A 142,488-nucleotide genomic window follows, 5' to 3' on the forward strand; every position below is an offset into this window, starting at 1 on the left:
CCACACACATCTGCACCCTCCTTCCACCCCAGCCCTGGGTCACTGGTAACTTGCTACCAGGGCGGGTCATTCAGCAGGAATTTTGGATGTGCACAGAAAACAGACAGGATTGGTTCCCATATTGTTACAGAACTGCAGTAAAGTGGAACAATTTTCAGCTTGTGTGATTGGAGGATATCTGGATGTGTATTATAAGACTGTCCTCCATAAATGAGGTAAAGTTGAGGTACCTTTATTATTCTTTTGTTCCAGTCTTTGTTTCTATGGGGAATTTGCCAATGCAATATCACTGTCTTCCTTTTAAACAAACAAACAAACAAACAAAAAAGGCGATGACTGTTGAAAATAGCAATTCCAGTCCTAAAAACCATTGGGAAGCATTTCTTGCTCAATTTTATCCTACTTTTTCTACAGCAAATTACAGTGGATCAGTATATTTGATTTGGGAGAAATGAAGTAGCAGCTGACCAAATTGAGCTTGAGCACTCCTGAATTTTGAGGCCTTCAAATCTGGAAGGCAGGTGCTAGATTCCCTTTATGAATATTAGCTAAATCTGGAAAGGAAAAGTCAATTTCTGCTTCCAAGGCTCAGAAGCGGAAATCCTCCTGTGTACTTGGTACTGTAGGTAAAGCTGCCCAGGTCCAGTAGAGCCTCCCCTCCCTTACTTTTCATTTTAAATCCTAGTGGATCCACATATCTCCCTTGCTAGACTTCAGATAGAGAGGGGCACTGCCCATTTAGTCCACCCAATTCCTTCTTTGGAGGCTGCCAGGTGAGGTCACACCAGTGTCCCTAATGCAGTCTGGGGATGTCTTCTGAAGGGGATATCTGGGCCAAAGCCTTCTACTCCTTCGGCACACTTGCTCCGCATTCACAGAGCCACCCCACTCTAGCAGTGAGTTCTCCATTCACAGCAATCTGCAGCATGAGGTTTCAGCTACCATACTCCCTCCTCCTCCCTTTCCTGTTGATAGTGGCCAAGGGAATGCTGGGAAATGTAGTTCTTTCCCTGCTCCAGGGCTGGCTCTGCAAGCAGGGAGCTAACCAAGGAACTACAGCTCCCAGGACCCCCTGTTGGTTCTCAGTTCTCAGGTTGGATCCCTGCTGGCTGTCGCCCCTGCAAATGTGCTGCCCCAAGGACCTGCTTGCTTTGCTGGTGCCCAGAGCCGTCTCTGGCCACCAAACAGCCAATCGGAGGTGCCCTGGAACAGCTCATCGGGAGCGCTGCCAAACAGCTGTGGCTGGTGGGTGCTGAGCACCTACTATTTTTTTCTACAGATGCTTGAGCCCCAAAGCACCTACAGAGTCGATGCCTATGATGGGAAAGACACTTCACTCCCTTGGTGCAGCTACATGTTGGCAAGGGCCGTGTCCATGGATCAACATGTGTCTGCCCTGTCCACGTGTGTAGATTTTTTTAACTCAAAGGCTGCAAAGCAAACACTAGCAACCTGGCCTATCCAGTGACTTGTGCACCTTCCACATGCACTGCATTCAGCAAAATCAGGTAGAGGGAGAATGAGAGAAGCAGACAAAATCAGATGAAACACATTTCCAAGCAGCCTGGATGAAAATTGTCTTTTCCAATGTTGTAATCCCCAGACACAACTGTCTATCGCTGCACTACAAGAAACTTCTTTCCTTTACCTAAGGCTGAGGACAGCAGGCGTACAGAGCACATGCTGGGCGTACAGTGTCTGGATGTAGCAAGGGTAACCCGGGTGCTCTATCAAGTCAGGAATCCAGCTGGTGAAATTCCCAATGCAGAAGTTTCCTTTTCATTTCTTCAGTCCTTTACCATAAGAGCATGAGTTATTTCTCTGAACTCCGCAACTTCCTTGGTCACTGTTTTCTGGTGAATAAGCAGGCACAAAAATGTAGGAAGCTGATATGTAACCCTTTAAAGGCTGCAGCAGGCACATATATTCATCCTTGCAAGCATTTCATTGCTGTGCAGTCTGTGTTCCAAGGGTTATTCATAATATGAGCTATGCTGATTTATAGCAGCTGAAGATCTGGCCTGATTAGCCTTTGCACTGCTATAGAACCTTTCATCTGTGGATCTCAGGGTCCACCTACACAGGAAACAAAAACCCAAACAAACCCACGGCGGCAAGTCTCAGAGCCCAGGTCAGCTGAGTCAGGCTTGCAGGGCTTTGTGCTGTGGGGTTAGAAATAGCGTAGTAGACATTCGGACTCGGGCGCTGAGCCGCGCGTCTTTTTTATGCTTTTGAAATAATTATAATGGCTTTAACGTCAGTGAGAAAAAGGCCTGCCTGTACTGACTTTCGATAAATTGGTTACGCTCTGTGCCTCAGTTTCATAGATTCATAGACTCTAGGACTGGAAGGGACCTCGAGAGGTCATCGAGTCCAGTCCCCTGCCCTCATGGCAGGACCAAATACTGTCTAGACCATCCCTGATGGACATTTATCTAACCTACTCTTAAATATCTCCAGAGATGGAGATTCCACAACCTCCCTAGGCAGTTTATTCCAGTGTTTAACCACCCTGACAGTTAGGAACTTTTTCCTAATGTCCAACCTAAACCTCCCTTGCTGCAGTTTAAGCCCATTGCTTCTTGTTCTATCCTTAGAGGCTAAGATGAACAAGTTTTCTCCCACCTCCTTATGACACCCTTTTAGATACCTGAAAACTGCTATCATGTCCCCTCTCAGTCTTCTCTTTTCCGAACTAAGCAAACCCAATTCTTTCAGCCTTCCTTCATAGTTTCCTCATATCTAAAATGATGACAATGCTATCGACTCAATTTTGTAAAGGGCTTCGAAGTATTTGGATGGATGGCACTATATAAATACTCTGCATTATTAGTATACTACGAATTATTACTATTGTACTGGGTATTATGACTTATTACTGAAGTTGGTAGGTAAGTGGACTCATGCCTACTAGGCCTTTTCTGAGTAAAGTAATTGGGGAATGCTAATAACCCCGAGCTCTTATTTATTGCTTTTCGTCAGTAGATCTCAAAGCACTTTGAAAAGGTCAGTATCATTAACCCTGTTTTATAGCTGGGGGAACTGAGGCACAGAACAGGGAAGTGACTTGTCCAGGCTCACCCAGCAGGCTACTGTCAGAGGTGGGAATAGAACCCAAAGATCCTGACGCCTACTTTGGCAGTCTATCCGATACAGTACCAGGTGAGGTAAGCCAAAGTCAGATAGTAGTGGGGCAATGACTGGAAAGTAATAAGCAGAATGCAAGTTTGGGCAGAGCATTGTTTTGTTTTGATCGTTGCTAAATCCGAAGGAAACAATATGCTTAGAAATAACTTAATGGGATGAGAACTGAAAATTTAATAATCATGCTCTCTTCTAGTTAAATTTACTGTAGCCTACACCAAAATTATATGGAATAACAGAACTTCTTTCCTCTTGTCTGACAATGAAACAACAGTAGGGATGATAAGAATACAGTTTTGGAAAGTTGGGGCCGATCTGAAAGTCATACGTGCTGAATTTTCATAATTATCCAATGGTTTGGCCCTATTTTTCATGGGTCCTTATGATGCCCTGTCATTCGCAGGCAGTTTGAGTCACTAGTGTCCTTTTGGCATCATGATGTGATGTTATGTCATAAGACAGCAGCCACCCACTGGCTTGTGTGATTTCCATACAGGGTACTGAGGTGCCAAAACGTAACCCTCCATTGTGAAAGTGAAAATGCTGCAACATGAAGGCATCATCACAATGGGATTAGTATGTGCCAAAATGCAACTCTCCATTACAACGTAACACTCCCACCAACCCATCAGTGCAACTGGGGAGTGAAAACGTTGCAACGTTCGGTGAAATCACATTAAGGCATCGTCACAATGGGATTAGTTTATCCTGCAGGACAGATAGGAAAATGTAGTAGCCCTAAATCAGTGATAAAGTCAGCGGAGCAGGCAGACGTGGATAATAGTGTCTGCACCTTCACCTTCTTGTGCTAGCAGAGTTGTGAGCAAGAGCTGAAGCAGTGCCAAAGGGTATGTCTACACTGTGATAAAAGACACACTGCACTGAGTCTCCGAGCCCGGGTTCCAGCCTGAGTCTGAATGTCTACACTGCAATTTTATAGCCCCGCAGCCCAAGCCCCATGAGCCTGAGTCAGACAACTCAGGCCATTGATGGCCTTGCTGTGGGTCTTCTCTCAACTAAACATACCCAGTTTTTCCAATCTTTCCTCATAGGTCATGTTTTCTAGATCTTTAATCATTTTTGTTGCTCGACTTTCCCCAATTTGCTCACATCTTTCCCAAAGTCTGGGGCCTAGAACTGCGTACAATCCTTCAGTTGAGGGTTTAGTGCTGAGTAGAAAGGAAGAATTGTAGAACTGATAAATGAAATTGTTTTTAATTGCAGCAAAGAATCCTGTGGCACCTTATAGACTAACAGACGTTTTGGAGCATGAGCTTTCGTGGGTGAATACCCACTTCCTCAGATGCATCTGAGGAAGTGGGTATTCACCCACGAAAGCTCATGCTCCAAAACGTCTGTTAGTCTATAAGGTGCCACAGGATTCTTTGCTGCTTTTACAGATCCAGACTAACACGGCTACCCCTCTGATACTTGTTTTTAATTGTTCACTTTATTAATGTAACTTCTGTTCACCATTCACTACACTTGCCTACACTGTAACTTCTGTTCCATATTGTAATTCAAACCCCATTTTAAAACACTCACTCCATTTTGTAAAAGCTTCCTCCAACCTTCATTTTTGTAAACCCTGCTGTAATCTTATTAGTTTAGTTTAGATGTGTGAATTAGTTTAGTTTAGATGTGTGAATGAGGTATGTGTGGATGACGGAATCAACCTCCAGCCCCAGCCTGTCCTGATGAGATAAAGTTCAAATACCAAAGGCTGAAGACCTAGACAACAGCCCTAAACAAAGTAAGAAGCATCCACCCTAAAAAGAAAAGGACAACAGAACAACAGAAGGAAGATCAAAGCCAGGTTCAAGGCTGAAAGTCACGCCTGCAATTGATGGGTGATCAATCTAAACCCAGAGGCAGCGTGACACAGCAAGACCTATAGACTTTGAATCCAAACTAGGGGCTTGTCTGCATCAGAAAGTTGCAGCGCTGGTGAGGGAGTTACAGCGCTGCAACTTAGGAGGTGTACACATCTGCAGGGCACCACCAGCGCTGCAACTCCCTGTTTGCAGCGCTGGCCGTACTCCCGTTTTGTCTCGGGTGTAGAGGATCCAGCGCTGGTGATCCAGCGCTGGTAATCAAATATAGACACTTACCAGCGCTTTTCTTGACCTCCGTGGAATAAGCAGGTATTCCAGCATACCTGAGGAAGCCTCTGGTAATCAAGCTGGTCTCCTTCCCCGGTTTGCTCTCGCGTTCCCCGAACCCCGAGCAAGCAGGTCTCCTTCCCTGAGGTTTGCTGGGTGGTTCCGGGAACGCGAGAGCAAACCGGGAAAGGAGACCAGCTTCGCCGCGGTTTGCTCTCGCGTTCCCCGAACCCCGAGCAAGCAGGTCTCCTTCCCTGAGGTTTGCTGGGTGGTTCCGGGAACGCGAGAGCAAACCGGGAAAGGAGACCAGCTTCGCCGCGGTTTGCTCTCGCATTCCCCGAACCCCGAGCAAGCAGGTCTCCTTCCCTGAGGTTTGCTGGGTGGTTCCGGGAACGCGAGAGCAAACCGGGAAAGGAGACCAGCTTCGCCGTGGTTTGCTCTCGCGTTTCCCGGAACCACCCTGCAAACCGCAGGGAAGGAGACCTGCTTGCTCGGGGAACGCGAGAGCAAACCGCGGCGAAGCTGGTCTCCTTTCCTGGTTTGCTCTCGCGTTCCCCGAACCACCCAGCAAACCGCAGGGAAGGAGACCTGCTTGTTCGGGGGTTCGGGGAACGAGAGAGCAAACCGGGAAAGGAGACCAGCTTCACCGCGGTTTGCTCTCGCGTTCCCCGAACCTCCCTTGAAGCCGCCCAACAGCGCTGCAGTGTGGCCACATCTAACACCACTTGCAGCGCTGGTTGCTGTAAGTGTGGCCACTCTGCAGCGCTGGCCCTATACAGCTGTACTAATACAGCTGTAACAACCAGCGCTGCAAAATTTTAGATGTAGACATGGCCTAAAAGCCTATAAAAAAAGAAGGGTGAGATGAGAGACTCTGGGTAACATTCTGCTGCCAACATGGAAGGACATCAGTGCCTGCCCAACAGAGATCCAGCTTGTCCTTGTGCCTGGCTTTCCTGGCCAGTTAACCGCCACAAGCTACGAACCCAAGCTACAAAATCAAGCTATGAACTTAAGCTATCTTCAGGACTGGTAACTATGCAGCAGCTGCAGAACATCTGATAGATGTGCGAGAATGTGTGTGTGTGTGAGAATGTGTGTGTATGTGTGTATAGGTATTAGGTATAATGTGTGTGTATAAGAATTAAGATATTAGTTATTAGTCATAAATCAAATTATCATCATAATAAATGTGGCATCTTTGCCTTGTCCCCTTTAATAATATCCTGCTGGTTTTTACTGGTCTAATATAATTAGTATAACATAATTACTTTTTGTCCTTTTGCTTACAACACTGCTGCTAATACATCCCAGAATGATGCTTGCTTTTTTTGCAAGAGTGTTACATTGTTGACTCATATTTAGTTTGTGATCCACTATAACACCCAAATCCTTTTCTGCAGAACTCCTTCCTATGCAGTCATTTTCCATTTTTATTTGTGCAATTGATTATTCCTTCCTAAGTATAGCACTTTGCATTTGTCCTTTTTGAATTTCATCCTATTTAGTTCAAACCATTTCTCCTGTTTGTCAAGAGCATTTTCTTTTATGATCAGACAACAAAAGACCACGGGTCTAATTCTCACTTTTGCTAAGCTCCTTTTGCACCACTTTGGCAGCTGAAAGAGGGTTCACTGTAGGTATAAATTACATTTGTACCCACTTTAAGGCACTTTAGGCTGCCAGAGCAATGTAAGTGAGCCTTAATGTAACCACGAAAAAGGGCCTAAAATCTCATTCAAGGTTGCGCTCTTCAGAGTAAGGGCAGGTCTATGCTAAAAATGCTGCATCAGTGCACTGCTATAGTGCTTAAGCATAGTTAATCCACCTTTGTAAGAGGCGGTAGCTATGTTGACTGGAGAAGCTCTCCCACTGACATAGTGCTGTCTGCTTGGGGAGGTTAAGGTTGGTATAACTATGTTGCTCAGGAGGATGGATTTTTCACACCCTGAGCAATGTAGTAATACCAATGTAGGTCTGTGGTGTACACCTGGCCTCTGGGAGTACAGGGTTACTCTTTGTGCCCATGCATAGCCTCCATTCAGACTTGCAGTGGAACATCACAACCTTGGTTGCAGGATTAAGGGCTTGAAGTGTGGTTGATAAGTCACGGTAAAAATGGCATTGTGCCTCTCCATGTTAACTACAGAGCAAATCTGATCAGTTTACAAATAAACAGATTTTTTTTTCCCTAGCTGCCACTGCACACTGGACTTGGGATCTGAAATTCAAGCTGGGTACTTCTTGATTGCATCATCACCAGGAATAAAGAACTTGCTCACCAAACTCTGCCCTTACCCACACCTCTGCAACCTCATTGTCTTAAAGTTATGCCCCAGCTCCCCCAGTCTGACTCCATGTCTCTAATGGAATTGCACAGACGTAACTTAGTTCCTGTGACTGGAACTTAGTTAACAGTTCTGTTGATACAAACCAAAACAGAATCCGGCTCACTTAGCTGTGTTTGATCTTCAGGACCAATAGGAGCATAAAGCACTTTCATTTTGTCACTAAAATCAGCACATCTAACTCTGGATACTGACAGAAAGCAGATCCATTGACTCATGGTGCCCTCACACACTGGTAATTACTGGTAATTTTTTTCTGTATTCTCTTCTCTTTTTTTCTTTTTCTTTTTTAAGTAGACTTTGGAGGAAGTAGCTTCTATGATCATCAGGCTCAAGATCTCTGACTCAGAAATGAATAACCTTAGTCCATTGATCTGAAGAAACTATTCAGTACCCAGCCTGGAACAAAAGAGGAAAGGTTATGTAACCAAAGTAAAATACATGCTGTGAATGCAAAGTTGGAAATTAAAGCAGGTGGAACATAAAAACTGAAATGACCATGTTTACTGAGCTATGCAAATCTCCTACCCCTGTCCTTGCATTAAGGATCGTCTACCCACTCCAGTAAAAAACTTGCAAATGGAAATCTATGAAATTATCATCTTATCTGCATTAATCACCTCAAAATATAGATTAGCTGATTTCATTTAAAAATGCCTCTTCACCAAGAATTCTTTTATTTAATGTGTTTTTCAGCAAATCTAGTGATAACGTAGTTGAAAAGTGTCAGATGCACAACTTGGAGGGTGAAGTTCTTGTTTAGTGCAGAAAAACTGAAGTATAGAATTAGAGAGACAAAGTGGGTGAGGTAGTATCTTTTATTGGACCAACTTCTGTTGGTGAGAGAGACAAAGCAGTGGCATTGTAAGCATCTCTCACTGCGGCCCCAAGCAAAGTGCCTCAATCCTGATGCGAGAGGTTGAGTTCAGTCCCCATGGCACATTATAGCTTTGGCTTCTTGAGGCTGCCAGGAAAGTTCCAAATTTTCACCAAGTTTTGTGATGTGGACACAGGTCCATTAGGAAATACATGGAAACCGCCAAACTCAATTCACATTGAACACTGAATAGCCATTGCAAAGTAACGATTTCGCCATGGGCTGAATTTGAACGGTCACTGAGAGTTGAAGGGCTTCATATTCCATTTCCATTAAGCAGTCAGTCCTCTTGGAAACTTTGTTTTTAGGTTTATCTTTCAATTATATAGACTGAGAATATGTCCCATTCATATAACTGCATGCGTCAAGCTAGCCAAATGTTACAAAACCTTTTTATGGAAGCAAGTTATACCATCTGACTAGTGCTTTCACCTATGTTGTATGCAAAAGATGCAACAAGATATTTGCTTTCAGTTCCAGAGTTCTGCTTTTGTTCCCTTCTGCTTGAGTTTTGTGCCTGCTTAATCATTACAAAACAAGTCTTGAGCAAGAAATGGTCTATTCTCATGATAGAAAGCATTTTTTTTAAATGAAACCTCTGCATAGGGAATTTCTCCAGTTGACTGCTGGATCCCTGACTTTATAAAGCACCCAGGAACCTTTGCTACATCCAGACTTGGTAAGCCTCATCTGTGCTCTGTGGTCCTCAGCCTGTTCCTTAAGTTCAAAGAAGGAGTACTGTCTCAGGATCACAGCAATTTAACAGGTAAATTGCATATATGCTACGTGTATTGACTTATCTTTCTTTCTCTGTTTTTCTCTATTTCTGCCCCCTCATACATTTAATACAGTGAAGGGTGCACGGTCAACAGTCCCAAAAACAGAAGTGACATCACCTGTCCATAACAAAATAGATAAAATGGCTCAATGAGTTTCTTTCATATTGCCTTGTTAAATGGGACTCCACGCTATCCCAGAGGAAGCACCTCATGGGATAAGCGGGAGGTTAAATTTCTATGGCTTATTCTGTTCTTGGTCTCAACCAATAAGGGGGTCCAGTGGTGAGTATGATAGCTGCTCTTCTCTTTTAAAGATCTAGGACTAAAAGTGGGAAATGATTGGAAAGCAGATTCATAAATACTGGGCAAACTTAACTGCCCAGTATTTATGGTAATATTATTTGTGACTATTTGGAGGAATATTTCAAATATTGATGAAAATATTTGTGTAGTGAGACGGTGTGGCCTCCCTCCTGCTCAGTTGGAGCTGAGACACCAGAGGAGGCAGACGGACTCAGTTCGCTCCTGGCCACCGACCCTGCTGTTAAGCCCAGTGACGCCCTGCCTTCCAGGGAATTTACTACTGCCACGGACCTGCCAGGACTGTCGTGGGCCACCTATTCAGAGGAGGCAGACAAGACCCGCTACTCTAGGTACACTCCAATGGGAGGAAGTGGACAGCCAACCTTAGTCTGGCTACAGCCCTACCTGAGGCACAGTCAGCGTATCGCGGTTGAGATCCCCGCACCTGCTGTGTGCCTGTGCCATTCCCCTGAGCTCTTCAAAGATCCTGGACTGTGATGGGAAGGAATTAATACATTGTGTTATATAACATCCCTTTTACATCTTTTGCAGTTTAAGATGCTGACACTGGGCAGTGTTTTACTGCTTATGGTAGCAGCATCTGTTGCCAGCATAGGCAAGGATCCTACCCTTGATTCAGACTGGGAACGCTGGAAGACAATCTACCAAAAGCAGTACAGCAGTGAGGTAATTATCTTTGCATTCTAAATATTTATTTTTATGGTGTATTGCACTAAATATTCATAGGCAGAACCATACCCACTACTACCTGGTTGATTCTTTTTACTGGTTAATAATTTAGTGGCGAAGACAAACAGAAGAACTGAATAGAGTTCTGGAGACTGAAATGTTCAACATCATGGTATATCTGGATTAAATATTATCATGAGCAGCTCCACAACTATTTATTAGTGAGATCTGCACTGTGGTAAGGGTCACTTACACTTCCAGCTGAAGGTTGCTTCAATGTGCCTACAAAGTGCAGCTCAAGAGTTTGTGTTTCTAATAAGTTAATTTACATTCTTGGACTATACCACAAGTGGAGAGAAACATTCTTAATATTTTTCATCCAAAGCTATTATGTTTTGATCTGGGGATTTCCTCAAATTCCTGAAAGGAAAAGAATAATTTTGCTCACTCTCAATCTGGTGTATATCTCTGACCCACGGAATTTACCAGAAAGAAGCAGAGTGCTCCTCAATATTTTAAAATTGTAATTACATTGTCCATGCTCGATAATTTAATGAGAACTGGTTGAAAAACCATGTTTTGCCTCATGAAGATTTTTTATTAAAAATTATTCATTTGAAATTTTTCAATTTGTCACTTGAAAATTTTGAAACAAAAAATGTTCATTGTTTCAGATTCATTTTGAGATATTTGTTGTGGTTTTAAAATACTAAAAATTAGTTAAATTTTTTAAACGTCTGATTTTAGTTTTTTCCCTTTTCTCTCACTGGTTTTTTATTTTTGTTTTATAATGAAAGACATCTTTTTTCTTTCCACTTTTTACTCTTTCATTTTTTCCTTTCTCTACTCTGTAACTTGGCAAAACTCCTCCAACTTTGGAAAAGCTAGAGTGGCATATTTCATTTTTCCTTTTGCCATTATGTATCTCTTGCAAAATGGAAGATGTTTAAAAAGTTAAAGTAGAAAAGGGAAAAAGAAAAAAAAATGAAAATTTGGGAGTTTTCTTCCCCCCCAAACTATATATTATTCATCTTATTACGGCAAAAAGGGAAAAAAGAAAAGAAAGTGAAAATTTTAGAAGAAAAACAAAATTAAATTTCAATTTAAAATGAAACAAAAAATGTAGTTTCATTGGGAAATTTCCCATTGGAAAAAAATCACAAAAACAACCTTATCCTGCCAAAAAATATTTAATTTTTATTAACCCAATTTTTGTGACCAAAAATGTTCTCATTTCTTTCATTATTTCAGGAGGAAGAGCTTTCTAGGCGCTTGATCTGGGAAAAAACCCTGAAAATAGTTACAGTTCATAACCTGGAAGAGTCAATGGGAAAGCATTCATACACAATGGCCATGAATGGCTTTGCAGACATGGTAAATTTCCTCATGCTACTTTGTTTTAAAATTATATAGTGACATTTTAATCTAGGCATTATTGTTTCAAGCTCCTTTTTAAAAAGAAGTGATAATTATTGTAAAAAGACTTTTCCCTCACCTTGGTCAGGATTGCTAGTGTAATTAATTACACTAACTAGTTACCTGTATTCCAATTACTTTTAAAAGTAAATGATCAAAAGTAATATGATCCTGAGGAGGTGCATGGGAGCAGAGAGTAGTTAACATAGTTCAAAGGCTAGGACACTGGATTGGGAATCAAGAGATCTAGATTCTGTTAACAGTCCTGCCAGTGAATAGCTGTGCAGTCTTAGAAATCTGTAAAATGAGGATAATACTTACATTCATTTGCACTGTGCTTTGAGATCCTCAAGTAAAAGGAGCAGAGAATTATTAAAGGAGTGGGCTTTGGATCAAGCCGCATTGAATAAGAAGGTGCCATTTTACACAGCCACTTTTTATAGTAAATCTGCAGTTTAAACCTTAGACATTTTCTGCCATGTATTTGCCAACTGCTACAAAGTTAACAGCAGTATGAGCAGTTACTGATTTAATATACTCTATTTCTTTTTTAATTTTTATTTTAACAGACATCTGAGGAAGTAACGGCTACAATGACAGGGCTCAGGGTATCCGACTCAGAAATGGATAACCTCACAGCTGATTGGCCTCAAGAAAGTATTCAGGATCAGGCCCCAGACTGCATAGATTGGAGGAAGAGCGGTTATGTCACCAATGTAAAGAACCAGGTGTGAACTCAGAGGTGGAAATTACAGTAGGTGGAGAATGAATACTGCAAGCCACATACTTGCAGAATAGTGCAAATCTCCCATCCCCTTCTTCACATTGCTGAGGAAGAACTGCATGGTCACACCAATACAATGTTTGTAAACGACATTCTATGCAAATATCTATATATCTGCATTATCCATGTCAACATGTAATTTATTTTATGCAGAAAATATGCCTCTTCCTTTATTGTTCATTCAATTTAATTTATTTTTAAAACAACTTTAGCATTAATGTAGGTGAAAAGCGTCATTAACAAAAGCAGAGAATCAAATTCTTTGCTCTTATACAGAGAAGGCAGAGTACAGCATAGGCAGTGGCAATGCAAGCTTCTCCCCCACTAACCTCCTACCAACATGCATCAGCCCTGATCTGAAAGGAGAGGGGATGGTTGATCTTAGTATCAAACATGGAAGTGTTTTTTGTGACGTGGATACCTATCAGCTAGGAACTGGACCACGGACACTAAACTCAATGGCATTGATTTGCACTACACCTGAACAGTGCTTGAATGTAATGAAGAGTGGTGACTGCAGGGAGATAGTTGTGCTATCTTGAATCAGGACTGCCAGATCCTACTCTAATTTATGTTGCTGTGTAAAGGATGGCACTAAAGGAATAGACCCTTTATGCTAGCATAGGATCATCAGCCATACCGGAGTTCAGCTCCACTACGCTGCCTCTTGCCGCCTTTCATGGGGTTGGGAAGGCAGCTATACCACCTCCACCAGCTCTGCATCAGCCGACATTCCTCCTACACAAGGAGAATTCTTGGTTGAAAATCTCTGGCTGGTTTAAGGCCACTTTGTGCTGCAGAAGAACCCGGGGAATCTCGCCCAATTCACATAAGACACTCAATAGCCATTGCACAGATTTTAACTGTCATTGGATTTTAACTGTCAGTGAAAGACTGACTGCATAACCTATTTTCAATTAAGACTTATCGTTCCACTACTTAATGTATCCAATTCATACAGCTTCATGGGTTGGGTTAGCAAAAATTGTTATCAAACTCATTTTATGGAAGCTATATGTCTCCAAGAATTGCAGATAGGCTAGCTATATTTACTTCTCGGATAGTTAAAGATACCTGTCTCACAACTGCATTGTGTCCCTCACTCTTCTCTCACTTGTGCTGCTGTAAGTCAGGAATAATGCCAGTGGCTTTACACCAGTGTTGCTATCTTAAATGTATAATTAAGCCATTAATGACACCTGCCATAACATCTCTCCTTTCTGTTGCTGTTCAACCTTGCAATGTGCCACAGGGATCTTGTGGTTCTTGTTGGGCTTTCAGTGCCGTGGGGGCCTTGGAAGGACAACTGAAGAAGAAAACAGGGCGTTTGGTGTCACTTAGTCCCCAGAACCTAGTAGACTGCTCCTGGAAATATGGCAACCATGGTTGCCATGGAGGCTTTATGACTAGTGCCTTCAGATATGTTATAAACAACCATGGCATTGACTCAGAAACGTCGTACCCATATGAAGGTCGGGTGAGTATCACCTGGTCCAGAGGTGTTTCTTTGGGGAGGAAAAACGTTGGAAAAGTATATATTTTACCATAAAGTGTTTTATCTAAAAGACAAATCGGGGGAGGACTCAAATCTCTACTTTATACTATGGTTATATTAACATTTTAATAGATTTTGGGTTTTTTTCTTCTTGATTGCTGCATATTTTAACTCAAATCCTATATGTTTATGAAAACCTTCCAGATGGGATCCAAGTGTAATCCTAATACCATATTGTCTTCCCGAGTCAGCAGAGTGCTTGAAAGAACAGCTCTCAGAGAAGTGTGAACCACTCCATCCATAATTATAGCAATTTAAATAAATATTAACTATTTCACTGTTGATTATTTCAGCAAACATATGTAGCTAATACGCTTTTCTCACAATCTTCAACTGCCTCCCACAACTTTTGGAGTGTCCAAAGACCCAAGATGTTCACTAGCCAGCTGCCAACACCTCCAGCTTCCTATTGACAACTTCTGCCGTGCAGTTATGTGTTCTTAATTAAAAAAAAAAAAACACTGTTGCACACTGAAAACTGAAAATGCAGTGGGGGAGCCAAATAAATTGAACCTCATTTTCCACTGCTTTGCACCTTGTGTAGTCATTTGCAACTGTTCAAAGTCAGTGCAAACTCGGTGTACAATGATGTGCTTTTGATCTGGTAGAATTTTATGCCAACTTAATACTGACTTTGCACAGTATAGATGACTACAGAAGACAGGCCTGATACTGCTCTATGTTGCCCTGGTGTAAATAAACAGTAAATTCACTGAAGTCAGGAAAGTTTACTCTTGTTTAAAACTCATGTGAGAGCAGAAACAAGCTTGGTGCAAAGCACTGGAAAATCAGTAAGATTGAATTTAGTATTTAACAAACCACCAGGGATATTGTACTATTGTATAGTATATTTTCATATTTAAAGGAGCACCATTTACCTGAATTCTATTCAGTTTAATAAGATAAGATCAGATAAGCTAGTTGCAGGAGGCCACCTACCAATTTTTGTGGTTTTGCAACCATTTTCCTATTTTTTAAAAATGCTTTTCTCAGTCTTGTTGCTCTGTGAAAGATTCACACAAACAACAGGAGTAACTGACTATACAGGGGAAACTGTAAAACAGATTATACATAAAGGGCTGACAAATGTGCAAAGCAAAATAGAAAAAAATCTTTTTTCCTGCAATCTTTTTCAATTATAGTAATTGTAGGTGTTACCTTCTGTAACAATAGGTTTAAAACAATTCAGACAGAAGAGTGATTGTTTTGAAGTTGACATTGTTCATTTAATTAAATTGAATCAAACCCCACATTTTGACTTTTAGCTGTCTTTGTGGCAACATTTTCAGAGTTAAGTATCACAGAAAGTAGGAAACCATGCCACTGAATCAGAATTTATACCCATCTTGCTGTACATGGGGCCCTGAAAATAATTGTGCCATTTCATATATCAGCATACCACACAGTCGATAATACTGTAATATATTAGCTAATACATATAAGGTATACTGTACTGGCATTTATTGGATGGAATGTGTCACGCTAGTACATGTGTGTACAGTGAACAAGTTGTTTGCAGTGTTGTTGTAGCTTTGTTGGTCCCACAATAAATTGTTAATTGCCCACTTCAACTTCATGTGTTAATTCCCTATCCGTAACAATCTCTTTCACTGTGTATTTAGCTGTGACACTCTAATTACCTTTCCCAGACCTGGAGAAGAGCTCTGTGAGGCTCAAAAGTTTGTTTCTTTCACCAACAGAAGTTGGTCCAATTAAGGATATTATTACCTCACTCACCTTGTACAGTGAAAGAGTAAGTTCTATTTTCTGGGAAGAGCTAAGTTACTGGAAAGGAACTAAAACACATAAACAGACCTGAATAAACCAGTATGTTATATACCTCTGGACTGTTACAGGATTCTGTTAATTAATTAAGATGATAAAACTTAGCACTAACTTACTTGCCATACTTATTGTGCCCTTATATCTCTGTCTGCCATCTTCTACAGGACAATCATTGCCGTTATAAAACTTCTGGACGGGCTGCCACCTGTGTCAGCTATAAAAAAATACCTAAAGGAAGTGAAACTTATCTTGAAAGAACAGTGGCTTCAGTGGGACCAATATCTATTGCTATAGATGCAAGTTTGAGATCCTTCCAACATTACCATAGTGGTAAGCAGTTTTCTCTTTCCCTGTATCTTCTGAGACCTGAATAGTTCTTAACAAAATTAGAGACAAAGGCCGTGAATCAACAAAACACAAACCTGACTTCAAGCCTGTGAGTAGCTCCACTGAAATCAACAGAACTAATTGTCACAATTCAGGGCAACTCCACCTATATTTTTCCTCAATGGTACAACAAGGGCATCGTTCTCAGGCTTCCAGCTCCCCAGCCATTGCCTCTCTTGGGTGCAGACACGTCTCTCTCCCTTCTTACTGAGTTATTTCCAGGATGCACAGTTCCCTGCCTTCACTTTATTATTCCCAGAAGAAATAGGCTCCCCAATCACACCTGCTTGCTTTCTCTTCAGAGACTGATAACAGAGTGATTGTCAAAAGTTATAAGTGCCACACAGTTCTTCCTATTTTATTCTTGCAATAAAAAGCATTACAAGAAAACATAGGGCTGGTCTACACTACGGGGGAAAATCGATCTTAGATACGCAACTTCAGCTACGTGAATAACGTAGCTGAAGTCGAAGTATCTAAGATCGAATTACTCACCGTCCTCACGGCGCGGGATCAATATCCGCGGCTCCCCCTGTCGATTCCGCAACTCCGTTCGGGTTGATGGAGTTACAGAATCGATATAAGCGCGTTGGGGATCGATATATCGCGTCTAGATGAGACGCGATATGTTGATCCCCGAGCAATCGATTGCTACCCACCGATACGGCGGGTAGTGAAGATGTACCCATATAAAAACAATAAAAGAACCTACATGTATCTTAATAAAGCTCACCAGAATTCATCCCAACAACCCTAACATAGATTCTGGCAGAAGCCGTCATTCAGATTCTGACCTAAGGGAATTCCTTCTGGTTACAAGTTCATCACAGCTTCAGCTCAGAACAAGCGCGCTCACAATGTGTTTGGTCCACTTTTTATAAGGTGCAGTGTCCTTCATCTGGAGTTTCCAAGAGTAGGTAACTGGTCTCACCCCAGAGTGTGGCTTCAATAGGCAAGCTCAGGAGGGGATAATTTGCATTTCCCTCCTCTCAAGTACTGTCTAGGAAATTCACTTTACAGGTAGTGTTCCAAAAAGCATTTTGAAGTTCCATACAATCCCACAAGAGTGCATACATATTTGCCTTTTTAATACAATAATTCAGTAGGGTTTAACTTAATTCAATAAAGTTTGTACATGTCACTCCGTCACACTGCTCACATGCCTAAAGTAAAGTACATTCTAGTAAGTGGTTTGCTGATTCAGGGTCGAAGAGCAGCCCTGGAAAATGTAAGGGATGAGTTGATTACATTCGGTAAATATCTACATGGGGAACAAACATTTAGTAATGGGCTATTCAAACTAGGCGAAAAAGGTATAACAAGATTCAATGGCTAGAAAATGAAGCTAGACAGATTCAAACTGGAAAGAAGACATGCATTTTTAAGTGAGTGTAATTAACCATTGAAACAACTTACCAAGGGTCATGGTGGATTCTCCATCATGGACCATTTTTAAATCAAGATTTGAATTTTTTTTTTTTTAAAGATATGCCCTAGGAATTATTCTTAAGAAGTTCTACAGCCTGTGTTATACAAGAAGTCAGACTAGAAAATCACAATGATTCCTTCTGGCATTGGAATCTATGACTCTATTAAATTATTGGGGGTAGAGAAACATCCTATTTAGAAATAATTCTGCTAATATACTAGAGGCTCTCTGACTTTAGGAAAAGATGGAAGGAAACCGATCATCTTGCTGTGTGTGCTCCAAAAGTGAGAAGCTTGGGAACTTAAAAAAATTTATCTTAACATCTGGTCCTGCAAAGCTGATTTAGAAGTAGATCCATCAACTTCACATAAGAAAGGGTTACAGGGTCAGATTCCCAAATTGTTTTTGATTAGAGTAAGCGATGAGGCTACCTCCATTTACAGCGCTGGCAAAACAGTATATCCTGTACCTGAGAGGTTCAGGTTTCCAAAACAACAACTCATTGACCTATCTGTTTTAGGAAAATGGTTTCAAAATCAAATGCAGATTTGCCAATTATATCTTTATTCTGTTATATCATTTTTATCGCTCTCTCTTTTAAATGATTTAGAAACCGTAAGTGGTATATATAGTTAACCTATGCAACCATAGGTTTTTTTGTATTGTCACCCTTGTCCTCCCTCCCCACTTCTGTCCTACAGTTATATACTCACTCATTAGCTCTTGTCTTAAATTAGGCCACAGTCCTGCAATGAGCTGCACATGGGCATACCTTTGTATTTGTGTGGAACTCATTGCAGAATTGGGGCTTTAGACTGTAACCTCTTTGGGATAGAGACTTTGTCTTAATACAGTGCCTATCACAGGAGCACAGTGCTCCTGACTGAGGCTTCTGGGCACTGCTGTTTCATAAATAAATAAATAAAATATTTTCAGGTGTGTACTATGACTCAAAATGCAGTTCTTCACATATAAACCACGCCGTTCTTGTTGTGGGATATTGTGTGGACAAAGGTGTGCCATATTGGCTTGTCAAAAACAGGTAAGGATGAGTTTTCTTTAATTAAAATACCTTTCCTAAAAATTCTTTAAAATATAATTTCATCATAAAGAACTGGTTTAATACTTTACAAGGACAGCATCAAAATAAATAAAATATGTTTTAAAAGTATTTAACTGTTCTGTTAACTATATCTCTGATTATTAAATATGAAAGTATATTTTAAAATTCTAATTTACTTTTCACTATTAATTCTGTTTAGGTTTTGCACATGACAGGCAGCTGGACACAAACTAGTTTAGTTAATTCAATTTTCTTTTTCTAGCCAATTTTGCTTACTGATTCTCATGGTCCTGCACAAGGTTAAAGACTTTGAGTTTCAAAAACAGAGAGGAATAGTTCATTCCAGAAGACAAGCGTACACATTCATTTGAACCTGCAATTTCACTGAACTTTTTTCAATTACAAAAACATCTATTCATATGATTTACTATAGACCTAGATTTTGGCCCTGAACTCTGACATTGTGTTTTTAAATGATTTCCAATGTGTAATAATTTGATCTCTAATTGGACTAGTGGCCTGCAAAGAGGAAATAAATACATTGTGTGTATCTGAAGTAAAATATGAGATTAATCCTCCAAAATTCTCAAATGCAAAACAAATAGATAATAAATACGAAACTCATGGGCATGCCCAGTACTCTCTTTTCAAGAAGTTTGTGGAAGTCTTTTCCCCATTTTTAGCCTTTCTTTGATTTGAGCTTATTACAATTACCCAACTATTGAGCTTTAACAGGGTATCTGTGTTCTGACAAAGATAACAGTTGTGTGTTTATTGATACATCCCTGCCTGCAAAGTGGAATTCTGGGTATGGCTATTTGTATTTCTTATTATTTATAATGCACTTCCAGTGTGCAATGGTTTCAGAGAAGTGCTGCATTCTGAGCTCTAGGAGCACACTTTTTTTTTTTTTTTTGCTAAGGCTTATGCTTAATTTAAAATCTTGTTTTTCATGGCGACCTATCCTTTTATAAAACATTCAAACTCTGAGCTGTAAAAGTGCTCTGCATCTCTATCTCCCATTTAGCCACAACTGAAAAGGAACCTGCATTAAGATTTAACATTATATATATTATATATAAAAACAAATATATTGTTTGTTTCTCTTCTGCAGCTGGGGAACCAGATGGGGTGATCACGGTTATATCCGGATGGCAAAAAACAGAGGCAACCTTTGTGGAATAGCTTCATTTGCCAGCTACCCAGTGATGTGAAAAATAGACTTAATCCTGGCTGGCAGAAATGAAGAGTCAAACATACTTTAAAATTAATTTTGTTCTGAGTTCCCCAAAAAACTGTAGTCTTCAATAAGTCCTGTCTTGAATCATACAAATTTGATGGACCCCAAACAATCTGTTAAATGCAAGAACAAAAAAAACTACTGTAAGAATCACTGCTTGCTATAAAACTTCATGAGTGCTAGCCCTCTTGGCATATTGCTTCCATGTTCCCTAACCAGCCTGGAGCAGCGTAAAAAAAATCATCTACACCAACTACTTCAACCAACTAGTCACATGATATTGGTTCTCCTTGTTTCATTAAAGGAAGTTAAAAACCTATTAGGAAAGCATCTAATATTACTTTCCTATGTGGGCAATTGCTATTAGTGTCACAAACAGGAGCGGAGGTGGTGCATGTGTTCACAAATTTAAGGAGATGTGTCCTCAAAACAATCTCTTTATGCAGGGCCGGCTCTAGCCATTTTGCCGCCCCAAGTACGGCGGCATGCCGCGGGGGACGCTCTGCCGCTTGCCGGTCCCGGAGGTCCACCGGAGCCGCGGGACCAGCAGACCCTCCGCAGGCATGCCTGAGGGAGGTCCACCAGAGCCGCCTGCCACCCTCCTGGGAACCGGCAGAGCGCTCCTCACGGCATGCGCCCCAAGCATGCGCTTGGCGCGCTGGGGCCTGGAGCTGGCGCTGTCTTTATGTTATGGTCCACTCTATGAATAGATGCTAATTCTTGTAATGATGGAGGCCATATAACTACCTAGGTTGTTCAGAAAGTTTGAGAAGCTTTCTATAATCAAGTTTCTCAATGGTTTTGCAGGTGAAACTGTTGCTTTTTAATTTGCCAAAAATGCCCTTTTTTAATGCTCAGGTTTTTAAGAACCTCAAAACACACCTGAAAACAGTTGAACATGTATGATTAGTAGGGTTGGATGAATTCCTGGAGATTTCGCCACATGACATAATCTTTAATTCCTGCAGACTCCATTACAATCCTGGAGGGTTGGCAATCCTAATGATACTATGTACTATGGCACCAAAGTCAATGTTAAATGCGAGATTTACTGACAGTAAATCATCTCAAAATTTTATCCAACGAATCACAATAGTTGGTGTTTTTTCTCAAAGATCTTGGATTTTTGTGATTATGTGAGAATCTCAGCCTTTTTTTTATTTTTTAAAATGTGTTTCTAGTGCTGATGGTTGTGGATAAAAGGTTGAAAATGTGATCCAAGTGAACCATACATGCTCAAAGACCAGAAGGCAAATAAAAAGCACCCTAAATGTATTTTTAATTTAATGATTATTAAATCACTCTCGTGATTTTGGGGGTGGAGGGTCAGGACTCATAATTTTTGAATGCTTGGGGTTGGCAATACTCATGTTATAATGTATTACAGAAAGCTGCATTCATGATAATTCAGAACCTATGTTAGCTGTTCTACTGCCCTTGTCCTGCTTCCTGGGTTTCTTGGTAATTAATGTCTTAGTATGCTAATTTCTCAATAATTGTACTGGGATAATAGCCAATATAATCTTTCAGTATGCAGTTTTTATTAATTTTAAATTATGTATTGTTAAATGACAATCAGATGTTTTCTCAAAACTTGCTGATTGTAAGATTTTGCATGCATTACTTCCCACAGAAGCTTTAGAATGTGTCAGTACAGTATTTTGTAGATAGCACCAGGACACTTAATTATCGTGCTTATTAGCTGAAATGTTTGATAATTTTGTCCTTTTTTATTAAATAAAAGCAAAACCTGAAAGATACAGCTTGATATTTGGCTAGTTTAATTTTTAACTTCGATGTTTTTAAATATTGCACAATACATCTTTTCAAAATACAGTTAACAAAAATAGTTTAAAAAAACCCAATTCTATTTCTGGCATAAGAAATGAAGAATGATGAAAAAGTAACAAAGACTATATTTCTCTCTTAATACTTTCCCTCAGAAATTGCCGTATATATTAGGTTATATTTGTATCGTGTATACGCTCTATTCCCCTCTATTAGATGGACTATCCAATATGAGCTAATGGTTTTATGATCCTGTCCTCCTACAGTCTGTAACTATTGCAGAATACAACTCTTAACACTGTTACACAAGTGTGGGTGTTTCAAATGGCTCTGTGCTTTACACAAGTCCCCATGAGTGGCTCAGATTCCCACTCTTCCAACGAACTGCAACCTCCATTTTCCTTCCCCAGGCGAGCCCCTGTGACGTCTAGGCTAACAGCGGGAAGGTGAAAGGTGTGGAGTCTTTGGACATGGCCCTGGGAGCGGTGCAGGAGGCAATGAGTAGCGAGGAGGCAGGAGTGTTTGCAAATGCCGCTGGGTGGGAGGCAATAGGGCACGAGGAAGAGCCATTGCATGTGGCGTGACAGGGCAGATGGAGGCAATAGTGGGAGAAGAATGAAGAGCCTTTGGCTCTGAGTGCACCACAGCGCAGGCACTTCCAACATGGAAGGGCTTCTCCCACCACTGTGCTTAATCTGGCTGCACCAGAGGGTTAGGGCAACCTTACAACAAAGCACAGGGTGCAACATTTTTCACTGCCGGGCGCCATGCAGCTCGGGCAATCTAATTGTTCAGTGTAGACCAGGCCTTCATAGTGACTGGAGCAGTGAGGAGATGCTAACAGCCTTTGCACGTGGCCCCACACAAGGCAGAGGTGGGGGAACCAGGGTACCACAGGGACAGGCAGCAGCCTTGCACGCTAGCCCCAGGGCGGGGTGAGAAGGAAGCCTCGGGAGAGGCTGTGGCAGGCACGCGACGCTTCGTGGAGGGCTCAACGGCGCTAACGTCAGTTGGGCTGTAAGGCGGGAAAGCCCTTTGCACACGGCCCCCTGATGGGAGCAAGGAAAGAGAGGGGAGAAAGGCGGTTACGCTGCACACGGCCCCCGCTCCAGGGAAGGCGCGCGCGCCTCAACAGCGCGAGAGGAAAGGGCGGGAAAGCGGTCGGCGCGCGGACAAAGGAGCGGGGCGGGGGGGCCGTTGATGCGCGCGCGCGCGGCGCGGGCGGGCCCAGGTGGCGGCGGCGGCGGCGGCTGCCAGCTCTCGCTAAGGCGGGCCGGGCCGGGCAAGGCGCGGGGGGGCGGTGGGTTGCGCCCCATGAGGCGCTAGGATTAGCCCCCTCTTCCAATGAGTTGCGACCCCTGTTTCCTCGGCCCCACCCCCCCGCGCACCCATGAGTCTCAGTTTCCCCACTGGCCCCAAGTCCCCGGTTTTCAGGCTCCCCCCCTCCTGCTTCACCCCAGCTGGGGTGGGGGGAGGGCAGCTGTACTGCCTTTGCCCAGTGAGTCTCTTTCCCTTGCCCAGCTGCAGCCCCCCCTCCATTTTGTCTAGGGCAGCGCCTGATGCCAAAGGAGCCCTTTAAAGCAGACTCCCAGGTTGTAGGGCACGTCCGCCCTAGAGCGGCACAGTCACGGGTAGCACCGTAGTGTGGCCGTGCCCTGTGTTGGGAATGGGCTCTCCGTATCGGTGTGGGTAATCTACCTCCCTGAGGGGCGGTGACCAGGTGCCTGGAAGAATTCTGCCAACCTGCCGGGGGCTGGGCACGGATGGTTCTGTTGATCTAACTAGAACGCTTTGGGTGTGGAAAGTTTCCCGGGCCTCAGCGACGTAGCTAGGACGATTAATTTTTAAGAGTAGACCAGACCTAAGGCCACAACTACACTAGGAGCCTGGTTACTGGCTTACTATGCTGGAGAAGCAATAATAGGGCTGGGCCACACTTAAAACATTACAGCGCAGATCAGTGGTTCTCAACTTGTTTATCGTTGTGGGCCGTATATGCAGCTGTCTGTATGTTATATGGGTTGCATCCACACTATATGCTACCTGTGTGGCCCTGAGGATGTCCCATGGTCCACAGCTTTGTGCTGATCGGGCTGCAAGCAAGATATGGGTTGAGAAACACTGGCATAGATGCTTCTTATGCTGATGGATGGGGTTCTCCTGTTGGCATAGGTAATGTGCCCCTCTGAGAAACAATAGCTGGGTCCACTGAAGAATTCTTCTATCAACCTACTACTGTCTACACAGAGACCTAGATTGGCTTAATTATGTTGTTCAGGTGTGGATGTTTCAAACTCCAGAGTGATGTAGCTGAGTTGATCTAATTTTGTAGTGTAGACAGCACCTGGCGTGGATGCAGTTATACTGGCACAGCTGTGTTTTGTACCATTAGTAAAATCATTTCACCTGAGCAAAACAAGTTATATTAGGAAAAGTGCGTTTTGTCAGTATAGCTGCATCTACACTAGGGAATTCTGCCTGCATTCATTGCATCCCTGGCTGACGTAGTTGTATCAACAGAAGTGTGTACTGTAAACCAGGCTAAAGACTGTAGATCTTTACTCCCATGAGTGATCCTCATTCACATAGGTAGTCACACTTAAATCAATGGGATTACGTACATGAATAAAAATTGTTCATGTGAGTAAAGGTTTGCATTTAGGCTTCTGACTTGCATTGGTTTCCATAGATCCTAGGAGCCTAAATACCTTGGTAGATCTGGGCCAGTGTTCTGAAAACTGAATGGACAGGATCTACATGTGTATATTTTATCAGAGTGCAAACTAACCATGCTAACATCCCAATTTTATTAACAGATAGGAAAAGATTGACAATATGGCAACTGCCCAGATGCAAAGAAATTCTATGGTATGGTTCCATTTATTTCAGTGTATTTTTGGCACACTTGATTGCAGTAGTCAGGTGTACAAACTAATTACTTTTAGGACTATTTTATTGCCCAAAATTATCCCTGCAGCTAATTACACTTGAGTATTTCAAATTCATAATTTGTTCCTTTATAAATAGAAGATGTTACTCAGGAGTAGTCCTTATTGCCCTAAGTAGTCTCATTGAACTATGCACAGTTGTAAAAGATCACAGGGTTCAGTTAAACAATAAGGTCCTGATACTGCTTTATGCACAGTGAATCTTCACATTCAAGTCAGTAGAATTATTTACAGTGCAAAAAGTTAGTGTTTCTCTTTACATGACTGGAGGCTATCATAACGTGATAGTGATGATGTTCAACAAGGGAAGTGAACAAGAGAAGGATGGAGATTATTTGTTGAAAAATGCTCCGTTAGTTCCTTTAACATTAAAATAAAATTGGTAGACCTATGTACATTTGGCTAGTAAGATGAGGCATTTTATTTGTTTTCAGTATTTGAAAGGCAAAAGAATGAAAATAAACTCCCCTGTATACTCGAGATTATTCCTCTCTCTCTTTTAATTTTAGAGTGCAGTAATATTTCCTAATAAAATATGTACTGAACAGCAGTCTTTGATATTGGTGAAGAGGCTCCTAGCAGTAGCAGTATCCTGCATTACTTACCTAAGAGGAATTTTTCCAGAATGTGCCTATGGAACAAGATATCTAGATGGTAACATGCTGTTTCTGAGATTCCTTTGATATAAAATATTTTTCTGTTCTCGTGACAAAGAATTTTAGAGAGTTTATTTGAGCTAATTTAATTTAGTGTTGTATCTGTACTTTAGTGTTGTAATTTAGTAATTTGTAATTTAGTATTGTAGCTGTACTTTTCTAACTAAAATTTATTCGTTTGTTTCAGACCTCTGTGTCAAGATTTTGAGGGAAGACAAAAACTGTCCTGGATCCACTCAGTTGGTGAAATGGTATGTTGATTCTGTAGCATTCATAACATTATTATAACATGTCAAGTCTGAAAATTAGCTCTCTAGTAAAAGAAAAATTGTTCACTCACTGTTAGTGTGTACTGGTCATTTGATGTATTTAATGCTTAGTATTTACTGTTTTGGTATACAGACTTTGCACATTGAAAAATCAGAATTTATACATTTCAGTACCATGTGATGAGTTTAACTTTCACATTTGGTTTTATGGAAAGATTTACAATCTTGGGACTCATATAAGCAAGGTATTTAAGCATATTTGTGACCTGAAACATAGACTCATAGACTTTAAGTTCAGAAGGGACCATTATGATCATCACATGTGAGTAGTCTTTTTGAAGCCAATGGGATGACTCACATTTTAAGTTATGCACATCCTGAAGCATCCTGCTGAACTGGGGTAAAACAAATTGTTGCAAAAATTATTTTCATGCCAAGAATGTGTGTCCCTATATCCACTGTTGCCTGTTCTCACGGTTCTCTCAGGACCTGATTCTTTGTTGCTCTGTGTTGTAGTCATTTTCTCCAGTACAGTGTGGATGTAAAATGCTACCGAATCAGAACAGTAGTGCTTTATACTCACTTTTCACTCTTATAAATGACAGCCCAAAGTGCCCTCATTCTTTAGTGGTCGAGGTTGGGACGCAATATTTTCATTAACATTACACCTACTGTATTTCTGTAACTTTTAAACTTGAGGATTATGTTCTCAAGCTTGACAAAAAATAAGAGTTTAGTGTTTAAAAATCTGTAGCTGAATATGTATTAGTAAGTATCTTGTATATACTGTGTAAGACTGGTTCTTATTCTCTTCTTCTAATGTTCTATTGGGTTATGGTAAATTATTGATGAGTTCTTGGCTATATATTTTGGTATCTCTTTTGCATATTTTTTACGTAAAATGCAATTAAAGTTTTTAAATAAACATACCAAGACTAAAAATTATATTGGTTTTTGTGCTTAAAAGATGCATAGACTTAAGTGAAATAGTTAAACTCGTCAGCTGATTTATGAAAACATGTTAGTGTTTGATAATGGCAGGCATACAATTTAATTAAATTTGTACTTGTTCTGTAAAGAGCCAGGTATGTTTTTGGATGTTGCAAACATTATAGTTAATTTTGTCTGTTAATACAAATAAAAAGACAAAACTAATGGAATAAGCATTGTTTATTACTTCTGTATTTCATTATATAAAATTGTATAAAATTAAGAAGTATAAACACAAGAATATCATTTTCATAGAATCATAGAACTGGAAGAGACCGCTAGGGGTCATGTAGTCCAGTCCCCTGCACTCATGGCAGGACTAATTATCTAGACCATTCCTGACAGGTGTTTGTCTAACCTGCTCTTTAAAATGTCCAATGATGGAGATTCCACAACCTCCCAAGGCAATTTATTCCAGTGTTTAACCACCCTTCCAGTTAGGAAGTTTTTCCTAATGTCCAACCTAAACCCCCTTGCTGCAATTTAAGCCCATTGTTTCATGTCCTATCCTCAGAGGTTAAGAAAAACAATTTTTCTTCCTCTTTCTTGTAACAACTTGTTTTTTACATACTTGAAAACTGTAATCATGTCCCCTCTCAGTCTTCTCTTTTCCAGACTAAACAAACCCAATTTTTTTTCAATCTTCCCTCCTAGTTCATGTTTTCTAGACCTTTAATCATTTTTGTTGCTCTTCTCTGGACTCTCTCCAATTTACCCACATCCTTCCTGAAATGTGGTGCCCAGAATTGGACACAGTACTCCAGTTGAGGCCTAATCAGAGTAGAGCAGAAGAATTACTTCTTGTGTCTTGCTTACAGCACTCCTGCTAATATATCCCAGAGTGATGTTTGCTTTTTTTGCAACAGTGTTACACTGTTGACTCATATTTAGCTTGTAATCCATTATGACCCCCAGATCCCTTTCTGCATTATTCCTTCCGAGGCAGTCATTTCCCATTTTGTATGTGTGCAACTGTTTGTTCCTTCTAAATGGAGTACTTTTCATTTGTTCTTATTGAATTTCATCCTATTTACTTCAGACCATTTCTCCAGTTGTCCAGATCATTTTGATTTTTAATCCTATCCTCCAAAGCACTTGCAACTCCTCCCAGCTTGGTATCATCCACAAACTTTATAAGTATACTCTGTATGCCATTATCTAAATAATTGATGAAGATATTGAACAGAACTGGACCCAAACTGATCCCTGTGGGACCCCACTCATTATGGCCTTCCAGCCTGACACTGAACCACTGATAACTACTCTCTGGGAACAGTTTTCCAACCAATTTTGCACCCACCTTATAGTACCTCCATCTAGGTTGCATTTCCCTAGTTTATGAGAAGGTCAAGATATACCACATCCGCTGCTTCCCTCCATCCACAAGGCTTGTTACCCTGTCAGAGAAAGCTACCAGGTTGGATTGACATGATTTCTTTGTTTTTGTTTTGTTTTTGTAGGAATTTTTATGTAATCAGACACAAATCAAAATGGTAATTAGTAATAATATTATTTTATTTTTACAGGATGTTAGGATGCTATGATGCTTTGCAGAAAAAATATGTAAGTCTTCCAGCATAATTTTGTTATATTTTAATATACTGTAACATTATGCATTTGTATACTGCTAATAGCTGCCTCTTGTGGTTTTGGGGCTACTGTTTACAAAATAACTGCTGTTTAGCCAGATGTGAAAATTAATGGCAATTCCAGGTAGTCAGCATCTCACAGAGTGTGGCCCATAAGTCTTGATGTAAAGACTTCTGCCCTGTTTATACCATCTGAGGATTTGGCACTAGATGCCTGAGATATGACTTTGGAAAAATTTCTGATGCCCTGATTCAGCAAAGCACTGAAGTCAACGGTGTTTGCTTAAAGTTAAGCACATGCGTATACCCTTTGTTACATAGAGATGGATGTAAACATGCTTTCCTAAACCAGGGCCCTAATTTCCACTTGTTGTTTTGTTTTTTTGAATCTGTACTATAAATTGGTATGCAGGATTATTTTATAGGTTACATTTAATTTATTGTTTTTCTTTCCTTAATTACATTTTAAACAGCTAAGAATGGTTGTCCTAGCAGTAAGTATCTTTAAAATATTTACACAGCTTTCAAAATAAGTGTATTTATATTCACTGTATTTATTTATTCTCATATTTATATTATTTATTTTTAAAATATAGGTTTACGCTCATGCAGAAGACCCTCAGGTAAATTTAATATAATATTTAAGGTTGACTGCTGATAGTAATATTCACGTTGAAATTTGCATATACAGGCATATAGAATATTTCACATTTGGTCCAAATTCACACTATTATTTCTCTAAATAAGTTATATCGTAACACAAGAATTGCCATAGCTGATATTTAGTTCAGTATCTTGTCTCTGACAGTAACCAGCACCAGACACTTCAAAGGAAAGTGCAAAAATCTCATGGGGAACAAATTATGTAATGAACTGCTTATAAGAGGAGTTTCTTTCTAATTCTGTATAGTAAATTCCATGAATTCTTTCAAGCCAAACATAATTTTATGAGCCACTAGGTGTCACTCTAGCTCTGTATGGTGTATATGACATTTTTGGACCGTGTTTTTTTTTTTTCTTATAATATATGGCGGCTGGAAGAGACTACTGACATTGATTTTATTTGATGGCAACAACAATTGTATAAATAAGCCGTGCATAAAAAAAGTCAGAATGAATCATTATGACATTAGAAAGCTATAATCCAGTGGTTTTCAACCTGTGTGCTGCATGTGGCCCTGTTAGCACAAAGCTGGGCCACAGCTGTGTGCTAAAGGCCACTTGGCCTGTGGTGTCGGGGGTGCAGGCTGCCCCATCATCTGGCGCTGTGGGGTTCAGGGCCAAGGCTGCCTGGCTGAGCCTTGGGGTTCTGGCCCCCTGCCTGGGGGGCCTAGCTGCTCTGCCCTGCATGGTGGAGTCCAGGTTTCAGAGCTGCCTGGCCCCTCCTGGCGGGATCCAGACTTGGAGCTGTCCTGCTGCCCAGTAGGGTCTGGGCTCCGGGCTGCCGTGTGGTGGGGTCAAGGGGTAGGGTCTGCCCTGTGGTCTCTGCTGCTGGTCTCACTCTGTGGAGGGGTCTGTAGGCAGCTGGGGTGTTGGGTATAGGGATCTGTTGGAGGGAGGGGGGCGCTGTGGTTCTCAATCTGCAGCCCAGGTAACACTGCAGCCAGGGGTGAAAGTAACTTAATGGACTTACTGGTACTCCAGAGTCCTGCGGAGGGGGAGGGGCCTCAACTGGAAGAGGCGTGGCCTCTATCAGAAGAGGTGGGGCCTTTAAATCCTGAGGCTTTTAAATCAGGATTTAAAGGGCTCAGGGATTCGGCTGAAGGTAGGAGCCAGGCCCTTTAAATTAATCCCAGAGCTACCAGCTGCAGAGGCGGCTGGGAGCTTTGGGGTTTGGGCAGGGGTGAAAGTAATTACATTTCTTACCCATATGGTCCAATCACAAGCAACCCACCCACTTCTCCTCTGTACTTCATGGATCCCTCCCATTGCATGACATAGATAGAGAAAATAAATCTACTATTACTACTACCAGTACTGTCTGTAATAAAACTTTACTATTGGAATAAGCCTGAAAAAGTGAAAACTCACTGTCACATTTTTCTGTGTCTTCCCTTCTCCTCCTCCAGCCAGGCTGCCGATGCTAGGCTCTGTGCTTTCTCCCTGCCTGGCACTCAGCAGCTGCTGCAGAGACTTCCCTCTGGCTTGTAGCAGGGAGACTGCCTTCTGCATAAGAACAGTTTAAACTGAGGGTATGGCTACACTTACAGTTGTACAGCGCTGGGAGTTACAGCTGTCTTCGTACAGCTGTGTAGGGAAAGCGCTGCAGTGTGGCCACGCTGACAGCTACCAGCGCTGCACTGTGGCCACATTTGCAGCATTTGCAGCGCTGTTGGGAGTGGTGCATTGTGGGCAGCTATCCCAGCGTTCAAGTGGCTGCAACGTGCTTTTCAAAAAAGGGGGGTGAGGGGGAACGTAGGGGAGAGAGTGGATTTTTGGATCTGTCAGCTCCCTGCCTTGCAAGTTCTAAGGACTGGAACATACACATCACCAAACTGCAATCAATTTAAAAGTCTTGAGCCCTTCCCCCACCCTCTCTTATTCACTAAATGCAAATTATGCACTCCTAAATAGCCTTCAGACCACATAAGCAGCTGCTCAACACGGACTCCCCGCTCCCCCTCTGCTGTGTGACTTCTCTCTTCAAGCAAACAGCTGTGAACCTTCCAAAGCAATTCCCCTGCCTGCCTCCCCTCACTTCCTCGAGCAAACAGGAGCTGTGTTTGTTTTTAGATAAGCAGCTCGGAGGAGCTCGGAGTTCAGCCATTCTTCCCGTTTGTTGTGAGCAGGCATTCTGGGATACCTCCTAATACCCTGGAGGCCAATAACAGCGCTTTTGGTGGCCACACTTGATGAGCAGCGCTGCATCACCAGTGCTGCAATCATTACACCCCAAGCAGACCAGGTGTACAGCCAGTGCTGCAGCCAGGGAGTTGCAGCGCTGTATGTGCCTTGCAGGTGTGGACAGTTACTAAGTTGCAGCGCTGTAAACCCACCACCAGCGCTGCTACTCTCCAGTGTAGCCAAGCCCTCAGTTCCCTGATGGTTCAGCCCCCAGGGTTAAGAATGGTTTCTGGCATCTTTGTTAATTTCACTCCCAGTTGTTGGGGGGAGGGGGCACGGGTAAGCTGTGTGTGACCATGGCAGGGGAAGTTCTTTTCTGCCCCCTGGATGAGGGGATCTCCAATACTACTAAAATACAGTAGTAGGGGCCGGTTGCTGGGGTCGGCGGCAGGCTGCAGCTGCATTGTTTGTGACACACACATTCATACATACACATACATACTGTGTGTATGTGTGTGAATGTGTCACAAACAATGCAGCTGCAGCCTGCCACCGACCAGCAGTGACCTCAGCAACCGGCCCCTGTGGGCTGCTGCCTGCAGAGGGCCAGCAGGTGCCACTGGGCTGGGTGTGCCAAGGAGTAAGTAACCAAGGCAAAAACCACAGCAAGGGAGCCGGGAGCCGGGGGGGGGGGAGGAGAAGAGGAAGGGAAAGTCAGGGGTGAATGAAGAACAACTGGAATAGCCTTCATGAAATATACAAGATATTTAAAGAAAGTTTTATCAGTTTCAGCCTCTGCACTCTGCAGGCAGGACAAAACAGAGGTCTGAGATTGCACCTGCTGTCCTAAGGACATTTCAGGTGTTTAAATCAATATAGAAAGAGGGTGGATTGGAATGAAAACTATTATTTCTTTCAAAGGAGGCTCAATAATTTCTCCGAATATTGTTTTCCCCTCCAATCCCTTTGTAGTTTTGTCTATGGGGGCTATTTGCTTTCCCTGTAAAGCTTTAGTTGCTTTAGCAAAATTGCTTTGCCCAAAATAAACCCTAATCATCATGACACATCTTTCCACCATGTTCTTCATGTTTTTTTGTTGTTGTTTTTTTTTTTTAAACAGTAACATTTCAAAGAGGATCTACAAGCAGTTTGGCCATCACAACCATGATCCTTTGCTGGGGAGGGAATGGGATAGATTTGAACTTGGAAATGGTTCCTGATTTTGATTGTGTTTAGGAGATCCCCTCATCCTGGGGGCAGAAAAGAACTGCCCTTGCCATGGTCACACACACCCAACAACAACTGGGAGTGAAATTAACAAGGATGCCAGAAATGGCTCCTAACTCTGGGCACTGAACTGCACAGGGAACGGCTGAGTTTAAACTGTTCTTTTGCAGGCAGCAATAGCAGGCATCTCAGCCAGTCTACTGCAAGCTAGAGCCTAGAAGAAACCCCCTGCTGGGGGGAATGGGGAGGAATTCAGAGCCTTGTCTGCAGCCTGGCTGGAGGAGGGGGAGGGAGGAGACAAGAACCAATGTGACAGTGAGTTTTCCCCTTCCACCTGCTTTTATTAGCTCAGGATTTAAGCTGTGCAGCCAAATGCTTGTATTTGTTGTGTATATTACTAGGAGAAATCCCCTCATCCCTGGGGGCAGACAGGCAATGCCCTTGCCATGGTCAAACACACCCTCCCCTTGGCCCCCTCCCCCCAGCTACTGTGAGTGAAATTAACAAGGAGGCCAGAAACCTAGCCCTGGGGGCTGAACCATCAGGGAACAGCTGAGTTTAAACTATTCTTACCTCCCTCAGTCAGTTTCCTTTTCTTACAGGTCCTCCTCGGTACTAGCTCATACCAGCTTACTTTCACCTCTGACTGTGGCCCACAATGATAAATAGATTGAGAACCACTGCTATAATCCATGGAAATGTCATTGTAATGAGGGATTATAACTTTGTCTTGACATGTAGACATCAGTTTAAAAAGCATGCAAGGCTAGTATATTTCCGAAAATAGGAAAAAATATTGTATTTCACTTCTTAACAAATAATACTGTATGTGTTAGATCCATAATTACTGTGTTTTGTGTTTAGACAGTTACAGAATGTTATCAGTTCAAATTCAAATACACCAACAATGGGCCGGTAATGGATTTCACCAGGTATTGTCTTCCTGGTTTCTCTCTGCTATGCAATTAACAATATCTTTCTATAATAGGTTGAGCTAACATGTTGGTGTAATTTCTTATCTTTTGTTTGATTTTGGAAGCTGACTCTTAAGATGAAGTTCAGTAAGGAAACATACTTTCCAGCTGTACCAATCTTGAAGGTACATTATCATTTTAGCAGGATATATTACTTAGTACTCTAGTTAATGTACAGATTTCACAGTGCCCTCTGTCTTCCCTTTCTGGTTTCCCCTGCACAAGTGTGCACACACAGAGATGGTTTGGGGTTAGTACTTTTTAAAAAGTGCTATCTAGATTTAGGAATTTGCATATATTAAGACAAATAATTAAAAACGTAGAAAGTAGGGCTGTCAATTGCAGTTAACTCCAAAAATTAATTGAGATTTTAAAAAAATTAATCACAATTAATTGCAGTTTTAATCACACTGTTAAACAATAGAATACCAATTTAAATTTAATAAATGTTTTGGATGTTTTTCTACATTTTCATGTATATATTCTGTGTTGTAACTGAAATCAATAAGTGTACAAAAACAAAACAATGTAAAACGTCAGAGCCTACGGGTCCACTCAGTCCTCCTCCTCGTTCAGCCAATCACTAAGACAAATAAGTTTGTTTACATTTATAGGAGATAATGCTGCCCTCTTATTAGAATCACAGAAGACTGGGGCTGGAAGAGATCTGAGGAGGTCATCTAGTCCAGCTCCCCGCTCAAAGCAGGACCAACCCCAACTAAATCATCCCAGCCAGGGCTTTGTCAAACCAGGCCTTAAAAACCTCTAGTGGAAAAGTTTTTCCTAATATCCAACCTAAACCTCCCCCACTGCAATTTGAGACCATTGCTCCTTGTTCTGTCATCTGCCACCACTGAGAACACCCGAGCGCCATCCTCTTTGGAACCCCCACTTTAGGTAGCTGAAGGCTGCTATCAAATCCCCCCTCACTCTTCTCTTCTGAAGACTAAATAAGTTCAGTTCCCTCAGCCTCTCATAAGTCATGTGCTTCAGCCCCCTAATCATTTTTGTTGCCCTTGGCTGGACTCTCCAATTTGTCCACATCCTTTCTGTAGTGGGGGGCCGAAAACTAAACACAGTACTCCAGATGTGGCCTCACCAGTGCCATATATTTCATGTTATAGCAGTCTTGGATGATGACCCAGCACATGTGGTTCATTTTAAGAACACTTTGACTGCCGATTTGACAAAACGCAAAGAAGGTACCAATGTGATATCTAAAGATAGCGACAACACTCGACCTAAGATTTAACAATCTCAAGTGCCTTCCAAAATCTGATCAGGACAGGTGTAGAGCATGCTTTCAGAAGTTTTAAAAGAGCAACACTCTGAGATAGAACCTACAGAACCCGAGCCACCAAAAAAAGAAATCAACCTTTTGCTTGTGGCATCTGACTCAGATAATAAAAATAAACATGCGTTGGTCTACACTTCTTTGGATTGTTATTGAGTAGAACCCGTCATCAGCATGGACGCGTGTGCCCTGGAATGGTGGTTGAAGCATGAAGGGACATATGAATCTTTAGAACATCTGGCACATAAATATCTTGTGATGCCAGCTATGACAGTGCCATGAGAATGCCTGTTCTCACTTTCAGGTGACATTATAAACAAGAAACGGGCAGCATTAACTCTTGCAAATGTAAACAAACTTCTTTGTCTGAGCAGTTGGCTTACCAAGAGGTAGGACTGAATGGACTTGCAGACTCTAAAATTTTACATTGTTTTATTGTTGAATGCAGTTTATTTTGTACATAATTTTACATTTGTAAGTTCAAGAGATTGCACTACTTGTATTAGGTGAATTGCAAAATACTATTTCTTTTGTTTTCTTACGGTGTAAATACTTGTAATCAAAAATAAATATTAAGTGAGCACTGTACACTATATTCTCTTGTAATTGAAATCAAATATTTGAAAATGTAGAAAAAACCAAAAATCTTTAAATGAATTGTATTCTGTTGTTTAACAGTGTCATTAATCACGTGATTAATCGCGATTAATTTTTTCAATCTTTTGACAGCCCTAGTCAGGTATAGAATGAGTGGACAGGGAACGGGAGGTTGGATGGGGCAGGAGTCCCAGTGGCGGGGGGCAGATAGGAGGTGGGGGCTGGGCCACAACCTCCTCCCCTAACCAGCTCTCCATACAACTTACGAAACCCGATGCGGCCCTCAGGCAAAAAAGTTTGCCCGCCCCTGATTTAATGGATGGGTGGTGGTTTCTGGAGTTGTGGTGGAGTTTAAGCCATCTAACCAGAGGATGAAAATATGATTGATCCATATATCATTGGTATATCATTGGTTTTGTGGTGCATCTGTCCAGAAATAATTCTTCAGGCTGGCCCGTGAAGAAGCTGGAATTTTGAGAAGCCATCCTAGTACCCATGGCTGTTCCCAGTTTGAGGATGGTTTCTATGGGTCCTGATATCGTCTGCCTGAAGTCCCTTGTGTGTGTATCTTGGGAAGCATGCAGACGGTCCCTGGACTGGGTTTGTGGGGGATGAGTTTCTCATTTGATTCGATGATATCCTTAAAGTTTCTGGGTAAATTGTAGTGTAAGGTCCTCTCTAATTTCTTCATAGTAGATGGTGTTGGAGAGTTGTCGGCTGGCCTCGTTAAGGTATTCATCATGGTTGAGGACTATGATGGTGGGGGGGGGCTTTGTCTGCTGGCTTGATCAGTATCTGGTTGTTAGATTTCAGGGACTCTATAGTTTTCCTCTTGGCTGTGGAGAGATTGTGGTGGATGTGATGTTAAAGATTTCATAGTCAATTTTTTTCCTAAAGCAATCAATTTAATGATCAAGAGGGTGATTTCATCTGCTGTATCGTGTCTAGTCATATGATTGATTGTCAGAGGGGACATGGTAATTGTGACTGGTGTCATCACTGTTGTGAAATAATTCTTTGAGACGACGGTGGAAGAATTCTTCTCGTTCTCCACATGTTAGTATTGTATCAGGTGCTATGGTGGGGCAGAAGTTCAGTCCCTTGGAGAGTATAGCTAATTCAGCTCCAGTGAGGGGTGGTCTTGGTAAACTGATGAAGTCCAGGTGTTATGTAGTAATGTCCAGGTTTCTCCAGAGCTCTCTGTGGCTTGATGTCTCTTTAATCCACAGAAGTTGGTCCAATAAAAGATATTACCTCACCCACCTTATCAGTCTCATAACCTGGGACTGACATGGCTACAATTACACTCATACTGTACTATACACATTATTTGAAAAACTCTTACCCTGCAATATTAGAGAGAGAGAAACTGGTATGTTTCAAGATTCCATTCCTGCAGATATGTACACACATATGGTACTTAACTTTATGCACTGTGAATAGTGCTAATGATTTGAATGGGACTACTCATAGTTCGTAAAGTTGAGCATAGGTGAAGTCTTTGGAGGACCAGGGACCAAATATGTTAAATGAGTGAGCAGCTTGTGTCCTGGGGAGAGAGCACTGGGAGATTTGTGTTTAAATAAGTGCTTTCTGACCTATCTGTCCTAATCCTCAAAGGAAACCTGCAAAACTGTTTCAAAAGATGAGCCTGGGAGCTTAAATTCATAACTCTGCTGAAAATCATGGACTGAACAGACACACTGGATTTATGGCTTATTACAACAGTCTGTAACGCGCTAACATCACCATTTTTGTCCTATGACTGTAGAGGTGTTAACAGGTCACTCCACTTTGGTCTCTTAGAATATGTGCTAACTACTCATGGTCAGCAATTTGTTCCACCTTGCATTTTGCTGTGACACTGATTCAGAGTACCTTTTCCCGAACTGAAGAAGAGCTCTGTGTGGCTCAAAAGCTTGTCTCTCCAACAGAAGTTGGTCCAATAAAAGATATTCTTTCACCTGCTTTTTCTCTCTAATTAAGTACAGTAGTTGTCTTCATAACTAGTTGAAGCCCCTGATTTAGGACTTGATCCTAAAATGTGCTGAGAATGCACAAGTCTAATTTACTTTACGAGGATTTACATAGCTAATAGTGTGATAGTCACTTGCCTGAAATATTTATAGTAATTTATAAGTAACGGTATATTTATAACATTTAGAAACAATTTTTTCCCATAAAAGAGCTGAATACTTTGTTCATCCCTAGTAAGAATAAAGGAAATGATTCCAACATTACATGTACAGACACCAAGAAAGCAAGTATCCTCCTCATTCGTAAGATTTATGTTCTGATGCAGAATCTGGGCCCATTACCTAATGATATCTGCTTGACTATGAAGCTTTTTTATTATGATGAAGGTACTGTTTCCACATTATCTTGATTTATCTAGTGTATAAATAAATACTTTTAAATGATTGAAACAGCATTTTACATAATTTTTATGAATGTTAAAGCTAAACAGATATTAGCTTTCTCATGTGTGTTTACCTCTGCATAGTCCTGAGTTTTCAGAGTTCTTGGGGTAAAATCCTGGCCATATTGAAATCATTGGGAGATTTGCCAATGACTTTAGTGGTGTCAAGATTTCACCTTAGATATTTAAAAGCTGCAACTCGGTATGTTCATTTGGAATTAAAACAGTGAGAAATTTGACTGCATGCAATTTTCAGAAGCATTCTGAACATGATGCATTTTTATTAAGGAAAACGCAGGAGTGTATTTCAAAGGTTTAAACAAGGACCAAACTCTTGATGGGAACGTTAGACCTAGTTTTGTATACTACTTAAATGGCTTTTATAACTTAATTTTTTTAAAAAAAATCAGAGTTTTATATCAGTCATTGTTTTTTCAAGGTTATCTTTTTGTGTATATTAAATGTTCTAATCAGATTTTTTTCTATTGTGTAGAAAAATAGGTTTTTTTAGTACAAACTGAATATGGAATATAAAAAATGGAACAAAAATAAATAAAAAGACTGTGGTTTGGAGTAACACTGTATCAGAGGGGTAGCCGTGTTAGTCTGGATCTGTAAAAGCAGCAAAGAATCCTGTGGCACCTTATAGACTAACAGACGTTTTGGAGCATGAGCTTTCGTGGGTGAATACCCACTTCGTCGTCATGCATCCGACGAAGTGGGTATTCACCCACGAAAGCTCATGCTCCAAAATGTCTGTTAATCCATAAGGTGCCACAGGATTCTTTGCTGGAGTAATACTGTTTGTTCAAAGGAAAAAAATCTGTTTCATTCAGATACGTATAAAACTTTTTTTTCCCAAGAGTAAGAACACACTTCATCATATAACAGCATATTTTGTGAATTATTTTCCGCAGTTACACCACCTGATTACCAGCCTCCTGGTTTTAAAGAGGGTGATTGTGACACAATGATATTTGAGGGGGAGCCTATTTACCTAAATGTGGGCGAGGTGCCAACCCCTTTTCATATGCTGAAAGTTAAAGTGACAACTGAGAGAGAACGAATGGAAAATCTTGATAAAAACATGCTAAAGCAAGGAGACTGTAAGGTGCCTACGCAGTTAATCAGACTGGACAAAGATGATCCAGAAGAACAGGACCAGCAAATAAATGTAAGGGCTCAGACATTGCTACATGCTATTTATATTCAAAATGTTTACAATTTGAACTCTCTTGAAAAGGGTCAGTAACCATTTATATTGTCCACTACTGCAAAGTTTTAATAAAAAATTCAGGTAAAAAATTCAAATAAAATTACATATAGTCATTTAGATCTTTTCTCTTCTTAATTTTACTGCTCAAACTGGAGCAATCAGTTCATTTTTATTTTCGTAACAGAGATCTACATTGAACTAGTGCGACATGATGGTGCTGATGGGCTGCAGTATCTTTAGTATGAAATCCCATGCAATGTTTCATAAAATGGAAGGGAGTACATGATAGTCATGGTGTCCTGGATAAATTCCAGCTCAGTTATATTATGTCTAATTCATCTCCCCAGTTATTTTAATTGAACAGTTATTCTTCATTTTATATCCTAAACTGATATATAGTGTTACTAGCATTGGTAAATTTGTGTAGCATCGTAGTAGTAGGTGGCAGATTAAGTGTCTAACTTTGGATTTCCTTGCTATACAGGGCATTCATCCTGCAAACACTTAAACATATGATTAACATAAGTGAACTTAATAGACTAGTCACATTAATAATGTTACTTGCATGCATAACCATTTGCAAGATTGGGTCCTAAATGTGAGGAATTATTATTTGTAATTCTGAGCACAGACTAAACTATTTTTTGTGGGAAAATAGTCGTGCCATATTTAAAGTTGCAGCGAAGTTTTTATTTGACACAATCTTGGCAAAAACCAGGGCAGATTAACTTCCCACAGGCATGGAATATATGACAGTCACATGTGCGCAACTGTTGATACTTGAGTGTAAGAGGTTGCCGTTAAAGTTTTAAGCTGAGTACAGATTGGTTTTTGGTATCAGTTGGAGATGAAAGTGACTATCTCATGGAGTGTGTTATTGGCAGTTTTATAGGTAATATAAAAGTGGCAGGGAATATAAGAAAATGTTCCTTAACTTCCTATTTACACATTTTAGGATTTTGGGTGGATAGTGGGTGTCCTGATCACTAAGCTAAGGTTTTGTGTTAATAATTACACAATGCCATGATTGAAGACCCGGGTCGTCATCCTAGCAGTTTAGGGCAAAATCTAATTAGTTCAGTTTAATGTTTTTATATGATTATTTTTATTCCATTGAGAATACAATATAAAATTTTAAAGTATCTTCTTTCTTTTTCTTTTTTTATATAGGAAGATTTTGTGGCAGATAATAAAATGGAAGTTCAGAAAAATGCAAATACATCTGTAAAAGTTGGAGGTAATAAGTATACAGTTCAGGACAGCTCAGCTCTTGCCACCTGATTCCTATGTTGCTGAAATGAGAAGTAGGCTATGTAACATATAGTACTACACTCAGTTTACACACACTGTTATCCCTTTTGATCCACAGGATAGCCAAAGTTCAGAGCCCTATATGTTGTTTCCATTAGAAGAAATTGATTATAGAGCCCCAGATTTTCTTGATATAATCTCGTTTATTTACAAACATTATACATAAAGTCCTGTTTCCCTGAACTCAGTAGGAATTAAACAGCAGGAGAAATTCCTTTGCTTTCTATTCAAAACTTGCCTTTCCAGCCAGCACTCTGCGCCAAAAGATTTTTCTCATAGCTTTCTCTTAGGGCCACATTACCAGCACTTCTGTACTGTCTGCTTGGCTTTCTTGCTACTTTTGGGTGTCTGTCTCTCTCGAGGAAAAAGAGTTCCACCAATCAAAACCTGAGTCCTTACATTTGAAACTCCTTAGGCCATGTGATTCAGCTTCTACTCAATTTTTTTCCATTTGCCAGTGTTTTGGGTGCTACTGCTATTGTTGGTGGTTATGCCCTGATTATAACAAGGTTTAGCTCAACCCACAACAATACTAGTAATATATTTGCTATGCCTTTCTTTTATGTCACTGGTTTATGTTACAAAGCTTTTGCATGCTGTTGTCAAATGCACTTTTCATTTTTTCTGTTCTGAATTTTTGCTGGGCTCTATTTATATCTTATCAGTTAAAATAGGTTTAATATTTAAAATAGAAAAGTACTACATCACTTGAGATTTTATCTAAAAAACATACTTTTTCCCCTGAAACATTACAGAAGTAAAACAGACAACTACCTGTTATTGCAAATTTGTGGTGCAGAATTCTTGGCACATAGCATAAGGGCCAAATCGTGCTTCCATTTCAGTTGATAGGAGCAGGGTTTAGCTCTAACATTTTAATCATAGGTTTCAGAGTAGCAGCCGTGTTAGTCTGTATCTGCAAAAAGAATAGGAGTACTTGTGGCACCTTAGAGACTAACATTTATTTCAGCGTAAGCTTTCATGGGCTACAGCTCACTTCTTTGGATGCATAGAATGGAACACACAGACAGGAGATATTTATACATACAGAGAACATGAAAAGGTGGAAGTACGCATACCAACTGTAAGAGTCCAATCAATTGAGATGAGCTATCATCAGCAGGAGAAAAAAAACAAACCTTTGAAGTGATAATCGAGATGAGCCATAGGTGTGAGGAGAACTTAACACAGGGAAATAGATTAAATTAGTGTAATGACCCAACCATTCCCAGTCTCTGTTTAAACCTAAATTAATTGTATCTAATTTGCATATTAATTCAAGTTCAACAATCTCTTTCTGGAGTCTGTTTTTGAAGTTTTTTTGTTGCAAAATTGCCACCTTAAAGTCTGTCACTGAGTGGTTAGAGAGGTTGAAGTGTTCTCCCACTGGTTTTTGAATGTTATGGTTCCTGATGTCAGATTTGTGTCCATTTATTCTTTTGCATAGAGACTGTCCGGTTTGACCAATGTACATGGCAGAGGGGCATTGCTGGCACATGATGGCATATATCTATGTTAAGTTCTCCTCACACCTTCTATGGGTCATCTCGATTACCACATCAAAGTTTTTTTTTCTCCTGCTGATAGCTCATCTCAATTGATTGGACTCTTACAGTTGGTATGCGTACTTCCACCTTTTCATGTTCTCTGTATGTATAAATATCTTCTGTCTGTATGTTCCATTCTATGCATCCGAAGAAATGAGCTGTAGCCCACGAAAGCTTATGCTGAAATAAATTTGTTAGTCTCTAAGGTGCCACAAGTACTCCTATTATTTTAATCATAAAATCAGTTCAGCAGAAATTTGTCAGCTCTCGTCATGAGTCTTCAACAGTATGACTGCAACAAGACCCAGGGCCTGATCTGTAATGCGTAATCTCTCAGTTAGTCCTTATTAATGTGAGTGAATTCTTTGGGACAGTTAGTAAGGACTACTTACAAGTCTGCAGAATCAAGCCCACAGATTCTAAGGGCATTTTATATAAATCGGTGTTACATAGAAATAAATGTCTCTTTACTTTCCTGTTTGCAGTAACAGGATATAGTGGGCCTGATTCTCATTTATACTAATGCCCCTTTACTGTCAGTGTAAAGGGGCTTTCATGTAAATGAGAATGAGGCCCAGTGAGCTAAAGACAAGGCACAGGAATTCCCACTAATGTTAATAGTTACTTCCATGCACAGATGGGAGAATAGAGCCTTTTCCAAGTGTCTGGCTATCCTGTCTGTCTGGCTGCCACATTTATTAGATGTATATCACCCTGATGTCTGAAAACGAAAATGTAAAAATGCTGTTAATTTAATATTAGAACATGTTTTAACAAATCTTTCACAGAATTAAATTTAACTTGTGAAGAAAATGAACTTATGAGGTCTGAAGAAAGCCAGAATAAACCCGTTTCTAATTCTCAGGTATAAAAGCTAGGTATATGCTCTTCCAGTCTTACTCTTAAAATACTTTTTCCTAAGGGTTTGTGAAATTTCTTTATTATTCAAACTAACATTTTGAATGTTGAGGCCTCTTGAGCAATTAATTAATGTACAAGGGATTCTATACATAAAGTTATTGTATGCTATAACTATAATTATTAACAATAAAATGCATGTATATTTTGTCCTGAACAAGATGTTTAACAATAAAATGACTCAAATATTCAAAATTGTGAAAAATCAATTAAAAGCAATAGCAAACAGCTGTTTCTTCAGTTTTAACATTTCTGACAGACTGGGCGATATGAGCAGAAAAGAAATGGAGTTCCATCATCATAATGCATCATTAATAAAGACTCTTCCCTCTAGAAATGTCTTTTTTTTTTTTTTTAACACAGACAAACCTATTTACTGGTTGCATTTGCAAGTAAAGAATTGCAGTAGTCAGATCTTTAAATATGAAAGTATTTGTGATTGATTTCAAGTCTCTCCTGTTAAGCAAAAGGTCCAGCCTGGCAACATTCCAAAGATGGTATAATATATTTTAATTATAAAATATATACAAATCAAGTGATAGTCTACTATCAATATAACACCCTCCAACTCTTTATACTAGGAGATGGACTCAAGGAAACACTTCCAAAAGGAACCTCCAGGCTGGGAACTCCCATCAACAACCACTTAGAACCATCTGGCAAAATTTCTGTTTTATTTGGCTTTAATTTAATAAAATTATGTGACATCCATAATAGTCATTTAGCTTCAGTAGAAATCTCTGCTTTTAGATGTTGATGGAAGCCTAAGGTAAATCTGGGTATTGGTATAATGACCATTCTTATTGTACTCTCTGAAAACAACACTGAGGGTATGTCTTCACTACTAGCCGTATTGGCGGGTAGCAATCGATTTCTCGGGGATCGATATATCGCGTCTCATCTAGACGCGGTATATCGATCCCCAAACGCGCTCCTGTCGACTCCGGAACTCCACCAACGCGAACGGCGGTAGCAGAGTTGACAAGGGGAGCCGCGGACGTTGATCCTGTGCCCTGAGGACGGTAGGTAACTCGATCTAAGATACTTCGACTTCAGCTATGCTATTCACGTAGCTGAAGTTGCGTATCTTAGATCGATCCTCTCCCCTAGTGTAGACCAGCCCTGAGAGTAGTAACATGTAAACAGAACAGGAGTTACTTCTATTACAGATCCTTGAGGCTCAAATGCAAATTGACCCCTTGGTAATAGCCAGTGACTGACTATAACTGAAAACAATTGCACTGATTCAGGCACTGGTACTTACTTACGCACATGCTTTCAATAGGACTACTTGTGCTTAAGTACTGTGATGGATTGGGGCAAACAGGCAGTTGGCATCTTGCAGGATTGAGCCCTTTGTGTCCTAATTTGCCTCTTAATCCTAAAAGAATTCTTATTTTGAAATAATGCTAATTTTCCATTTTAGGTTGATCAGTTAGCAATTAAGACATCTGAACTTGATGTGTCAGAGGGCAGGACAAGAAGTGGAAAAATATTTCAGATCAACACAGTTAGTATCCTTTAAAAAAAAAACAAAAACAAAAAACTCTCTATTCCAAATACAGAATGAAATTACGTGCTTAAATACAATTTACAGTCCAGGATTGAAATTCTGGTCCCATTGACTTCTTTGGGACCAGGATTCACTTCAGAGTTTGTTTGGGTTTATTTAGCTCTTATGTTAGGAATATGAACAACACTTTTGTATTCCTAATGGCAAAAAGTTAATGCCTATTTCTAAAAATTATTTCCGTGTTTGGTTTTTAATTGTATAATTTCAGAGGGATTCATGAGGATTTATTTGTGTTCTCTGCCAGCCTAATTCTATGTACTGCAGTGGACCTATGGTAGACGAGAACTTAATCCAGTGTATTGTTTCATATCTCTTATAAAATACTGGGCCAGAATTCTAATCACAGATGTGTGATTTGTACATGTCTTGAAAAATCCATTAGTGCTTGCTTATTCATGCTTATGTGTGGTAGCTAAACTTCTTAAAAGTCTACTCTACCTATATGGCGCCTGAGTATTTGGGCTTTACAGAAATGGAACAGGAGGAGTTTTGGGGGTGAAAACCTCAAGCCAGCCTCAGCCCAGGGGCAGTACAGGCCTGCTCTGTGGTCCGTGTGCCCTTCCTCTCTCAGTGGCTATGAGCCTATGGGCTGAAATAGTATCCTTAGCCCCCTGCACCAGTTTGTAAGGTTTAGGGGGACACTTGATGCATGTAAACATGGATTCTTTGGCCCCTTTACTGGCCAGAGTCCCTTGCAGCCTTTTGCTCGGGCCTTATGGGGCTGGTATAGAAACGCTTTCCACAGTGGACAAGAGGTACATACATATGCCTGCATGGCCACTTCACCCTTGGTCCGCTGTATAGCTCTTGTATATGGATTACTTTTCCTCATAAAAGTTCTGGGACAAATGCTGTCAGTCTCAGTAGATAAAGAAATAGCCTTAATCATTTACAGTTGAGAGAGGAAAATCATGCCTTCCTTGTCCCATGTCTGAAAAGCTCTTCATTAATTTTTAACACAGGTTAGGGAACAGCAATAGCATCCACAGTGTGCTGCTTTATAGCTGTCTGTGTCGTCTTCTAACACTAATAGTTAATTTCTTTCTGTAAAGGTTGGTGAAAATCAGGCTCAGGAACATTGCAAAAATCGTTTAGTAGCTAAGTGTTCTAGAGAAACCAAGAAGAGAAATTGGTCTGAGTCTGAAAAACTTGTAAGTTTTAAAATTGCATGCAGAAAGCAAAAGGATTTGTTGTATATTTTGTACATAATCGTGACAAGCATTGAATATCTCTAAATAGAAAATAAAATACATAATATAAAGCAAAAAGGCCTGGTGATTTTTTCAAGATGCTGTTCATCACTATACCAGTTTTAAATGAGCATTCTTTAATCCCACCCCAAAACCTCATTCAGTATTTTTGTTTTTGGGTATGCAGAATAATAAATGGAAATAAGTACGTAGTTACTACTTCTGTATTTGTCTGTGAAAATAAACCTTTCATTATTGTTACTATTTAAAGTTAAAGATATACAAACATAATTACTTTACACAAGGCCGGCTCTAGCCGTTTCGCTGCCCCAAGCATGGCGGCACGGCGCGGGGGGCGCTCTGTCGCTCGCCGGTCCCTCAGCTCCAGTGGACCTCCCGCAGGCGTGCCTGCGGATGCTCCACCAGAGCCGTGGGACCAGCGGACCCTCCACAGGCACGCCTGCGGGAGGTCCACCGGAGCCGCTTGCCGTCCTCCCAGCAACCAGCAGAGCGCCCCCCGCGGCATGCTGCTCCAAGCACGCGCTTGGCGCGCTGGGGCCTGGAGCCAGCTCTGACTTTAGATAAGAAAGAACACAACAAGTTAAGTAAAGAGTGAGGGCCAAATTCTGGTCTTATTTTATACTTCAGTGGAGTTACTTCTGGTTTATTTACGTCAGTGGAGCTAAATGAGTGAAAACTAATGTAAGTGTAATCAGAATCAAACCCTGCGTCTTGACAGGTTGATGACATGCACTACCTACTTAACATTAGCTTTAGATGTTAAAGTGGAACTTCTGGGAAAATTTTACTTGCATTTGAAGCAGCGTCACAAAGGAGCCTTTGCCCTTAGATCATAAATAATTTTTAACCTCCTTTCAATAGTGCATGAGAAAGTTCCTGTATTTTAACTGATTATTATCAAAATATTATCTCAAGCTTTACAATTGTGAGCACAAATGTCATTGTAAGGATTGGATATTCTTTGCACCGCTTTGCGTTTCATATAGTTGATTCTTGTTATGAAGTTCTTTTTCCATGTTAAGATACCTAACACAACTGAAAGAGCCACGGTTTATGAAAAGCAGGGAACTGAAAAGCAGTCTGTATTTTCTCTTGGTAGGTTCATCAGTACGAACTCTCCTCTAGTCAAGATGCACTGCCGAAAAGGAGAAAATTTAGTGAACCAAAGGAGCGGTTTTAGATATCACCTCCCTGCTGTTTGTTTATAGAATTCTTCTCAATATAGCTTTCATTTTGTTTAATATGAATATTGTTAATATTAGAGATAATTTAACGTTCTTTTTTTGTTTGTATATGCAGTCAAACATAGAATGTATACACAGGAAAAATTCTGTCAAGAGGCCCCAATTCTTGCAAATTGAAAGTTATTTTTTAAAGGGGGTTGTATTCCAGTCTAGAAGGATAGAGAGGGCATAACTATTCATCTGATCTGAGAAAAACTTTTTAAGCAAGAAGATTTTTAGCGAAGCCTTCAGTAACACCTTTTCTTTAGAGATTTTGCTGAAATCCTATTAGTGTACAGTGTATACTCTTGGAAGTGAAACAATGCAAAGTTTCCACTGGTGTCTTTTCCTGGACCATACTCAGAAGTTTAAGAATTTTTTGTTCAGAACATGCCTTATGGACTGAACACGAAAACTAAAATCTTAACTGGAATTTTGAGTTTTGGTAGAATTATGTCAGGAAATTTGGTTAAGAAAATTGTGTAGTCATTCTATAATAATACTATAGCTTCTCTTTTTTTATTATCTCTAAGAAGCAAACTTCCGGTGGCCTGATTGTGTTCATTTCTCCCATTGGTACTTCACCCAAGCTTAAAAAAAGAAAAAACAGCATTCACGTCTTTAGTTCCTAATTTTGAACTGAAATGTAGGAATCCATATGCAGCTCTGATGCCAGATATATATAACAGCTAAGTGTTATCATATTGTGTGTGCTAGGCAGCTATGCCAACTACAGTAGTACCAGTTATAACAGGCTATAACTAAATATCTGAAATATAGACAGCTCAGCTTTTATGTATGTGAAATGATTAATTGCAGTTGTTAGAAACAGTGCCATTGCATGTTTTTTCAAAAAATACATTTGGTTTGCTCTTTATAACTTTAAATCCACTGGAATAATGCTCTTTATAAATACAGGTAACAACTACTGCTGTATTTGGATTAGATCTGAATAGCTAAACATTCCTGTCCTTGAATTTTAACTTTTAAACTAAGAATATCTTCTTATACTATTTCCTAATTAAAACAATGTTGTTTAATAATTTGTGACTCTTTGTTACATATAATGACCCATACATTTGATTTGAGTAGATGATTGACTTTTTTAACAAAAAGTTCATAAAGGCTGAGGACTTTCACTTGATGTGTCTTGCTTGTTTTAGAGTCTGCCGGTTTTACAGACCAAATAAAATATGTACTGTTGAAGAAAAATTGCCTCTCTACATAGTTCTGTTTGTTTTATTTTAAGAGGGAAAATCACAGGATCTGAATGTATTTGAGAACAATTTAACGGAGAACATTAGTAAAAATATTGTTTTATAGATTTTGCATAATAATGTGGACTGATGCAGTATGATTCCTACAATTATTTGCATTCTGAAAAAAACAAAACCAAACAAGTGCACCCTGTCTCTTTTCCTATTCTCCCATTTCCCCCTGTGTAATACTTCCTGGTTCAGACTTTACCTGTCACACCTCAGGAATTCTGCTGTCCATTCTGGAGGTCAGACCTATGCTGCAGTTTTAAAGGAGAACCCCTGCTTACCCATCTTCATCTGTGCATACAGATTACTCTGGCTGAAACAAGCAAGGCTTAGCAGGTACTATTTATGCCCTAGTATTAAAGCACAAATCTAAGCTGAACACATTCTATTCATAATATATCAGGAGCTGCAATAGAGTTCCTTGCATAGGGTTGAATTAGGAAGGTTCCTAAATGCAAAACGCCATTTTGCATGCCATTTGTGGGCCGGATAAAGAGAGACAGGTTCATCTGTGCAGGTGACGGCTGGAGGCATTGTCTGTGAAAAGCCTGCACATGATCCTGGTTGCCACTGGGTGTATTCTATGCTGTCTTCTCCACCCAGCCTCTCAGTGGTGTCCACCGTGCAGAAGTTACGGATGGCAGCACTCCCATCCCTGCCAGACACACCTCTTCTGGACCATTCACTGCTGCTGGTTCACTAGTCCCTGTCCTCCGGCACTACAACTGGGTAATACATAGAAATGTGGAAGCTTTCTGTATTATTTGCCACCTTAACACAGCCCTATGGGGGCAGCCAAAATCTGGAGCTCACATCAGGAAATTCAGACTTTCCAAGGCTCCTTTAGAGGGAATGGGAAAAGATTCCCAGCCATAATCCTCAGGAGGAACAAAGAGTTCAAACTTCACAGCAAGTATCAAATTAATCCCCCTGCAATACCGGAAACTAATTAACCTAAGTAACTTTGAACAGGGGAATAAAGTTAGCTGGAAGAGCTGACCATAATTCCTCCTAAGGTACAGAACAGACACCTCTAAAACTGTTTGATTATAAAATACATTGACAGTAACAAACCCGATCCTTTAGATCTGTTCTGTTTAATTCTGAAATGTAACAAACAGGCTCCTGACACGTTGCAAAGGTGTGTGGATACTGGTTCCATTTCCTATAGTGTTGATGACCTGTTGAATCCCAGAGCAGTCGGATGTTCGCTACTTACTCCTGAGGGCATTCAGTGCTGAAAAATTAAAAATTCTGTGCACAATTTTTTAAAATTCTGCACATTTTATTTGTCAAATAAATGTGGAGGCTCCAGCATGGCACTGGGGAACACAGGCCCCTGTGTTAGCCCAAACATAGCCAATACCATGTGCTTCTTATAAGCATAACAACTGTGCAGCTCTCCCCCCCCCAACCCCCCAGGTCACGGACTCAGAGGTAAAGCTGAACTCAACCCTGAAAGCCCACGGACAGGGCCTAATTTTGTAGACAGCTTTAACAAGATTTATCTCCCAAATATTTTTTACAGCCAAGACTCTCCTTTCTGTCTCTCCTTCTGCTGTCCACATGACATACTACATCTCGTTCAATATACAATATGCTTAAATATTGCACAGCATGCACTATGATACAGTACTACACAGCTGCCTAGCAGATGCTGGCATGAGATACTGTGCAATATTGCATGGCTGTACGGTGACCACATGTCCCGATTTTATAGGGACAGTCTCGATTTTGGGGGATTTTTCTTATATAGGCGCCTATTGCTGCCCACCCCATCCCGATTTTTTCACTTGCTGTCTGGTCACCCTACATGGCTGACATGACATGATGCAATACCATAGCACAAAATAATGTTACAAAATAATGCATGACTGCCTCGCTGGTATCTGTATTGTCCAGCACAATGCTACACTGCATGGCTGGGTAAACTATGTGATAACAATTCAGTGCTGCATAACTTGCACCCTATAACGTCGCATGGCTGAACAACAGGCAAAGCTGCTGCACATCAGATACCATGCAAAATTCTTCTGTTGCACAGTACAGAATACGAGGCAATACTGCACCATTTCACCACACACAATGCCAGGTAACATAGCACAGGTGCCGTACACACAATACAACACAATCCTACCAAGCTTCACAACAATACACCTTTATGACTCCAGTCTTCAAGGTGATGATTTCTGCATCTGCCATTGGTCGGTGGCGTTGGGGGGCTGAACAAGCTACCACCATCCCCCCATCTTCTTATTGGTTTCTTCAGCTGTCGACAAAGAAAAAGAAACAAAGCAGTGCCACCCTACAAGCTTGTCTGTACCAGCAGGGACCCACCCCTTTGCAATCCCTATTGGAGGGACAGCCTCTGAGTTGGGCATTAACAAACACCAGGATAGGTTACCCAGGGATACGGAAGCTGATGTGTTTCCTCCCCCTTGCTCCAGCTCAACCAGGAAGTAAAGTTTCTATTTTCTCTGGGCTCAGAAGTTTAATACCAGGCAAAGCAGAGGGGAAGGGAGGGTGGACGAGGCCTTGCAGAAGAGGAGATCAGAGTCACAGGTAAGGCTGGAGAAAATCTCCAACAAGGGTTAAATTCTTAGGCACTAACTTTAAATAAATGGGAATCCACTTGTAAATTTCACAGTTGTCTCGTTTAATTTGTAAATTTCAGCGGGGAGGATTTTCCCCCTCTTAAATTATTTTTTATTCCTGCTGGAATTTAAGTTTTCCTGGCAGAGGCAGTGGGAAGTATGGGTGAGTGTGTGTGTGCCTGTATCTCTTCCCTAGACCCTCCCAAGCATGGACAGGGTCTGCTGGGAACATCTCCTCCTTTGCCTCTTAGAAACCCAGTTCGTTTTCTATAGCTCCTTCCTACCCTAACTTGCCTAAGAAACTAGGCCATACAATCCCATCAGCCACGGGAAGCAAAACCCCTTTTATGTGAAATAGAGGTGGGTGGGGGAGGGAGTGAGTGAGCATGTTCCCTCCTGGCCCTAGAACCTGTAGAGGTGAGAGCTGGAGTTTGGGGGTATTTGCAGGATTAGGCCAGGGTGAGCAGCCCCTCTGGTGTACCTCCATTTCTCCCTCTCCTGCAGGGATTACTCATTAAATTTATCCCTTCCCTAAAGAAGTGGGTGACTCCAGCGAAAGCCATAAGCAGCGAAGCCACAACAGCATGGCTCCATGAGGCTAGGAAGGATGAAAACCTATGTCTCCAGATGGGTCCAAGTTCTGTGCAGATACCAGGCCATCAGTGGATGTAGAAGGGCGAGCTCCCAACCTGTTCCCATTCTAGGTGGGACAGACCTTGTCTGCTTGCCAAATGTCCTGTTCCCTGCCCGGAGACTTTGTTCCTGCATAATCTGGAATGATCTGGCCTTTGCAACACACAGCACCGGTGCAGTGTAGCCACACCTGTGTTGTAAATGCTGCCCAGCAGTGTTGGACTAAGAATATTTGCCTTCGGTTCCCTGTAATGTAGTGCCTTTAAGACATCCTTTCTGGAACTGGTGCACCCATCAATACTTCCTTTGGTTAACCTGGCTAGCTCCTAGTTGTGGGAGAGGATGACGACACTCATTCACAGAGGGCGGCGTGCTGATATGGGCAAGAACGCCGACAAGAGGCTGGAGGGTGAGGACGATGACTCGAAAGACAGAAACCTGGACGAGGAGGAGTCTGGTGACTCCAAAGATATCCGCCTGACCCTCATGGAGGAGGTGCTGCTCCTGGGACTGAAGGATAAGGAGGTAACAGATCTTTGGTTGCCAGCGTTGTTGTTACATGGGCAGTGCCATTGACGGAAGCAACTGCACCTGGCTTTGCTTGTGGGAAAGTGCTGTAGGGGGCAATACCTGCCCCCTTTGTGGATCCAAAGGCCCCTCCTGCAGCAGAACCATTGCAGTTCCTCTGTGCATAAGCACCCTCTGAGTGGCATCAAGCCCAGCGCCACAACAAGGCACGATGCCAGGGGGTATGGTGATGAGGCTGGTGGATCCCCAGCTTTTCCCTCCTGCCCCAGAGGCTGGATGGATGATCTTCCACGGGGCAGGTCTGCTGCTGCTGCTGTACTGCCTGGCAGTGGGAGGATTTTGTGGCATTTTGCTTTTGTGATTGGTTCTTTGCCTGCTTCCTGCCTGAGTCTGTTGAATCGGTGCTATGTTTAGGAAGTAAATGTGGTGTGGCATAAAGAAGCAAAGTGCCTCTCGGCCTTTTTTGCACAAGGCCCTTGTGACAGGGTCCATAGGCAAGAAAGCTGTGAGCCTTTTGGGAGGAGTGGGGCTGGGCCGTGCTCCCAGTACAGGGGGCGGATTCATGCCTGCGCACGGGCGGAGGAGAGGCCATTTACACCTCACCTATTAAGGGGCCCGTGCAGCCTTGGTGAAGGCTAGGGCTGCCCTAAATGGCACATGGATTTGCCAACCTACCAGTCCACCCTAGCCAGGCCCCCTCCGTCTCTGGTCCGCCCACACCCTACAGCAGAGCAACCCGCCTTGTACTCTGGACTGCTTCAGAGGCACGTCTGGCTCCATGCCAGGTGCAGCGGCTACCAGCACCATGGTTGTTTGTTAATACTGGCTTTGCGGGCCCTCTGTTCCAGTCTCGTTTGTACAAAGGGGCCCGTGGGCAATAGGAAATTGGACCCAGAATTCTTGGCTTCCCCTAATGGTCTCTGAAAAGTGAATTCATTGCCCCAGTGCACGGGAGTTCTTCTTTCCACCTGCATTATAACGCCTTGTATCTATGCCAAGCAGGATCCCAGCAGCTGTTGAACACTCCATAGTACTTATAAAGAACAGACACACGCGTCAGTTGTGACAGAAGCAAAATCGAATCTATGTCACAGGTGAAAATGTGCAAATCTGCACAGTACAGGATTTTCTTGGGCTGGGGGGCTATTTTCATGTAACAGGAAAGACCCCTTTAAATATAGGACACTAACAAGGCCTGACCCTGATGGGAGAAAAGGTTGCAAGTTCTGGCCCTGCAGGAGGATTAAAATGTCCATATAACTGCAGGAAATAAATATTTCCATTATCTGATCGAAAAGTCCCTTTAGCAGCGCACAGCAACCGTGGTCAGAGGTTGTTGGTGGTGTATTTTTAGCGCATAAGTGAAGAAAAAAACCCAACACCACCTTTGAAACTGTGGGGGGGAGGGGTATTGTTTGTTTGTGTGGAATTGGGTAGCTCTGTCTTCCTGAAAGTTTCCGTCCATCATTTTGTCTGTAATCTTTGCAATACCAGAGCAAAGTCAGAAAGGAAATTTGGTCTTGGGGTTAAGCCACTGGGCTGGGACTCGGGAGCTCCGGCTCTGCCACAGATTCCCTGTGTGACCTTGGGTAAATCACTTAATCTCTCTGTGCTGCAGTTTCCCATCTGTAAAATAGGGGCAACAGCATTTTCTCCCACCCTTTGCCTGTCTTGTACACCGGGCTCTGGACTCTAAGTGCTATCACATACAAATGATTAAATATTGTTAGATTATAAGCTTTTCTGGGGCAGGGACTGTCTCTCACTGTGTGACTGTACAGAGCCCGTGCAATGGGATGGTCTAGACAGTATTTGGTCTTGCCATGAGGCAGGGAACCGGACTCAATGACCTCTCGAGGTCCCTTCCAGTCCTAGAATCTATGAATGAGGCCTCTAGATGCTACTGTAATATAACCAAGGTCCTACTTAACTTGCAATATTGCAGATCCTGCAGTATGAGATTTGCAGAGCAGTTTTGATTTTAATTAGCTTACTTTGCAAAGTCCCACGATTTTGCACACATTTTGAGGTTTGCGACACACTTTTTTCCCCCCTTAGTACAGTAGAACGCCATGTATAGTGGCTGGGGCTCAGCCTGTCAGCCCCGCGCATTAATTACTGTAATATAGCTGCAGCAAAATGTCTGGTTAGCAGGCATAACATAATACTTGAGAGTTTATATTGTCCCAGCAAATTTTTCTGAAATAAATAGGGCTTCTCTGGCTTATCCAAATTTCCTCAATTAATAAAGGTCCATTATTACTTTTCCCTGATTTTTTTTTTTCCCATGTCTTGTCCACAACTCAGCCACAATTATTTGACAATCATCCCGCGATTTAAGTAGGGCCTTAAATATAACGAAATCATGACGATGAAAGCCAGCTGCTAGACAGCTTCCTCTCTGCTGTGAGATCTACTGGTCAGGGTGACCCTTGTGCACTCCTTAATCTGGATCCGTAGTGATTATAGCACAAGGCATTCAGTACTTTAGTAGTTGCTATTAGTTCATCTCACTGAAGCAACAGATCTCTTCTGTCTGCCTGCAGTCAGGTGCCATTTAAAATAATTAGACTGTACTCTTTTTGTTCAGCGCAGCCGGGAGCGGCTTCTTGCTATGGAATGGGGCGGTGCAGTGTCTTTGAAAGGAACGCCTTGGCACCTCTGGCTGCAATGCTCCTGAGAAGGGCTGTCTGTGTTTGTGGCTGCTAACATGGTAACTAGATGTCTGAGATTGTTCAAACCAGCGACGGTGGTTGACTCTCGGTTTGCACAGGGGGTAGGGCAAGAGACTGGGGGTCAGGACTCCTGGGTTCCGTATCCAGCTCTGCCAGTCAAAATCAGGTCCCCGTTGTGCTTGATTCTGCACAGAATTCTAGTTAGATCAGTCCCCGCCCCGTGGGGCTTAGACTCCAAGGCCAAGATCCTGTACTTGTGCCTAAATTTGCATTTGAAATCAGTGGGATTGCTCGTGCGGGCAAGGTTGAGTATGTGCAATGTTGCCGGCCCTAAGTGTGCAAAAATCATGAGTCAGGCCCACCCAAAATCAAGAGCGTCTTAAAAATCTTCCTGTGTAGCCTTTAGCAGGCATGTTTTCAGGCATCTCTCTGCAGCCCCAAGGGCTGGAAAATATTTTTTTCCCTATTACTTGAAAGGAAGCTGGAAAAAAGCACCAGCTACGTGAGACTCATTATAAAATCACTGCTGAGGGAGATGCACGCATCTTTGCTCAATTTGAGACACAGGACTGGAAGGGACTTCCTGGTCATTGTCATCCCTTCTGTCACAGGCAGCCACATCCTGTGTTCCCACTCGTAAACCTGTCAAGCTCCGTGAGGGTGACCAGATGAGAGTGGGGGGGTGCCGGCGGAGAGGGGTGCCAGTGGAGCCCAAAAAAAAAACCCCCAAGAGCTGGCGGCAGAGGAAAAAACAAAAACAAAAGCAGAGCCGCTGGAGCATAGGAAAAATTGATGGGGGCTAAGCACCCACTAGCAGCTCCACACCCCCACACCAGCTTGCCTCTGTGGTGCCTCCTCCTCCCCTGAGCTGGCTGCCGCGTCCTGCTTCTCCCCCCTCCCTCCAGTGCTTGCGCTGCCATACAGCTGGTTAGCACAAGCCTGGGAAGGAGGGATGAGGAGGAGGAATGCGGCGTGCTTGGGGAAGAGGCGGGGCCAGGGCGGGGATTTGGGGTGGGATCCAATGGGGCAGTGAGGGGCAGGGCCAGGGCGGGAATTTGGGGAGGGATCCAGCCGGGGAGGGAGAGGGTGGGGTTAGGGCAGTGGGGGGCTTGAGCCCCCTCTTCCTGTGCGCTGGAGTGCAAAATATCAGGACAATTCACATCCCGACCAACATCGGTCAGGAGGTGAGACAAACAAGTAAATATCGGGACAGTCCCGATAAAATCGGGCCATCTGCTCACCCTAAGCTCTGCCTTCGAACTAGCTAGGTTGTTTGTGTTTTCCCCCACCCCCCTCCGCTCCTTCTGGGTGGCTATTCCAGAACCACCTCCTCCTAATGGTTACAAACCTTCTACATTTACTCTCCAGATGGGTCCAAGTTCTGTGCAGATACCAGGCCGTCAGTGCGTGTAGAAGGGCAAGCCCCGAGCCTCTTCCCATTCTAGGTGGGACAGACCTTGTTTGCTTGCCAACTGTCCTGTTCCCTGCTCGGAGATTTCGTTCTTGCATAATCTGGAATGATCTGGCCTTTTCAACACACAGCACCGGTGCAATGCAGCCACTCCTTCATTCCCATTTGTCCTTGTGCCTGCATTGTCTTCCATAGTTTTCTCATTCCCTAAGTAAAACAGCCATGGATTCCTCTGCTGGACACGTGTCTCTCTGCTCTCACGTGGCTAGTTGTGGCTGCATTTCAGGCGGGTTGTTCTGCTGGACTGGTGCGTCTGTCTTCAGCCTGCCGTCGCTGAGGCCTTTCGGCTCCTGTATTATTGGTTCCCCCAAGAGGTGAAAGGTGCTGATTTCACAGTCCTTCTCTTAGAAGGGTAAGTGCAACGTGGACAACCAGCTTCCCTGCCCGTGTGTCTTGAGCCTGATCTGTTGGGGAGTCGGTTCTTGGCCCCTCTGCGGAGATGGCCAGTTGTGAGATGGCTTTATGTGACATGGACAACTGGGCAACCGGGGACTGGACTGAGACACAGCCAGCTCGGTTCCTGCTTAGCAGCTGGTAAAAGTTTTGCCATTTGATGCTCCCCAGAGTAAGCTGCTGACCTAGAAGTGAATGGTTGCTAACTCTGTTACTCTGAGTTGTCTGCTCCCTTGGATCAATTCTACTTGATGTCTCAGGTACTCATCTGGCCCCACTGCCATACTATCTGAGCACCTCATGGTTTTTAATGTATTTATCATCACACACCCCCTGCGAGGCAGGGCAGGGCTGTTATCCTCATTGTACAGTGGGGGAAACTGAGGTACAGAGTGGCTAAGGGACTTGACCGGAGTCACACAGGGAGTGTGTGGCAGAGCAGGAAATTGAAACCAGGTCTCCTGAATTCCAGGCTAGCGTCCTCACCTCTCCTAGCCTGAAGAGAGTATATTTTCAGAGTTTGTTGGGTGTAATGCATTACCTTCAGCACTGAAATAATAATAACCCCTAGCTCTTCCATAGTGCTTCTCATCCCCAGGTCAGGCTCATTCTCCCCATTTTATGGATGGGGAAACTGAGGCACAGAGAGGAGAGGTGATGTGGCAGAGCTAGGAACAAAATCCAGGTCTCCTGAGTCCTACTCCAGTCCTCTGTCCACGAGGTCATACTGCCTCCTGGGTCCTCCAAACTGAGCCCCTGTAAAACAAGGGAGACGATCTTCAGAGGTGCTGAGCACCCGCAGTTCCCAGTAACTTCAGCAGCAGCCAGTGCCTCTGCAGGGCTTGGTTTGGCAATATCCCGGTTACACGTGGCTTGCTGACATGGGCCTCCTGCCTGTGTTGCGTACGTGACCGGCCGTGCTGGTGTAAGGCGCTGCTCGATCAAACGGTAGCAGTGCCTCTGGTTCAAAAGCACCAGTAAAATCTCGGGGTTGCTAATTTAAGTAGGATGTCCTAGGCAAGCAGGGGACTAAGCCGGATGCTGGGGATAACCTCGGAGAGCAAATATTTGAGAGCCGCTCTAGTGCAAATGTAATTGGAGCAGTGCAGTGACCTTTCATTCCCTTTAACTCTTTTGGTGCCAAACCTTTTAGCTTCAGCCTGATGTAGGTTGCTTTAAACCAAGGTTCTGAACCGTTTTTCAATCATGAACTCGCAACCCCCCTCCTCCCTTTTTTTTTAACTTGGATCGCTCTTTCTCCTTTCCCCTCCCCCTTACAAAATGAGACTGTCCAGTGTAATTTAGGTGGACCTGGGGATTCTACGTTAAATAAATCAGTCTTTGGACCCTGCTGTCTAACTGTGCCTAGGCTGGGAAATGTTGTCAAAGCACATACCTTAACACCCCCAACGCTTGCCGGGCAGAATCTCTTTCAGCACTGTTGAGTGTTCCTGGGCATTGTGATCCCAGGCATCAGGTCGCAATGCCACTTGTTCAGATTCAGCCCAGCCGCCCCTCCATCTGGGATGCTGGAGGGGCGGCCAGGCCAAACCTGAATGGCATTGTATTCCTGACCCCAGGCGCCAGGTCACGACGTCCTCCTAGAAAGTTTGATTTCTCCCTCCCCCCAGGGTTGAGAACTTCTGCTTTCAACCATGTGTCCTTTGGACTATTGTAGGACCCAGGCACATAGAGAAAGCAGACAGAGGTCTCTGCAATGGCAGTGGGTAGAGACAGAAGGTCAGAAGCTAATGTGATGGAGGTGTAGGGGGCCCACAGATTTGTTGCAATACTTTTTTGCATGAGCTGCAGGAGTAGGCCCTTTGGAACTGTGTGGTGACGGCGAAGATAGAATTGGGCGCCTGCTGATGTCAAAGCGCAGGTCCCTGATGCTTGGAGAAAATCTGTGTTTGCAGTGGAGGGGTTATGACTCACACGCTGTGCTCTGGAAGTGGCAAGTTCCAGGCTCGGATGAGCCAACAGTAGAAGCGAACTTCACAGCTGAGCCTGCCTTGATGAAAGTGCTCTGTGACACCCTCTTCTAGAGACTGATGGGAGAAGCAACCCCTAACATTGTCTCTTGTCTTAGACTTAAATTCCAAACTCTTTGGGGCAAGGATTGACTTTTTGTTCAGCGCTTAGCACCAGGGGTTCTTGGGCCATGACTGGGGCTCCTAAAATGCTAGGATAATGCAAATAAATAGTAATAATAATAATAATACCCTCCAGCAGCTGCAATTGGTTATCTGGGGGTGGGTCTCTTAGAGAATCAGCTTCTAGACTAGTTAGAGCTCTATAGAGATCAGCCAACATCTTGATTTGCAACTGGAAGCAAAATATCAACCAATGCAAAGAATTCCTGTCGTGTTTCTCTCCCTTATGCTTTAGCTGAAGTGTCCCATCGGCCCTCTAGTGCAGCCATGTAATTAAGCCTCACAGCTGCCCCTGCGAGAGAGAGATTGAGAGGGGGGTTAATAGATGGGGAAACTGAGGCACGGAGCGGTTACACAACTTACGGTCGCAGAGCTTGCAAATAGAGTCCTGACTGTCTATTCCTTGCTCTTACCACGTGACCCCACTTCTCTGAGCTGGGACTAAAATTCGTGAGTCCTGAGACTCCTGGTACTTCTGCTCTAACCCCTAGATGCTCACTGCCTGTGTCCCTTGGCTCGTTAGCCCATGTAGGCAATGATTTGGCATTGGCCACGGAGAGGCAGCTGTGGAGGATTTTCCCTAGGCGATCGGTGTGCGAAATGATGATTTCTCTCTGAAGAGAAGGTTGGCCTTTTATCTCTGAGGCTGCTCAGGGTGGCCTCGAGGGAGGAATACGGTGATTACTGCCCAGGAAGGGATGTGCTGTTCTGTTTGCAGAGATTACAGCCGCACGTTCCTGCTGTGAGTTTGTCCACGCTACGGAGACTGTTGTACCGGCATAGCTTCATTGCCGTGGCTATGCTGGCATCAACCTTGTGGGTAGATGCACCCTGCACCGGCAGAAGTAGTTTTCTGTCCATTTAGGATCGTGCACACACGGAAGACAGTAGCTACATCCACAGAGGCAGTCTCCTGTCAGCCTAGCTACGTCTACACTCGGGGTTAGGTTGGCATGGCTACGGAGCACAGGATTTTTCACATCCCCAACTGACGTAGAGCGGACCTGAACCTTTGTCTGCACTCGGTGCTACAGCAGCAGCGCTTCAGTGTAGACGCTCCAGCGACAGGAGGGTTTTTCCCACGGCTGTAGTTAATCCATCTCCCCAAGAGGCGTAGCTTGGTGAACAGAATTCTTCTTCCATGGGGGCCTAAGCTGTCTTCGCTGCATCGCTCAAGGGTGTGGGTTTTTCACAGCCCCGAGCCCGTTGCTGGGTTGAGCTCATTTTATAATGTAGACCAGCCCTAAGAAACTCTGTTATCCTCTCCTCTGATGTCAGGGCTGAAAAATGTAGCCGTTCTTTCCTAATTAATGGCTGGTTCAAACTGGTTCTTGCAACACTACTGTTCTGTAGGGATGTGGCATTGTCTCTTGAGTTAATGTTTTATCAAATGGCTGGAAGATGAATCGGAAAAATGCCAAGTCTAGGGAGCTAACAATGCCTGGTGTGTGTGTGGCGAGGGGGTTGGATATGGCCCCATCTTGCTTTGACATTCTTCCTCCATCCTGTTTTTAAATTGGCTGGTACCGGTGGTTCTCAAACTTTTTTCTCACATTCACCCCACCCTACAAATATTCCTGGAACCCAGTTGCCAGTGGGATGGGGTGTATTGTAGCTCCGATGTTGATAAGCTCGTGCGAGCAGTTTTCTGTAATGTGATGAAAAGGGGACCCACAGAGCAGAAACCTGACATTCTGTGTTTTGTATGTTGCTCCTCGATATTCTTTTCCTCATTCTCAAAGAAAAGGCAGAAATCCAGTGCTCCAGCGGCCGTGGCACCCAACTAAGAGTCACAAGTTTAGGTTGGATATAAGGAAAAACTTCCTAACTGTCAGGGTGGTTAAGCACTGGAATAAATTGCCTAGGGAGGTGGTGGAATGTCCATCATGGGGAATTTTTAAGAGCAGGTTGGACAAACACCTGTCAAGGATGGTGATTCTAGATAATACTTGTCCCTGCCTTAAGTGCAGGGGACTAGATGACCTTCTGAGTCCTCTTCGAATTCTGTGATTCTATGACACCAGTTTTCTATATCCTGCTCTGCCACTAACTTGTTGTGTGGCATTGGACAAGTCACTTCCCCGCTGTGTGCCTCAGTTTCCCTATTCGTACAACGTGGAGAATAAAAATTTCCCGCTTTTGGTTAAAATGCTCCGAGATGAGCCCATCGGGAACTTTTCAGCAAAATGGTTTTCATCACAAAATGCCCATTTGTGAAAACCGAAACTAGAATGGCCAGTAGTGTGGAGGTTGGGGGACACACTGGGGATGTGGAAGACGCAGGTTTCAATTCCTGCTCTGCCTGATTTGGACTAGGGACTTGAACCTGGGTGTCCCATATCCTAAGTGGGTGCCATAATCACTAGGCAGTTGGCTATTCTGTTGTCATTTCTCTCTCTCTCTCTCTCTCTCTCTCTCTCTCTGTTCTTTCTTCTCCTCCCTCCTCCCCCCAAAAAACCACAAAAAGCCAAATTAGCAAGATCTTGGTTTTATTCCTCATCAGAATGGAAACAAATGTCAAAACCACAAAATATTTCCTGAAATGGAATTCTTGTTTTCTGGACAGCCCTTGTTTTGAGGTGTATTCAGCACACAGGATACTTCTGAACCATATCTTGTGTGTGTCTCATGCTAGGCTAGAGTATAGAGGGTCCACTTTGGCCGGAGTGAAAGAACCCAGCTTGACTCTCAGATCCCAGTTGACTCTGATGTGCCAGCAGGAAGAACAACCTTCTCTCTGCCTGTAAACTGCTCTGACTTCATATGGAGTCACTGATGTACGATAAAGATGCACCCTAAAGTTTAGGGGAAAGTTTTGACCAAAAAGAGGTGGAGGGGTGGTAGGAGAAACAAAATGTTGTCTGTTTTCTGTCTGGAAGCCCAATGATGCCATTTCATTTTCTTCCAGCTTCACTATATCTCTTTGTCGTAGATCAATCCAGCTGAGGGTAGGCAATCAGTCTGGCATTTATAATCTGAAACCAAGTCTGGACAGAATTCCAAAGGTTGCACACATCCTGCTTTAAAAAGAAAGGGTGAACTTAAAACTCTTTTTCTGGAGAGCAAAAAAAAATGGTTAAAAGGAGAGTTTCTTTTGTAGAAAGCACCCAGCAGATCCTCTGAATTCTTGATTCCTGCATTGCTTGATCACTTGCCACAAGGAAATGAATAAAGGTTAGCTTTTTATTGTATCGTGTTATTGTTCTGCCCTGCTAAACACCCAGTGTGTGCGTCAAAGCTTGCTATATAAATAGATGTTTGGAGTTATGGATTAACCCTTTATAGGCTGCCGAATATTGCATTTTAAAAAAAATCTGTAGACTTGTAAGAATTATTATTCCATTTCTAATCCTCAAAACTGGGCATCTGCAGAGCTTATTCATCTTTCCCTAATGATCCTTTTTGGAGCTCAGAGGCCTGAAAGCTGGTTAGATGCTGTTGCAGGCCTTGCCCCCGTTTCTGCAAATACTTTTATGTGCTTGTTTAGCTTTATGGACTGGTGCAATCTCTGTTGAAGTCTATAGCAAAGCTCCTGTTGACATCCGTGGTTAGGATCAGGCTCATTGACGCAAGTGAAGTGCGCACGCAAATATCTGCCAATTTTTAAATCGAGGTTGGATGTTTTTTCCAAAAGCTCTGCTCTGGGGATTATTTTGGGGCAGTTCTCTGGCCTGTGCCGTGCAGGAGCTCAGACTAGAGATCACAGCGGTGCCTTCTGGCCTTTGAACCTATGAATCCATCTGCAGGATCAGGGCCTTTGTGGGGACTGCAGCTGACACACTTTGTGGGGTTTGCATGGGTCTCCCAGCAAACAGTGATCTGGCTGGTTTTAAAATATTTGATTTCCCCTCATTGTGCTCAGCTAGAGATACTGAAAGAAAATGCTTCTCCCTTGGTGACTTCTGCGAGCAGCGTCCAAATCCTTAGTCGCTTGCCTTCCAAAAGATAAGCGTTCAGGATGTCTTGTTCATGGGCCTTTTCCCTGTGCCTGTGTTATAGTGTCAGTATGGTATATTGCATTCCCCATACTCCTCTGCTCAGCTGACACTGAACTCTTCAGTCTGGATCTGATCCGGAGTGATTTGGTGTAATGGTGTCGTCTAGTGGGTAGAACACTGGACTGGGAGCAGGGAGGCAAGGTCCCTCTGTGCCTCTTCCTGCCCCCTTTTGAGCTGTTCCAGGCAAGGACTCTTCCGCAATAGGGCCATGATCTGGGTGGCAACTCTAGGTCCTACTCTAATTATGATGCTGAAGATAGGATGAGTGGCAGATGTTTGACGCTTCTCAGGATCAGGCCATTTGCTATTAAATAGGGGGGATGGGGCGTTATTCAACACCCCTTGAGCTAGGCTTAATGGTTGAAATGTGCCCTGGTGTGGAGGCCTTTGCTTCACTTACAGGCCCTGGGTAGGGCTCTGGCGGGTGTATGGAACCTGGTGCTAAGAAGGGTGAATTTCACGTAATCTGAGTGACTGTCTCTCATAGCTATAATGTATGAAAGGTTAGTAATGGAGTGCATTAGAAAACTGAGTGTGAGACTACAAACCGATACACAGAACCAGATCCTCAGCTGGTGCAAATCAGTGTGACTCCACTGACTTCAACAGAGCTGCATCAATTTACTTGAGCGGAGGATCTGGCCGTTGAGCGCTTCCCCTCCCGTGATTTGAAATGCAGCCAATTCTAGGGTGGAAGGCGGCAGCTGTTTAACAGCACACAGCCACGCTACCCAACAATTTCAGAGGTTCCCATCCCAAGCGAGCAAGTAATACCATCGCTAGCTGGAAATTGACTTGGTGGATTTAAGCAAGCAGAATGTAATTAGCCAGAGTGCATTCTGGACAGGACACTGGGGAGAGTGCTGTTATCTAGACCTTAATAGAAGTCTAGTCAAAGATGTACACCTTGGGCTTAAAGATAAAGCTGCGGACAGCCAGGAGCGCTCTTACGACAGGGCTTACAAGCAATTTCTGATTACTGCTAATTGTTCAGTTGCATGTCTGAAGCTGTCAGGGCTTTAATGTTTAACTGAGCGGCCTCATTATTCAGAAATCTCGTAAGCTCTGGGAAAGCTGGTTTGATGGAAAACGGTTATTGCCCTTTGGTTAGTTCTCGTGCCAGCCGCTGACCCAGTTCTGGTTCATTGTAAAAAGGGTGCATGGTGTGTTTCTGGCTTGCTTCCCCGTGGGTTTAATGCTGATGGGGAAGAATTGGCAGCGGGCAGGCAAACGGGACCAAGCAATGATACCATTACAGTCAGATACTCAGTCTCTCTCTTGTCTTCTCCCCCCTTCCCCTGCCATGCTGAAAGCAATGTCCCTTATGGGAAAAGGTCCTGTAGAATTTCCTGTGGGTGTGAACTCTTTCAAACCTATAGAACTGCATTGAGACCTGTGCTCTGTAGTGGGGAAAAAAATCAAATAAACCCCTATTATGAAGAATAAAATTCTCTATAGGGTCACATCCAGAGCCTATGCAGACCTTAACATCTGTCTCTCAAATATTTTCCATGGTGGGGTGTTTGCTCACCAACCCCTCTCTCAAATGTTGACTAGTCCCAGAATTGCAGAAGTGTGAAACTTCTTATTTATGTTACAGTAGCTCCCCTGAGATCAAGGACCTGTATGCATAGTATGAAACCATCCTTGATATGTATAGACTAGGTGGGAACGGGAACAGAGGCAAAGTGACTTGCCCAAGGTCATCTAATAGCTCAGTGGCGGAGTGGGAATAGAACCCGGCAGTCCTGAGTCCTAGTCCAGCACTGCTGCAGGGCTCTGCTCTCAGCTGGTTTGGCAGGCCAGCGTGGGCTACAGTCAGATTAGTTTTCAAAACTCTTACTCAACTCCTAGGCTAAGTTTCGGGGGCCGGGGCTGGCGCAAACTTCCTGTCCGCTCTGCGAACACCAAACACCTGGACGTGCTTGTAGAAACCTGCATTGCAGTGGGCACGTTCTCTGCTAAGCAGGAAGTAGGTTCTCCTGTAACCCGAGCCAGCTGGCGAAGGGCATGTGATATGCTGCTCAGTGTTTGATATTGGAAGGATCGGCTCCGTGAGGCTAACTACAGGTGCTGGCCCAACCCTTTAACACTGTACTGGTCAAGTCTCACTGAGCAGATCTGCCCTTTGCTAGGCTATGTACACACTACAGCTTACGTCAGTGTAAGTGACGTTGCTCAGGGACGTGAATAAGCTTGGATTTGCAGGTGCTCGGCATCTCTGAAAATCAGGCCCCGTTGTCCATTTTGGGGAGGTGCCTAGTGTTGCTCTGGAGCCATCATACGAAAAAAGCCGCTTTCAGGCAATTGCCCATGTGAGGCCAATGGGCTTTTTCTGAGAGAGGGGCCCTGGTGTTTCAGAACCGCTGGTTCTTCTATGGCTCTTCTGTCTTTTTCCTCTCGACTCCGCGCGCTCCTGAGGGCTCTCGAAGCTGCACAACCTGGGGAATGTTGCAGTGGGTCTGATGCTATAGGGGAAGCGGGGTTAGAACATGGCCCCTACTGCTCCAAAGGGCAGGCCTTTGCCAGTGGAGACTCCGTAGCTGGACTGGCTCTGCCTCTGGCCTGCTGGGTGACCTGTGAGCAGGTCGTTTCCCAGCTTTGTGCCTTGGTTTCCCCATCTGTAAAATGGGGGGGTGATCCTGACCCCTGTGTTAAAGGGCTCTGAGGTCTACTTATGGAAAGTGCTAGAGAGGGGCTGGGTGGTCCCTAGCTGTTAGAAGTGAAGCGCCTTGAGCTGCCTTCAGTCCTCGGAGGGGTGGTGGGCTACCAAGGAGCTGTAGTGACCTTTTGACGACTCAGTCCTGCGAGGGTTCCTCTGTCTCTAATGCTGGTGGCGTTCCTCCCCCCCAGGGCTATACGTCCTTCTGGAACGACTGCATCTCCTCGGGCCTGCGTGGCGGTATTCTCATCGAGCTGGCCCTGCGCGGACGCATCCAGCTGGAGCCGCTCACCATGAGGAAGAAGAGGCTTCTGGACAGAAAGGTAACCTGCCCCAGGGGTCGGTCTCTGGGCCTGTTGGGCCAACAAGGAGGACAAGGCCCTTAGGGGGAAGGGAACTCCCCCGAGGCTACCTTTTCAGACCCATGGGGCCTGATTCCCTGCTGCCCTGCAGTCAGGTAGCCCGGTGTGACCTGGTTACAGAACGACTCCATCCCGACCTGTGAGCGTTCTACACAATGGAGAATCAGGCCCGTTTACACTGGTTCTGGTCAGCGCCGCAGGGGTAAATCCGAAGTCGCTCAACGGAAAGCGATGGAGTGACTCTAGATTTACAATGGGGGGGAGGGGCGCTGCAGGGATCGGGCCCCACGTCCGGTCTGCGGGCTTGGAGTAAGAAAGCGACAGAGAGGCCAGGACGAGGAGACCACAAGGTAGGCGGTCAGGGTCAGATGTGGGGAGTGAGCCAGGTCTGTGGTTGTCTGGAGTGGGTGGGGAGGCATCTGTCTCCTTCTCATGCCTCTGGAATAATGATGGTTTGCATGAACAATGGCAGCTTACATCCAGATGAATGTCTCAGGCACTTCTGTGGCCTCTGGTGCCGTAACACCTGAGCACTCGGTTATTAATGCATTTAATCCTCAGGTGCCTCTGGGAGGTGAGTCAGGGCTGTCATCCCTAGTACAGAGATGGGGAAACTGAGGCACAGAGAGGCTAGGTGACTGGACCAAGGAGTCTGTGGTAAAGCAGCTGTGATGAGATCCCCGAGGTGCAGCCTGGGACTATGGGACCATTGTGCCCCCTTAACTTTCCAGCCTGGGCTGTCTCTCACAATGCCTTGCTAGTGACAAGCAGCAAACCCCTCCAGGCGCTGTGATCACTCAGCACAACAGCCTGTGGAGCCCCCCACCCAGCTAGATTGCATGAATGCTCCCAGAACCGTGCATGAATCACACAGAAAAAGGCACCAGCCAAACCTCCCAGCTTTGTACCTGAGGAATATGCCGTAATTTATTAAATGGTTCACCACTTCATCACTGGAAAGTGGATATACCCCAGCCTTTGTCAACCTGAGCAAACACCCTTAGCAAACACTTCAGGCAAACAGCCTGGCAAAGATAACAGTTAAACAAATTTATTGACTACAAAGGATAGATTTTTAAGTGATAGACAGAAAGTCCGCACGCACACGCACGCACGCACACACACCTCTCTCTCTCTCTCTGTCTCTCTGCACAGTCCTTAATATACAGGTTTTTCCCTTAAATCTGGGCCAGTCTCCTCCTTTGGAGTCTTCTGAGTGTCCTTGTTGCTTGCAGCTTAGGTGGGGGATGAGAGAGGCCCAGCATGGGGCCCCTGTGTTCTGTTTTATACCCTCAGTCCCATGTGATTGGACAATACAAGTCGAGGCATAGCCGGGGGGCCATTGCTGAGTCCCCAGGAAAAGTTGAGCAATTCCCCTGGCGTGGTCGCATGCAGGGGAGTCATTGTGTTGTAGCTCCCTTGCTGGACAATGGTTGTTGATGGTTGTTTGACACTCACCCGGCTGTTGGTTACTTTCCTTGCTGTTGTCTCTGGGGAGCTAATATCTGGCCGATTCCCCAACTTACAGCCCGTCTTACTGACAACCATACAACACAATCTCGTAACTTCATATGCACTAATGACATACATATTTAGATAGAACAGTGACTTTCACCAGATCATAACCTTTCCCCTGATACCTTACATGGCCTGCTTTACATGCACGATCAATTATATACACCTGAGGGATATGGGGTTTACAGAGCGCTCCCCCAAGGTGTAGAATGTCACAGCAGGGAACTGTACTAGCTTTGCAGAGACAGGTTCTCTAACCATTGGGCCAGCCTTCCTTTCGGCGTATAGGCCTGATGTTCCTTTCACTCTCACGGCTGTAACTCCATTATTCTGGCGTCACTCTGACGTCTGCTGGCTTTGAGCCTATGCCTGTGTTCAGAATTGCACGTGATTTAACTGAATCCGTACAAGGACATTACAGAGCCAAGAATAGAACCCAGGTGTCCTGATGCCCCGTCCTGTGCGTTATGCACTGGACAATGCCTCGTTGTTCAGTGGGCTTTGAGAATCCCTTGTAGCGTCACATGGGCTGTAGCAGTGTCATATCCTCTGTGGATTGGGCCCAGCATGGGGCATGTACCCCGTGCAGCACAGTGGGTCACAGGTGCCATAGCGTCTTACTGATCTTGGGCAAAGATGCGTCCTGGGCTTCTCCTGTTGGAACCAATTTCAAAGCTCCCTGCCAAAACAGGATCAAGCCACGTCGTCTCTTGGATAGAGGGACGGCAACCAGTCCGGGATCCATCCTCGAGCTGTGTGTCTGTCTTTGTCCTCCTAGGTGCTCTTAAAGTCAGACACCCCAACCGGTGACGTCCTACTAGACGAGACCCTCAAGCACATCAAAGCCACAGAGCCTGCAGAGACAGTCCAGTCGTGGATAGAGCTGCTCACAGGTACGACGACCTGGCCTTGAACAGAGCCTCCTCTGCTTCCTGGTGGCCTGCTCTTCCATGAGCCACTTGATGCTTGTTCTTGTTTGATCACCTAAGGCAGGGGCGGGCAAACTATGGGCCAGATCTGGCCCACCAGCCATTTTAATCTGGCCCTCGAGCTCCTGCTGTAAAGTGGGGTCTGGGGCTTGCCCCGCTCCGGCACGCCAGCCGGGGAGCAGGGTCAGGGGCTGCTCCATGCAGCTCCCAGAAGCAGTGGTATGTCCCCCCCCAACTCCAGCTCCTACGCATAGGGGCAGCCAGGGGGCTCTACTCTGCACACTGTCCTCACCCCAAGTGCCGCCCCCGCTGCTCCCATTGGCCAGGAACCGCAGCCAATAGGAGTTGAAGGGGCGGTGCCTGTGGACAGGGCAGCGCACATGGCCGCCTGGCCACGCTTCCGCTTAGGAGCCCGAGAAGGGACATGCCACTGCTTCTGGGAGCTGCTTGAGGTAGGTGCTGCCTGGAGCCTGTACCCCTGAGCCTTTCTCCGTGCCCCAACCCCCTGCCCTAGCCCTGATTACCCCCTCCCTGCCCTCTCAACCCCTCAATCCCAGCCCGGAGCACCCTCCTGCACCCCAAACCCTTCATCCCCCCACCCCACAGCCCGAGCTGGAGCCTGCACCTCTTTCTGTGCCCCAACCCCCTGCCCCAGCCCTGATTCCCCTCCCACCCTCTGAACCCTTTGGTCCCAGCCTAGAGCACCCTCCTACACCCCAAACTCCTCATCCCCACCCCAGAGCTTGCACCCCCAACCGGAGCCCTCACCACACCCCAACCCCAATTTTGTGAGCATTCATGGCCCGCCATACTATTTCTGTTCCCTGATGTGGCCCTCAGGCCAAAAAGTTTTCCCACCCCAGCCTAAGGACTAAACTGGTCAGGGCAGTGCAGAGTGCTGGAGAGGCCCTGTGCTCCACCTCGCATGGGGCAGTGCCTCATGGCACATTCAGACTTATCTTGCTCGGGGCTGATCTCGTCCCTGATTGGGCTGGAATCCAGGCTGGCAGGTTGCATGGGTGGGTTCGTGCTCATCTCTGGCCTGGACGGAGCAACGTTTGTGATTTTTTTTTTTTTCCGGGTGGATCCGCTTCCGAAATACTCAACCTCACCTAGGCCTGGGCCACACATAAAAATTAGCTCGATCGAGCTCCGTGGCTCTGAGCTGCAGGCACCGTTGTGCCCGGAGCACTGTAGTTAAGTCACCCTGGTTGACGGAAGGATCCCAGCCCCTCGGGCAGACAGATTAATGACATGGACAGAAGTTAGGTAGCGTCTACGCTGTGGCTGTAGTGTACATGTGCTCTTAAGTCTTTAAGGGTTAGTCTACAGACACTACATCTGGGCTGAGCCTCCCAGCCCGGGCAGACAGATTTGCCCTCGCAGGACTCCAGCTAGTGCATTAGTGAGTGGGTTATGGATCGGTCTGAGGATCATCAGCTCAACTGTGTGGAGCCTGGTACTGGAATAGCAAAGGGGCTTAGGTGGAGGCGATGTGTGTGCGCGTGGGGGTGCAGGGTCACGTGGCCCCCCCAGATTGCTCGATCACCTGGTGGAGCCAGGCCCTTCCCTCCCTGTGGGGCAGCTGAGCCAGCGAGCTGCGCCAGGCAGAGAGAGAGGGAGAGGCAGGAGGAACACTAGGAGCTGCAAGGTGGGGCTGCTGCTTTCCGGGATGGGGGAGGTTGCCTGGGGGTGGGCATGACTGGTGCTGTTCCAGGGTGCTCTCCCCTCCCACCCCACCCCCCCACTATCAGCAGGCACGTGTTGTGTCTGGGCTTATGGGTCAGATTGAAGGTGTCCTGGGGGAACTGGGCAGGGGTGCAAGACGGGAAGAGGATTGAGGTACATAGGCAGAGCGGTGTGGAGGGTCCCAGGACTGGAATAGCATTGCAGGGGTGGCTGAGGTGCAGTATCAGAGCTCTCCCTGGGATGTCGTGGCACAGGGCAGGGTGGGGGGATGCCCACTATTGCCTTGATTTTTGCCACTAAAAAGCAAACCTCGGCTCCCCGTCCCGCAGGCGAGACCTGGAACCCCTTCAAGCTGCAGTACCAGCTGCGCAACGTGCGGGAGCGCATCGCCAAGAATCTGGTGGAGAAGGGCATCCTGACCACGGAGAAGCAGAACTTCCTGCTCTTCGACATGACTACCCACCCGGTCACCAACACCACCGAGAAGCAGCGCCTGCTCAAGAAGCTGCAGGAGAGCGTCCTGGACCGGTGGGTGAATGACCCGCACCGCATGGACAGGAGGACCTTGGCCTTGCTGGTGTTGGCCCACTCCTCGGACGTTCTGGAGAACGTCTTCACCCCGCTGGCGGACGACAAGTATGACACGGCCATGAACAGGTCAAAGGACCTCTTGGACTTGGACCCCGACGTGGAGGTCACCAAAGCCAGCGCCACGGAGATGATCTGGGCTGTCCTGGCGGTCTTTAACAAAGCCTAAATCCAGACCGCCTTGCCCGTTGGATATAGCACGGGACCTTTGCTTGGGGAGCTGCCCTGGGCCAGGCCAGCGCAAACTCTGTTCTACGTGGCACCTGGGTTTGACTGATGTCCACCGTTGCCCCAACCTATCTCTCTTGGCTGGAGATTGTTGCGCTGGTAGAGTGAGCGACTGGATGTTGTGTGTCCTCTTCTTGTAAATACTCAGCTAAATGAAGGTCTTTGTCTCCGGTGGGGGGGGGTTGGCTCGCGGCTCAGTTGGCTCTCTCATTTCACATCACCTTTTGGAGAACGGAGACGTGAAATTGCCTTCGGGATGTATTCTGCTCTTCTTTACTCTCCATTGATTTTTATGGGGTGGGGGGGGTTAGCTTGAGTTGACGGGGCCTGCTCCATTCCTGCACCTGGGGGACTGACGAACTGGGTGGCTTGAAGCCATCTTTGCGCTCCCTGTGTTCTGAGGCTTCCCTGGCCTCCACTACAGTGTAAGGTAGAGCAGCCTCCAGACTGCTCTAAATTATACTCTGCTCCCCATGGTGACCAGTGGGCCCTGGGAAGCGAAGAATAGCTGTTACGCAGGGTACTCTGGACATGCTCCTGGTCTCCAGCGTAGGGGGCAAGAACATTGCAGAGCCCTGATGCCAGCTCCATTGTAGCCAGGTGGGGGAGTGTTCCCCATTGTTGGGGTGCCTGTCAGAGGACTGTGAAAGGGCCTGGGTGTCACCGAGAATCAGGCTGGTCTGGCACTCGCGCTGGTGTTATTCCGCTGACTGCAGGGGTGCAGCTCCTGGCACGTGCCGGAGTCCGAGAGATCGGTATCACGGCCTCTGAAATCACGGGGATGTAGCTGCCCCTTTAGCAGCCTGGGCAACTTCTTCAGAACCTTTCCCATTCAGTTTCTGCTGGGACAGGGAGGGCCCGATCCACGGCTGTGTAACTCCTGGCAGAACTCCTCTGAGATCGGTACAGTCACCCTGCGGCAAAGCTTGTGGTGAATGGGGCAACTGGCTACCAACCTGCTGTGACCTTTCAGTGCAATGCGGGAGGGAGAGTCCTTGACTGGCTGAGCCGTGTTGGAAAAGACCCAGAAATGATCTGTGCACAGAGCCCAGTTCTCGCTGCCCTGCGTCATGCATGGTCTTTCTGCACCAATGTTACACTGGTGCACGTGGCAGGGCAGCGGAGAAGTGGGCCAATAGGGTGCGTGAGCCATTTAAAGGTAAACACGACTAGCCCACTCCTGCAGCCCTCACTCGTGTGAATAGCGCCCGTGCGGGGTCTGCACTTGTGAGTGAAAATGACCAAGACTGAGCTCTCAGGTCAGGCTTTCAGAGACCGCCCTGTGGAAGGGAGCCTGTACTGCTGGTAAAGCTGCTTAGGGAAAATCAAAACAAAACTCATTTTCCATGGATTTTTTTTTAACTTGCCAGCAAAACAATCAAAAATTAAACTGTCTGGTGTCTCATGGGAGTTGTAGTTCAGTCACCTCATGTGCCCTTCTACAGGCTCCCTAGTTGGACTACATCTCCCATGATGCACTGCGGTCTCGTCCCTTGGTGAGGGGAAGTTGTGCGTGATCAGAAGTGCTTTGGCCAATTGGCCATGGTGCATGGTTGGAAAGTTTTCAGCCGCCCTTAACAGTGAGTGTAATTGACTCAGTCTTTGCAGTGGATCTGGAAAAGGCACAAAATGCAGCTAGTCTAAAAGCGGGAGATGACTTTTTTTTTAAGAACATAAGTAGCTTTTAATGGCCTTGCGTGAATTCTAGGTGGCCGTGTGAAGCCGCTGTGCCCAAGAGAAGGATCTACATTTTCTCTGTAGAGAGGTAGATTTTAGAAATCTAGACTGGAGCTTTCAAAGTCATCCAAGGCACTGGGAATTTCAATGGGAATTGGGTGCCGGACTCCTTCGAACATCCCCAGAGCTAATAAATAATTGCAGCAGGATTTCTAGGCACCGGTGTTCTGCTTAGCCTGTATCTTACTTCCCCATCATCCTATGCTGCCATCCCCTGCTGTTGCATCTGTGTTTACTCTTGTAGCTGAGTTTCCAGTGACGTCTGAGTTTTCAGAGTGGGATGCCACTGGCGTGTCGAAAGGACACTCGTGCAGGAATCAGCCTCTTACACGGAGGGGTTCTCTGCTAATGGAGTGGACAGTATCCTACCAGCCCATTGCATGCTGCGCCAAGCCAGAATGTCCCCAGCTAAGCCAGGCTTTTGAGGTGAACAGCACAGGGGGGTAGGGGAGGAGAACTGCACCTGACCTACATGCATGACATAACACTAATTGGAACCTGTGGTCCCTTGCGGGGATACGTGGCAGGGTGCACAGTGTGAAGCTGACTTGTATGAGACTCCAGGACTTGGTTTGCTCTGTTACGTGTGGAGTGTCTCCACTGGTGTCAATGGGTCAGATTCTCAGCTGGGGCAACTCAGCATAGTGTAACTCCACTGACATCAGCAGTGGTTGATGCCAGCTAAGAATCTGGCCCCTTGGATTTACACGGGCATAACCGAAAGCAGAGCCTGTGCCCCTGGGGGATGAAGTTTGCATCAAAGCATGTGATGAGTCGAACTTCGGACTCGGAAAGGCAAAGAGCGTTTCTGCATTAGTGGTGGGCTATCAGCGTTCCATCCCACAAGGAGATTCTGCTGGGCGAATTCACTAGAGTGAAGTCGGAATGGGGAAAGCACAGACAGGATCAGGTATCCTGAGCTTGCTATTAGTAGAAACTTTGACATGTGGACTGGGGAGAGGAGGACATGGGTCATGATTTTGGGTGACACTAGCTATGTGGTCTAGTGGTTAGACTAGAGAGCAGGACCGGGGAGTTCAGACACCTAGGTTCTAACCCTGTCTGCGACTTTGGTAAGTTGCTACTTAACCTCCATGAATTCAGTTTTCTTGAGTAGGAGCAGAGGTTATTTTACTTCTGCATTTGGCACTGGTGTGATGGCTGCTGGACTGAGGAGTCTAGTTCTGATGGGCACAGTTCAAGAAGGAAGTGGATGAATTCGAAAGGGTTCAGAGAAGAGCCACGAGAATGATTAAAGGGTTAGAAAACCTGCCTCATCGTGACAGACTCCAGAGCTCAGTCTAGTCATCTTAGCAAAGAGGAAGGAAGAGGTGACTTGATTACACTCCCTCAGCAGCTACATAGGGAACAAATATTTAACAAAGGGCTCTTCCAGCCGTTAGATTGTGTTCAAGGGAGGTTGAAGCCACACAGATTCTGACTGGCAGTAAGGTGGGAAGAATGAGCCATCGGAACAATTTTCTGAGGGTTGGGGCGGGTTCTCCATCGCTGACCATTTTTTAAATCAAAGTTGGATGTTTTTTCAAGGGCTCTGCTCCAGGAATGACTTTGGGGCAGTTCTCTGACCTGTGTTGTACAGGAGGTCAGACTAGATGATCATAGTGGTTCCTTGTGTCCTTAGAATCTGTGACGCTCCCCTCTAATATAGAGATGATAATACTCACTGTACCGGCCCTGTCGGGGAGCTGTGAGGCTGCATCTGTTGTCAGTGAAGTGCTTTGCTATTGTAACCACACCCCTGGGTGGACTGGCAGCAGCAGGAATGGAACCTCTGTGTCTAAAACCAGGAGCCTCCTACCCAGAGCTAGAAGCCCCTGCCCTATTAGCCAGCGATGTAGCAGGCTCGTCAACTCTGTATGTGGCCTGTCCACCGTTAGCGGGGAAGAGAGAACACTACGCTGGGTGGGTATGGCTTATGCTATCTTGGACGGAAACTTCTGTAGAATGGCTGCCTGTAATTGTCCTCTTAAGGTGCTAATTATATCCCTGATTGACCACAGCTCACTTTATATAGAGCAGGGTCCCCAACGCGGTGCCCGCAGGTGCCATGGTGCCCACCGGGGCGTCTAAGTGCGCCCGCGTACTGGCCAGCGGATGAGCATCCGCCGAAATGCCACCAACAAGCTGTGTCATCCAGAGGCATCGCCGCTGAAATGCCCCCAATTTTCGGCAGTGTTTCAGCAGCGACGCCTCTGGATGACACAATTTGTCAGCGGCATGTCGGTGGCGACGTCTGCTGACGTTGCTGCTTGTTGGTGGAATTTCGGCGGATGCTCATCCGCTGCCATGGTCCTCCGTGGATCGTCAGGTGAAAAAGTTGGGGACCACTGATTCAGAGGATAGATTCAGTTCTGTGCTCCCATACCATGAGCTCGGTCATAGACCTGCAGAGCACATGCATAATCCACATGTATATATTTTTGTTTCTCCTTTTGAAATAGCCTCCTAAACTCTGCTTAGTATTTTACCCCCAGGCGTTTTTCCGTGCAGCCACACCCCTGCGAACCTGAGCATCTTCCTCTGGATTTATAGTGACCCCAGGGGATCCGGGTGTAATTCCTTAGGATAACTGCACACCAACGAGGGGATGTGCCCCTGCAGTTAAAGGTGATCTGCAAAGTTGGAGGGAGTTGGGATTGTGTCCTTTTTGGCTGTTTAGTGATGGATGAAGAAAGCCTGAATGCATCCTATTAAAATAATTCTTTTAAAAGTTTTTGCTGTGGTGATGAAGGTCAGATAGAGAGTGACTGATTATGACATGGTAAGAGACTGAAGAATTGCAAGCAGAAAGATTTACTTTAGGCCATCTCTTTCAAACACTCTGGCTTTTGCTGACACCAGTTTAACACCAAAATCTAACAAAAACTGCGCCGAGATGTTAACAACACGAACACTCTCCAAAGAAGGTGTGAGCATTGCCGCTGGGTCAGAAACTTTTCCACACTGCTTTTTATTTATTTTTTTTTTTAAATGCCAATTTTGTCGCAACCAACTTTTTCACCCTGGGAACCTTTCCAACTCGAAAAGATTTGGTGGGGGCATAGCAGCGATTTCTAAATGTTTTGGCATTTTCAGAACAAAAATAATCATCTTTTTTTTCTCCCCAATTTCCATTTTGAAATGCAGGCTGATTCTAATTTTTGGGAAAAAAAGTTTAAATTGGTCAAAATGGAAATGAAACCCTTTGACCCCAACCAAAATGTTTTTCAGAGTATGCAAACACTTTTTAAGATGTTTTGACTCTCTCTTTGTCCCAGTTTGGGATGGGGCGGGGGAGGGCGAGTGGGATTTTTGGATATGATCTTTTTCACATGATGGGGGAAGTGTTTCCTTCCCAGCTGCAGTGATCATTCCCATGGTACGCCCCTGGAAAGGCCAGACCTGATGCGGGTGATATCGCAAAGGTAATAAAACAAGTAGCAGAGGAGACAGCTGCGCACCTTCTCTCGCTGATCCTAGATAAAGATTCCTCCACTGAGCCATCATAAAGAAGCAAAAATCCAGCGTGACTCTAACACTGTGAAAGGTACCTTACAGGGCCCCCGCCAGCCCTGGGAGAGGGAATTCGCTCCTTATGCAAGAAGGGCAATTTCCTGGCTTGTCTTCCTCCTGGGCCCCGTGCCAGGTGCCAACAATGTAAATAGTCCTAGAGGAAACTGACTTGATCTTTGGTGACGGTGATCCTTTCTTCACACCCCTGGGAAAGGGAGGATCGGGGGGGGGGGAGAGGTCTGTGTTTGCTGCTCTGATTCTCGGGGCTGTTGTGTGAGCCGCACTCGCTTTTGCTGTGTTTAATCCGCCATCTAAAGTGCAGGAGGCTGGGGAATCAGTCGCCAAATGGTGTCTCTCCTCCCCAGAGGAAAATAAACTTCCCCCCTGCCCACCCGCCTTACTCTACCTCCTTGGGAAATAGCCCCCCGCCCCCAAAAGAGACAGCATCACTATTGTGAAAGCCGTTGCAGGAAGGGCAGGTTTCCAGTTCGTTTTACTCTCAGCAATTGGATCCCTTGCTCCGTTTCTCTCCTGGGGTAGATTCATAGGTTCTAAAGCCAGAATGCACCGCTGGGATCTCTAGTCTGACTTTCTGCATAGCACAGGCCACAGAACGGCCCCGAAATAATTCCCAGAGCAGATTTCTGTTAGAAAAACATCCCATCAGGCCCTGATCCTGTAGGGAGCTCATGTGGCTCGACCCAGATCCATCCCCATAGGTCCAATTGCAGGAGCGGGGCCCTTGTTTTTCCCATGTGGGACTCTTGCGCAGCAGAGACAGAAATTTTTGCAGAACAGCAGAGAGATCGTAAAACAACCCCAGTTTACACTAGGAGGAGGAAGGATCTGAAACAACTTACTGTTTAGGCTGTGGGGTGTCTCTTCAGCTGGTGAGGGGACGGCCAATGCAGGGGAAGGACTGTCGAGTCCAGGCTGCCTTCATCAAAACGTGTAGTTGCAAAGGCCCCCAACCTGCAGTCGGATCCATATGGATGGAGCTTTGTGCCTCTTGAAGTCTGTGGCCTCGTGGGTGAAGCACCAAATTGGGAGTTGGGCAACCGGGGTTCTATTCTTCACTCTGCTACTGGCCTGCTGGGTGACCTTGAGCGAGTCACATGCTGTGCCTTAGTTTCCCCACCTGTAAAGTGCTGTGAGATCTAGGGTGAAAAGTGCTAGATAAGAGGTAGGGATCGTTAATTGTACTGTGATCATGCCTAGGTAAGGGCTGCAGGCATGGATCAGGACCCCATGTGCTAGGGGCTGTATAAACACGGAATGAAGAACTGGGCCCTGCCCCCAAAGAGCTGATTGCAGGTTCTGGGCCTGAAGGTGAAATTTTCAGGGGTGACCGAACTTTTACACTAACTCTGGGGACTTTAAAAATCCCAATCCCTAAACCTGTGAATATAGATTAGGCACAAAGTGGGTCTGATTGGCTTGCGTTTTAAAGTCACCTCATCCCGAAATAACCTTTTCCTCTTGGCTGAGCGTTCATCTACGAAACGCAGTAACTGTAGGTTCATTGCAACGGTAGGTTCCCGATTCTGCTCTACTGTAAAGGAGGCTTGATTTCAGTTTAACATCTACATCCACACCTTCTTGCTTTCTGGGGTGCTTCTGGGCACCCCTATCTGGCTGGGGACTGTTCTGGGTGACCCCTATCCCCACACAGCCGCAATATTGTATCATTCCGTATGTAGTAGATTCACTCTGAAGGAGTAATAGTGACTCTCATTCTATGGGGAAAAAACAAAGTTTAATGCTTCTCCCCGACCCCTTCTTTGTTGTTCCACTTTTATTTCGTGACTATGAACAAATTTCTTTGCAGCACCAGGAACTCGTAGGGGTAATTCCGATGTAGCGTTTAGCTGCTGTGGATTAAACTGCTCTTGAATAATAAAAACCATTTACATTTTGGTGTCGTGCTAGCTGTTGGCCTTCACGCTTTTCACAGAGCAGGGGCTTGCTCTGGTGATGGTGATGTTTGGTAGCATGTTGTGCAATGAGTTTGCTGGGTCTCAGCCTGGTTCCTGACATTCTGCTGCTGATACACCCAGATAGGTTTCAAACTAGTCTTAGTGGAGAGGTCAAGGATGGGCCGTGGAGAATGAACTGGTCTTCTCTTCAGGTTAAGCTTGCTACAGAGGCAAGGTGTGCTGCCTGTGCTTTATCTGTGTTTGGTGCTGGGCTAGGATGTCACCGGAAGGAGGAACAGCAGCAATGCACCAAATAGTATTTATTATTTTCGTATTATCAGAGCACCTAGGAGCATCAGCCGTGCACCAGGGTGCAAGGTGCTGTACAGACACAGAACAAAATGATGGTCTCTGCCCCAAAAAGGCACCTGATGCCAGACAGTTCTACCCAGTGATTCCAACCTGTTCTACAGGAGGTCTGACTGGATGATCAGATTCCCCTCTGACCTCAGAATCTGAGTCCTCATGCTGATGATCTGGGCTAGTGGTTTATGGGCTGACCTTGGCCACCCACAAATCCCATTGACTGTAGTAGGAACGGTGGATGTTCAGCCCCGTGTCTCATTTCCTGCCCCCCCCATGTAAAATAGCGTTTGTGGTATTGAAAAATTGGGTAATATCCCTTTAAACAGTTTGGGAGCCCTCTAAAGGGTCTTGCTGTCTTCCATTGCTGGAGCTGTCAGAACCCTGTCAGAGCAGCCGCGTACCCAGGTACAGTAGTTAGGGGGTTGTCTACACACAACCATCCAGGAAAATTAATCCGAATTAATTAAAGGTGTGAATTTGGATTAGTTTAAATCACATAAAATCCCTATGTGGACACTGTTGTTCGGAATTAAAGCGGCCAGAATTTGGTTTCATTTAATTCACTTTGGAAGTGGATGAAGCTAAACCGAACTAAGGCCACTTTAATTCGGATTGAGGGTAGTCACACACAGCAATTTAACTAGTCCACTTCAAATTCACCCCTTTCATTAATTTGGGTTAGCTTTCCCAAAGGAGGTCAGTATCATCATCTCCATGTTACAGGTGGGGAAACTGAGGCAGCAAAAGGGGGGATATGACTTGCCCAAGGTCATCCAGCAGGTTGGTGGCAGAGGTGGGACTAGATCTCCTGTCTCTCGAGACCCAGCTCAGTAAGTTGTGCTCCCTCTTTTAGGAGTTTAGGCCCAGGTTGTCCAGCTTGGGTGTCTACAACTACGTCGCCTGAATTTAGGAGCTTAAATATGCCTTTGGGGGCTTAATTCTCGGCACTTGATATTGACTCAATACTTAGTAACAGCGCCTCATTGCCACAAAACCCCCTGATCAGCTCCTCAGCGGCTGTCAGCGGGTTCCGCTCCATGGCTGACAGCGCTGCTTGGTGGACATATGGCAGCTGAGACTTTGTGCCTGTGTTTTTTAAATTACGATTTATTCCCAGACGCTCAAGGCCTGAGCAGAACGAACGGCCTGCAGAGACAGGGCTGGCATGCTGCTACCTTTCAGCCTGCCACTCGAGGTCGCTAATGGCCTTTCAAATCCAGGCCAGAAGGAGACATTTTTGCTCCAAGACCCATTGATCCAGGGGGCAGTTTGGTGGGGAGAGAACTGAGCAGAGACAAAGTTGAATGAGTGTTTGGGTCTAATTGCTGGAGGTCTGGGAAAATATTCACATAAAATGAGGCACCTAATGAGGGTGATCAGAGGTGTCCGTTTTGTCAGTGGGAGCGGTGGGCTGTTTATGGAGAGATCTGGCTCCAGGCACCCAAGTTTTAATATTGGCCTAGGCCTCATTCACCTATAGATCTCAAGGCACTTGTGAATCAGCATCACATGCCTGGGGCTACAGATGGGGAAAGTGAATTACGTGGCAATGAGGACGCAGGGGTTAGAGTCTAATGACACCAATGCATGTGACTGCAGTGAAGGCCAGACTGCCTGCTCGTTTGCCACCTCTGGGGTGAGACCTGTATGAAGGAGCTGCTTGCTGGAGCGACAGAAATAGCCATCACTTGTGTGCGGTTCTGGAAAAAAATCTCGGTTGTGACAAAGACACGAGAAGCTGCGGTTAGGGTGCTCGGCTTGGGCTGGGGAGACCCCACTTCGGTTCCTTGCTCTATCACGGGCTCCCTGTGTGAACATGCGTAAATCACGCTGTCGCCCCGTGCCTCAGTTTCCCCATCTGTACTTTGGGCATAATAGCCTTGCTCTGCCTGACGGGGCTGTTGTGAGGATAAATATATCAAAGACACTGAGGTTCTCAGAGGCTGAGGCGAGGAGGGTCAGATAAGTACCTTAGAACCCAGGCATCCTGATCCTAGTCTCAGGCTCAGATGACAGCACAGCAGATCCAGACTCAGCTAGTTGCGTCTGCAGCTATAATCAGTGACTTATTGTGCAATGAATTTGTCCGGTCTCAGTCCAGAGCCTTATATCGTTGTCCTCTCCTGCCACATAATATGTTGGTGACAAGCTAGTAGGGACGGAGGGGAGTTGAAAGCTGCAGTACTACACTGGTAACCTCTCGCTTTCAAGGACTGGAAGTGCCCTGAGCCATGTTAATTCTTGTAATGTCCCTGTTAACACTTAGGTCTGCTCAAGACAGCCATTAAAAATCTGTGACATTATGCACAGACTAGAGGAAGGGGGAAATCTCTGTGAATCCTGCTATTAAATTGGCATTCCAGATTTTTAATGCACATCTTGAATAACATACCTGGTTGTTACTGACAGGAGCAGTGGATACGATCATGGGATTTGATTATTATTATGATGATTTTTAAAATCGTGTTCATTTTCCCCCTAGACCTAGCCAGGGCAGAGTCTGATCCAAGCTACGGTGGTGTAAAGCAGTGACTGGACTCCAGTGGTGCTATGCTGATTTACACCAGCTTAGGGATCTGGCCCATTGACTCCAATAGCGCTGGGGCCAGTTCACTCCAGCGGGGGTGACCCAGTGAACTTGAATTCCACTGTAGCCCACGAAAGCTCACGCTGAAATAAATTTGTTAGTCTCTAAGGTGCCACAAGTACTTCTGTTCTTTTTGAGTTTCCCTGGCATTAGCAAGAAGAAAATCTGGCCCTAGAATCAGAAACGGGAGCACGATCCCCTGTCACAGGTGCCTGGGCCAGAAACTGGCTTTTTCCACCTCTCTCTTGAACTATAAACTAACCTGACTCGGAATTTTCCCGTCCTGGGGCCTGCTGCTTCTTGCGCTTACACTTGGGAGTGGCTCCATAGGACGGGGTTTACCTCGCAGTGTGAATAGAAGACAGGCTGAGAGTAGTTGGGTTTAGGCCTTGACAAGTGACAGGAGCCAGTCAATTGCCTGAGTTTCAGTCTACGGCCTGCCCTGCTCTGGCTACTCCAGTCAGCTGTCATCCCAGTGATGATGAATGGCCTAAACACTTCACAGCTGACCTATTTCCACTCGCTAATTGCATGCTCCTTCCAGCTTGGGACAGAAAACAGGGCTCTCACCCACAACAGACTGTAGAGTTTGGCTGCCTTTCGGGGGACTGAAATATTTCAAGGATGCAAAATAAGGAGGAGAGGCTGGGTTTGGCATGAAGAGGCAGGTCCTCAGGTGGTGGCTATTGTAAATCCACAGCGTTTCCTAGATGGCATTGTAACTGCACTGATTTATACCAGCTGGGGATCTTGCTCTCTCAGACACCAATAGAGCTAGGCTGCTTTACTCCAGCCGACCCTTAATGTCCTTTTACATCCTGGGACACCTGTGTGAGGAGGGCAAACTCAGGGGCCACAAGACTGAGGTTTCATCTCTGCACACCTTAGTGCAGGGGGCAAATCTGTCCGTGCAAATCTGGAGCTGACCCCACTGCAGTTACTCCACATTGACACCAATGTAAATGAACAGGATCTAGCCCAGAGACTGAATCACACAGGGGAAGATGGATGGGGAGAGTGCTCTTTGTTGCTTGTGCTCTTCTTCAGGGGAGTGATTTAACTATAGGTGCATTTTTTTTGTCTTGTTTTGAGCCATCTGCTGCTGCTGAGAATCAGAGGAAAGCCACTGGCGCTGTTGCCAGACCAGGAGCTCTGGCACTGTATGCACGACCAGGGGCTCTGCTGGCAGGAAAGGAAAGTCTTCACCTGAAGATGATACCTGTAGCCTAAAAACCTTCCCAACAAAATACTGAAAGGGGAAGAATATGGCTGGTTAATGTTTGGTTATCAGCATTACTAGGGTTATTTCCAGGGCTGGAAATGCGGTTGGGTTCCCATCCCCTGTAGTGGCGTGTAGGGGTTCCTGGCTCTCAGGGTGAGGGGCTTCTTCAGGCAATCAACTGGTTTCTATCTCTCTCAGCTTGGATTCCTTAGCAAGCAGTGGAATCTCAGGTAGGGAGCATCCCCCCCATAATGCATTGCAGAAGCCCCTGGTGTCTCCTGCTCCTCCTGTGGGGAGGCAGAGTGGCCTAGTGGATAGGGCCCTGGATTAGGAATTAGGAGACCTGGAGTCTATTCCAGGCTTTGCCCCTGACCTACTGGGTGGCCTTGGTCAAGTCACTTCCCTTGGCTGCAGCTCATGCTAAAATTAGCTATGCAGAAAGTGCAGATTGGGCTCTGCAGCCTGAGGGGACGGGGGGTTTCACAGCTTGAGCTCCAGCCTGAGCTGTGACTTCAAAGTGCTGTGTACACAACTGGTTTGAGAGCCACAAGACCCAGTCTGTCAGCCCAGGCTAGGGGGCTGTGTAGACGTACCTGATCTGTCTGTACAGCAGCTGGCTTCTGTCTCTGTTGGGGCTGGTGCGTCAGCGAAGGGTCTGTTCAGCTTATTTCACCTTAATTTTTCCTGTCTGCCCTCAGCTATCAAGAGTCTCAGACTTCTCCAGTAGTCAGAATTATCCATCAGTTGACTGTGATGCATTGTAGGGTAGCACCTGGGGGACCCAAACTGAGATCAGGGCCCAGTGTGCCTGGTGCTGTACAGACACAGGTGAGAGACAGTCCCTGCCCTAAAAAGCTCTGTCTCAATAGACTGGAGGGGAAACTGAGGCACAGAGAGAGGCAGTGACTTGCCTAAGGTCTCCTAGCAGAGAAGGGAAGGGAATAGAAGCCAGGTCTCCTGGGTCCTAATCCAGTGCCCAACCCAGTAGACCACACTGCCTGTCTTCCATAAGCACCATCTCCCATGCAGCTCAGCGGGGCTGCGAGATGCTACTGTAATACTACTAATAATGCACGTGCCATAATGGGGCTCTGATCTCATCTGGGGGGGCTCTAAGTGCATGTGCATTGTTAGTAGTATTACGGCGGCACCTAAAGTCCCCAGCTGAGATCAGGACACCATTTTGACATGTGCATTATTAGTAATATTAAGGTACCCACAGTGGGGTCCTGATCTCAGGTGGGGCCTAGAGATGCTACCATAATACATGTAATAACCCCTCCTTCTAAGGTGGATAAGTATCATCCCCATTTCACAGAAAGACATGGCTAGGTGAAGTGACATGCCCAAGGCCAGACAATCAGTGGCAGAGCTGGAATCACAGCTCCCAGCAAAGCGGATGAATACAAGCCATGAACAAATTCCCTCCCTGTCCTGTTTCCAGCTGCACATGCCACTCACCCCCAATTGCAGGAGGAAGCTCTAATTGCAACTTAGTCCCAAGTTAAAAGGCTAGTGGGTGGTGATTTCAGCTCATGCTGCTCCAGCCTGGGCCCTTCTGCTTTGATTAGTAGCACGAGGGCTGACAGCTTCCGTCAGCCAGGCGAGCCGGTGCAGCCACCTGCGTCAGTATCAGGAGCAGGGAGGAAGCTGAGTACGTCTTCCAAGATCAGACCAGACAAATGACAGCATCCCTTATTATGGTAGCGGAGTCCCATGTGGGCGTGAGCTTCGCTCTGCTGCCCGCTGGGCCTGGGCTCCCTCCCTCTTCAGAGGCCTTGGTCAGAGGAGGACTCACTGCCTGCTGTACCCTACGGTGCCCAGCAGCACAAGAACCAGCTGTTTCCTCCTCCAGAGACAGGCAGTATCCAGCTGAAATACAGATGAGCGTCTCTTTCCAGGACTCGGCCCTTCCCCAGATGCGTTAGTATGTGGCAGGAGTATGGCCAAATGGTTATGGACCGGGCCTGGGAGTCAGCATGCTGGAGTTTAATTTTAGGTATGGAAGGGTAATTAGAACAGTGGGGCTGGCGAGTCAGGGTTTTGCATCCCTGCTGTAGGAGAGGAATGTGGTCTAGTGGTTAGATCGGGGGGGGGCGGTTTGAGGCGGCTAAGAATCAGAACTCCTGGGTTCTTTTCCCAGCTCTGGGAGGCGTGTGGGGGTTAGTGGTTGGAGCAGTGGAGCTGGCTGTCAGGACTCAGGTGTGGGAAGGAAATGTGGTCTAGTGGTTAGAGCAGTAGACTGGGAGTCAGGACTTCTGGGTTCCATTCTCTGTGTGACCCAGAGGAAGTCACTCCTCTTCTCTGTTCTTCAGTTTCTGCACCTGTAAAGTGGGGGCTGATTATACAGACATATCCCGGGGATGCTGGGCGGGGAAAGGCTAAAAGTTGGTAAAGTGCTCTGAGTGCCTCACCTGGAAAGTGCTATAGCAGTGACCGGTGTCGTTACACACACTGAGCGTGAGGAGGCGGCTTTGCAACGGGGTCAGGCAAAGCAACTATTGAAACCAAGCTCGGGGGAGGTACAACCCTTCCCCGCTCTCCAGAGCTCAAACTGGGGGAGAACAGTGATACTCCGCCCCAAAACCATGCGCTCCTTTGTCCTGAGTCCCCGCTCCCAGTAGGTTGTGGAGAGCTTCTTAATAAGATCTTTCCTCCTCTTCAGTGCATGCTTTGATTGGCAGTGAAATAGTTACTAGTATAAACAAAGCAATTGTCACCATAGCACGGCAGAGTTTACCCACCCCATGAGCTGAATAAGGCTGTTCACTGGCCTTGAAGCTTTTGCTTCAGGCTCTCTGCAGACTCTGGCAGTCACAATGAGAAGGATTTCCTTTGGAATCAGGAGGACTGGAAATATATATACATTTTTTTTAAGAATTGAAGCTGAAATTCAGGTGCAAAAGGCAAATCTCCTCAGGGGACCAGTCCTGGCTTGCTGACCTGCTAAGAAACAGCCCAGTTTGACCCCCATACTGTGAAGGGAGGAAGGACTCAGTGACAGTGGTGGGGGGGAGGGGGGTCGAGGCTGCAAAAATCCATAAACTAAAGAAAAAGCACCCCTGTTTTCCCTGCCATGATGGTTTGAATCAGGACTACGTTGGCTCAGTTTTAAAACAAAAGCCGTAATAGCAAAAGTCCAAACAAATGATCACAAGAGGGCATGACACACTGAGTACTAGATTCCCAGCTGGAGTAGATCATTTACACTGCCTTCCAGCTGCTGAGGATCTGTCACGCCAGCCAAGATCAGGGCTCCATCATGCCAAGCGCTGCACGGACACAGAGTAACTGAGACATGGTGCCGGGTGCTGCACATGTGCAGAATAACTGAGATTGGGGCCAAACAAGACCAGGTGCTGCACAGAGCCGGTCTCTGCCCCAGAGAGCTCACAAGATAACACAGATTTTATCATCATTTTACTGATGGGAAACTGAAAACCAGAGAGATGAAGTGACTCACCCAGGCTTACGCACAAGCTCTGTAGCAGAACAAGGAACCGACCCCTGGTTTCCTGTCTCTTAGCCCAGGGCCTCCCCTCCACGGCCATTTTTCCTAGCTGGGCTCTGTCGCACAAAAGGTGCTTCATGAACATCTGGTCCTTTTTGTTTTATGGTGTTTTTTTTTTAACTTGTAAAATAAAATCAGCTGCTTTGGACAATGCTTCATTGATCTGTGTCCCTCAGGTAGGTCACGGCTGCAATCAGGCCATAATTTTTGAACTATTTCAGTGCTGAGGGAATTGGGGCAATATATGCCTTCCAGTGCTGCTCCGGACATGTGGACCAGACACTGGCGCAGCCAAAAGGCTGCTACCGGATTGTGCATCAAGAACCAGTAGCCATAAGGTTAAACATCCCCCCTCTTCTCTTTAGGGAACCTTTATTTTCAGATCTTCTGGGCAGGGCAGGGTAGAATTCATAGCTTTCCACTCACCTATGCCAGCTATCCTCTGGCTCTGGCAGATGTCGGCAGATGGTGAGGAAAAGAAAGAAAACAGGAGAAGGTGAAGAAAAATAGAGAGGAGAAATTATGTAAGGAACAGAAAATGTGAGAAGCCCCAAAGCAAAGCATCTCCCATTACCCATGCTGGGGGAAGGCTGAAAATCCAGCCTGGTATTGATTGGTGTCTGTCAAGACTGAAGAACAATGGCCCGAGCTGCATGTCCAGGCAGGCACTGCACCAAAGCACGAATCGATGAGGACGTCAATACAACAGGAATTGCTTTGCAGCCATGGCAACTGGGAAGACAGGAATTAAGAGTGGTTGCTAGATGGCTCCTAACTTCTCAGCTGCTACAACTTGCTGGATGGATTTCGGGGGGAGAGAGAGAGAGAGAGAGATCTGGAACAAAGGAAAATAATCCTTTGGCAATCGGTCCCATTTATAGTTTTGGGGATGATGGGAGCAGAGGGATCATTTAAATGAAGATTTTTGGGCCCAAATGTTTCCCAAGTGATTTAGAGTGAACTTGCTTTTTATAGAGGTGGGGAGCCCAACTCGGGCTCTGATTTCCAGCTGCCCTCTGCAAATCAAGCCCCTTTTTAAGGCGCCTGAACTTGGATTCCCAAAAATGGACGCCCCCTCCCCCAGCAAAGTCACTAGGATTTAATTTCAAATGAGCCATGGCTTTTTCTGCCTCCCTGCTCTCGAGGTTCAGTTCTAAAGAGGTGCCTTCGAACAGCGGGCCCAGAGACATTCCAGGCTGTGAGCTGCTCGGGCAGGCCCAGACCCTCAAAGGGGTTTAGGAGCCTGGCGCCCATTGAGTTTGGTGGAAATTAGGAACTGAAGTATCTAGCACTGAGATCTCGTAGTCACGGGAGTGTCAGTGGGCGGCTTGAGCCTGTTCAATTAGCCATAATTAGCAGCCTCCCAGCCTGCGGGGGTGGGACTAATGGGGTCAGATGGCAGCCTGAGGAACACCTGGGCCTTATAAAGGGGCCGAGTCAGCCAGCTGGAGGGAACAGCCGGGGTGTCTGTGAGAGCCTGAGCTAGGGGCTGCAGGGCCCTGTGAGAGAGACTCCAAGGAAAGCAGCCGGAGGGGTCAGTGCTCTGTTACAGAGCAGGGAAAGATTAAAGGTAACCCAGGGGGTGAAGAGTATCCCCAGAGGGACAGAAGAGCCTGCTGTTTGTCTGGATGCTTGTTGCCCTGGAAATGGTTATGTTTATTTAGGTGCTTGGCTGAGGGGGGAGGAAACTGAGGCAGGGAGTGACTGCAGTGCCATGTTACATCAGAAGGGGGTGTAATGGAGTGGTCACATGTGTGACAGGGGGCCCCAGAAGTACCTTAGATAGACCAGACCTGATCCTGAAAAGTGTGGAGCAGCTCTAATTCATTACAAAGGGAAGGGCTGTTCTGGGGCTTCTGATGGGGCAGGATCAGGCCCCCGGGGAGGGGAGGGAGACCAGGATTGGGCCCCAATCAGCTCCCTGGGAGGAGGAGAGGAGAAGTGCCTGGCTGCAGCATGCTGAGCAATGTAGCTCATGCCACTAGTGCGAGGTCCCACTTTTGTGTAGTGACTGCGCAAGGAAGTAATCGGCGTCCATTTTAAAGTCTGTGAGGCGCAAAGGTTTTTCTGCTGTATGGCTGCCAGAGTTGGCTGTCTGGGAGGTGGCTAGGGTAACCAGATGTCCTGATTTTATAGGGACAGTCCCAATTTTTGGGTCCTTTTCTTATATAGGCTCCTATTACCCCCCACCCCCACCCCATCCCAATTTTTCACACTTGCTGTCTGGTCACCCTAGAGGCAGCGCAGCCCAGGGGATAAAGTATTGGCTTGGACTCAGCAGACCTGACTTCTATTCCTGGCTCTGCCAGTGGTCTGCTGGGTGATCTTGGGCAAATCACTTCCCCTTCCTGTGCCTCAGTTTTCCCATCTGTGAAATGGGGATAATGCTGCTGCCCCGGTTTGTAATGCTTTTTGAGATCTCCCGATGAAAAACAGATGATGTAGAAGAGCGAGGTATTAGCCCCTGATATTAAGTTAGCAGCTGCACTGCATCCGGGGGCGCTGCCTGGGCGTTGCTTTCCCCCAGCACATGCAACATAACCGAAGTCGGCTTGCTTCTACCCTGGCACTGCATGGGCTAGCTTGTGTGTGTGTGTGTGTGTGTGTGCACACGCCAGATGGGTGAATCTCCCACAACGAGTATTAATTGGGGCTGCATTGATCCGTAGGAAGAAGAGGGGTAGGGGAAATTAATGACATTTGTTTCTCTGGGTCACACACAGGAGCTATTTTAATTTGGCAGCGGGGTGTGTGTGTGGGGGGGGGGGCTGTGCTAGGTGTGGGCTTCTGTGAGCTGAGATGAAAAGGCTGCTTCTACTTGGGAATATCCTGTTTATATCCTGCCAAGCAATATTGTTCTCTGGCTCAGTCATCTGCATGTCATTGTCCCATCATCAGCCAGGCTAGCAGGCAGCAAGGACCTGGACTCCTAGCAATATGGTGAGTGAGTTATTTTGGAGAGCAAGCAGGGTGCTTCGGGGAGGGGGAGCAGTCTGATGGGGGCGGGGGAGTAAGGACCACTGTACTCAAAGGAGAGCACCCTGAGGTTTGACATTCAGATTTCCCACATGAAAACAGCTTCATCAGGGCCAGGCCAGCTGCTGGGCCCATGTGCTGCAGGGAGCTGTGTTGGTGGTTTCGGTAGAGGGGGCTCTTTGCTCTGAGATGGCACCTGGATCTATTACCCTGCATGGTGCAAGGGGGCTCTGTGCAGCTGGAAGCGTCCTCAGTCAGAGGAAACTGAATTGCTTGTGCTGATTGCCTCATAGGAAAGGAGATTTGAGCCTAGTTGAGGGGTAGGGGGTTCATTACATTCTGCATCCCCTAATTCACCCTGCTGTATCAATTGCCTGTGGTGTTCTGCTTAAACAGTCCTTGCTGTGTGGTTGTGAAGCACCTGTTGTTTTCCATCCCAGAGGTGGCTGCATTTCAGGGCGGGGTGAACTTTCCCGTGTGGCATTGCTGTGCCCTGTACAGCAGCTGCTGCATTTCATCCCAGAGGTGGCTGCATTTCAGGGCTGGGCAAATGCTCCCTGTTTCACGTTGCTGTCCACTGTGAAGTTCCACGCCAGGGGTGGCCGCATCCCTGCAGTGGGCAAAGTGATCTCTGCATACGCAGCGTTTGTGTGGTTCTAACACGTGGACGTGTTGTTCCTTTTTTATTCCTCGCCTCTGCTATGGAACCGCTCCCATCCTATTGGTACTGAGGTTCGACACAATTATGTCATAACACATCCTGGTCTTTATCACCCTCCCCCCTTGCACAATGGCTTCTAGACAATGCAGATTTCCCATACAAGCAATAAGACAAGGCAGCTGGGATCCAGATAGTCACTTGAACTTTACCTTTGGTGTAGCCAGTGCAGGAGAAAAGCAGCAGTGGGGAGGGTGCCAGTGGGGGAAGAATAGTCATCCAGAATAAACAGGGTCTGATATTGATTTAGGCCTATGGTTAGAAAGAAGAATGTGCCAGCACAGCAGAACCCTGAGTGGACAGAATATGTTGGCTTGTCTGATCAATAGCCCAATACATCAGGAGTAACCATGGAAACATGTGGGCAGGAGAGGAAGGGGGGGGGAAATCAGCCAATCTTTAAGAAACATTTGTTGGTTATCAGGGCTCCGTGTTTCTAATGAAGCGCAGGCAGGTGACGGAGAGAGACAGAGTAGGCAGAAGAAACACAATGGGATGGATGAGCATACAGGTTTCATCTCCTGGGGCCTGTGATATATGCTTTATTCACGAGTGGCAAAGTCACAGGTGTTTCATTCACATCAGCTGTGTTGTGATACATAGATTCCTAAACAGGAGGCGCTTATTAAAGAAAAGACCTACAAAGGACAGGTGCATGCACACACAAAATACATAAAAATTCAGGTTTCTACCCAGCTTGCGTTCTAGCTCGTTTCCTTTGTTTACCAGGAACTACACTCTACGCAGCACATGGAGCCATCTAGTGACTGAATAATATACTGCATGTAAACAGACCATTACAATCTTGAGTCCACCCTGATAAAATTTTTAATTTGCCACCATGGATTTGCCATGGATTTTTGCAGAACGGCGGTTAGAGATTTATTTTTTTCAAGTGGCTCTCAGCACTATTTTTTCCTCATCTTTGCAGCTGTAAAACCCAAGTTTCTTGAGCACTATGAGTCAAATATCGCTGGGCCCATTGGAGCTTCCGCTGGGAAACTGGACCTTTCCCTATGCTATAACGCTCCTATTTCAGTGCAATGCCTCACATATGTTAGAATCTGACCCATCCACCGCATGGTCATTTTGAGGAGAATTTCCACATTTTTGTGGCAAAAAGGAAATATTTTTTTTCTGGCAGGTGACTTTTTAAATGGCTGCTCTGGAAGCTGCTGAGAGATTTGCAATGTGAAACGCGGGGCTGCGACAGCGGGCACGTGCAGGGGCAAGGAGTTAAAGAGGCACAATATAGGAGTGCAGAGTCAAATGCTGGAAGTTATTACACAGCTGTTACCTGCAACGATGCATCTAAACCACAGGAGCCAGAGCTGGGAAACGCCCTGTTAGATCGTCCAGTCCCATATCCCTACTGGGATGTACTGAGCAGGTGCTCGGTCTGGCTTGACGTCTGTGTAGCATGCACATGGGGGGGGAACAGGAAATGTCCTTGATGCTTTGGTTGCTCGTGGCTTTTGCAGCGGCTTTTGCACAGTATGGACCAGATTTTTCCAAAGTGCTTCAGATCAGATTTTTCAAAGGCTCGGCACCCATGCTCAGGACCGGATTTTGCCAAACAGCTCCATTCCCATTCAGGCATCTGAGCAGCAGTCAGATTCTCAGCAGTGACCAGTACCCAGTAGATGTTGGACCGTAAGCTCTGTGGGGCAGAAGCCATCTTTTGTTCTGTGTTTGTGCTGCACCTAGCTCCAGGGGGTCCTGGTTTGTGACTGAGGATCGGGGGGGCTATGATAATACAAATTAATAATTAGGACCAGACGCCCCGACAATCCAAACCCTCAACATGCTGAACTCTGGGGGAAGCGCAGGCCCTTATGTGGATGCCCAGCCTTGTGAAGATCTAGTATCCCATGAGATCTCCCAGCCACCAATTTCTCTCTCCCACATGCACACACAGTGGCCAACACGCTGGGGCCCTCCAGAACTGAATGCATCAGCTGCTACAGCTCGAGCTAACGCTTCCTAGCTGTGGCTGTAATAAACTCAGCTCCTCTGCACGTCGGGCACAGAGGGGATCGTGTCACCCATGCTCACCAGTGCCCTAACTTTGGACTCTCTGGCCCTATAGACTGCGGTGTTCATGCACAAAGGAGTCTTGAAACCCCCTTGGGCGACGTGAACTGAGTTGCTCGTTTCACTCTGGGTCGGTTCTTTACCACCATCCCCCAGCACAGCGGAGAGGCCTGGGCTCACCGACCAAGCAGTCGCTGGCATCACCTTGGTTTCAGAGACCTGATTCTTATCATGTGTGTGAGGGTCATGTCCCTGGCCGCGCTCGGGGCCCCATCGAGCCAGGCTCTGCACAGAGGCCACGAGAGACGGTCCCTGCCCCAGAGAGCTCCCAGTCTAAATAGACCCGGCAGACTCAGGGAGGGAGCAAAGAAGGATTGTGATCCTGGTTTCACAGGCCGGGGAAGAGCCTAGAAAGAAGTGTTGACTTTGAGCCCATTTTACATTTCTGGGGGGAGTTTAATGCCCCCGTCTTGATTAAGTCTGAGATTAAGGCAGAAACTTCTCCCACAGGCAGGTCACTCCACCATTTTCCATTACACCCAGCGCCAGCCACTGTCGGAGGCAGAATCTGGACTGGCTGGACCATAGAACCGATTGGGGATGGCAATTCCCCTGTTGTGATGCTACAGCTGACCCCAGGGTAGAAGGCCCATGGCTACTGTAGGCTCCCTTTTCCCAGGTTTCATGCCATCCTGCCTAGGGAGGGTGGTTGCATGAAGGCCAGTACAAGCCCATGATGGGCCGGAAGCCGTTCATGAGAGCCTGAGAGCTCAATAAGCCCTGCCCTGCTATATCTGAAGTAGGTGTGGTGCCTGGAGGGAGGGTTGTGAAAAGGCGGAACCAGGCTCCGATGGGGAGAGAAAGCTGCGAGCAAGAGGCAGCCCAAGGGAGGCAGCTGGGCTTTCAGGGAGAAGGAAGGGTCCTGCTGGGTCAGCGACTGCCCTGTCCGGGGAGTGGTGCGAACTCCTGCAGCAGAACCTGCTGGGGGAGAGTGAGCAGGGCAGAGCCATCGAGAGAAGGAAACTGAGGCACGGCAAGCTTGGGAAGCGGCACCATGACGGTGTGAGGAGGCACGTAACAAGTCACCTGCACGCCTCAGGCAGTCCAACGCTGTGCGGAGGAGGCTGTTCTGTTCTACTCAGTGACCCCTGTGTGGGAGGCCAGATGGAATGGTCCTGCGAGCTGGATCTGGCTTGTGGGCTACCAGTTGGACAATGCTCAGCTGGCCAGGCATGCCTTGCAGAGACTGACAGCACACCATGGCTGGGAAGGCGCTCCCGGCAGGGCAAGACCTGAAGTGGTCAAGGGAAGCAGCAGGGGGTCTGCAGAGCCAGGGACCCTGGAGCGGAACCCAGAGGAGAGGGAGGGCCTGGGTTCCCCTACCGGCCACTGAGGAAGGTGGAAACCTCCTGCCAAGTGGTCAGGAATATTGAATCCCCTATTGGTATCGGGGCTAAAGGAGTCTGGAGTCAGACCACGGGCCCAATGTGAGGTCGACGGACGATTGTTTACTAGATGACCCTGGAGGAGCTGAGACCTCGTGCGATCCAAGATGCAAGAAGCAGACGACTGCAAGGTCGGTGCAGCTGTTAGCTGGGAATGCCCCAGGAGCAAAGCCTGCTATGCCTCACCCAGCCACAAAGGGGCGTGCCGGCTCCCGCGTCACACTCTTACGCTTGACTTTCTCTGGAGAGTTTGCAATGAGTTTGCTGGAAACGCCGCGCATCCCTGGCAGAGTCCGGTGGAGAAGTCAAGCCGTTAAACGCGTTGTGTTTCATCTTTGTCACCTTCCAGTGCAGATCTTAGCGGATGGAAAGGACTGGCGCTTAGCAAACCACATGGCTGCTACAGCCCGTCTGCAACACGGCTTGACTCCTCCAGGGGAATGGGAGCTCTGAAAGTGACCTCCATTTTTGCCATCACACAAGGATGGCTCCGGAGTCCTGACCCCTCGAGGTGGGATGGAAGGTCATTCATTTAAGCCAAGAACGATATGTGAGTTAGCACCATATAGGTGCCCGTCTGCTCTGTCTTCCACCACTCAGCCTCCATCCCTCCCTCTTGTCTAGGAGGGACTGAGCATTCCTGAATTCTTCTCTGTCCTCCCCTTTCAGCAGAGGGATTGGAAGGAAATATTGATGCTGCTTATTTACCCCTTGCCACCTCCCCCCTGCTCATTTAGCAACGAACGGCGGCTCTGGGTCGGACCTGAGCGCCGGTTCGTGAGCCCCCTTGTTCAGTTAATATGACCCGTAGACCTGATGTCTAAAGAACATCAGTGTGGAAGCGGACAGGTCCGGAGGAGCCAGAAGGACTGGCTAGTAGCTGTCCCTCTCCCAGGACCTTTAAAAAACAGCACTGTGTGAACCTGAAATAGAAAGGAAGTGCAGTCTAGTGACTAAAGCACTGGAATAGGTGCCAGGAGACTTGGGTTCTGTTCCCCTCTCTGCCACCAGCCTGTTAGATGACTTTGGGCAAGTCATGTCCCTCTCTGTGCCTGAGTTTCCCTTCCCACGCTATAGATTGTGAACCCCTCAGCGTAGGAACACTCTCTCTCTCTCTCTCTCTCTCTCTCTCACTCACTTTGCGTCTGTGCAGTCCTAGCACAATAGGGCACTGATCTCATTTTGGAGACTCTAGCTCTTACTGGCATCTAAAGACAGTAGTCTGATGTGCATCCGGGGCCGGATTTGCACCTTCCGCGCCCCTATGCACAGCATCTTCAGCCCCCCACCCCGCCTACAGATGACCTTCATGATGCACACACTTTTAGAGAGGTAAATACTGAGAATACGATGCCAATTGGAAATCTGGCCCTGCACAAGCCAGAGAATTCCTCCTGAAGTTGACAGATCCCCCTAAAGCTCCTCAGAAATGCAGAGGAGAGAGGGACTAGGTGAGCAAGATTCCTGGGATCTATTCCCAGCTCCCTGGGTGACCTGGGTAGGTCCCTTCCACTCTCTGTGCCCCCCGAGTTCCCCATCTATAGCAGGGCAACAATGATATTGTACCACCTGGGCAGCGGACCGTTGAAGCTTAGCCCATTGGGATGCTTGGCTAGAAGAGGCAAAGTGGTGGTGTAGAAAAGTGGTCTGAGAGTATTACTCAGAGTATTATGGGTTGGAGCCATGTTCCGCCCCTCCCTTACTACTTGCTTAGTGAATAGGAGTCTTCGCCCCCATGAGCCCACCCTCCCCTCTGTTGTGATGCAGTTAAATACAACGGCAGATTCCCAGCCTGCAGTCCTGAGAACAGACCTGGTTTTGTGGCAATGAGTGGTTCCGGGCGCACAAGTTGCTGTCTTGTCTATTTGGACCACAACGTCTTCAGGGCCGGGAATATCTCTGCGTCTGTGCAGCGCCTGGCCCAGTGGCACTCTAATCTTGGGTGCGGGGACAAGGTGCTACCACAATACACCCCAGAATAATAATCTGCGCAGAGACAGCCTATGGGAAATGGTGACTGGGTGACACAGGCAAGCCTGGCAGCGATATCCTGGCTCCATCGTAGCCCATGGGAGTTTTGCCACAGGGCCAGGAATTATACCAAACATGACGATGCACTCTTCTTATTCAGACCAGCCTGGCCTAAGCGCATCTGATATCCCTCCGGACCAGATTTCCAACCCTCAGAGCCGGGGCCAGATGCCCAGGGATGCTCTGGGAACGGAGGACTTCAGGAAGTCCCACGTTGCGGTGCCGAGTGCTTGAAAAACCTCGGCGTCCCTCGCTAGCATGTATTGGGGGGCGTCTCCGTTGGTTCCCTCTGCTGGTAGGATTGGGAGTAACCTCCCCGTCAGCGCTGACCTCCCCCGACCCCCACAAATAACGATGGGCAAGCGCATGCCATGATGTCTCTACTCTAGGAGAGCATCTCTAAGGGGTGTGTGTGTTTTCATTGTCCTCCCTGTAGTCCTATTCCCCCCACACACCCTCAAGTCTCCCTCCCCATTTTCCTCTACGGGTTTCCCCGTCTCATCCACACAAGACCAGGCAGCCTCCCCCTTTGGCCTGGAGGGGAGCAGAAGGGATTGCTGACCTTTAACCCCTGTGGTTTGACAGAGGTCACCGGCCTGGCTGCAAATCGATACCAGGGCTAGCACGTCGAGGGGCTCTTTAAAGGGGCCTAGTCCCCGTTCAGCAGCAGCAATGGCACAACCCCACCTGGTGTTTGTGTGTTGTGTTATCACCCTTAGTTCTGCCTGATTAGCAGGGGGTTGTGCCCACTGGTGAGGCCTCCATCAGAGGGACTGTCAGGGATACAAGGAGGATGCATGCACAGTTCACAGTCTTGGGCCTCTGAGGCAGCCGCGTTGGCTCTGAGGTAGGAAGGGGAAGCTGGGTGACGGGAGAGCTGACCTGTCTCATTCGAGGCTGCTTTTGTTTAGATGCTCTCATCAAGACCCTTTTGTCCAGCTGTTCGGCTTGTAAACACAGCCATGATCTGCAGCCACTGGTGGGTTTAAACGCCCAGCACTACAGCGATCGTCGCTGCGGGCGCCTGTCTGCCGTTTGGGTTGGACAAATCAGCTGGGGCCTGGTATTCTTTTCAATAGCTGCTTTAGAGAAGGATAATGTCAAGCACTCGGAGGAGACTGGGAGGCAGGATGCCTGGGTTCTACTCCTGGCTCTGGGAGAGCATGTTCTCTACTGGTTAAGGCCAGGACTCCTGGATTCTTCCATTCCTGACTTTGCTGTGTGACCTTTGTCAAGTCGCTTTTCCACTCCATAGCTTCTTCCCGGCCACAAAAGAGGATTAACAGTGCTTGTCTTTGTTTCTTAAAGATGCAAAGTGCATCGAGATCCTTGGCTGAAAAGTTCCTAGAGAAGGTTGAGTTTTGTAATGAATTTTTACTAGCTAGACGTGCGGTTGCACCACTGCCGTCTGTTGGAGGAAATTGGAGATCTTCCACTATGTGTCATTGGCCCTCTCCTGCTCACAAAGACTCTTCTGTAGCTTCAGGGCTTGGGCTTTGGGAGCAGGAAAATCTGAGTTCTAATCCCTCCGCCCCGATGCCCCCACGTTCCCAGGTGTGGAGTAGCAACAGCAAGGGAATGTCTTGGGAGGGTTCCCATTGTTGTTTCACTAGAATCTCAGCAGGATGTTAAACAGCAGCTACTAAAGTTATACATTTTGAAATCAGCAAGTCTGGATAATTTGCATCCAAGAGTTTAAAAAGAGCTGGCTGAGGGGCTTGCTGGACTGTTAATGTTGATTTTCAATAAGTCTTGGGACATGGGGAAATTTCCAGAAACCTGGAAGAAAGCTAATGATGTGCCAATATTTAAAAAGGGTAAACAGGATGACTCGGATAATTGTAGATCTGTCAGGGTGATATTGTTCCAGGGCAAGATAATGGAGCTGCTGAGATGGAACTTGATTAATAATGAGGGTAATATAATTAATGCCAATTTTTTGGTGAGATTACAAGTTTGAGTGATGAAGGTAATAATGTTCATGTCATAGACTTAGACGTTTGACTTGTACTACATGACATTTTGATTAAAAAATTTGAATGATATCAAATGAACATGGCACACATTAAATGAATTAAAAGCTGGCTAACTGATAGGTCTCAGTATGAAATTGTAAACAGGGAATCATTATTGACTGAGTGCAATTTGAGAGGGGTCCCACAGGGATCAGTTCTTGACCCTATGCTTTTAACATTTTGATTAATGGCCTGGAAGAAAACACGAAATCATCACTGCTGAAGTTTGCAGATGAAAAATTGGGCGAGTGAAGAGAAATAATGAAGAGAACAGCTCCCTGATACAGAGCGATTTGGATCTCTTGGTGAGCTGTGTACAAGCAAACATACATTTGAGTATTGCTAAATGTAAATGTTTACATCGAGGAACAAAGAATGCAGCCATGCTTACACGATGGGGGACTCTCTCCCGGGAAGCAGTGACTCTCAAAAAGATTAGGGTGTTGTGGTGGATAATCAGCTGAACATGGGCTCCCATTGCAACTCTGTGGCCAAAGGACTAATGCAGTCCTGGGATGTGTAAACAGGGAATCTTGAGTAGGAGCAGAGAGGTTATTTTACTTCTGTATTGGACACTGGTGCAACAGCTGCTGGGATCCTGCATCCAGTTCCAGTGCCCACAATTCAAGAAGGAGGGTGATAAATTGGGGAGGGGTCAAAGAAGAGTCACGAGAATGATTTAAAGGACTAGAAAATCTGCTTTATAGTGACAGACGCAAGGAGCTAACTCTATTTAGTTTAACAAAGAGAAGGTAAAGGGATGATTTGATCACAGTCTATAAGTATCCACGTGGGGAACAAATATTTTATAATGGGCTTTTTGATACAGCAGAGAAAGATCTAACATGAACCAATGACATGGAAGTTGAAGCTGGACAAATAAGCAAATAAGGAGTAACTTTTTAACAACAAGGGGACCTAACCATTGGAACAACTTACTAAGGGTCGCGGTGGATTCTCCATCAGTGACCATTTTAAAATCAAGATTGGATGTTTTTCTAGAAGATCTGCTCCGGGAATTATCTAGAGGCAGGTCTCTGGCCTGGGCCATGCAGGGGGGACAGATGAGGTGATCACAGTGGTCTGGCCTTCGTCCCGACGTGTCCTGCAAGGGGGGGGGGGGTCTCAATGGGAGTTGGTGGAGGCTGGGAGGATCACGCCCTAAACTGGGAGCAAAGAGAGACAGCTTTGAGATGGAGAGAGAGGCAGGCAGGCCTGGCTGCTGTTGTCTGCAAAAAGCACTTCAGCAGAGAGGGCCTCAATTCCTGAGTGAAAACTCCTTGTGCTGCTCCTGTTTCTTCCTCGCCTGTCCATCTCCCTCAGGCGAAGGCTGGAGTGTTTCTGAAGTGCCCTCAGAGGCGGATCTGTGTCATCTCTGTGCCTTTTATCGGAAGCCCTCCAAAGCGGGCTCTGCGCAGCGCTTGGAGCCAGAGTGGCCATTAGCCCAGCTAACCGGGGCCCTCTCTTTAACCTTGATAGCAGCGTTACTGAACTGAACTCTGCCGATTCGCTCCTAATGATGTGCTCTTCCCTGCTGCCCGCGATGGCTGGCCCGGTGAGCTCCATCAGCGACCCAGGCCAGCGCTTAAGTGCTTAACAGCAGGTCCGTAAAGGATCTCGCCAGCAGCGCAGCCGCCCCTTTCATCAGGTGCGAGCTGCGCCGTAGAGACCTGGGTGACAGTTCTGGCTTGGAGCCTTTGTGTGTGTGTGTGTGTGTGTGTTTCAGTGATGTCGCCAGGAAACAGTTGTTTGTACATGCGTTTATATTTGCAGAATGTGTGAGAGAGATCATACTTGTGTGTGTGTGAGAGAGATTGTGTGTGTGAGAGATCATACGTGTGTGTGTGTGTGTGTGTGAGAGAGATTGTGTGTGTGTGTGAGAGATCATACGTGTGTGTGTGTGTGAGAGAGAGATCGTGTGTATGTATATGTAATGAGTGTGTGTGAAATCATGTATATGGTATGTGGGTCTGTGACCGCGTGTGTGTGTGTATGTGTGAGCTCATACGTGTGTGTATTTAGTTAGTGTGTGTGAAATCATATGTGTGTGTGTTTGAGAGATCATATGTGTGTATATATGTAGTGAGTGTGTGAAATTATATGTATGTGTTTGAGAGATCATACATGTGTATGTAGTGTGTGTGTGAAATCATACGTGTGTGTACATGATATGTGGATCTGTGACATTGTGTGTATAAGATCAAGACTGTGTGTGTGTTTGTATATCTGCATATATGTGGTGACTGTGAAGGTACAACTGTGTGTGCAGAGTGAACGTATGAACTGAGCTATGGCGTTAGCACATATTTAAGGTTGTAGCAGTTTCTTTTCAAGAGCTGATTTTTTTTCCAACTTGCTGTAAAAGTCACATGGATGGGCAAATTGCCTTGAAAATTTGTTTGCCACATCAAGGGTTGGGGTAGAGTAAATGAGAAAAATTTGGGATCATTTGACTAAGTGGTTCCCGAGATTCACTGGTTTTTAAAATGCCTGGAGCTTAACCCTTTTTACCTGCTGTTTCAAACTCTGCAGTGTGTGTGTGTGTGTGTGTGTGTGTGTGTGTGTGTGTGTGTGTGTGTGTGTGTGTGTGTGTGTGTGTGTGTGTGTGTGTGTGTGTGCACGCGTGCACGTGTATTAACGAGGCAGAGCTACAAACTCCATCGCTCAGGCCACGTTAAGCGTTCCACTTTGGTCCCGATTCAGCAAGGCACTTAAGCACGTACCTCCTTGAAGCCCATGAGCCATCCTATGGGCTTTAGGTGCTAAAATTTGATTAAGTGCCTTTGGATTTGTTAAAGCAGCAAAGAGTCTTGTGGCACCTTATAGACTAACAGACGTATTGGAGCATGAGCTTTCGTGGGTGAATACCATGGATTTGTTGCACATGTTACTGCTTCAGGGACAGAAACCTAAAGGAGCAAGATGCTCAAGTTTCCTGTTGTTCCCCGAACCTCCTTTGAAGACCCCAGCTTTAATCTTCCAAGGGGCAGCAGGGGATCTGCTGACACAGAGCAGTTTGCCAGATTGGGACCTAAATCTGGAAATTTCACCCCATTAGGTTTTCGTCTTGCCTGATTCCTGGCACTTGCTGCAGGGAAATCCCCTGCAAACAGCTTCTCTGGTGGAGTGTTCTCAGCCCCTGGCTCTAGCCAGCAGGCCCAGAGGTGGCGGAGCAAATGGGCAGTACCCCAGCTTGTCTCTAGGGTTATTTCCAGCCTCCTGGGATGTGTAGTGATCTCAGGTGGGTGAGGACCTTGGCCTGTGTTTTATTGACAGGTACCATGGTCCAGTAGGTGAGGCACTGGAAATCAGGACACCTACATTCTTTTCCCGGCTTTGCCACTGAACTGCTGTGTGACCATGGCAAGTCACGCCCCTACTCCGTGCCTCAGTTTCCCCTCCAACCTTTTGTTTATTCAGCCCGTGAGCTCTTTGGGGCAGCGACTGTCTCTCACTCTCTGTGCAGCGTTTGATGCAATAAGCCCCTGATCTCAGCTGGGGCCCATAGGCATTACTACAATACACAGAATAATACTCATCGGAAAGGCAGCGGTTTGTTTGCCCTCTGCCCGTGGCCTGTTCTGACCAGCTCACTGCAGGAACCCAACAACCGGCTCCTGGTGCTGCTGCTGCTTTTTAAAAATGTCCGCAAGCTTGGTGGTGCTAGGTGGAATCAAACATCATGGAGGCAGAGAGTGTGGGGTATCACGTAGACAGCAGAGTGAGGGGCTGACAGCCCTAGCGGCTGGATACACCCAGGCTCTGATTAATATTTCCATTCTCTACCAGCCAACGGGGGTGGAAGAGCTGACAGAGGTGAAGAGGCCCACACCCCTGCCTACCTAGGGGGATGGAACGTTCTCTTGACTGCCCTGAGTTCAGCAGTGATGGTAGGTCGATCTCCAAGCCATTCAAGTCTGTGTCAGAGAGCAGCATTGAGTAAGGGCTAGGCCTAGCTTTGTGGATAGACAAGAAGAGAGTAACCGTGCGCCGGGGACCAGGTGGGGGCCATGTGCTGGGGAACATATCGCAGTGATCTAGGCATCTAACTTGCTTAGGCACTTTTAAAAAAATCCTCTTAAGATGCAAATTGGTGCCTAAGTCCCCTAATACCTGCAACATTCTGGTCCTAAGTGGTTTTTGAAAATGAGAGTGAATCTCCTAAATCACTTAGGTGCTTTTGAACATTTGACCTTGAGCTCCTAAGTAAGGTAGGGTTGTTTTTTGTTGTTGTTTTTAAGTGTAACCTGCAAGTCTCATCTTTGATCAAATCAATGAATTTTGAAATGATCTTGAAGTGAAAAGTGGACAGGTTTTGTACTGCTCTGAGTTTACCTATTCAGGACAATCTGGAAATATGAGCCAGACTGATTCCAGGGAGGACCAGTAAAACACCCTGGCTCTTACTTTTTGCCTGGTTCAATAGACCAACCTTTCAAGTTCCATAGCCGGGGATGGGCTTCCTCACCCTAGATGGCTCTGTAATCTAGCTGGCCAAGGCCCAATGAGCTTCCAAGGTTGGAAATTGAAGTTAAATGTACTCACATGAGAACTAAGGTACCGAATTTTAACATGGACAGTAACAGGCCGTAGGAACAACTTACCTAAGGTCAGGGCAGGTCCTCCATCCCCTGCAGACTTTAACTCAAGACTAGCTGCTTCTCTTAAAGATCCATTTTAGTTCAACCCGAAGTGATGGGCTTGAGGTGGAAATTATCAGTGACGCTCTCCAGCTGGTGCGATGCAATGGGTCAGATTACACGGATGTAATGGCCTCTTCTGGCTTTAAAGTCTGTCAACTGCACTTTTAGGACCAGTGTTTCCAGCTCTGCTCCCTTTAGGCAGCTAAATAATGGTCAGATTTCCCTGTATGCTCAGCCTCCAGCAGGCCAGATTTTCAAAGGAGTTAAGCCACCCAACGTGAGAGCTTTTCTGAACCTCTGCTGGCTCGCTGGGAGCGTGGCTCTTCTGACAAGCTGCCCCCAATTTTGAGTGCTGAGACCTTTCGAAAATGTGGGCCTCGGCCACCGAGTAACTTGACCCCCTTCTGCTTATGTCTCCCCTCAGACAGCAGGGTTCTGCTCTGAGCAACCCCTGTATAAATCCAGAGTCTCCCCCTTTGCCCTCCAGTGTCATGGGGATTCTGATCTGCCTCATGCATTCCTGGTATGCGTCGGCTAGGCACTCTCTTCTGTGTTCTCGTGACCAAGCGAGACAAATTCGGGCTAGAAATACAGCGGAAATTCTTAACAGCCAGGGAAATTAACCTGTGGCGCCACTTCCTCAGGCTCGTGGTGGGAATCTTTAAAGCAAGGTTGGCTGTTTTTCCGAAAGATGCGTCTTGGTCTGAACATGAATTATTTCAGGGAAGGTCTCCGGGCCGGCCCGCGGTATGTGACTAAAGGATTGCTGGGCCTTAGAATCTAGGAATTTATGAAAGAGAGAGCACGCAAAGGAGGAGAGGGGGTTGATGGTCCAAAGATCTCCCCATCTCCCTGAATAAACATACACGAGTTGCCTGCAAACCCCAGAAACAACAGAACTGGAGCCGATCGAGCTATGCTGGTTTGCACGGAGGAGCATCTGGGCCTGGCAGCATGGCGAACAAGGTGAAAAGACACCGTCGGAGGGAGCGGGCGACCTGACAGAAGCCAGGGAGCCCTCCGGAAGGCCTGGTTCCTAAAGAGTTAACCCACTTATCCCTCCAGCCAAGGTTCAGAGCAAGAATCTATCAAGTAACCACAAGGAAGAGTAAAAATGGATTGGGGATGGCGCATCGCTGCTATCCATTTATTATCTACACAATCAATAGGCCACTTCTTGGAGACGCTGGGTCAGATACGGTTGCTAGGAGACCGCAGCATCGAAGATGGGGGCTAGTGTGTTGGGCAGGCAGCTGGGAGGGCAGAGGTCAATAGAGCTGGGGGTCGGGGAGGGGGTGAGGGAGGAGGGCTCTCTGGGCTCCGTGAGGTGGTATGAAGGGGTAAGGGGGGTCAGACTGGCCTGCCATCAGAGCCAAGGGCGGATACTGCCCCTAAGAGGGCAGGAGGGAGGTGGAGGCAGTGGTGGGGGCATATCCCCAACCCTGTTCCTAGCCCAGCCTGGGCTCCCAGTGCTGCTAATGAAGCAATTCAGCTAGATGCTGGGCTCTCAATTAATCCTCCATAGCACCCAACGGCACCAGTCTACGTTAGGGATTAATAAGAGACCAAGAGAGTCAGCTCTCAGAGCATTGGCTCTAGCTTGGGGGAGAGATGGGAGCTGTGGTTAGGTGCCTCCAAAACCCCGGCTGCTTTGCATCCCTTCCTGCTCCAGGCTTCAAAATTGGATTATGGCCTGCGATGTGTGTCCAAAAGTGCCCCATTCACCTGGATGCATTCTAAATCCACCCCCAACAGAGAGCGCGTGTTTCCCCAGTAAGGCAGAGGTCCGAGCTGGGTCTCAGGACACCAGGGTTCTATTTCCCAAATTTGCCACCAACTTACTGCATGATGTGAAGCAGGTCCCTGGCCATCAGTTGCCCATGCATAAAAAGGAGCTTCGTGATACTTGAGTGCTGTGAGCTGCTATGGAGGAGGAGGGCTGTTTAAACGCTAAGTGTTATGCCCCACTCATGCGTAATTCCATCCTGAGCTGGAGCTCTTCAATGCAAAGCATTGACTCAGCGCAATTCATTTCCAGCCAGGGTGTAAACCCTGGGAACCAGGGATCTCCAGTGGTGGGGCTGAGGGACCCTGACACTCAGGTTGAAAGCAGATGCTGCTAGAGATAAATAGATACAGAATAAGTAACTCCAAATGTTAAAAAAGTTTGTGGGGGTATTAAGTTGGGTTGTTTCTATTTGAGCCTCTAGGTTTCGTGTGTGTGTGAGAGAGAGAGAGGCTGCAGGAACTAGGACTTTAAGTGATGCACCTTATTGCATGACACTCAAAACGGCAAGGGCTGGCACCAGTGTGCATATATGTATCCATCACTTAGCTAGTTCTTTCTCAAACTTCATGCCAGTTGAGCCCAGACAGAGCTAAATTTTCCAGTCTTGTGCTGTTACTCTGCCAGCGCTCTGAAGATATGCAGTGTTCACCTGGAACACTGTTTGGATGGGAGACCTCTAAGAAACATGGCTGATGTCTGCTTCCTAAGTCACTACTGATTTAATGTCTTGGTGTATCTCTGTGCTAAAAGCACCACTGTAGCATAGACACATACTACAGCAACATAAGGGTTTTTTCCCGGTCACTTTAGCACTTCCACCCCCTCAAGTGGCAGCAGGAAGGTCAATGGAAGAGTTCTTCTGTCAACCTAGCTGTGTCTACAGTGGTACAGCTCTACCTGACTGTACCACACAGGGCGTGATGTTTTTTCACAGCTCTGAGCAATGTACATAGATCAAACTACATTTTAGGTGTAGACAAGGCCTTGGTGTGGCTTGCTGGGCTGTCGGAGGGACCACCTTCCAGCCGCTGATGGTCGTTAAAGAACCCTAGGGTGCTTTCCAGACACACGCCCCACGTTCTGACTAAATGCCACTTGGGGACTTACCGCCTTCCTTGCTAAATTCCCAAGGCAGTTTCAACTGGGGAAAGGGTTGGGTTCTTCATTTCCTGTTCCAGACTGGATTGCCAGTCAGCTACTGGTCAGGCACCATGATACACTGCACAGTAATCCCCGGGTTGCAGGACCCAGGCTTGTGGACTTGGTGTTTCCTAGTCCGTGTGTGAGCATCCACACTGCATTGTAAACCTGGATTACAATTGCTGGACCTGGGTCTCACAGCTGTGCCTCTGTGTTCACACTGCACTAACCAGACCTTCTGACTCAGGTCTGTGGCTTGCCCTGCGTCCACACTGCACCTTGACAGGGCTTGAACCCAAATCTCAGCAGGACTTGGGCTCTGACCCCTTCCCTACCACCTCCTAGCAGGGTCTTACAAAGTGGGTTCTGAGTCGTTGCCGACCTACCTCAGACCGATTTTGTGTGTGGATGGAAGTGGGGGGTTGGCTCAGTCCTGAGGCTCAGTGTGCAGTGTGGACATACCCCAAGCCTCCCAGCCCAGGCACACAAACTTGTGCTAGCTCAGCTCTAGCTAGTGCGTGAAAAACAGCAGAGTGGACATTGCAGCTCCTGTAGCGAGACAAGCACCAGCCCCCCTAGCAGGCCTCTATCAGCTGTCCCACAGCGCCATATTCCCAGCAGCAGTGGACTTTGGTGGGCTTGACACTCTGAGCTGGTGCCCAAGTGACAACATCCACACTGCTAGTGAGAGTCCCTGGCTGCAATCTGGGCATACCAGTAGAGACTAGATTAGATCAGGGCCAGCATCCATCTAGGCCAGTGTCCTGTTGCTGACAGCAATGTGTCAGAGGACGGTGGCAGAACCCGATAGCAGGCAGATGTGAGACAATCTATACCTCCTGCCCGGTGAAAGTCTCATCCCGGTCTCTGATTGTTAGAGTTCATCTTAAATCCTGAAGTTGAGTCTTACTGTGAGTTCTAGTGCATTGAACATTGGCCTAGTGCTCTGGAGACCTCTGCTGCTGGGTGACTGCAGTGAAATCATTTCTCTCTCACCCCCTTCTGTGCCTCAGTTTCCTCAGCTGTAAAATGTGGATCATGAGACTCACTTCCTTTGTAAAGCGCTTGGAGGTCTACAGATGATAAGAGCTAGAGATTATTATTATTCAGGCAAAACTTCCATGAACATCACTGGGAGTAAGGAATGAAGTCCTGATTCAGCAAAGCTTTCAAACAGGCTCTTAACTTTAAACGCAGGCCAATGGGTGGGAGAGACTGTGGGAACTATGGGCTAGCTACCCACAGTGCAATGCTCTGGAAGTTGACGCTAGCCTCAGTACTATGGACGCACACCGCTGAATTAATGTGCTTAGTGTGGCCGTGGGCACTCGACTTTATACAATCTGTTTCCAACAATCAAATTCTGTAAAATCGGAGTAATCCCGTAGTGTTAATAATATACCTTACATTTAAGTGCTTTGCTGAATCAGGGCCTGTCTGAGGAAAGAGCAATGAATCGGACCCCATATATTTGCAGTGTTGTCATTTGAACATACTCTTAATGAGCTTTGGTTTTCCCAGTAGCATCATGCTTTTTTTTCTGGCAAACTTCCCCTCTCCTTGGTTGTGATTTGAGACTATTTGAAAAGAACAGTCCGGTCTATTCCAGGCTGCAGCCCCTTTCCTGACAGTCTCTCATTCTTTGAGCAGTTGCTTCCACCTGATTATCAGTTCTCACACTGGGGATTCCCTCTGACTGTCTCAATTAACAGAAATCAGGCCTCAGACCTGTATAACGGGAGGCGGGGAATCCTTTCTTAGGTTATTTTCAGTGCCTTGGATTATTAAAACAAATTTAAAATTCCCATTGACTTTTCCCCATCTACGCTGTTTGGATTTCACTCAGCTGGGATGATGACTCTTGCTCAGTCCACTTCAAGTCCCTAATTCTAGTCAGTTTCACTTTCTGGTTCTCATGGGGCTGCTTCCAAAGCCCATTGAAGTCAATGGCCCAGTTCCCATTGACTTTCAATGGGCCATTTAGCACAATGCTGTCTAGGTGCTTTCCTTCTGTGACAGGTCTGCGCTGGGGAAAAAAAATAGAGGGACTGGATAAATAGATAGCTGTGGGGTCCAGCAAGGCAGAGGCATCTTTAAATAATAATTTAAACAAAACAGTTTTTGCTGGGTTATTCTTTTTATTATTATTTCTGTTGTTAATCTGGGCAGTTAACAAAAAATCCCTGACCTGAATGTTGGGCCTCGACTAGTGTATCTGGCAAACATCCCTTTGAATGAACTTCTTTGCTGTTAGCGTTCATAGATTCATAGATTCATAGACTCTAGGACTGGAAGGGACCTCGAGAGGTCATCGAGTCCAGTCCCCTGCCCTCATGGCAGGACCAAATATTGTCTAGACCATCCCTAATAGACATTTATCTAACCTACTCAGATCCCAAAAGAATGAGGTAGATGAGAGACGTAACACCCACTAGCTGTGTGTGCTTTATATTACTATTTACTTGTATTCCAGTAGCCCTTATAAGCACCCATTGAGATCAGGACCCTTTTGCACCAGGTGCTGTACAAATTTCTAGTAAGAGACAGTTCTTACTCCAAACTAGGTCGAGAAGACAGGCAAATGGTGGGAGGGGAAACAGAGGCAAAATGGCTTGAGTCACGGAAGGAATAAAACCCAGCTGCCCTGACTCACAGGTCAGTGCTCAATCCACTGGTCACTGCCTTCTCTAACAGGCTAGCCCCACTTGTCATTCCCACTGGAAATCCCTAATTCCTGGGTTTTATAACTGGACAGTGAAGTAATTTTGCCCTTGGTTGCAATGTCTCATAGAAAAGATGTAGCCCAGAAAATAATGTGCCAGCGTGTTATATACAAGAAATGGCCCTTTGGCACAGGCAGATATCCAATGAACAAGGTAATGCTACCTAAGTAGGAACTGATACCTTATCTTTAGTATTAACACCCATTCTCTTTATTTTCTTCCCTATTAAGGCATAAAAGCTCTCTCCCCATGTGGTTTATGGTCATTTCACTGGGGTTTATTTTTCATCCAGAGCTTTATCCAATTATTGTACCCCATGAAAGAGCAGTTCGTCCTCCCAACGTATTTTTTTCCATCCAGTTTTTCTTGGGGAAACAAACATAAAGAAAGTCGCACGAGGATTTATTCTTATTGATCATTTGTATTGTAGTGGCCCTGTACTGGAGACTATTGAAATGTGACACATAGTCCCTGCCTCAGAGATCTCACAATCTAGAGTTTATTTAACTTTCCTTGTGTATCTGACTAACCATCCATAACCCCCTTAAAGCACCAGATCCTAACAGGGTGGAATGGATGGCTTCTTCTTAGCAGGAACTTGTAATAATAACCCAGAGTTGATGTTCTCCCATTGTAGTTCATCTAACCATCACTGCATGGGTTTGCTCGTCTCCTTGTGTTTGTTTTTTTTTAATCTCAGCCAATATTCCATAATTATTTTATTAGAAAAATCCACATTTTCCATGTGACCTTCTTCCTCTAGGGACAAGGCTTGTAAACTCTGCCTATCAAACTCATAAAAAAAAATCAAATAGGGTTAATCAGAAACTTAATGCTATGTGGGTTTCACACGCCATTTGTAAGGATGCACTCACATAGATCCGGAAATGTGTTAGGATGAGCTAGCAAAGACTAAATCTGGATTTTTCCACATGCTCTGTGGCTTTCAAGAAGGTGCTATGAAACTGACTAGATCCTTCAAACTCAGCTCTGAGAACCAACCCCTCCCCCCGCAAAATACTATCAAAGAAAAATCTTTCTAGTTCCAGCTCGCCCGCTGGAAATGCTCATATCTGGTTTAGGAATAATTAAATTGCATTGTCAAATTATCCTCTAATGATTATTTGTTTTCATTAGCTGATAGGAGCTGTGTGTGCTGGGGGAGGGGGAGCTTTGGGAAGTGAAAGTACGATCAGTTCTGCTTTTCTGATTGAATCTATTGATTGGAATCTCTGTTCATTAACATCTTGATTAGCCAGGAACTCGGCGGGCGTGGGGGAAGAGATCCACAGAAGACAAGGAAAGCTTTGGAAGCAAAAGGTGGATTCATTTTATTTTACTGGCAAGGAAAAGCGGCAGGAGTCCCGAAACAGAATATCCCAGGAGCAGGAGTTCCTGGGTCCCTTCATCAGAAAGCAGGAGACCCAGCCAGGTGGCCCTAGGAGAAGAATCACAGGGAGGCGAAGAAGCGGAGGTGAGATCGTGGGAATTTCTGAGGAGTATGTAGCGAGGAGACAGCTGCAGCTTTCTGGCTCCTATGAACCACTGGGGGAGAAAGGGGGCGGGTCCCAGACGGAAGCAGCAGGATCCTCGCCACAAATTCAACGTTTGATGGAGATTCTCGCCCCTTCCCCAGCTGATTCGAGCAAAGCCAAGTGGGAGGCGGTGGAAACTTTAGGACCCAGCTTGGACTTGTGGTTTCTTCTTTGGGGGAGATGTGGGGCTGCCAGGCAGGCACAGGCCTGAATTCCACCAGTGATCGTAGGCAGTAGCTGTGCGTGTATTTAGAAATGAATGGCTCCGGTCGCTAATTGGGGGGCGGGGCGGAGGGGATTAATCAGGGACTGGGGATAAGGTGAAAGGTGTGGATGGAGAGCAGAGTGTTTCTACTGCTTGCACATCACACGGAGCGAGCGTCTGCCGCTCCCCCCCCCCCCCGCCCAAGTTTCCCTGGGCTGTAAAGTCCATACTCCAACAATTAACCTGTGTGTTTATCCTGCTGCTCTCTAGAAGCCTGGTTCGGGCTACTTTGATAGGACAAAGGCAAGGAATAGAGGAAGGTTAATTCCATTCCACCTTGTTTCGTCCTTACCTTGGTGGGGAAAGGGCTTTTCAAAAAATTCCCTTCGGAGGTGGGGGTAAAAGAAATCCCACCATTGGTGCAACTCCTGAGCGCTTTATTCTGCAAGGAGTTGGAAATCTGATTCTTATAGAAAACACCCCCTTTTAAAAACTACACACGCGCACACACACACACACACACACACACATGACCAGACAGCAAGTGTGAAAAATCGGGACAGGTGTTGGGGGCTAATAGGCACTTATATAAGAAAAAGCCCCAAATATCAGGACTGTCCCTATAAAATCGGGACATCTGACCACACACACACACAGAGCAGACCGGTCAATATGCATCGGTGGCTGCACTTAATGGTGACGTGTATTTTCCCTGCAGGAAGCTGTACCGTAAAATCTCAGGGGTCCCCCCCCCTTGTGTTTCTTTTAGCATGACCCTCTGTGCAATGAACACCCCTCTCCCGCGAAACAGAACGGCAGTGTTAATATCACACAGAGCATCTTGGAGTTAAAATCCCAACCTGTTCTGTCTCGGCCAGCTTTGCCATTTCGCACTGGTGAAGGAAGCTCTTAGATTTTATTGTTATGATCACGACAGAATCTTTCCTGGTCTGAGCACAGTCTCTCTTATACATTCACCTGTAAAAGAGATCGAGCGGCGTTTTGATGGACCAAACTGTAATTATTTTTTTTTTGCTGGGGGAGGGTGGAATGTGGAAACATCTAAGGAGATCTTAATTTAGCCGACTATCTGGTTTCCTGCAACCGAACCCAGGGAACTGTCATGCATCCGCAACATTAGAGAAATTAACCACAGAATGATCAATAAGCGAAACCAAACAAATGTGTGGCTCATTTAGGGACAGCATGTTTGATGCCTTGCGCCGAATAAAATCTCTGCGGTTCTTACAAAATCTGCATTTTATTTTATTTGTCTGATTCAACTGGTAGGTTCATGCGAACACAAAACCCGTGATTTCATCAGATATTTTAGTGATTGGTGGGAGAGGAGAAACAACCCTTACATTGTAAAATACATTTCTTCTCTACGCATAAAAGATGAAAGGGGATGAGCGGGGAACCAAGGATCCAAACGGATCCATTAAAGTTTCCTGTTTTTTGTTTGTTTTTAAGTGGCTTAGAGAAAACAATGAATTGGCTCCCACTCTTAAAGATGGAAATGACCGAGCGTTTTTTAAAAAGTGTGTGCGGTGCAATATTGTGTGGCAGATCAATAGACAGGATGGAAATCAATGTGGAGAGGCGGGGGGGGGAAGCCGGTTAGAAATGAAAAGGAATAAAAGCAGCCCGTTCCTCACTCAGATGTACTCTCTGCAGTTCCCTAGACTGATCAGTACACAAGCCCGAGACAGTAATGGACAGAACACAGAACCCCAAAGCGAGGTTTTGCTAAGGTCTCCTATAACCTCTAGCTTCTCCTGCCTTCAAACTCACAGCTGAAGCATAAACCCCTTTTCCCGCCCCTCTTCCACAAGCAAAAGGCATCATCTCTGTTTAGCAGCCAAATAAATAGTCTTTCTGAGGGATCTAGTGAAGACACCACCGCAAAATCCCTATTGATCCCTTTAATGCAGCCCTGATATTTCAAAGAGGAGAAAGTTTGCACCAAGTTGATTTAAAAACCATTAACTCTCTTCCTTGCAGTTTTAAAGCAAAGTGTGGGTGGGAGCGAGGGGGCTTCCAACAAATTATTGAATAAAAAGTATGGACAATACTAAAGATCTTTGGTTAAACCAGGAAGCTAACTCCCCAATGAACGCAGAAGTTTTGTCATCTCTCGGCCCTTGTTAATTTCACGCTCATTAAGGGATACTTTATTACAATATTCTATTGATCAGATTTAAACAGCACTGAAGACCCATGGGCTCCTCTGTAATAGCGTCCAAATTAAAGCTTAACCTAATAGACGTAGTATTTATTAAGAAACATAAAATACTGTAAATGCAAAATGATTCATAGCTGGGGCAGATGCTTCACCTCCGTGCTGTCAGGAAGGTGATCCATGGCATGGCAAATATAGGAATGTAATTCAATTTCCTTCCCTGCTATTTCCGTTATCTGTAAGGTAAACTACATTGGGGAATAGTCCAGGGAATAGTTTAACTAATGTTGATTACATTAAATCAAGTTAAATTCTCCTTTTTTTACTTACAGCCACTTTTATAGCCCTCTAAAGGTTAACAGCTTATCATATTTGTAAAAAAAATTCCCTGACTTCCAGATAATTCACTCTGCTTTTTATTAGGGACTTTAAATGGAGAGGAAAGGAGCTGTACTAATTTTCTCTCTTTATTTATTTATTTTGTATTTGTGGATGTGTCGTGTTATAGTTACATTAGGTCTGAATGACCAGGAGTCACTTTCCCCTCTTTGTGCTGATAGATCTCTTCTTGGCTTATTTAAGAGCCTGTTTATGCCAAGTTAATATTTTTCTCCTCTCAAATAGTATCATTAATCATTTTTAATTTTTATTATTTAAACTAGTCAATGTGTATCTATGTCTTCCTTATACATAGAATATTCTGTATAGCTTGAGTCTATAAAGAGCTGAATAATCAATATGTGTGTAATTATACATAATATATATATAATTGCATTTCTCAGATCTCTGTTGAATCAGATTCACAGAATAGATGTGTAATTACAACCACTTTACATTTTTCAGCTGATAATACCAGTAGCCACTGATGATCAGATGGTGTTTCAGATTGTTCTTGTCTGCTACTTTAATTCCTTATTTCATCTCCTGTAACTGCCCTGACGTCTCACTGCCAAATGGGTTGGACGGATTCTGATCTCGTTTACACAGATGTAGCCACATTGACTTTCCTGAAACGGGCTCACGGTGTGGTGTGAATGGGATCAGAAAACCTTCCCTCCTCCCCAGGGCTGCTTTAAATATCGAGTCATGTTAATATTTGTTTACCAGGCGAGAGTGAATTTCTGAGTCTTTCACTGGGTAGCTATTTAATGTTTGTATTTTGAGGGGGCTGTCTCGCAATATCCTGCAGAACTTTGTTGTTGTTTTTTGTTGATAAACTTTTGATTTTTAAATTTCTCCGTGTAAATCCGCAGCCCTCCTATCAATTAACTCCCAATTTGCCAAGTGGTTTCATTGGGTCAGGTTGGATTTGTTTATTGACCGGGGCAGGGATGTTAAGGGGAAAGTATATTTTAAAGGCTTCGACATAATTCCCAAAGAGTTGGCATTTGTTGGAAGATTGCTGAAAATGAGCAAACACAAACAACTCAACGAGCTTGGAAAAGTGAATGTTATTTGATAGACAGTGAAATGATTCTCCCCCCCCCTCTTGAAATTGACATATGACATAATTCCAATGTCCCTGTGGGGGAGTGAAACTTGACGTGTACGTGCGTGGGCATCCACATAGGTGCGTTTGTGTGTGTGTGTAGCTAGATATAGATATCACACAGGCACAATCCAATTATCACAGGATGTTTTATCTTCTTAGTTCAATGCCAGTTGGAAAATTTGAAGTGGTCCTGGTTAAACATCCATTCAGCTGATCTGGATGGACATAGTAGTAAACCTCTGAACAAAACGCATCTCTCCTTTGCACTGAGCATTTTAAACAATAAACACACTTACAAGGAACAAATCTCGGACTCTCATGGTTACAACAAGGACATACCGAGTTCTGACACCTTTCTGCCTTTGCATCTAAACTGTTACACTCCTGGTGATTTTGAGCATTTAAAAAGTATTGCTGCTGATTATTTGCCCACGAAACGGTGCCTTTTAATTCCTTTAAAAATCTATTTTTGTTTCTAGGATGATTTTTTTCACACTGTTTTAGCTTTGAACATGCTTATTTTTTTTAAAAAAAATTGAAATAAATTCCCTAAATACATTAGAGCTCTTGACACCATCCGTCCTCTGTGGAGGCTAGATGTGACGAACAACAGAAGAAAAGTTGGCTGGCATTTCATTAACAATGTTAAAGTTATTATTTCTGAAAAGCCCTAAAGAGGAGAAATATTAAATTTCTGTAATGCAATTTTCATTTTGAAGGGGGGCTAAATTGCATTAAACGCAACTTCATTTCCTCGAAGTGAAGGGGAACTGAGAGCCTGTCTTTTGTGCTTAGACATCGGGGGAGTGGGGGAGCCAAGCAGATAGTAAAACAAAGTATTTTGTGTCTTTTAATGGGCTGGGGAAAGCATTTCAATATATTCAGAGGAAGGGCCAATGTTCCTGCCAAACAGCAAATTGATCAATAAAAAGCAATTAATCAACTAAATGGTATTTTAAACTCTGTTCAGGAGAGCTGAAAACCCAGCTGACGAGGCTAGTGCCTTTAAGTATTCGCGAAGGCGGCATATACGGTTTCACAGGAGGTGTTGGGATAACAAGAGAGTCTGATATTAATTTCATAATTAGGTTCAGCTGGAATATAGATATGGCAACATTTGTCTCCCCACTAAAGACAATTGATTGGTATCTTTGAAGTCATTTGGGAGGCACGATACATTTCCAGTCTCGGTATTTCAGTCTATTTTAAGTGTCACAGTCATTTAAAGTTTGATTTACCCAGTTTTACACTTTTTTTTTAAAAAAAAATAAAGAATATACTGATAGACTTTTAAATAGCGAAGTGTGTTGGACTATGGGGGGGGGATGTTTCATTCTTGTTCTACACTAAGAAATGCCATTTCAAATGATTACAATACATGAGATCTGAAAATCTGATATGGCTCTTGTTGCACGGTTCTGACCAGAATAAAGTTAGTAACCTCCTGTTGGCATTCACAACAAATCCTCTTTTTTGTGGCCATTTTAGCATTAGATGAAAGTCTGTCTGGGGGGCGGGGATTCCTGGGGCTAAGGGATGCCCCTGCAAAATGTGGATTTCTGAGAGATGACTTGCAGCGTTTTTTTCTGGCATTTCTCTGCTTTTGGAGTCGGAGATAAAACATGACCCTGATACAAGTTTTGTAAGCTGAAATCGAAACTGCTTCTGCCTCCGAATAAATAGGAGAGCACCTTCTTCTAAAACCGAGGCGATCAGATATTTCTAAGTATAAACTCTCTCCCTCTCTCTCTCTTGCCTGTGTCCCCAAATCATTTTAAAAGCTCCCCCAAACCTTCAGTTCTTTCATTTCCAGGCGGAGAGGTGCACCGGTTGTGTGTGAGTGTTTGCCTGGAGTACACACGCTTCTTAACTCCGGTTTATTTCAATGTAGACGCAACAAAACTATACTTTGCGTTCCTGTCTGGAAGCTTTGGTTTAGCGAAATGATTTTTTTTTTAAGAAAAAGCCCCTGTAGTTGCTGTTTCCATCCGAGCCCTTTTGGGTCTATGCGGTGACTTTTTGATTTTTGGATATGCTGTAAATATCTCCCCGCCCCCGCCAGGCCCCCAGTTCATCCGCACCAAGCTCCCTTCAGCACCTAGGGTGTGGACAGCTCCTCCGAGGTTTGTAAGGGCCGTATCCGAGGGGCCGTCACTTCAACCAGAGGGCAGCCTACAAAAACTTTCTCAGCTCAACAAGGGGGGATAACTCCCCCCGGGCTCAGACCCCAGCCAGGAAGCCGTCTCTGTCTAAAAGCGAACTGATCTCCCTGGAAAATCTGGCAGTAGCTGCGCATCGATTGGCCTCCACGGGGCCTGGGTTGCTTTGCAGCTGGACACACACAAAGTGCAACTGGGGGTGGGGGGGCAGCCTCCTCCCACCCCATCACAAGAAAACCATTAACCACAGAGGAGAGAGGATATTTGGGGGGAGGGTAGCGCTGCATTGCCTCTCTGGGTCAGCTGGTGGGTTGTTGGTTTTTTTGGAGGGGGGTCGTTGTGCTCTAGGCTGGAATGTGTAATGTGTGGGCAGCGTCTGCGTTGCCCTGGGAGCTGGGAAAGTCAGGCGGGCCTGAGTTCAGGTTACTAGCTGAAAGGAACCCAGGAGATCTAGTCAGTCTGACTCCAGGGCTGTGAGCCCCTCCTCCTGACCTCGATCAGCAGGGGTTAGGACAGTAGCAGCCCTTAAGCCTCTCCCCCTCCCTGCATATTATCCAGTTTCCCAGAGCGCACCTGGTGAGATTTGGGGGGGGGGACGGGACAGGGGACGCACATATTTGTGGAGTGTGTCCACCCCACCCCTCCCACCAAATCCTAAATTCTTCCCCACTCTTCGTTAGACACCCAGTCTCCCCAATCCCTCTCGCTAGTTGATCTCTCTCTTTTGGCGCTGGCTCGGCAGGTCGCTGCATACTGCATTGCTGACTTTAATGACGTCTCTTCGAGGAAAAGAGGGTAAATAGTCAGAAATGTTCCAGGGAACTTAATATTTGGAGGTCTCCAGGTTACTTGGAACCAGAAAGGCTCCAGCCGGAGAGAACAACACAGCAGCTACGGATCATAACGGAGACCCCCCAGTTACCCTCCTTGGCAACTGGAGCTTTTAAGATCCTTTGAGAAAACTGACAACCACGAACTGATTTCTCTGGGTCCCTGGGTTTGTAGTCCGGACCCCGCTTTGCTCGCCTCTTATCATCATCATTATTATTATTAATTAGTATTTTATTTATTATTAAGATGCCTATTCGAATACACTTAGATCAGACAACAGGATAAATCTGTTTCAATTTCCCTACGTGTGAGATCCATTCACAAAAAGGGCTAAAATGCGCCCCCCCCCAATTAATCTACATACCGGGGGACTACTGGAGAGTTTTTCCTTTGCTCAAGGGCAGCCGGTACCTATTTTTGTAATTGTTTCAGTTGAAATCATTGTGACTTTATGAGAGGAGGGGATTTGGTTGCAACATCTGCATTTTCCAGAACATAGCAACAGAGGGTTAAGAATATTTAGAAGCTCTTAATATTGAGCACAAAGCTTGTTATTTTAAAAAAAATCTCACGTTATTGGCTCCTTGGGCTCATTACTGGTGGGCCAAGAATGATTTCAAAACGGATACGTCCAGTTTAAACCACCTTTCAGCTCTGCTGCTAATTAAGTGTCCCCTTATCAAGTGTGAAAGGTTATGACATTCTCATCGCTTCAATAGTCAGACTTTTGTTTTTCATCTAACATATAAGAAAGGCAGAGAGGTGAATATGTGTGTGTGTGATGTATATAGTTAGATTTGTATATATTCTATACAGATTTTTGAGAATTCTGTATGAGAGAGAAATCACAGAAATATAGGAACATGCATTTGCAATTTCTGTACTATTTAGATTTACACAGATTTTTTTAATGATCGCCTACATAAGGTAGGTAAATCACCAAAACATAGGCGTGTATATAGTTGAGTGGCTTTATATAGATGTATAACCCAGGCGTCCACACAGATTCTCTGGGTGGGTTTGTATAGATTAATCTTTATTTACATACAGACTTTATAGATTATTTGTGATCTCATACATAAACGAGAGGCATTACAAAAAATACAGGTATTATACAGAGGAGAGACAGAGATTTCCTGAAATCCACTAGGAACTGCAGTATTGGTTCGACGTGGAAGGCGCTCAGATACCACGGTGATGGGCAGCGGTGTATAACCAGACCGATATGGTTTGTTTATTCAGGTGGATAGATATAAGATACATATAATTTATTTTTTTTGAGGGGGGAGGAGTATTAAATATACATTTTAACCCTGAGCCACAAAGTATTGCAACAAACTGCAAAGTCAATGTAATCTAGATTCCCCCCTGCCCCGCCACACGCCCCTTTTCGCTCGGTGATCCGAATTCGAAGCCGGGCCCGACCGGGTTAAATCAGGTTGGTAGCTGATTGCACATCTGTCAGATTTTAGGCTTGGTGACGTGTGAGAAGCAGGGAAGCGGAGTGTTTCCTACTGAAATCGATGAGAGGAGCTATGGGCAGGAGCAGGGCAGTATTCTCTGGAGAGAGGGAGAGGGAGAGAGATCAGTGTGTGTGAGTGTGTAGCAGACACAAAGAAGATGGGACTATTTTGAGCTGCACCTATTAAAAACAGAGAGAGAGAGAGAATCCTCCCCCCCCGCCACCAAAACACAGACAGTAGCTAATTGCTGGAGCCTGCTGCTGCTTTGCAAGCACTTTGCTGGAGATCTCCTGGGCTATCCTAGAAGGGCTGACTGATCAGGGCAGAGAAGACCTTTCCTCTCCAAATTCTCAGACACAGGAGCCACTCTTCTGAAAGCTCCGGAAGGGGGGAGGATCTGAACCCCTGCTGCTGATTTTCATTTCATTATTATTGTTGTTGTTGTTTATTTTTACATCCTTCCCTCCTCCCCCCCCCCTCAACAAATGCAGCAGCCTGCACTAGGTAAGCCAGGTTCTTCATGAACTTTCTCACTTTGATTGGGATTTAAAGGGAGGGGGTGGGGGGAATCCTCCAGCCTCCCTCCTCTCCCCCCATTCCTTCCCCCAAATCCATCCAGCATTGGGTTAGCATGTGTCTAGTTTCTGATCAGTTTGAAGGGGGCTTGTCTGTGGGCTGGGGAGAAGTGATGAGCCCTTGTCATCGTGGGGCTGCAACCAAGTCCAGTGGATGTTAGATTTCTCACACTGGAGACAAGATCTGGTCGCTGAATACATAGGGGACTTCCTGCTTTGCCCGTGCTCCCATCCCCACTGATAAAGGCAGAGAGGTTTCCTCAGACCCCCTTGAAATCTGGCAAGCCCTTCCCTACACTCAAGAAACGAGAGATTAATGAGTCGCACGGTAGATAAAGAGAGGATGCACTAGCCTGCAGCCATGAATGTCCAGTTGGGTTTGGAGAACGCCGGGGACATGTCCAGCCAGGACCAGGAGCTCATGCACAGTCAAGGCAGAGCCTTACATTCTGCTCTCCACAGACCTTCTCTGGTGGCCTCGGTGCTGGACGGCAGTGAGTATCACCGAGCCGAGCACCACCTGGCTACCTCTTTGCACCCGGGGCTTGGCTTTGGTGGGGATTCGCCCACTGGGGCCACCAACAGCTACACCACCTTGACCCCCCTGCAGCCGCTGCACGAGAAATTCCACCACCAGCACCATCACCACCAGTGCTTGCCGGTGGGCAACGTGATTGGGAGCTTCACCTTGATGCGGGAAGAAAGGGGTCTGGGTTCCGGCGGTAACTTTTACAGCCCTTACCACAAGGATCTTGGCATGGGGCAGAGTCTGTCGTCTCTGCCCAGCCCTAACCTGACCCCCATGCATAGCTATGGCCACTCTGCCGGACACTTGGGCAACGAGAAGATGGTAGCGGCCAATAACTTCGAAGCCCACCCTGCCATGTTTGGCAGGATCGACCAGCACTTTTCCAGGGAGCTTTCCCCTTCCCAGAACTCTACCATGGGATCCCCCAACAGCATGGGCCAGCACCCCTATGGCCATGCCAGGCCGGACATGAATTCCAGACCCAACCAGCCTATCTCCACCCAAACCACCGTCCTCTCCAGCCAGCTGGAGGAGATCAACACCAAAGAAGTGGCCCAGCGGATCATCGCTGAGCTCAAGAGATACAGCATCCCCCAGGCCATCTTTGCCGAGAGGGTGTTATGCCGGTCTCAAGGCACCTTGTCAGACCTCCTCAGGAACCCTAAGCCCTGGAGCAAACTTAAGTCCGGGAGGGAGACTTTCAAAAGGATGTGGCGCTGGCTGCAGGAACCGGAGTTTCAGAGAATGGCAGCTTTAAGGTTAGAAGGTAAGATATTTTTTATGAGCATGACCAGGAACTGAGCCTCGAACAATACAGGGCTATATGGCGCTGCCGCTTGATTTCGGAGAGAGAGCCAAGGTCACCAGCTCTGTGACTTTGCTAATCTCTTTGCAAACTGGAAGGCCTGAACGAAGCCTCACTGCATCAATAATTACACCCCGAGCCTTTATTGCTTGGTAATACGAATCATAGCTATTGATTAGAACTTGCAATGTACACACCCACGCTATGGGGGGTGGGGGTGAGTGGGTTGCAAAGGAATCTCTGGATGCCTTCTCTCTCCTGCATTCCCCTGTATTGTTTCGGGGTGGTTTCAACATAAGCACAAGAGGCTCCATCTTTTTTTTTCTCCACCTGCTTTCTGTCCTTTTATGCTGGTAAAGCCATTTTGTCACCTCACCCCGTAGCCTATTGCTGCTCCTCGTGCTGCCATGGTGTAATCGAACATCTCAGCCTCCCGGTCAAGATGGAGACCTCGTTCTCAGCGGTTGTGTGCCCTATCCCGTGGCATGGAAGCCTCAGCCAAAGCGGACGGGAGTCTCCACTGCTTTCCATGAGCTTTGGATGGGGTCCACATGACCGTGAAGAGAGTGATGTTTCTGTGCTGATGTTGTTATTGTAGGGTTAGTGTGAGGAAGCTGTAGGGGAAAAACTCCAGAGAGAGAGGATGGGAGGGGACCGCCTTTTTCATTGACCAACCCCCCCCCCCCGGATTTTCTAAAGTGCGGGCCAGAATTTCAGCTCGTCTAAACCAGCGTGACTCCCATTGGCACAATCCTGATTTACGCCAGAGTCCTGGTTAGGCAGGCCAGCTGGATCAATCTCCAGGTCCATCTAACCTAGTAGCTGACCGGGGCCAGCACCAGATACTTCAGGGGGAGGTGTAAGAAACCCTGCAGTGATGAGACAACCTGGTGTAGGAGCTTCTCCCCCACTAGTCTAGAGCATGGTTTAAGTCCTGAAGCAGAAGACTCTTAAGCACACGCTTAACGATAATCGCATGCTTAAGTCCCATTAAAATCAATGAAACTAATACCCTTTTGTAGGGAGGGACTTTGCTGAATTGAGGTCGGTTAAGGATTTGACCCTTATCCAAAGTGAGGCTCCTAAATCCCTATTTAGGCTCCTAAATGATTGGCCTGATTCCCCCACTCCCCTGAGCCCTTATCACTGGGAGCTGGTGAGTGTTTAGCGCTTCCAAAAATGAGACTGCTTATTTCGTGCCCTTGCTACAGATCTAGGAGCCTAATCTTTTTTGTCCTTCGTTTTGAAGAATCTTGGCCCAAATCTTGGTGGCCGGTGACCCTTCATGTCATCGCTGTAGTTCAAGGAGTTTGCATGGCTGCTCAGAATGATTCTGCTGCTTTTTTTTTTCCCTTTCTCCTTCATGCTTGCAAGGCTCCCCCATCATCTTCAGCAGGGCTGGTGCATTTGAAAAGCAAAGGCGGAGGCGGGGTGGGGGGCGATGCAAGGCATTAGCTGTGTTTCAGGCTCTCGGCCTGGTTCCGATCTCTCAGAGTTTCATCCCGGTGAGCCAGTTAGCCGTGGTTTTGTGCGTATGTCTATTAAATGCCATGTGACAACGGTCTTGGCCCCATCATATGACACAGCAGGGCCCTGCGATAACAGCGTCTCTTTGCTCGTTAGCCGCTAATGAGGCTTATGGCACCACTGGGAAAAGGGAAACAAAATTGGGGTGTTTGTGGCTGGTGGTAATGATATTTAGACCCCTGAGGACTCCTCTGACCCCCGGGTTTTATTGACATCTCTTAGCAGGAGAAGGAGCCGGCCTGGGCAACAGGAAACAGCAATGAGCTCAGGAACTGAGCTATAGCATCAAATCCCCCGGTGGCTGCCGTGAGCTTTAGATCCGGCATTTAGTGATTTTCAAAGGCATCTCTCTCCCCAGTCACACGCTGTGTTTTCCGTCCTCCGGCTTTTGCCTGGATCGCAGCACAAGACAGACGACTGCGTTTATTCCTGCCAGGGCTCGTGGGAAAGCAGAGGGCTTCTCTGGGGTGCAGTTCCACTCCCTGGTTTCCCCCACAAGCGCGTTTATTCCTAGGGCTGGGGACAGCGGGGGTAGGGGGCTGCACTAGGCTTTTCCTCACCTCTGATTTCTAGCATCGACTAAGAAAGCCATTGGCGGGAGTTTCTTGTCGCAGTGCCCAGGCCCTGAGGTTAGCGCCGTGAAGGCCGAGGGCCAGATCCTGTGATGCCCAAAGCACGGCAGAGGGGTGGTTGTGTTGTCCGGATCCGACTCCTGAGCCATGCAAGCCAGTGCCCCCCGGAACTGTCGGAGCAGCCTCATGGCTGCTTAACATTGGGCAGCAGCGGCTGTCTTCGATTGTGTCCTCTGCTGTGGAAGGGTGGGCAGCCCGGAATGAAGCTGTTGACGTGGGGTGGGGGGCAGAGAAGGGTATAGAAGGCCCCACTGCACACCAGCCCCTGGGTTAACCCAGTCGTGACGAATGTCTCTCAGTACCGTCGGTTGTGGGCTTGTGTTGCGTGATCTGGCCTGCGGACGGCGACCCTGGTCTACATGCAGGCAGGCGCTGTCTCTAGGGTAGAGCTGGTGAGCTCCAGGGACTTAGCTGCAGCCCTGTGTTAGCAACCCTGGTTTGGCTGGGCTAAGAGAAGCATTTCGCTTCCCGCCCCGCCAGCTGGAAGGGTTGGCTTGGGGCCGAAACCTCTGGGTTTGCAATTCCTATGCTCCCTGGACTTGCAAGTTTGAACCCCAGTAGAGTCAGCTCTTCTCCACACCCTTCTGGGAGATATACATTGAGCTCCACGTGGCCTGTCGCCCTGTGGCTGAGCCCCGGCGAAACCCAGGTCTGTCCTGCATGGATGAGAAAGCCCACCCAGATCAGGGGAGTTGCCCTCACAGATTTTGAGGCCAGAAGGGATCTGTTAGATCATCCAGTCTGACATCCCGGAGCACAGCTGAGCTCTAGCGTCTCTTCTAGGCAAGCAGCCAGTCGTGATCTGAAGATATCAAGCGATGGAGAATGCACAACTTGCCTTGGCCGTCTGGTCCAATGGTTAGTCACCCGCACTGCCAATAATGGGAGCCTTTTTTCGAGCTTGGATTTTTCTCATGATGCATTTTCCCACGAGACCAGTGGTTCTCAGCCAGGGGTGCACATACCCCTGGGGGTAGCAGAGATCTCTCAGGAGGCGCTCAACTCATCTAGATATTTGCCTAGTTTAACAACAGGCCACATAAAAAGCACCAGCCAAATCAGTACCAACTACATTTGACAGGGGTTTCAGACCCCGAGCAGGAATGTCTATGCTACAATTTCTAGCCCTGTAGTGCAAGCCCAAATCAGTTGACCTGGGCTCTGAGAATCACTATTGCGGGGTTTGGTTTGCAGCGGAGACTTACCCTGGGTCTCTCCCCATAAGGCATTTTCCCCAGGCCTCAAATCCCTGATTTTTGTGGCTCTTCTCTGCCCCTTTTTGAAGTGTTCAGCATCCTTTCTAAACGGTGGTTGCCAGAACTGGCTGCAGTATTCCCAGAGCAGGGAAATCCCATCCCTACTCACTACTTCCCCTGTGTTTATGGCCAAGCACGACACGAGCCTTTTTCACCACAGCATCACACTGGGAGCTCATGTCCTAGTGTCTGTCTCCTGTGAGCCTTAAATCCTTTTTCAGTCACTGCCTTCAGCCCCCGTTCCGTAGCTATGGCCTCATGTCTGCCAGTTCAGTTGAGCCCTCCGCCACTGTTCAGCATGCTGCAGGCTAGAAGGTTGTTTCCACCCCAGAGGTGGCTGGCTGCTGGTGATTTGTTAGGTTGCTATTTTTAGTTACACCCTAGCGCCTCAGAGCCGTAGTCATGGACCAGGCCCCCACGGTGCCCAGTGCTGTACAAATACGGAACAAAGAGAGGGACCCGCCCCCCAATCCAGTCTTGTTTTTCCACTGAGTAAGAGCCACCCATGAGATCAGCCCTTGTGCTTTGGGCTCTGAGCTGGCCCAGAGAACATGGGAGACAGAAAGGACCTGGGCACCTTCCTCTACTACTGACTCTGAAGCGGTGCCCGGCATGGAGCCTGGCAGGATTGCACCCCTATTCAACAGCACCTGCGTCCATCTGCCTGCTGCCCATCAGCAGCTGTGCTCATGTGCCACCAGAGGACTCGCGCCCATCAATCCCGTGTGGAGCACTCGCGCCATTACTGGTGGGAAGCGAGCTGCAGGGAGGCGTTCAGGGGGATCAGGATTGGGATATGGAGGCAATCCCTATTTCAGGAGGAGGCTAGACTCCAAATCTCTGGTTGGGGGAAGCTGCAGTTCGATGGGGCAGGGGAGGGAATTCAGCATCAGGGATTTTGGCCAGGTGGGAGAGACTTTTTGCCAAGAGAAGCCAGGCTCGCCGGGGTCCATGGCGAATCTTGACTTGTGAAATGGGACCCTCCATGCTGAGGTATCGGGTTTTGCACAGAGACTGTCGTGCAGCGTAAATTGGAAGCTTTGCACAGATCCGATTGCACCGCACGCAGTGATGCATTTCCCAGAAAAACAGCCCTTGTCAGCAGGCACTGCTCCCTGTAATAAAGTAGGGGCAGGACTCCTGGGTTCTCTCCCTCCCCCTGGCATGTGGGGTCCCCGGAGTGGGTCCTTTCACCTCTCTGGGCTTCTGCTTCCCCCTTCTCTCCAGATGATCACTCATACGGAGGGGTTGTGAAAGCCGATCAACGTCTGTAAAGCGCTTTAAGGCCCCAGGATGAAAATGAAGCACGGGTTTTGTGCCACGCCCCTGTGGCAGGGTGAACTTCACCTTGGCGGAATAGTAATGTTTTTATGAAATTTTAAAACCAAACAAAAACTTAATGGGAAAATAGGTTGGTTCCCCCCTCCACTTTTTAATATAAACTTTCCAGTGTTGTGTCAGTACAGCAGCATGGAGAGCCGGAAAATGAAACTATCTAGGAAAGCTACTTTTGCTACCCAAAGCCGAGTAAAGGGGAAATGCAGAGCATCCCTGATGAAAGTCAATTAGGGGTGTGGGGATGTGTATTTATCTTATCTTAGGGTTTTATACTGTTGCCTGTCAGCATGACATCAGATCACCTTCCACATAAAATTAACTGCATGCATATATTTATACAGAAAAAGAGAGGGAGATTATTTACATCAGTGGTTCTCAAACTTTTTTTCGTGAACCATTTGAAAATTGCTGAGGGTCTCGGCAGACCACTTAACGATCTTTGCAAATGTTGTTTGTACCATTAGCCAACTATTGTAAAGTGCTTTGGATGAAAGCCCTATATAAAAAAATTAATAATAATTAACAGTTTTTGTTCTACAATTAAAAGCACACAACTCCTATTTTAATATCAGGAGTCTTACCTTTCTAATGCGATGGTTGTGCCCTCTCTCCCCTGCTGCGGCAGCCCTTGAGCTGGGGCTGAGAAGGAGGGGGGTCTCTCCCCTGCCACAGCAGCCACAGAGCTGAGGCTGGGAAGAGGGGGGCGGGTGTCTCTCCCTGGTAGCCACAGCCCTGGACCTGGGGAAAGTCGCCTCTTTCTCTGGCCTCCATAGCCCTGCATGTCCCAAATTGTGCCCACCATGTCTTCTCACCCCACTGTCCCCTCCTACATACTTCCTATGCCCCCACCCCAAGGCCACCACGTCACCTTACATGTGTGTCCTCCAGGGTCCAGGCACCTAATCAGTGGAGCCACGTCTGCGCGGCTCCACTAATTAGGTGGGTGGCCTTCATTCTTGTGTGCGGCTGCCCAGGTGCGCACCTTAGAGGGAACTATCCGCGGACCAGAGTTTGAGAACCTCTGATTTAAATACATTTAGCTTCCAAAAGATGCAGATCGTTGCCTAGTGGGAGTTTCAAAAGTGCCCACCTGCATGTTCAGGTGCCTAAAAAGCTTTACGAATCTGGCCCCAGGACGTTTTAAAATATGACAAACGATTTTAGACACAAGCACCTGGCTCCATGGGCTCCTGAGGTCTGACTGGGGCTCCTAGGTGCTATCACAATACAAATAGTCAATAACAGGGTCTCCGGCTGTCAGATGCCTGTCTTGATACCTGGTTTTCGGAGAGTGGGAACTCAGGCCTCTGTAAAATGTCTCGGGTTGGGCTTGCAAAATCACTAGTCCTTTTTGCAAAATTCTTGGCCTTACACGTGTCACTTTTAGTACAATCAGCTGTTACCATACTCTGGGATGGCACGGAAGGTTGGTTGGTTTTTTTTTAAAAAATTGATTTCACTTGAAATGCGCCTCTCTTTAGATTATTCCTATTGATTTAAAACTCAGTCTCTTTACTGCTATGTGGCAGACACACAGGGGCCAATCCTGCTCTCGCTGAAGTCAGTGAGCATTGTGCTATTGACTGCGATGGTGACTAGCTGTCGCAAGATCCAGCATCTCGGACTCCTGAGAGTAGCGTTGCTGAGTCTACTGCGATTACTTTCAGGGACAAAGGTTGTAGGATTTGACCTGTTGTGCTGCCAACTCTTTGCAATTTTATTGACTCAGCTCCTGGAGTCAGGTGATGCAAGAATCTTGCATTGCCACTTACTTTTGTTATTTATTCTCTTTAACCTTTGGAGTTGTTGAGAGAAGTTTGCATATGTGACCCTTAAAGGTCCAAGAGGAGATAGCAAATAAAAACAACCCAGGATTTATTCTAGTTAAAATTCCACGCTTTTTGATCCAATCACGTGATTTTTGGGGGGGAAAGGGCGTTAACTTATGTTGTTTGATTGCTTGGGGTGGGCAATACTGACTCCCTACAAATTTAATAGCTTTCCCGAAACAGTGGGAAAATTACAACTGGACATCAGCTGAGATCTTATTAATTTACGGGTCCAATTCTGCACTATTAAAGTCTATGTGGGTTTTGCCATTGTCTATAACGGGTGCAGGATCAAACCTTTCTAAGCTGAAGTTACAAACGAACTTGCGGGACTTTCTCTGTTTCAGCCTAAAGCAGCCCCTTTCCAAAACTCAGTGTGATCTGACTTAGGGCTCCTAGAGGGACAGCGGTTGTTAGGAAAAATACAGTAATACTTAGAGGCCACTTCTCCGCCTGAAGAATACATAATAAAAAGTTGGCCCACACTCGACCTTAATGTGTGGTTTGACCTTTTATCTCCAGCTTCCTTAGATAAATGTGCTTTGGATTTACAAACAACATGCAGTTGCGACAAGGCTGTCAAAGGGGAAGGTATCCTGCCTAGCCTGAGCCTCCAGAAACTCAGATTCGTCTGGTACCTGGGGTTTGGGACCGGACTGTCTTTTTTGTTCCTATCTGTGTGCAGCACCTAGCACATGGGGGCTGAGGTCCAGCCAGCCAGGGCGCTGAACCGGGGTTCAGGAGGTCAGGGATCCTGCCACTGATCCTGCGCGAGTTGCTGCCCCCTCTATGCCTCAGTTTCCCCTCCCTCCCTTTGACTTGTCTCTTTAGCTTGTAAGCACTCTCTCTCATCGTAGCAAATGGGTCCCAGTTTTGACTGGGGACTGTAGACGCTACCGTAATACATCTCTGACTATGTCTGTCCTTTGAGCTGGGGTGTGGTTGGAGCGTACTAACAGTGGAACGTAGCCTGGCTGGGCACGGGCCAGGAGGGGTTAACGGCCCCAGTATGATCCTGCCTGAGATAGGAGGAGGCAATACTTGGGGCCTCTAGCCCCTCTGCTCTGTTTTTATCGTGCAAGCTCGATAGCAGCCAACATCAGTATCAAGCTGGAGTCACGCCTCCGGCTTGAAGGGTGTCCAGACCCTATGTCCTAGTTTAGCTCGCTGAGTCAACTCTCTGCCCTGGGTGCCACCTCCGTTTAGTCTCCTGAGGGCGGGGATACTTCCGTCTAACTCTAGTTCTGGCAGGGGTGGGCAAACTTTTTGGCCTGAGGGCCACATCTGGGTATGGAAATTGTATGGTGGGCCATGAATGCTCACGAAATTGGGGGTTGGGCTCAGGGGTGCGGCCAGAAATAAGGAGTTCAGGGTGCGGGAGGGAGCTCTGGGCTGGGGCAGGGGGTTAGGGTGCAGGTATGGGGGTGAGGGCTCCAGCTGGGGGTGCACGCTCTGGGGTGCAGGAGGAGGCTGGGACTGAGAGGTTCGGAGGGCGGGATGGGGATCAGGGCTGGGACAGGGGGTTGGGGTGTGGGATGGGGTCAGGGGTGCAGGAGGAGGCTGGGACCGAGAGGTTCGGAGGACAGGATGGGGATCAGGGCTGGGACAGGGGGCTGGGGTGTGGGAAGGGGTCAGGGGTGCAGGCTTTGGACAGCGCTTACCTCAAGCAGCTCCCAGAAGCAGCGGCATGTCCCCCCTCCAGCTCTTACGCGGAGGTGCTGAGCACTGCCCCATCCAAAGGTGCTGCCCCAGCAGCTCCCATTGGCCATGGCTGCCAGCCAAAGGGAGCTGTGGGAGCTGCATGGCGCCGGGCAAGACCCGGACCCCACTTGCTGGCAGGAGCTCAAGGGCTTGATTAAAATGTCTGAAGGGCCGGATGAATCCCCCGGGCTGTAGTTTGCCCACCCCTGGGTTATGGGGATGAATGTGGGGGCAGCTGGGAAGTGTTCATGGCCCAGGCTATCCAGGAGGTCAAGGGGATGATCAGGAGGTCCCATCTGACCTCTGAGTCTAAAAACAATACAGACCAGGGCTATAGCCGTATAAGTAAGAGTTGGATTTCGAATTGCTTATGGCCTTAGCCGTGTGAAAACAGATACCACTCCAGACTTCAAACCCAGGCCAAATGGAGCCACATGCTGGCAACTCATAATCAGTAAAAACTTTAATGCACCAAAGCATAATAGTGGGTAGCACGTCTCATCTACGGGTCTCCCAGGAAGGTGAGTATCGTTAGTCCTGTTTTACAGATGGGGAAACTGAGGAACGGAGCAATGCTATGGGCAAGACAGCAGGTTAGGGATGGAACCCAGGAGTCCTGATTCCCAGGACCCTAGTTACCTCCCACAGCAGTTCTGTACCATTTTTCACCTTAACTGTGCTTTACAGACATTAATATATCCTCTTGACCCCTTCCAGAGCTGGGGGAAAACTCTGGGATTGGCCCAGCAGCCTTTCAATCAACCGGTGTTTCCTCCTCTAGGTGTTCAGGTCTGAGTCTCTGTGACCTGGCCGTCTTCACGGGCACAAAGCGTGATTGTCCTGACTTGGTGGTGTTCGCCCCTGCCTGGTGCTAGGGAGTTCACAAGGGGCAGGGCTCGGACGGCTGGCTGAAGGGTGTGTGGGGGGCCAGGAGAGCAACAATCCTCCTGATACGACGTAGCGAGGAACAAACACCGAGCTAGCTCTGTTACAAATGTGCTGACAAGGCGTCAGTCCCACAAGCCGTTCTGTGCAGGAAACCCCCACCCCAGAACCCCATTCACGTTAACCGGGCTCGGTGCGGGTGCAGGGATCAACACACAAAGCTTAGCTTCCCGGGCCTAGGACCCCACACGGTTAAACACCCAAGGCTGCTACTTAACAAACCGTACTTTGTGCTGCAGGGGGTCGTCAAATACTGATAATCATAGACGATCGGGGTTGGAAGGGACCTCAGGAGGTATCTAGTCCAATCCCCTGCTCAAAGCAGGACCAATTCCCACTAAATCATCCCAGCCAGGGATTTGTCAAGCCTGACCTTAAAAACCTCTAAGGGTGGAGATTCTACCACCTCCTTGCATAACCCATTCCAGTGCTTCACCACCCTCCTAGGAAAATAGTGTTTCCTAATCGGGGCTGGCTTTAGGCTGATTCGCCCGATTCCCAAGAATCGGGCCCCGCGCCTATGAGGGCCCCGTGCCTTAGACACTTTTTTTTTTTTTAAACTAACCCCGGGTCCCTAGCTGCAATCTGCTCAGGGGTCTTCCGTGGTCCCGCTCCCTTGAGCGAAGCACAGGCGGGAGCGCGGCAAGCGCTGCGGCCCCGGCTGGAGCCCCAGCCGGAGCATGGCAAGTCCCGCTCTCCCGGCTGGAGCTCTGGCCGGAGCGCGGCAAGCCCCGAGGCCCCGCTCTCCTGGCTGGAGCCTCAGCCGGAGCGAAGCAAGCCCCACTCTCCCGGCTGGAGCTCTGGCCGGAGCGCTGCAAGCCCCGAGGCCCCACTCTCCTGGCTGGAGCTCTGGGCCTTTAAATAGCCTCCAGAGCCCTGGGGTAGTGAGGGGCTCCCGGGGCTATTTAAAGGGTCAGGGCTCCAGCTGCCTCATCTGCCACCCCGGTCCTTTAAATAGCCGCCAGAGCCCCGGCACCCCCACGCATTCTCCAGGGCTCCCACGGCTATTTAAAAGGTCCAGGGCGGGGTAGAAGCTGGGGAGCCCCGGGCCCTTTAAATAGCCCCCAAAGCCCTGGGATATCAGGGAGCTTGGGGGCTATTTAAAGGGCTGGGGCTCCAGCTGCCTCTGCTGCACCCCCTGCCCTGCCCACACCAGCCCCACTCCCCCTGCCTGCAGCCAGCTCTGCACCCCGTGCCCACAGCCAGTCCCTGTCAACCCCCCTGCATTGTCTCCAGTCAACCCCTGCCACACACCCCTGTGGCCCTGCCCAAAGCCAGCCAGCCCCACACACACTGCTGCCCGCACCAGCCCTGCACACCCTGCCCTGTCTCCAGCCAACCCCTCCTGCACCCCCCTGCCTGAAGCCACACAGCCTCACAGTCCTCTGTCTCCAGCCCTGCAAACCCCTGCTGCATCCCCCGCGGCCCTGCCTGAAGCCAGCCCGCCCCACACACCCCCTATCTCCAACCAGCCCCACACCCCTTGCCCTGCCTGCAGCCAGACCCTACCTCCAGTCAGCCCCTGCCCTGCCTCCAGCCAGCCCCATGTCCACTTGTGCCCTGCAGTTCCCAGGGCAGTAACCCTGCATACCTGCTTCAATGAAGGGGGCAGGGAGCAGCTGGGACCCACACATGTGAAACAGCAGTCATTAATAACCAATCAATAGTATATATGATGGAATGTACATAATATATAATTTTATTATTTATATAGTTATGGAAAGTAAATAATACGTGAAAGAAATGAAAAGCTTTTTTTTCCACTCTTTTTTTTAAGTCATCCCTGCCAGGGCCCCGCCAAAAATGTTCGAATTGGGCCCTGCACTTCCTAAAGCCGGCCCTGTTCCTAATATCCAACCTAGACCTCCCCCACTGCAACTTGAGACCATTGCTCTGTAGCAGGCCATTGTTACTCATATTGGACTAGAGCCTTAGAGACGCCATTGGGCATGGACACAGAGTGAGAGGCAGTCTCTGCCCCAGAGGGCTTAGACAAGACTGATGAAAGGTGTAGGGGGGGAAGGGAAACTGAGGCATAAAGTGTGAATGTCCCACTCCCCAAGTCACTCAGACTGGCCCATGGCAGGGCAAGGAATAGATCCGGTCTGGTGTCTTATCCCTTAGCTCTGAATGGTGAGTAAAAATGGCATGGGTAAAGAGGTAATTGTAACGAAACTGTAATAGTATGAATGCTCTGCTGTTACAGCTTCCCTGGGAAATGGAGAGAGGTGGCAGCTTTGCGGGCGCGTTGCACTGGGAGTGCACAGGTCATGAAGAGCATCGACACCTCCCCACACACTCTCCTCCGACTTCCACACCAGAGCCTCTTGGCCTGTGCGTTTCAGTGCAGAAATCCAGGCCCCGGGGGAGTCAGGCTGGCCATTCCAACCAGCCCCGCTTCCCCCCACCTCCGCCGCATTGAGGTGCAGCGCGTCCCCTTTGCAGAATCCGCTCCAGTACGTGAGCCACAGACAAAACACCGGGCCTGGCTGCTGCAGGGGAATCGAAGAGGGAGGCTGCGAATCGACAGCGGGGAGGGCGAGCAGCAGTAGCTGCAATGGGGGCTAAACAGAACTGACTGGAAAACAACTTAGTTGCCCCTGCTCCCATAAGAGCCAGGCTCCTGATTTGAAGGGGAGCAGCCTGGCGGATAGAGACAGGGGTCCCGATTCTTGTGCTAATAATGCTGGTGTTGATCCATTGAGGATCCGAGCCAGAGGCCACTGAAAAAACATGGAGATTTGCTCGCGTAAAACCAGGGAGAGACCAGAACTGGGCCCAGTTTGTCAGCCCCGCTCTTTGGAGCGATCTCTGGTTTGGCTGCCACCTGGAAACCAGAACCAGGTGCCACTTAGGCCAGGCTTCCCCTGCCCCACACATCTCTCCTCCCCATGCATCTCATCCCTGCCCTGGTGAAACCCCCTTCAGGGGTCTAGGTCTGAGCTCCACAGCCTGGTCGTCAGTGACCCAAAGCTGTTGCCCTCTGATGGCTGCTCTGGGTGCAGCGAGTTGTTGGTTCTCAGCCCCTGTGATCAGAGACAAAAACATCCAGCACCATGATGATGCCCTTGGAGGGCAAAATACCTGAACCGGCTGAATTGAAATAAAAAATTGGGGGGTGGGAATCTTCGTTTCAAGGCAACACAAAATGTCCAATGAAAGTTGAGTTTTCTGATTCAATGGAAAAAATAGTTTTCGGTTAAGAACTAATAGGATTTGGGGAGAGGGGGAGGTTTTGGTTTGGCCCCTGCACCAAAAAATCCAGTGGTCGCTCAGCATTATTTTGAAATGCAGGAATATTCCCTGCTGGAGCCCTTTGGGGCTGGAGGAGAATCTGAATTCTGCCCGACGTCGGTCAGAAGGAATAATGTGGTATTAGGATTTGTGCTTTTCTGGGCCGCTGTCAAACTCACCCAGAGAGCAAACAGTCTAACAGCTGTCATCCTTCGCCCTACAAGCTCCTGTGATTGCAGGGTCTCATAGCACTTTCCTAGCATCGGTTAATGAAGTCATTTGCAGGAGGGGAGGGTCAGCACCCCCAGTTTACAGATGGGGAAACTGAGGCACAGAGAGGGGATTTGCTTGAAGAGACACAGGAAGTCCGTGGCAGAGATGGGAAACCCACACAGGAATGGGGGATGAGACTGGGAATCCTGAGTTCTGTTCCCACGTGCGCCAGTTGCTTCTTTTCTGTGAACTCCACTGTCCCCATCCCCAAAACAGGGCAAAAGATACTGCCCCTCCTGTGGGTGGGTGGGGCACTTTGAGAGTCTTACTGGAAAGGAGCTGCTATTTGTGGTATTATAAACACACCCCTTTCCTGGAGCTGAGAATAGACCCCAGTTGTCCAGTCTCCCAGTCGCCTCCTGCTCTAACCACTAGCCACGCTTCCTAGTCTAGTGTCAAAAATTAAAATGAAACGTTCATGTTCCTAAGAGACAGAGCAATTGACTCCTCTACTGCTTTAATTAGGAGATGCTCTGTAACCTCGACCGAACGGCTGGGGTAAAAGCTCAGGGGGTGGGGGAGACACTTGGGAGAATGAAGTCAAACAGCTAGGAATTGGCTGGGCTGAACTTTGCCAGGGAGAAAATTTTCCCTGCTGTGGCAGCTGCTGCTGCTCTGTCCTCTTAGGATCTGTGCAAATTTCTGCTGGGTGAGCCATAAGCCGGACTTCAAGTAATTAGCCAGAGGAGAGCCGCTCTAGGTTTGATGGGCAGGTCGAGTCAGGATGCTGGCTGTGTGCAGACAAAGATAAGAGAGGGGAAGGCTGGTGGGGGACAGGGGGTTAAGCCAGTAGCTTGTGGCTTAGGAGGTGTCCCAGGTGGGCTCAGTTCCTTCTGCCACAAACTTCCTGAGAGTACCTCTACGCTGCAGTGAAAAACCCGCAGCTGGCTTGGGCCAGCTGACTTGGGCTCGGATGCAGGGGGTGTTTAATTGTTGTGCTCATGTTCAGACTCGGAGCCAGAGTGGTGGGAGGGTCCCAGAGCCTGGGCTGCAGCCCTGGGCCGGACCTCTACCCTAAGGGTGCATCTACACTGCAAAAAAACCCATCCCCTAAAAACCATGGCAACAAGTCTCAGGACATGGCTTTACAGACTTGCAATGGCCCTAAAAATAGCTGTGTGGCCGTTCCTGCTCAGGTTCTGACACCAGGTTTGTGGGGGGGGGGTACCCCTGGGATATCTACCCTGCCTTGTGAACCTGCATCTGTGGACCCCGGGCTTGTGGACTCAGTGTTTCCAAGCATTCATGCTGTGTTGTAAACCTGGGTTTGCGGTTGCTGGACCCGTGTCTCACAGCATCCACACTGCCTTGCGCAAACTTCCAGCTCAGGTCTGCGGCTTGAGCTGTGTCCACACTGCAAAATAACAGGGCTTGGATCGGAGTCTCAGGCTCAGACACCCTTCCAAGATTTGTGTAGTGATGGATAGGGGGGCTGAGGCTCAAACCTGAGTGTGAAGCCAGCTTTACAACACAGGGGTTCTCAAACTTTTGTCCTGGTGACCCCTTTCAATAACAAGCCTCTGAGTGTGACCCCCCTTTAAATATATAAAAAAGTGTTTTTAATTTATAACACTGTTATAAATGCTGGATGTAAAGCGTGGTCTGGGGTGGAGGCTGACAACTTGTGACCCCCCATGTAATGACCTTGTGACCCCCTGAGGGGTCCCGACCCCCAGTTTGAGAACCCCTGGTGTAGACGCACCTAGACTAGCTCCTGAAAGGTATTTACGTGCCTAACTCTCATCGCTTTCAATGGGGAGTTACCAGCCTGCAGACCTCTGCGGAGCAGGGCTTTAGTCTCTCTGGGTATCTCTACACTGCGGGATTATTCCAATTTTACATAAACCGGTTTTGTAAAACAGATTGTATAAAGTCGAGTGCATGCGGCCACACTAAGCACATTAATTCGGTGGTGTGCATCCATGGTCCGAGGCTAGCGTCGATTTCTGGAGCTTTGCACTGTGGGTAGCTATTCTGTAGCTATCCCATAGTTCTCGCAGTCTCCCCTGCCCCTTGGAATTCTGGGTTGAGATCTCAGTGCCAGATGGGGCAAAAATCATTGTCGTGGGTGGTTCTGGGTAAGTGTCGTCACTCATTCCTTCCCCTGGGAAAGCAACGGCAAACAATCATTTCGCGCCCTTTTTCCCTGGATTGGTCTGGCAGACGCCATAGCACGGCAGCCATGGAGCCCGTTCAGCTTTTTTTCACTGTCACCGTATGTGTACTGGATGCCGCTGACAGAGGCGATACTGCAGCGCTACACAGCAGCATTCATTTGCTTTTGCATGATAGCAGAGATGGTTATCAGTCATTCTGAACCGTCTGCTGCTATTGTAAATTGGCAATGAGATGATGGTTATCTGTCCTTCTGTACCGTCTGCTGCTATCATGGGTGCCCCTGGCTGAGGTCGGCTGGGGGCTCAAAGGCAAAAATGGGAATGATTCCCTGAGTCAATCCCTCCTTTATGATATCTAAAAATAGAGTCAGTCCTGCCTAGAATATGGGGCAAGTGTACTAGAGAACCAGTGTATCAGAGAGCACAGCTGCTCCATGTCAGATCCCGCAGAAATGATGAGCTGCATGCCATTCATGGGGGATGCCCCTGCAACAACCCCACCCGTTGCTTCCCTCCTCCCCAACCTTCCTGGGCTACCGTGGCAGTGTCCCCCTCATTTGTGTCATGAAGTTATAAAGAATGCAGGAATAAGAAACAGTGACTTGTTAGTGAGATAAAATGAGGGGGAGGCAGCCTCCAGCTGCTATGATAGTCCAGGCAGGACATTAAGCGGTGTGGGGGAGAGGAGCGCAGCCTCCAGCTGCTATGATAGTCTAGGCAGTACAGAATCTTTTCTTTACACATGAAAGGGAGGGGGCTGATTGAAGCTCAGCCCCCAGTTGCTATGATGAGGACAGTTACCAGCCATTCTGTACCATCTACTGGGAATGACCAGGAATCATTCCTATTTTTACCCAGGCGCCCCCCCACCCCCCGGCCGGCCTCACCTCACCTCACCTCACCTCACCTCACCTCAGGCCAGCCAGGAGTATTCAGCAGCTATCAAGCACATTGTACCATCTGCTACTGAGGAGGGAAGAGGAGCAGATACTGCTCTTTACTGCCACAGCATCGCGTCTACCAGCAGCATTCAGTACACATAGGGTGACATTAAAAAAGTCAAGAAATGATTTTTTTCCCTTTTCTTTCACGTGGGGGGGAGGGAGTAAATTGATGAGCTATTCCCTGAACCACGCCGGACAATGTGTTTGAACCTACAGGCATTGGGAGCTCAGCCAAGAATGCAAATGCTTTTCGGAGACTGCAGGGACTGTGGGATAGGTGGAGTCCTCAGTACCCGCTCCCTCCATGAGCATCCGTTTGAGTCTCTGGCTTCCCGTTACGTTTGTCACGCAGCACTGTGTAGCCTGGAGATTTTTTTTCAAATGCTTTGGCATTTCGTCTTCTGTACCGGAGCTCTGATAGAACAGATTTGTCTCCCCATACAGAGATCAGATCCTGTATCTCCCGTACGGTCCATGCTAGAGCTCTTTTTGGATTTGGGACTGCATCGCCCCCCGGGCTGATCAGAGCTCCACGCTGGGCAAACAGGAAATGAAATTCAAAAGTTCACGGGGCTTTTCCTGTTTACCTGGCCACTGCAGCCGAGTTGAGATTGCTGTCCAGAGCGGTCACAATGGTGCACTGTGGGATACCGCCCAGAGGCCAATACTGTCGATTTGCAGCCACGCTAACCCTAATCCGACATGGCAATACCGATTTTGGTGCTACTCCTCTCTTTGGGGAGAAGTACAGAAACCGGTTTAAAGAGCCCTTTATATCGACATAAGGGGCCTCGTTGAGTGGACGGGTACAGCCTTAAATCGGTTTAACACTGCTAAAATTGGTTTAAATGCGTAGTGTAGACCAGGCCTCTGTTCCTAGTTCCCCATCCATACAATGCAGAGAATAGTCCTGCCCTGCCTCCCAGGGGATGGGGCGGATAAAGATGGTGAGATGCTGTGATGGGAGCCAGATGGAGAGACAGAACCCCATTGAGTGCTCCTGGACTTATCAGCTCCCCTGGACTCCTGTATCCCGCTGATTTGTTATTGTAGGGTCTCCTGAGGAGGCCTGCTCACATGGGGTTGTTGATGGAAGGTCAATAAGCTCTGGGAACGCTGGCTCTGCCCATGTCAGCTCTGGAGGCAGTTAACGGGGGTGGGGGGACATTATGTTTCAGTGGGGGAGGGGCATGGCTGCAGGGATTAACAGACTCCATGTCCACTGAGGATGCGGGTGGGGGCAATGAGTCAAATCTTCCCAGCCCGCCATCAAAGGGGCGGCTGCTCCCAGCCAGAGCAACTCTGAATGCTGGGCAAGGAGAAGCCCACAACGGGAGAATTTCACAGAGGGAGCCAGTGCAGATCTCTGGCCCAGTGGCTTCACACTGAACGGGGAGTGGCTCCTGCAGCCGGGCAATCCCCAGTGCCCCATTAAAGCAAAGGAGCAGGGTATCTGTGTTCTAGTCTCTGCTCTGGGAGGGGAGTGTTGCCTAGTGGTTAGAGCAGGAGACGTGGGCTGGGGGACTCCATCTTCTGTTTCCAGCTCCTGCGGAGAGCATGATCTAGCGTCTGGGCCTGGGATCCAGGATGCTTGGGTTTTGATTCCTGGCCCTGAGTCTCTGCACACCCTCGGGCAGTAGCATCCCCCTCCGTTTACCCATCTCTCCTAACACCCCACAGTGAGGGGCTGGGAAAGCACGAAGTATTGTTGCAATCCCTTGGCCCATTGGTTCAGCGGGGCTAGGTACCAGATGGACGTGGCAGGGACGCAGACTGGCGAGCAGGGCAGATGCCAGACTCCATCCATGCTGCAGAGACTCAGACTCAATCCAGGCTGCCATTGGGGAAGGGAGGAGGAGCAAATTCCTGACTGGTTTCCACCCCCCCACCCCCCCAGGGTGCTTTATTTAAGGGAAGCCATCGATTTTTTTTCTCTCTCTCCTCCTTTCAGTCAGTCAGTGACAGTCACAAGCTAGTAGTCAATAGCCCACAATTCCCTGCGCCCGATTCCCCAGGGGGGCTTTTCTGTCAGGGAAGCATTGATTTGGATTTGCCAAAATTAGCCCCCTCTTTTTGCATCCCCCCCTTTCCCTCTCCCAGCCTGTGTTTATCGTCTATGCAAAGCAATGGCAAAATTCTCTACAGAGGCGAGTTCCTGGAAGTCATTTCTCGTGCACAGGGTGGGTCTGGGAGCGGCCTGACAGTGGGCGTACTTACTCTCCTCTGAAATGAGCTGCGAATAAGAACCGGGCCCAGGTGGGAGACAGCGTCAGCAGAGATTCTTCCTCTCAGCGGCCTTAAAACCCAACCTGGCCATGGCAGCCTGGTAGCCACAGGGCCATGATGGAGGCCATATTGCCGGAGTCTCGGGCCAGCCAGCCTTCCTCTGGCGGGTGGAATCTCCATGCTTAGAGGTTTTTAAGGCCCTGCTTGACAAAGACCTGGCCAGGATGTTTTAGTTGGGGATTGATCCTGCTTTGAGCAGGGGGTTGGACTAGGTGACCTCCTGAGGTCCCTTCCAACCCTGATATTCTATGGTTCTATGAAAGAGATCAGGCCCTTTGGACTCAGCCATATCTTCTCCGCGGGCCAGGGGCTGGTTTTTAGCTTGGTATGGTTGTAATGCATGGATGTAAATGTACATTTGTACATTTTAGCTCGGTATGCTTTCCTATCCTAGCGGAGATGCTTAAAGGACCCGTTGGCTGTTCCCAATGTTTGTCCTCCTGCAGGGCTGGGGAACCTCCCCCAGATATGGGTCTTTTAAGGCTTGGGGGCTGAATCCAGTTGGGAAAGGATTGGCCAAGGGGTTTTCGGAGCGGGGAGACAGAGAGCAGGAGAAGTGACCTTAAAGGACAGCAGGTTGCGTGGGAATGGCGGAAGCAGGCGCAAAGAAAACGGGGAGAGAGGCCATGTGGTAGGAGCATGGTCTACCCGGCCACAGGTCCCCGTAGTCCCCACTGAGTGCAGGGGGCTGCTCCAGAGAGCAGAATTGGCCCTCCTGGGGGTGATGGTTTGGGACCTGGTGTCCATTGCCCTGCCCCAAAGTGTGTGTAGTGGGGAATGCTGACTGGGGAGCAGTGCCTCCGCCCCCGGCACAGGTATAAATGCCTGCGAAAGTAGCAGGGCAGCCAACCTTCCCAGGCGAGAAGGAGAAAGGTTTCATTCTTTACTTGGGCACTGACTCTCCCAGCCCCTCGCCCTCCCCGGTGTGTGGGGTCCGGTGACCCCCGTGCCCCTATGTCCGGAGAGGATCCTACTAATCTGTCTGGCCTTCCCCATTGCCATGGCAACCCCTCCTGGGCTATTTATCTCGGCAGCGTGATTCACAGCCATGCTCCCTCACTGCCTGCGTTTGTCTGGGCCATCGACAGGTCCTAACCATTATGTCACTTGCTCCTCTCCCGGCACCTCTGTCCCAGTGCCTGGGTACAAGGACTAGAGCAGGGACGACAGGCCGGATCCCCCCAGCACCAAGGGAACAGGCTGCTCTGGTCCTTTAGGCCAATTGCAGTGGTAGGGTGGCTGGAGCTGACCCAGTAGCATTTGGGCACCTAAATCACTTGGGCTTCTTGGGATTCCAGCCTGGAATCTTAGGGCCAAAATCCCCCTCTCAGTCACACCCATGAAATGGGAAAGTCAGTGAAACTGAAGGAAACTGGAGAGGAGCTCAAAGCCCTGACTGAGATCTGGGCCCTGTTGTGCCAGGAGCTGCCCAGACACAGAGTAACCGAGATCGGGGCCCCATTGCATCAGGAGCTGCCCAAACACAGAGTGATCGAGATCAGGGCCCTGTCATGCCAGGCGCTGCCCAGCCACGTCTCTGCCCTGAAGTCTAGACAGACAAGTGAAGGGTTATTATACTCATTTTAGTGGCTGGGGAACTGAGGCACAGACAGAAGATGTGACTCGTCCCGGGGAGCCTCCCCCCAGCTCCTGCCAGACCCAGAGGGAGCTGCAGATGCCTAATGCCTGGGAAAAATCAGGCCTTCAATTTTCTGCCAATCCAGCCATCTTGTGAATTTCCTGCTATGGGCACATTGTGACACTGCCAGCAGGGCTGTTATGAGAGCAGGTGGGGAATATATTGGTGGGAGAGGGGGAGCAAACAAGGAGGGGGAGTGAGACTGGGGTTGTGATTGGCTCTTAACAAGAGCAAGACACAAAATGGGGAAGGGGGGGAGAGAGTTTCTTTGCAAAAGGCTTTGAGATCTTCTGATGGAAGATGTCCCAAAAACAAAATCTTGTCCCCTGGGCCCTCTCTTTTTTTGAAGCCAGTGGGGCTGGTCACTGCAGGGAGGCTGGGTTGCTTGGCTAGGAGGAGACCAATCCAGACCAGGTGGACAAGTCCTGTCATCCCGGTGTTGCTCATTAGAACTAGGGATTGTCACCAGGATCACCCCTGTCCATCATGGATCCAAACTCCTCCCTGTCGAAGTTTGAGGGTGTTCAAAGCCGGCCTCTGAATTTCTGTGGCTGGCGCTCATCTTGTGTCAGACTGTGGCTTGGGTGGGGTCTTTAGGTACTAAGACGGGAGACATCCGCCTCCCCCCGCCACACACACACACAAAATAGCTATTCGTCTTTTCGGGGCCTCTTTGACTTTGAGTAATGGTGACAGGGTAGCGGCTGCCTCGTGCTCTAGGGCAGCTGCTTTGGCTCAAATCAGGCACCCTCAGGGCTGGATTAAGGCACCCAGAGGGGCGATGGGCCCCAGTGCCCGCTGTAGCTTGAAGGAGGCGGGACGGAAGAAAAGCTTGGAAATGGGACTGATGCCTGTCCAAGTTTGCAGCCAGCCTGAAACAAGAGCTCCAGGAGGCATGAGCAGCGGGAACTGCCCCGTTCTGCTTAACTCTGGGACCTGCTGCAACCCCAGTGGGAGATTCGGGTTCTAACCAACAGAGCAGGGAATTAATCTGAACCAGCATAGCTAGGTTTCCAGTCCCCTGCTGAAGGAGACTATGCTCCTTTCAAACTTCCCCCAGGGCTGCTGAGAGAATCCTTCCCCCCGCAAATGCCATCCGTGGCTGCTTGAAGCCCAGCCCGGCAAGGGTTAACGCGAAGTAGGCTGTTGTTTGCAGACGCGCTGCTTGGATCTGATCAATATTTTCTATCAGCGTGCAGCCCCAGATGAGGAGCCAGGCAGGGAGTGGGGGTGGGGTGGGGGGGCTGGCTGGGAGCGGGGGGGCACAGAAGGAACTGGGGGAGGAGGAGGGGAAGGCAGGGCCCTCATGTTTCACAACTGTAAGACAGAGCCATAGATCATCACTGTACGGCGGTGCCACTTGGGGAGAGACGTGTCTGTACAGCTGGCCTGGTGGCTGCACAAGGCAGCAGGCTGGGGGGGGGCAGGGGGTGTCACCTCACATGGTACACTGCCAGGGGGCTGACAGAGGCGTGTGCAGGGCTCTGGTTGAGGGCTGGCTGTCTCAGGCAGAACCCTGGTGTTGAAGACACCCCCCTAGCTCCCAGAACCCAAACACCAGCTGTTGCCATGGCCAGGCTTGCATGGGACAGCCCTCTCCCGCTGTTTCACACTAACAGGGGATTTAGGATCCTCACCAGTCATTAACCCATGGCCAGATCCTGAGGTCTTGAAGCTCCACAAACGTTAAAACTGAGCAAGGGAAGCAGGTGAAAATCCATGGGGCCTTCGACCAGCCCCACTTACACTGGCTAGACCAGCAGGTGCATACTGGGAGGATGGGCTTGGCATGCAGGGCAGCATTGCCAGCTCCCATGCCATTTGGTGCTTAAAATCCTAGCTCCTGGAGTCAGGTGATTCTGTCAGCTGCGTCTCTAATGGGTCTTTTTCATTCTCACAGCCGCCCCGCCAGCTGGTTTCAGCCCAGCTGCAGCCTCCCTCTGCAGTTCTCCTGCTGGGAACTACAAAGTCACCTTTTTATCCTTTAGCGACTGACTGAGGCCCAGACTTCCGGCAGACCTAGCCACTGGGCTCTCAGTCCCGGCTAAACCAGGTCCAAGGACGGCTGAGCCCAGCTCCCAGAGCCAGTCTTGGAACAGGTTTGGTTGAGTGACCTTCAGGTTGGTCCAGTGGTTAGGGCACAGGCCTGCTCTGTGCCATTCCCTGCTCTGCTACAGTCACTTGGCCGCACTGTGCCTTGGTTTCCCCATCTGCACAATGCGGGTGATCGCCCTGCCCTGCCTCACATAGGGATTGGGAGGATACAGCCATTAATGATCATGAGGTGCTCAGATACTAGGCTAAAGAAGAGGCACAGCAGATAAAAGGGACAGTTGCCCGGTGACCCTCTGCATCAATCAGACATTTGCTGGACATCCCCTGGCCTCGGTTGTACGATACGGAGTCGGAAGGGCTTAGCTGGCCTTAATGGGTTGCAGCCTGTCTTTATTTCACTGGGAGGGTGGTGTAGCACTGGAATGGGTTCCCTAGGGAGGTTGTGGAATCTCCTTCCTGAGAGGTTTTTAAGGTCAGGCTTGACAAAGCCCTGGCTGGGATGATTTAGTTGGGGATTGGTCCTGCTTTGAGCAGGGAGTTAGACTAGATACCTCCTGAGGTCCCTTCCAGCCCTGATATTCTATGATTAGCTGGGCCCTATCGATCCAAGAGCCTTGCCCATGAAGCACTGGACTGAGGACTCCTAAAATAGGGCTGCCTGCCTTTCAGCCAGGATTGGTGGCTGAATACAGCAGCATTTAACATCTCACACCCCAACACACACACGCACGCCAGCCTCTTGCTCCATCACTTGGCTCCCTTGGCCCATCCCATCCATCATCCCAGACGTGACTCCTGAAGTGCCTAATGCAATATTAGTGGCGGGCGGGCGGCTGGATGAGGCTCTAGCGAAATGAAGTAGCGGTTCTTGTGCATCATTGGTTTCCTTAGCTGTGAACGGTTATTGACACCCTACCTGAAGCCGGGCGGAGGTTACTCACCCGGAGCGGGTGGGGTGGCTGCTACAACCTGCGTCAGGCTGCGATTACGTGGTGTGTGGCAGGAGAGGGTGACATCCCTTTAAATGGTCGGCAAGCCCTGTGGCAGCGCTCACCGGGGGCTGTGTTTTCGAAGCTAGCTGGAGTAGCAGCCTTGGGAGCTAGGACTGGCACAAGTCAATGTGATTACTTAGGGTCCAGCTGTGTCCGTGTGGTATCGGCGTAGGTTGTGTCAAGAGCAGAAGACACACCAGAGTGGCGCAGGTGGCCAGATGAGCAGGGCTGGCCTAGCCTAGGGGATCGAGGGCTCTATCTGGGACGTCTCTAGTTTTCTTTATCATGGAGTGATCTCAGCCCTGGTGAAGGATACCGCGTTGGCAACCCCGAAGCCAGAAGGCCTCCACAGAGCATGGGTGGTGGGTGGCCAAGCTTCAGCGCTCTGCCCCATGATGTGTTCGTTTTACCTGGACTTCAGCAGCTGAGCTCCTAAGTGGCGTCGGCCTGCTCGGCCCCCTGTTATAACAAATCCCCTCAGGATTCCAGTCTCCGGGGGTATTTTGTCACCCGTTAGGCCTAATGTTTCACGCCAGTTCTGGTCCGGCTTCACACATCTCTGGCTCTGCAGGCATGAGGCGAACTCAGTCCTTGAGTTATATCAGGAGACCTGTTTGTTTGGACAAATTCAATCTCTGTCTGTCTCACGTCTTCCCCCTTGCCCATCCTTGGTTGTTGTTCTGGGTCATTCAGACATCTCCTGAGCTCATGCTCACTCTGTGCAGCTGAGCTGACAATTAGGGGAAACTCATAGGCCCGGCTATGGCAACAGAGTATGAGTTGTCGGGGCAGGGCCTGGTTCTCCCTGGGTGTCCGTGCGGCGCCCGGCAGCCCAGGGACCTGAGCCCCGTTGGGGGCTTGTGTGATATAAGTTTGCACTGGTATAAATGACTGTACAAGGTGCAGGGCAAAGGAGACTTGTCCCCGGAGGAGGGAGGAAGGAAGGAGACTGGGACATGACCTAATGCCGAGGGCGAGTCTCCTTTGCCCTGCACCTTATGCAGACATTTACACCAGTGCAAACTTATATCCCATATAGTCCTCCATCTGCCACTGCGAGGTTCTGACCCCTTCTTCTGAAGCAGCTGGTACTGGCCCCTGTGGGAGATAGGATAGCAGGCTGGCTGGACCTTGGTTCTGATCCAAACGAGCAGTGCCTATGAGCCCATAAGGCTACTCTTGTGGTTAAGGAATCCTGGATCAGGGCTGGATGAAATTCCCATCCCCTGCCAGGGGATCAGGTGTCCCTTGCTGGGGCAGGCACCCTCCTCCTTCAGGGCAAACTCCAAATGTGGGTCAGGAGGAAACTTCCCATGGGGCAGGTTAGCCCTTTGCTGCTGGGTTTCTTAGCAGCTAGGAAGCTGGACAAGCCCCTGCGCTAATCCAGCAGGGCAGGTCCCCCCTCGAGTTGAGCTTATGGCTGAGGATCTGGAGTGGGGCTGGGGGCTCCAAGCAGCGT

At 47.1% G+C, this 142,488-nt stretch overlaps 4 protein-coding genes across 5 annotated transcripts in view; all 4 read left to right on the forward strand.

Moving 5' to 3' along the window:
- Window positions 1-10,111: 10,111 nt before the first annotated feature.
- Window positions 10,112-20,141, forward strand: LOC127038371 (cathepsin K-like). Its single transcript, XM_050930948.1, has 7 exons — window positions 10,112-10,240; window positions 11,495-11,617; window positions 12,229-12,387; window positions 13,696-13,920; window positions 15,948-16,113; window positions 18,536-18,641; window positions 19,777-20,141. Exons 1-7 carry the CDS (start codon window positions 10,112-10,114, stop codon window positions 19,874-19,876), a joined length of 1,008 nt encoding a protein of 335 aa, XP_050786905.1. The 3' UTR covers window positions 19,877-20,141.
- Window positions 20,142-24,343: 4,202 nt separating this feature from the next.
- On the forward strand, window positions 24,344-47,630 carry HORMAD1 (HORMA domain containing 1). The gene is made up of 14 exons (XM_050930947.1): window positions 24,344-24,558; window positions 25,148-25,292; window positions 25,482-25,545; window positions 28,080-28,116; window positions 28,616-28,636; window positions 28,739-28,765; window positions 33,018-33,085; window positions 37,230-37,381; window positions 38,355-38,611; window positions 39,824-39,890; window positions 42,300-42,376; window positions 43,856-43,939; window positions 45,055-45,153; window positions 46,313-47,630. The coding sequence occupies exons 1-14, from the start codon at window positions 24,526-24,528 to the stop codon at window positions 46,391-46,393; spliced, it is 1,212 nt and encodes a 403-aa protein (XP_050786904.1). The 5' UTR covers window positions 24,344-24,525; the 3' UTR covers window positions 46,394-47,630.
- A 2,491-nt stretch (window positions 47,631-50,121) lies between these two features.
- On the forward strand, window positions 50,122-70,293 carry GOLPH3L (golgi phosphoprotein 3 like). 2 transcript variants are annotated; one of them, XM_050930411.1, is made up of 5 exons: window positions 50,122-50,263; window positions 51,186-51,453; window positions 65,000-65,131; window positions 67,464-67,578; window positions 69,633-70,293. In XM_050930411.1, exons 2-5 carry the CDS (start codon window positions 51,271-51,273, stop codon window positions 70,058-70,060), a joined length of 858 nt encoding a protein of 285 aa, XP_050786368.1. In that variant the 5' UTR covers window positions 50,122-50,263; window positions 51,186-51,270; the 3' UTR covers window positions 70,061-70,293. The 2 variants fall into 2 exon arrangements, with proteins under 2 accessions (XP_050786368.1, XP_050786367.1); XM_050930410.1 differs by having other exon boundaries at window positions 50,123-50,263; window positions 51,252-51,453.
- Window positions 70,294-117,288: 46,995 nt separating this feature from the next.
- The window catches only part of LOC127038401 (hepatocyte nuclear factor 6-like), a 25,685-nt gene continuing 485 nt past the window's right edge, over window positions 117,289-142,488 (forward strand). The window contains exon 1 of the mRNA XM_050930994.1: window positions 117,289-118,222. Within this exon, the coding sequence (XP_050786951.1) occupies window positions 117,289-118,222 (934 nt within the window). The remainder of the gene's footprint in view (window positions 118,223-142,488) is intronic.

Source organism: Gopherus flavomarginatus, chromosome 20, assembly GCF_025201925.1.
Source record: "Gopherus flavomarginatus isolate rGopFla2 chromosome 20, rGopFla2.mat.asm, whole genome shotgun sequence".
NCBI classification, from domain to species: domain Eukaryota; kingdom Metazoa; phylum Chordata; order Testudines; family Testudinidae; genus Gopherus; species Gopherus flavomarginatus.

Excerpts from the sequence above, each read along its gene's own strand:
- LOC127038371 (XM_050930948.1), top strand. The coding sequence starts at position 10,112 with ATGCTGACACTGGGCAGTGTTTTACTGCTTATGGTAGCAGCATCTGTT. Across the intron at positions 13,921-15,947 it reads CGTACCCATATGAAGGTCGG|GACAATCATTGCCGTTATAA; the intron begins GTGAGTATCACC and ends CATCTTCTACAG. Across the intron at positions 16,114-18,535 it reads CTTCCAACATTACCATAGTG|GTGTGTACTATGACTCAAAA; the intron begins GTAAGCAGTTTT and ends AAATATTTTCAG.
- HORMAD1 (XM_050930947.1), top strand. The coding sequence starts at position 24,526 with ATGGCAACTGCCCAGATGCAAAGAAATTCTATG. Across the intron at positions 25,293-25,481 it reads TGGAACAAGATATCTAGATG|ACCTCTGTGTCAAGATTTTG; the intron begins GTAACATGCTGT and ends CGTTTGTTTCAG. Across the intron at positions 37,382-38,354 it reads GCTTTTTTATTATGATGAAG|TTACACCACCTGATTACCAG; the intron begins GTACTGTTTCCA and ends TATTTTCCGCAG.
- GOLPH3L (XM_050930411.1), top strand. The coding sequence starts at position 51,271 with ATGACGACACTCATTCACAGAGGGCGGCGTGCTGATATGGGCAAGAAC. Across the intron at positions 51,454-64,999 it reads TGGGACTGAAGGATAAGGAG|GGCTATACGTCCTTCTGGAA; the intron begins GTAACAGATCTT and ends CCTCCCCCCCAG. Across the intron at positions 67,579-69,632 it reads GTGGATAGAGCTGCTCACAG|GCGAGACCTGGAACCCCTTC; the intron begins GTACGACGACCT and ends CCCGTCCCGCAG.